The following is a 144,179-nucleotide window of genomic DNA, read 5'->3' as shown; positions in this document are numbered from 1 at the left end:
CCCAATTTGACCCTTCATCAAACAAAGATTCCAATGTGATAGCTTCCATTGCTTATAACTTTCAAAATCATAGATCTTCTTCTTGACACAACCCCTAAGACCCCAAAACCTTAAAATACCAAATTTACCCCTCATATGAAAAACATTATAAATTAACCATTGACGTTGCTCATAATTCTCCAAATCTTATCATTACCTTTTCAAACCTCTCGATCAACTATCCAACATATATCAGGCCCAAAATCCCTATTTTACCCTTCCTACAAAATAGATTCTTCCCGATGCAACTAACAAGGCCCCTAAACTTACCATTGCCTTTTAAACCTCCCGACCAACTATGCAAAAAATTTTAAACCCAAAAATACCCATTTTACCCCCTCCCATACAGAGAAGATTTTGAATTGACTACTTTCATTAGTCATAATTATCCTAATTCAAGATCATCCTCCCAGTACAACTTCTAAGCTACCCAAACCCTACCAACACCTTTATAAATCTACCGCTTGACCATCCATCAAATTTTAGACCCAAAGTCCTTATTTTACCCCACTTATAGATAAGATTCTATATTGAACCCTCTTATTAGTCGTAATTATCCTAATGCAAGTTCTTCATCATAGCACATTTCCTAAGGTGCCCAAACCCTACCAACACCTTTCGATTACCCATCAAATCTTAAAACTAAATTACCCATTTTACCCCTTGTATAGATAAGATTTCAAATCAAGCCCTTTCATTGGTTATAATCATCCTAATTCAAGATCTCCATTATGATACAACTTCCGAGAGACATAAACACTAAAAACACCTTTCTAAACCCACTTATTAACCATCCATCAAATTTCAAACCCAAAATACCCATTTTATCCCTCATACAAATCAGACTATATCAAGCCGTCTCATTGGACATAATTATCCTAATCCAAGATCTTCCTTGCAACACACCTTCCAAGATACCCAAACACTACCAACACCTTTCTAAACCTTATGATTGACAATCCAATTATTTTCAAACCCAAAACTATTTTACCACTCCTATAGACAAGATTTTGAATCAAGTCCTCTAATTTTTTTTTGAATTAAGTCATCTCATTGGTTACGATTATCCTTATTCAAGATCCCCATTGTATAACAGCTCCTGAAACACCCTAACCCTACCAACACCTTGATAAACGCCCTGATTAACCATTCATTGAATTTTAGACAGAAAATACCTATTTTACCCCTCTTATAGATAAGATTCCAAATTGAGCCCTCTCATTAGCCATAATTATCCTAATTTAAGATCTTCATCGCAGTATAGCTCCCAAGACACTCAAACATTGCCATTACCTTTCTCAACTTCTTGATCAACCATCTAATAAATTTTAGATAAGATTTCGAATTAACCCTCTTCATTGGTCACAATTATCCTAATTGAAAATTATCATTGTAACACAACCCCCAAGACATTTGAACCTTGCCATCACCTTCATAAACATCTTGATGAGCATCCATCAAATTCTGAACCTTGCTCACTATCCTCTAAATCATAAATTCTTACTCAAATACACCCCTAAGACTATCAAACCCCATTGTCACCTTCTTTGGCCCCTTACAATCCCCATGACAAATTTATCGCATTCCCCATTTTACCCATCCATTAAAGAAGATTCCCTTCCGTGTGATCTCATTGGTCAAAACATACTCTATAATCCTAGGATTTAATCTTAACCATTAGATCCTTCTCACCACACTTCCCTTCAATCTGAACTCTCCTTGCAAAACACCCCCTCAAAATTTTCACTTAAGTCCTTGAACCATTTTGAAAATATCCAAAGCCCCCAACACAACTCTAGAACTAATTTTGGCTTTAAGTTTGAATCCTTGCTCTTCCTTTACCCTAGGATCGACCTTATCCAACTTGCACTCCCCAAAACCTTAAGCTCACAAACAATGGCTGCCCCTTTCTCTAATTCCCTTTCTTTTCTGGTTAAAACTTCTTTAAATCTGAAGTTTGTAATTTAAATTCAAAGCCCTCTCTTTTTGAGTTCACATTTGCACCTCACAGGCACCCGACCATATGCACATCTCAGCATGTAGTGGAAACATCTCCTACACTTGTCATTAGGAAATGTTCCAAATACATGGTTGGGATGTGTTGTGCAGTGCACATGGGGTGCCAATATGATCTCTCTCTTTATAGGTAATAAATGAGAGAGATGCAAGAGAGGATTTTAAGGAACTTTGTTTACGAAAGCTCAAGAGAGAAGGGAACGAATCAGGACATATGAGTGTCCAGGTTCATTATATGAGAAAAAATAATAAAAAAAGAAAGAAAACAAAACCAAGACTCCTCCCCACCCATTTGGTTATAGCAATCAATAGATCCCGATTGAACGCTTTTCTCCTTCCTCCTTGAACCCAAAAAACCCTAACAAGAAAAGACATCCATTTGAACCCTAACACTCCCGCTCACACATTCAGTTCAAGGAGAACAAAAAAAAACCTAGTAGCACTTTCTTATTTCACCTAGAACCCACAATTGAAACCCTAGTTGCCCCTACTCTCCTCTATCTGTCTTAATTGAGTCTCCCCTCTCTCCTCCTTCTTCCCCATACAACCGAATCCTAATAGCCCTTCTCTTTCAATCTCTCCCTCCTCTCTCAACAACCAAAACCCTAGAGCACCACCATCTTCCTCCTCACTCCACCTTTCAACCAAAATAAAAAAGGAAATAAATAGAAAAAAAGGAAAAATCTCTACAATTGGTCATCTGAAGAAGGGAAAAGAGTGAAGAAGAAAGAGGAAAAAAAAGGAGAAGAAAGAAGGGGCTATTTCACCCAAGGAAGAAAAAGAAGAAACAAGAGGTGCCCTATCCGTTTTTGGCCTATGAAGAACCGAATTATCCCCATCGTCCTCCACCTCCATTCGTCCATATGAGAAGGACGAACTCCTATCACCATCTCCTTCCTCCATTTTGCCAAAAACTAAAAGAAATAAACCCTAGCTCCATCTTCTTCATCCCCTTATCTCATACACCTAACCGAAATCCTGAAGGGATGAGAGATCCATCGTATGGACGCCCAAATCTTGTGGAATAAGGTGGGCGAATTTCAAAAAAAATTCTCTCCCTTTAACTAGGAATTGCATTCCCTATTTAGAAAATCATATTTTCAAGGATCAATCTTGAACCATAAACTGAACCAGATCTGAACAAAAGCAATAGGAGAGGATTATACCTGATATGGAGAAATAATATCTCCCAATGAAGGTGTTCACGCCCAAGGAAGGATCCAAAGACTACTCCCACTGAAGATGGCGCAATGCAGGATGGAGCAAAATCAATAGTGTTCTTCTCCAAGAACCTAGTCCTTCACAAGAAGTAGCAGGATGGCACGCGAGCACAACTTCCTATCAGTCCCTTCACAAGGAACTGATGTCAAGATCGAATCTTGATTTCTCCCACTGATCTGGAGATCGAACTGGCAGGGTAGGCGGCAACAGCAAGGAGGCGGCAAGAAAGAATTTCGTAGGGTTGCTTAATTCTTCCTTTTGTGATTTCGGCTCTCAAAAAGATGTGATTATGTGTCTTCTGAAGGCTGCCACCCCCTCCTTATTTTGTAACCTTAAAGGATCAGCTTCTAATCCTATTAGGAGTTGTTGATCCAAATCATATTTGGATCAGACATCCCTTAGGTGATATGGATGAACCCTTAACTTATCTGCAAATTAGATCAGCCTTCTCCTAATCTCATTAGGAGGTTTCTAGATCTGAATAACATTCAGATCTAGACTCTCTGAGTGGATAAAGTTAAGTCTGATTTAATGAACTGTTCGAACCTAGAGATCGCAGTGCAGATTTGGCGCAGATGGTCTACGCACCCTTTTTCATTCATTTTATTCAATTCGGTCTGCAAATAAATTTTTTTTTAGACTGAATATATATGATTTGATCAAGAATGTAATTAATTAATAGAAATAGGATTTTTGTTATTTTTTTTCTTGATTAAAGAAGAAGGAAGAAGATGGCGGCGCTGGAGATTTGCAGATGGAGAAATCGCTTTCTGCGATTTGCAGTTTGTGAAACTGCAACCTTAGTGATTAACCTCTATTTTGCAGGTGGTGCGAACAGTCCATAGTTGATTTGTGATTGTTGAAAATCAATTTTTTTTAATTTCAGATATTTCATGAATTGAAAATCAGTTTCGGACCACTTCGGACTAGATTGGACCAAAACTGTTTGGACCGAATCTAGGGTTCAAATGGGACTATTTTTCAGTCCATATTTCTCACACTTGCTGTTCCAAATCTGATGTTCAATTACAAGGATTAATTCGGCTCATCTGTAAAGCCCAGTTTTAAATGGTTAAAACTGCAAAAGCCCACTATTGTGAGAAAAGTTGTATGGGCCGAACTGCTAACTGCGATTCAGCCCATATACCTAGTCGACATTAATTGTTAATGTTATGGATTTTAAATGGGCTATTCAATGGGTTTACAGCAGTTAATTGATTGGATCAATTCTTCCTTTACTTGTGATGATAGGATGTCTGATGTGCTGCGACCAAGGGCCATAAGCACTTGGCCCATGAAGACTCGTTAGTGGCTCTTGCACACACCATGGCTGAATGCACATCATTGCCATGGTGTCCCTTAAGGTCATTGGATGACCACTCCTTGTTTGGTGGGCCCCACAACCCTGAAAAGGGATGCTTACGGAACCCCTAGCCGATTAAGGCCCACCAGAAATCTGACTTTATGAAAGTCAGTGGGAGCCACTCTGGTTTGACCTAAATTAGAACTAGGGCGTAATCTTGTTCCCTCCAGCAAATATGAGTGCATGTGATAGGGAGATCCATATGATGGACTCTCTAAAGGCCTTCCGTCATTAGCACAATGATGGGTCCTTCAGTAATGAGGAAACACACCATAAAATTAGGCTATCCATTTGCTGTTGGATCTGTTAGAGTGTTTCATAAGATAATAGGGGCGTCATAGACCAATGTGGGAGGGCTTCACCAGAAAATGGGAACTCTCTCACGGTACCTTGGCGTAACCTGAATATGATGGGTGAGCACTCACTGGATAGAAAGGTTTACCTGAAAACGGCTCTGAACCTTGTTTGACAGAGGCCAAAGGGAAACTCATTCGATGAGTGGATATGATCCGTCACAGAAAGGTGGTGGGGTTATGCAGCTGAAATAGTTGGTTTCACGCACCCCAAGTGAATTTCCACATTTCCAGAGACATTTCGTCGTCTCTGTCACTAAGAAAGGAGGGAAATCTCAGAGATGAACAAATGGGAATTGAACATAGATTAAAAACCATATCTATGTAGGTAACATGAATCAAACTAAGGTTGTGGACTAACATCTTTGTTGTTTTATCAGAAAATGGCAAACAGTCAATTCGCAAAGCTTCTAGACGATAACCTTAAGGGCCCAAACTATGTCGACTGGTACATAAATATTATGATGGTCCTAACTTCCAAAAAGTTAGATAAGGTGGTGAAAAATCCTGCCCCAAAGCGTCCGGGTGATAGGGCTTCTGAGGCTCGTAGGAGGGACTACCAAGATTGGGAGGATAAGAACTCCCTAGCCCGCTGCTTAGTCATTGCATCACTAGACAACTCAATACAGAGGCAGTTCGATCAAATCGAACTAGCCAAGGACATATTGGACAGTCTTAGGACGATGTATGAAGAGCAGAACCGTTCTACTCGACAGAAGGTCCTAAAATTGTTCATGACCGCGCAGATGACCAAAGGGCAGAAAGTTCATGACCATTGTCTTCGGATGATGGGGTACATTAACGAAGTAGAAGTTTTTGGATCCGGGCTAGATCTTGGCATGCAAGTGGATGCCATCCTGAATTCTTTGCCCTCTTCCTTCAATGCGTTCACAATGAACTACAACATGAATAAGCTGAATGTCAACGTCCAGGAACTCAGCAATATGTTGCAGAGGGCCGTGGATCTACTCAAGAAGGATGAGCCTGTGGTTATGCTTGCTGAAGCTAACAAATCGGGCAAGAAAAAGAGAAAGGCAAAGAAGCCCCAGAAGAAAGCTGCCGAACCCAAAAAGTAGAAGAAGAACAAGGCATCTGATGTCTGTCAGTTCTGCTAGCAGACCGGCCACTGGAAGAGGAACTGTCCTGCCTACCTGGAATCTAAGAAAGGTAACATCGAAACTTGTGTCATAGAAACTAATATGTTAGTTACTTCTGTGTCCTGGTGTGTTGACTCTGGGGCTTCAACTCATGTGTGTAACTCACTGCAGGGGTTCAAAGTTAGCAGAAGATTGAGTGAAGGCGAAGTGACACTATTCTTGGGAATGACTGCAAGTGTTGCAGCTGCGGCAATATGAACCATAGAATTAGTTTTTAGAGAAGGAGTGCTTGTACTTAAAGATTGTCTTTATGTACAGAACTTGAGAAGAAATTTAATTTCTGTTTCTAAACTGTGTGCTGGTGGATATACTGTTTATTTTAGTAATATGATCACTGTTAAACGGAATAACAAATTCATCGCATGCGGGGAACTGGAGGACTGTCTCTATGTTCTACAACCTTCTTTGGAAACTAACTTAACCGAAACTACGTCGGTCGAAAATCCCAAGAAAAGGAATCGTGATACAGTAAATCCCACGTGCCTCTAGCATTACCGACTTGGCCATATCGGTGTTGACCGAATCACAAGGTCGGTAAAGGATGGTCCTTTGGATTTTCTAACCGTAGAAAATCTTCCCACTTGTGAGCCTTGCCTTCAAGGTAAGATGAATAAGTGGCCATTTGACGGTAAGCCTGAAAGATCTGCAGGCACACTTGACCTAATACATACTGATCCCCTGAGTGTTAGGACACGAAATCAACACGTGTATTTCATCACCTTTACAGATGATTTTTCACGATATGGTTACGTGTACCAAATGAGACACAAGTCTGAATCCGTTGAAAAGTTCAAAGAGTTCAGACAGGAAGTCGAGAAACAGTTAGGGAGAGAAATTAAGGCCCTTCGATCAGATCGAGGTGGCGAGTATCTCGCTGACGAATTCAGGGACTACTTAAAGGTCAGCGGGATAGTGTCACAACTAGCTTCTCCTGCTACACCTCAACTCAACGGTGTTTCAGAGAGGAGGAATAGGACCTTGTTGGACATGGTTCGGTCACTTCTCGTACGCTCAGAGTTACCCACATCCTTTTGGGGATACACATTAAAGACTGCTATCTACGTGCTGAATCGGGTTCCACCAAATCAGTTCCGAAAACTCTATATGAACTGTGGACCGGAAGGAAGCCAAGTGTAAGACACTTGAAGATTTGGGGTTGTCCTACACACGTTAAAAGAACAAATGTGGACAAGTTCGAGTCTAAAACCAGCCGTTACCTATTTATAGGCTACCCAAAAGATTCGATGGGTTATCTATTCTATGACCCAATTGAGCAGAAAGTGTTCTGCAGTCGAAACGCCCAATTCGTAGAAACCGAATACATCCTGGACACCCATCGTCAGGAAATAGTTCTTGATGAGGAGAGCTCAGGAGCAGTGGGAGATGTCCCACAAGTTCCAGATAGTAACCAACCTAGAAGATCCACTCGAGTATCCAGACCACCAGTCCGATATGGTTATGACCAGGATAGTTACCTGGTGGAAGCCTTGACTAGTGAGAAGGATCCCGTAACTTATGCGGAAGCTATGTTAGACATAGATTCCCAGAAGTGGGTGGAGGCCATGAGAGCTAAGATGGACTCGATGGAGACCAATGGAGTCTGGACTCTAGTAGATCCGCCCTCTAGGGTAAAAGCAATTGGTTGCAAATGGATCTACAAGAGGAAGAAGGGCCCCGATGGCAGGATTGAGACCTACAAAGCTCGATTGGTGGCGAAAGGGTATACTCAGAAAGAAGGCATCGATTATGAGGAAACCTTTTCGCCCGTGAACATGCTCAAATCCATTAGGATCCTGCTAGCTGTAGCAACATACCATGACTACGAGATTTGGCAAATGGATGTCAAAACCGCGTTCCTGAATGGAGATCTTAGTGAAAATATCTACATGCAGCAGCCGCAAGGCTTCATTGCTGCTGGTCAGGAACACATGGTATGTAAACTTAATAGATCCATATATGGACTTAAGTAGGCTTCTAGGAGTTGGAACATCCGTTTTGATTCTGCAGTCAAAACGTTTGACTTTGAGCAGAATCCGGATGAATCCTGTGTTTACAGGAAGTCCAGTGGGGATAAGATCACCTTTTTGGTGTTGTACGTGGACAATATCCTACTTATTGGGAATGATGTAAGAATGTTGACTTCGGTCAAGGTATGGCTATCATAGCAGTTCTCCATGAAAGATCTTGGAGAAGCTTCGTATATACTGGGTCTTCGACTCTATAGAGATAGATTGAAGCGAATAATTGGATTATCCCAAACTGCTTACATTGACAAAATTGTCAAAAGATACAGCATGGAGAACTCTAAGAAAGGAAACGTTCCTTTCAGGCATGGAGTCACTCTCTCCAAGAAGATGTCTCCAAAGACTTCTGAGGAGATTGAGGGCATGAGAGACGTTCCCTATGCCTCAGCCGTAGGGAGCATCATGTATGCCATACTGTGCACTCGTCCGGACATTGCTCAGGCGGTGAGTGTGGTAAGCAGATTCCAGGCCAACCCAGGGCATGAGCATTGGACTGCTGTGAAGAACATGCTCAAACACCTTTGAAGTACAAAAGAGTTTTGTCTGGTATTCGATGGTAGTTCACTACAAGTTCTAGGGTATACTGATGCCGATTTCCAATCGAATCCAGATGATAGAAAGTCTACATCTGGGTATATTTTCACGATAGGATCGTGTGCTGTTTGCTGGAAAAGCAGTAAACAGGGGTCCATTACAGATTCCACAACCGAGGCCGAGTACATTGCCGCAAGTGAAGCTGCCAAGGAAGCCGTGTGGATGAAGAAATTCATACACAAATTGGGAGTGATTCCGTCCAGCACATCACCCATCCCGTTATTGTGTGACAACAATGGAGCGATCACCCAGGCTAAAGAGCCTCGGGCCCACTCGAGGTCCAAACACATCAAGAGGAAGTACCATGTACTATGGGAGATCGTTGGTAGAGAGGACGTCCTAATTCAGAAGGTAGCATCAGCGGACAATGTGGCAGACCCATTGACTAAGCCACTGACACAAAAGGTGTTTGAGAAACACGTGGAAAGTATGGGACTCCGACTTGTACCAGATTCGACCTAAGTGCAAGTGGGAGCTGTTAGACAGTTTTGTATGCCCTTAGCTTCAATCTGATTTGATGTACTTTTGACATTTAGTGTAAATAAATAAAGTGCATGTTTGATTCATGTTGTTTGGTATAATTTTGTGTAAGACCCTAAAACTAGACACTTATAGAGACTCGTGTTAGTTTTAAATGTTCACAGCCATTGGATAAGTCTGGGGAGATTTATCCTGCCAAGGCTGATACTGTTGTGTCGCCAAGTGTTGGGATGGCCTATCTCGGCCACCAGGGTAACACCCTAGGCACATGCCGTATGGGATTACTCGAATCCTTGAACCGGACCAGATTTCTAGTATTGCCCTGGACCTTGGAGACAGATGGGCAAAACTGGAAAGTTACACCCGACCCCTAGACTCGATTATGACACTTCACTAGGTGTCGGATCGGGCTGTCTTTGATATGCTAATCAGTGAGATCCTTAGCGGGGATCAAAACCTGGGTATGTTGGGACAGTCTGAGAATTCATCTGAGTGGGAATGTTGCAATAAGGTTTTTCTTGTGCTTGTGGTAAAGAGAGTGTAGGTTAAAGCGGTTGGATAGTAGGTTCATTACATGGCTCATTAGCTGGTGGCAAAAATTGGAATAGATCTTTGTTGATTGCTATGAGAGTGTAACCATTCTGTTGCATTGCATCCTTGGGTTTCTAGGTTGGCTTTGTTGCATGGTCTATTTCATGGAATGCAAGAAATGAAGATTTATACATGGTGGTTCTAAAAGGGAAGAAATGTTGTCATTAGTGACTTTGTTCGACGGTAGTTATGATTTAGTATGTCTTCTCTTTTATTAGCCCCCTTGTTTCTTGATAAAAGTCATTGTATCAAGAAACAAGTAAAGTAAATATCCGCTTACTTTTATGTTTAGCCCCCTGTATCTTGATAGAATGTCTCCTATTGAGAAACACTTGAGTGCAGTTTGCTAGATGTGCTATCTTTGCTATCCCGTTGTATGAGTGGGAGGGTGTTGAGTCATCATGGGTGCTGGGCAGAGTACCAGCCCCCCACTTTTTGATAAGTAGAGCGTCTAGGTAATGATTTAAATTTTTAGCCTCCCTTGTGGTTAGATGGAAAGCACTCTATCAAAAAAACATTCAAAAGAGGGACGGTTCAGTCCATTTTGCAACCCCACATTTAAATTCTTCTAGGGTCGAGTTGACCATGTTTCGTTGAGAGGTGTATATAGGAGCTTTAGGTGCATGGATACAGGCCAAAAGTTGTTGGAACACCCAAGTGGTTTCATAGCGCTATCAATTAGTATATGTTGCGAGGTCTAATGTGGTTGAGTTGTTGGTGGGTTCCCAACACTGGAAAAGGTTTGAAAATAGTTTTAAAGTATTAGGACTCTGCATTTTGGTGAGTGGAGTATCAAGTAGGGGAAAATATGGTGTAAAGGTATTAGGAAGCCCACCATTTAGGGTGGAGAATTTTGGAAGGAATATAATATTACTCTTGTGATGTGATTTGAGCATTTGTTGCAATATCGCAAATCATGATGCGTGTATGAAGTTTTATGTGGGATGTACAAATCACCTGGTCAATGTATTAAAACATTAATAAATAATAGAAAAGGGTGCCTCTTCTGTTGGTTTTGGCACGAGGTGTCAAAGTGTCGTATTGATATTCAATTACTTGGTTATAGTAGGCTTTTCGATCTACTGCATTGTTTTTGTCTGCGATGTGAATGAAATAAGGTGATATGATCGTATCTAGGACTAATCACTCAGAGCTTTGTTGTGATATCTTACCCTTAGGACTATCAGGGTTTTGTGAGGTCGCTTTTGGAGTTGCATAGGACCTTCTTGGGTTACCGGGTTATGAGATTGCGCTTAGGGGTGCTAGGTCAAGTCATGTAGAATCGCTCCTGGGGGTGCTAAGTCCTTCCTAGGGTTGCTAGGGTATGTAGGATCGCTCTTGGGGTTTCCAGGGCTTTCCTAGGGTTGCTAGGTTATGAGATCATGCTTGGGGTTGCCAAGGCCTTCATGGGGTTGCTAGGGTATATAGAATCGCCCTTAGGTTTGCTAGGGCCTTCCTAGGGTTACTAGGGTATGTGATCCCACTTACGGTTGCCAGGGTATGGAGAATCACTCTTGGGGTTGTCAAGGCCTTCTTGGGGTTAATAAGGTATGTGATTGCACTTGGTTGCCAAGGCCTTCCTGGGGTTGATAGGGTATGCAGAATCGCTCCTAGTTGCTAGGGTATGTTATGGCACTTGGGGTTGCCAAGGCCTTCATGGGGTTGCCAAGGTATGTGACACACTTGGGGTTGCCAAGGCTTTCCTGTGGTTTCGAGGGTATGCAGAATCGCTTTTGGGGCTGCCAAGGCCTTCCTGAGGTTGCCAGGGCATGTGATCACACTTGGGGTTGTCAGGGTATGTAGAATCACACCTGGGGTTGCTAGGGCCTTCTTGGGGTTTCTAGGGTATGTGATTGCACTTGGGGTTGTCAAGGCCTTCTTGGGGTTATCAGGTTATGTAGAATCGCTCCTGGGGTTGCCAAGGTATGTGATCACACTTGGGGTTGCCAAGGCCTTCCTAGGGTTGCCAGGGTATGTAGAATCGCTCCTGGGGGTTGTTAGGGCCTTCTTGGGGTTGCTAGGGTATGTGATCGCACTTGGGGTTGCCAAGGTATGTAGAATCATTCTTTGGGTTGCCTGGGTATTTGATCACACTTGGAGTTGCCAAGGCCTTCCTGGGGTTGCCAACGCTTATTACAACTAGGGTGTCAATCCGGTGGCGGTGTCTGGGTCTGCTTTCTCAAGCCTGTGGTGAATGGGCTATGTTGTTGATCAGGACTTCTATGTAATGTTGCAAGAAACATGTTAACGAACTACAAGGAATGTGATGAATGGGTAAACACTTGTTTAAAATTCCTAAATCAATTCAAAGTCATATCTTCACTGTAAAGTAAAAAAGACTATATTCGAAAACATTTCTTGACAAACAATAATGGAACATAATTTCGAAACCAAATATTAATATATTTTAGGAAGCGGTTTTGAAAGTATGTTTTTGAGAATAACTATTTGATTGGAAGTGCCATGATAAAAATGTGTTTTAGGAATGATTTTGAAAAAGGTTACTAAAAAAATCCAGAAATGATGACTCCTTTTTAAGTCTCTTTGTCTTGGCTATAAAATCAAAGGTGTATAGAAAAAAATAAATGGATAAATGCGCTTACAAATTATAAATGAAATTAAAAATAGCTAATGTCCCCAAAAGATAAGCACGACAAATTTAAAATATTTAAGTTATAGTTCAGAAGTAACCAAGCAAGATAAGTGGTAGGGAAAACGAAGATAACCGTGTAGTTGATAAGAAGGAATGGCACAAAAATCTTGACCAGACTAGTTTAGGACAAATTCAACTAGAACTACTATTATATAAGCCATAAAGCAGCCTAGAGGGACTTAGGATGTGGGACTTTTCTCTAAATAGCCTTATCCACCCAAGGGGAAAAGGTTCCGAGCGATGATGGTGGTTGTCTGGTGAGAGGAAGGGAAGGGGAGGGAAGTGGAGAGTGGAGACAAGGGAAAGGCAAATTAGAGGATGAAAATAGTCAAAATAAAATATGAAAAGAAAAACGAAATGCAAAGAAGGCGCTAATTGGGATTTGTTCCTCAGTCACATTACAAATACGAGAGATGTTTCCGATGTATAATTTAAACATACTATGAGATCGATATGAAGAGTGCTCTCGTGGAATTAGGATCTGCTCGTCACAGAACACACTTTATACCGACCACGGAGGCACATCCCCCCATCACTCCATGTATTGAAAATAATAATGTCGGTGTGAGGAGCAGATCCTGTCTCGCTCTCACGATACAAATATTTTTGTTTTCTAATTTCGTACAGTTAGTGGGACGTTATAATCTTATTGCCTAAAACACGTGTCATGTCACTTGTCGACAGCAAAAGCTTTCCCGGTCAACGGGCCCATCCTAAAAATTCTCACTTAGGCATATCAAGCATTTAGCCACGTGGCAATTTTCTTCTTGTTTAACTCTGATAGTCAACCGTTTAATGGTTGAGAATCATCATCAACAGTCTTAGTGCTGGGGATGGATATATAGTGGCGTATATTAATTAATTGAGCAATGATGGGGTGGTAGGACCTGGTCATCCGACTTTGTCGTGCCTTCGCCAACTGAATGCATTCGTTCGGCTCCATGGTTGTGTACAGAGCGAGGAAGGCACAGGACGGGAGAGGAGGTTCAGCAGAGGCTGCAGCAATACGTCGGTACCGGAAATATGGACGACGAGAGAACGTTCTTGGCTGGTTTGCAGGAAGGCAGCATGTTTGCTTGCCATCGAGTTGGCTGGATCGATTCAAAGGGTGGTCTCTGGAGGTGGATACTGTATCATGAACCTTTCAGTTCATATTTGGCTTACTCGGTACCTCTCGTGGCAATGCAGACATCACTCGTCCTTGTTGTTCAGCAAATCATCAGTTTCCTACTCAAGCCTTTCCAACAGCCAACCATTGTACCACAAATCCTAGTAATCCCCCTCCTCTCTCTCTCTACAAAAAATATAATGTTATAAATAAGTTAATGAACACCTTTTCACTCTACCTTTTATGATATAGGGAATAAAATTGGAGGAGAATGATAGAAAAGATCAGTAGCATCATGATTAAAACCATGACGAAATTTAAAGCGGGTAGGTTAAAAGTATTTTGATTGTGTTGGTACATGGTGTTGTTCCTGTTTTGATTTCGCAATTTGATTTTAAACATATTTTATTGGAGTTTAGATTAACGTGCACCCCAAACGCGTCCCACGTGCACATCTCACGGTGCATTGGAAACATCTCCATACTTTTGTCATGAGAAGATGTTCCCAATACACGATTCACGATTGGGATGTGTATTCATTTTATTGGCCCATATATAACATGTCACCTTACTTGCATCTAGAGGTGCAATTTGGGTGAAGTGACATTTTATACCTTGAGATCAAGTAGATGAAGTGACATCGTGGTAGGGTCACACCAATGCATCTAGGGGTGCAATTTGGGTGGGCCCAACCTGAGTTCGAACCAGCCCAGCCCAAGAAATCGATTTTTTTTATTTTTTGGGTCGGGCCCAGGCCTAACCCTTAGGTAGCCCGAATCCGGTCCAGCACAGCTCAACTACACACATACACGTGTGTGTGTGACAATTTTAGATGATGAAGATAGTAATATACATTTAAATATTATTTCCCAAAGATAGTAATATTATATCTATAAAATAATTCTATATTAGAGATGTCCCAAATGTTTTCTACAAATATTATGTACTTTTTTGTATATTTTGTGTTTTTGCCTTTTTTAATTTTTATTATTTAATTATGACATAATGGCTTGACCCATTTGACTTAGATGGTTTAATTGCTTACCTGCCACCTAGACAAAAGGACAATTTCATTTTTTTTGTTCAATGTTGAAAAAATTGAGTTTTAGGGTCCATTTGGTTTGCAAACATGACCAAAAGTAATTTTATTAGTCTATTTATAATTTTCTTATTACTTTATTAATATTTTGTGAATATATAATTATTATTTTATTAGCACTTTGTTATTATTGTTTTATTAGTATTTAAAAATTAATACCTAAGTATTTATTATTAATTTATTAATTCATTATATTTTATTATTACTTTTCATTAATTTTTATTACTTTCATTATTGTTCTATAATTAATTTATTATTATTGAATAATTAATATGTCAGCATTTCACCATTAGTTTAATTGTAATATATATATATATATATATATATATATAGATATATATTTGTACTTAATTACTCTTATTATTTAATAAATATTATTTTATTAATAATTTATTATATTATTATATTTTATTCTTACTTTCTTATTAGTTTATTGATATTTTATTACAGTCAAGGTTCAAAGGTTCAAATATTTTATAAATACTTTACTAATATTTTATTATTATTATTATCTTATTATTACTTTCATAACATTTTTTTGTTTAATTATGAATGTATTATTATTATTATTATTACATTAATATTTTATTATTATTATATTTAATAATTAATATCATTGTTCTAATTAATATTTTATTTTAGTACTATTCTTTTATTTCTATTTTACTATTATTGTATTATTTTATTGTTAATATATTATTATTATTTTTTATTTCTATTAACTTGTATTAATTTATTATTTCTTATCATTAGGGTTTATGGGGCTTTTTGTCATGAGTTCTTTATTTCTTGATAGACTTTCTTATGGGAATCCCATTCCATAGGGGGTAGGGGGAGTCTGGAATGGCCATTCCCCCAAGAATGGGAATCTGCATCATATTTCACCATATAGGCGTTAGCACCTTAAATATATGACTTAATGAGAGGGATTTGAATGGGGTGAAAAATAATAGTTCAAATTACATGTTTTGCCCTCACTATTTGAAAGGAACTAAATTCAAATTACATTTTTTATATTTTCATATGTATAAAAGTAATTCTTATTTATCGCACTTGTTTTTATTTTATAAGATGAATATACAATACTAGAGATGCACCCAAATGTTTTTTTTTTTTTTTTTTTGCAAAATTTATGTATTTTTTCATTTTTCATTTTTATTATTTAATTATACATCAAATATTGACACATTTGACCTAAAAGTTGAATTGTTGACCCAAACCAAATAGGAAATCAATTTCATTTGGTTGGTTTTAAATTTGTATTTCATTTCCATTATCAATAAAAACAATTCTTGTTTATGACACTTATTTTTTCTTTAATATGATTAATATAAAATATCAAAGAAATGGCCCATTTTTTCTATATTTTTTTATTTTGTGAATTTGTTACTATTTTAAATATTTTATTATTAATTATGATATCATGGATTCACCCAATTAATCAGGATGGTTGAATTGGCTTATCCACCACCACTTGGATGGAAGAATAATTTTGTTTTTTTTTTTGTTAATTTTAAATGAAGGTTAAATTACTAAAACCTTCCTTGAAGTTTCTGATCATTGTTGAAGTCTCCCCTAAAGTTTGGTAATTGCAATCGCTTCCCTTGAACTTTCTAATATATTTGCAAATAGACCCCTCTCTTAGAATCCTCTAACAAGAGGCACACAAATGTCCAAAATACCCATGCAGTTACTATTGAGGTTGGGTTTTGCATAACAAACAATACAAACTTTATGAACAACAATAACAAAAAAAAAGAAGCTTAAATTGCATCTTTGAGGGATTCATATGAAGGGAAATTTATAAAATAAATCAATTTCAGAGAAGAGATTGGAAGGGTTTGGGGTAGTGATTGATATGAAGGGAAAATTTGGAAAATAAGCATTTTAGTCAAATTAACTACATGGTTATTTTGGACATTTTCATGCCTCTTGTTTTTGAGGATTATAAGAGAAGGGGTCTACTTGCAACTGTGTTACAAAGTTCAGAGAGGTAATTGCAATTACTAAAACTTTAGGGGAGGTTTTAGCAATGGTCAGAAACTTCATGGGAGGTTTTAGAATTTTACCCCTTCAAAAACATGGATTTCATATTGTTAAAAAATATTTGATAAAGCGCTAATTATTATAATTTATTAAATAAAAAGGACCTTAAATACAAGATTTAATGTGAGAGAATGTGAGTTAATACCTTAAATATAATACGTAATGAGAGGGAATTAAATGATGTGAAAAATTGTAAATGATATTATATTATTAACCCTCAAAATTAAAGAGGGACTTAATTCAAAAATAGGTCAAATGTATGATGTTAAAAATGTTTCCAATTTTTCTTTAATTTCTATTTTTTTATTTTATCTATTTTTGAATTTTTATTGTTTATTTGTGGCAACATGAGTTACCCCATTTAACCTAAAATGGTTTAATGTCTTACCATTGCCTAGATGAAAACACTATTTTTCCATTTGAATTTTAAAAGTATAAGTTTTTATGTTATTGAAATTATTAATTTATTATGTATGGATTTAATTAGTAGAATTTAGTGATGAGAATAAATAAAAATGCTTTAAATATACAATTCAATGAGGGTGAATGGGAGTCAATACCTTCAAAGTGGGTATTTGCATCAATCAAATTACAGTGGGTTGAGCTCGGATTGGAAAAATCAGGCTTAACCTTGGGCTCGGCCTGGGCTCAGGCCTTAAGCCCATATTTTAGAATTGGACCGGGGTTGACCATAAACCCGACCCAACCCGCCCGACTTGCATCGCTAAATGCATCTAAGGCCCTTATTCATGCTTTTTAACATTGGTAAAACCATGTGTAGAAAAAGTGATCTCTAAAAATGTGTAGGGAGAATATCGAAAAGATATATCTAGCTTTTATTTATATTTTTGAAAGACATCTTTTATTGGGTTGGCATTTCCCACTTCAGTACTAAGGCCATGATTCGTGCTTTTAACTATTGTGCAGTATGCTTTATGTCAAAACATCTCACTTTCTAGATTTCCAATGCCATGAATTAAGTTAAAACGTTGGATCTTAAAACACCATTGAATCATCCTCGAAAGAAACAAAAAAAACACCATGGAACCAAACCTTTCTTTTATTTTAGAGCATGGCTATCTCTTAGCATTTATGAATTCGTTATTTAAATGAGCATATCCACATATAGATGACAACTTGGCAAGACAATGATTTTAAAAGAAAAAGAAAAAAAAAGTTGGTGTATGTTTTCATAGATTATTTTTATGGCCAGGCCAGGCTTGAAGAAATTGATCAAGCACAAGGCTACCATGGACATGTTTTCATGGGGCATGGAATTTTCACCCATTTCTAATTGACTAATACCAGTCTGTGTACAGGATAGGGGGATGTATATGCCAGCCAGTAGCCATGGCCAAATTTGTTAAAATCTATGTGCTAGTCAGTGTTATTCTTTTTTATATACAAGGAGAAGGAGGCCTTAAAAATGTTCAACAATTTTTTTAGGGAAAATTCCCGATTAGTATCTGTATTTTAGGCCTAGTGCCAATTTGGTTCTTGAACTTTAAAATGCGATAATTCAGTACTCAAACTTTCAAAACATGACAATCCAGTACTTGTTGTTAAGTAGTTGTTAACCGGCCGTTAAGTGGTATTTGAAAAAGATACAAATGCCATTCGAGTGTCATCTAATTTTTTTTATCAACCATCTAAACATTGACAAAAAATTAACAGTCTCAAATCCTTGCCTCTTTTATTCAAGAAAGTTATTCGGGTCACCAGAATGCCCACTCAAACGTGACTCCAAATTTCTTGAATAAAAAAGGCAAAGATTTGAGACTGTTAATTTTTTGTCAACGTTTATATGGTTGATAAAGAAAATTAGATGGCACTTAAAGGGCATTTGTGTCTTTTTCAAATGCCATTTAACGACTGATTAACAGCTAGTTAACAACAAATACTGGATTCTCACGTTTTAAAAGTTTGAGTACTGAATTGTCGCATTTTAAAGTTTGGGGATCAATGTGGCACTAGGCCCAAAATACAGGATACTAGGGCTGTTCACGGGTCGGGTTGGATCGGTTTACTGAGGTTTTTCCAACCGACCCGACCTGGTCGGGTTACCTGAGATGGAAACCAAAACCGACCCAGTGTTAAGTAAAACCGACCTGGTCGGTTTGAGTCGGGTTGGGTCGATTTGGGTCGGTTTTGGCTCCAAGTTCATCCATGCCCCCCATGGCCCATGTGCCTGTGTGGTGCAAGTTTGGGTTGTCAGATATTTCAGTTTTTATGTAAAACTGAAATATATTTATTTAACATTTTTAAATATAAAATATATTTAAATTAAAATCAAAATATATATTTAAATAGATTATATTTAAATAGTTAAGTAGGAACTAAGTCGGTTCGGTTTCGGTTTTCACACAAAAAAACCGAAACCGACCCGAACCATCGGTTTATAAATTTATACAAACCAAAGCCGACCGGGACTGATGAAAACCCGGCCGACTCGGGTTGGGTCAGTCCGAATTGGTCAATTTGGTAGGGTTGGGCCTTCTTATGAATAGCCCTATCTTACTAGGGCAATGCAAGGGAAGTTTGTAATGCTACTGACAACTTTAATTGGTGATCTATCTTACTAGGGAGGCATAGTTTTGGGTCCCTCCGGCATTGGTCAATTCACCAAGGACACAGATCTGTTCCCTCCTGGACGTTCACTTCCACTTGCTACCTTTGGATCATTAGGTTTCATTTTATTTGCATTCATTATCGGGGTTAAAATGGATCCATCAATGTTCAAGGTAACAGGAAAAATGGCCATGATCATAGGCCTTTTATCCCTTATAGTTCCTTCAATTTTGGGCATATGCAGTGTTGTCGTCATGAGATATGTTTTGGAGCTGGACCCTGTCGTAGGACAAATGCTCTACTTTGCAGCAGCAGCAGAGTCATTGACATCATTTCCTGTTATTGCTTGCCTCCTCACTGAGATGAAGATCCTCAATTCAGAGCTTGGTCGTCTCGCCCTTTCTTCTGCATTGGTCAGTGATCTAACCAAAACGTGCATCTCAACATTCGCCATCAACATTAAGATAGGAGAAGGACACATAGAGAAATCAATACACGCCTTCACATTATGTATTGCCTTTCTTTTACTTATTATATATATTGTCCGTCCAGCACTGTTTTGGGTAGCCAGAAAGACACCAGAAGGGAAACCTGTGAAAGAGGGCTACATCCATCTCATCCTTCTAGGAGTTGTTGTTTCTTCTTTCTTGAGTATGATGCTGGGACTAAATTTTCTTTTTGGACCATTCATTCTCGGCTTGGCTACTCCAGACGGGCCTCCCTTAGGGTCGACCTTGGTCAGAAGGTTCGAGTTTATTTCTTCAATGTTTCTCCTGCCAATCTACTTAACTTATAGTGGCTTGCGGACAAATTTGCTTAGCATCAAAACTCCAAACATCGTGACGGCATTTGTGACCATTGTCTTCATTTCCGCTATGGGGAAGACTTCAGCAATCATGCTTCCTTGTTTGTATAGCAAGATGCCCTTCAGTGACTCTTTATCACTTGCCTTTATCTTGAATGCCAAAGGCGTAATTGAGATGGCACTAAACATTATTCTATTGGACAATCAGGTATGTCATCAAACATACTAATTAAATTCAAGATCAACACACAACCACCACAACTGCACTTTTCTTGTGCTAGCAATAGCAAGTTATAGAATAACAAATTAATTGTAAGCCCATGCCAGGCTCCCTCGACATCCTTATTGAAACTATACTAATCCAAATATCTAGAGGTGGCAACGAGTCGAGTTTTTCATGAGCTATTCGAACTTGACTCGGTTTAAATCAAGATTCAAGCTGAGCTCAAGCCCAATTTACAGGCTCGTTTGCTAATCGAGCCAAATAAAACTTGGTTCATGAGGCTCGCGAGCCTAATCAAGCTTCTACATATATGTATATATACATAAATAAATAAATAAATAAATAAATATATAATATTTTTATTTTTATATGTAATAATGACTAATTATTTTATTAATTTTTAAAATATCAAATAAAAAATAATTTTTTACTTTTATAAAGCATTTCACTCACATTCAAGCTCGACAGAGCTCGAACTTATGAGCTTTTAACTCAAGCCAAACTCAAACTCAACTCTCTAGTTCAAACCGAACTCAAGCCTCATATTGTCTTGGCGAGCCGAGCTCTCGAGTAGCTAGCTATTTGACTCGGCTTGGCTCAAATCCACCCCTACAAATATCTGATCAAGCAAGCAAGCGCACATGGCAGAAAGTTTTAACTACTAGATAATACTACTAAACATAGATTCTCTGACCTTGTTTCTAATTGAATTAATGCAGAACATAAATGATGAGATCTTTGCAATGATGGTCATGTCAGTGTTGTTGTCAGCAGTCATAGTGTGCCCAGTTGTGAATGCTCTCTATGACCCCTCAAGGAAATATGCAGGCTACAAGTACAAGACTATTTTAAACTCCAACCTGAGTTGTGGAATTCGTATACTAGTTTGTATCAAGGAAGAAGAAAATGTGCACACCATCATCAAGCTCCTGAAATTTTCACCACCATCTAAAGAAAGCCCCGTCTGCATTTTTGTGCTCCATCTGATCGAGCTTGTTGGTCGAGCTGCGCCTATCCTTATTACACACGAAATGCATCAAAAGTCATCCAACAACTATTCCAAATACATCATAAATGCCTTTAAGCACTATGAGGAAGAAAATAGAGATGCTGTCTTATTACAAGTATTTACCTCTATCTCTCCTGCTGAAAGCATGGACAATGACATATACACACTTGCACTTGAGAAGGGGGTGTCCCTCATAATCATCCCCTTCCTAAAACAGTCGGTTTCCATTGGACAAACGGAATCAGAAAAGGTTATACCGAGGTCTTTGAACAACATGGTCCTTGAGAAAGCTCCATGCTCTGTAGCAATGGTTGTTGATCGTTGGTATGATGAAGGCTCCGTTTATAAGACATTGACAAAGAGTACATACAATGTGGCTGTTCTCTTCATGGGAGGTGCTGATGATCGAGAGGCATTGGCATGTTCCATTCGAATGGCCGGAAACCCAAGCATCAACCTCACTGTAGTTCGATTAAATGAGACAGATGGCATGGATTTCAATTTCAATGAGGAGGAAAGAATGTTTGATGAGGTGGTGTTGGACGGATTTTGTATTGGTGACAGAAAAGATATAGAGTATATAGAAGAGGAGGTGAGAGATGGAACCCAAACAACCAAATTGGTTTTATCAATACAGGAGAACTATGACCTTATAATTGTAGGTAGACAGCAAAGGATGGAATCATCAGTTTTGGCTGGGCTTACAGAATGGAGTGAATACAAAGAGCTTGGAATCCTTGGAGACTTGCTTGCCTCATCAGAGAATCGCAATAGAGCTTCAGTGTTGGTGATTCAACAACACAAGACAAGAAGTTCCTCCAAGAAGGAAGTTATTCTTAGCTAGGTAGATATAGCTTATGCTAGATCACTAAGCCTATCCCATGGGAGAAAGACATTGACATTTTTTTTCCTGTAAGCAACCAAATTGTGAAACCAGCAATATACAAGCACTGTAAAACCTCTTTCTTTGGGAACCAAGCTGAATGGTTATCTGGCTCAGGGCTCTCCTACATGAGCCTCCACCTTCAATTCCCCTCTTTTTACATAATCTCAGTGCCATCAAGATTGCATCCTAACTTGTTTTTCATGAATGCACAAAACACATAGAAGTTGAGTGCCATTTTATTTGTGACGTCCTCCTTGCTAGCATTGTCTCTCTTCCACATGTGTCTTGTGGACTCCAACTTGCTGACTTGTTGATGAAAGCTACGACTCAAGCCCGAGAAGCTGAGGCATATTTCTTGTGAACAAACTGATGCTCATTCCTAGGCACCAGTTTGAAGGGGTGTAGAGTTCAACTTGCCCACTTAGTGTTGACCATCTAGCATAAGCTATATCTACCTACCTATAGAAGTTCCTCAACAGGAACGTCTATAGCTAAGTAGATATAGCTTATATGCTAGATGGTTAACACTAAGCCTATCCCTTGTGAGAAAGACAATGACATTTTTTTTTCCTAGAAGCAACTAAATTGTGAAACCAACAATATAATAAAAGCATTGTAAAACCTCTTTCTTTGGGAACCAAGCTGAATGGTTATACTTATATATAGAAAACAGCTGACGGCTTCAAAGTTGGACCGAGCATGATTCTTAGCTACAAATTCAAACTACAAAGTTGTAGATGAAAGAAGGAAAGAGAGAAAGAAGAATACAAATACAAAATATTATCTACAAAAGGCATAAAAGTCCTTTCAATGTTCAGATATTGACTTAAATATCATGAACATTCCTTTTGTGTCCTATAGTAAATAGTTACAATACATTCTTGATGTTGGGCTTCACTGACAACCTTTATCCATTTACAATGGTTCAAGATGTAGGTACATGGTGGTCACTTAGACCATCAGAGCACAAAAGGTGCTAAACCTGTACAGCATAAATGTTTGCGATGAGTTCATAACCCGATACATATTTGCGATAAACTCATAACCCGAAACAGGCTACGATGAGCTTTAGACCCATGCGGGGTTGCGATGAGTTTAAAGCCATCGCAGAACCGCGATGAACACAAACTTATTGCAGAACGAAAGCGAATAAAAGAAGCACGTGTGTCATTAATAATATGCACTACGCGATTCTGTGTGGGCCTAACAAGGTTGTGTGATCTAAATAGAGACATCACTCATACCACGTCGGTTTAAAAGGGCCACGAAAAGAAGTAGCACGTGTGTATTATGAGAATCCTCAGACGAAAGGAAAGTTTGTCCTTCAAATATCTCATAAGACACATGGGGAAACCCTAGCAATGTTCCCTGATAACTGACACCAAATCCAAGATTCCCTTTCCTAGTGGGAATCAAACACTTTTGGCTCCTTCCTTTCAGGACCTCAAGATCTCTCCCTATAAATAGGGGTCCATCTCATAAAGAAACCATCATTCTATCACTTTATTTTCCCTAGCTTTTAGCCTACCTCCAGCTCTCGGCTTTCCTTTGTCCTTCAAGGAGACCCCTGTGCGTAGCTAACCACCTTACTCACATTAGAATCTCTAGTTATTCCTTGATCATAAAGGATGGCCACACGTAGGAGTAACCTTTCCCCCATCCCAGAAGAACACGACAACAACCAAGAGAACATCAACCCAGAGGTTGAAGATCAGTTTGGTATGGAGTCGACCGAGCAGGTTGACATCGAAATGCTCTCGAACAAGGTTACGAGTTTGAGTCCCGTTTCGAACGCATGGAGTAGATGCAACAGGAGATGAGAGCCACTCTATAGCTTCTCCTCTAGCAATTGGCCAGGACTGAACAATCCCCTTTTACCCCAGCCGCTCTTCCTGCATCCATCCTCACCAGTCACCAGTCTGCCAATCAGAATCCTACTGTGCCTGAACAACCCGCCAAGACCAATCCTACACCTACACAAACAAACCAACCCACCGTTAAACAACCTTAGGTCATTCCTCAGACCAACCCGATGATAGAGGCACCACTTAGTTGCAATGAACTGAAGGAATACGCTCAAGGGCTAATGGTGGAGAATCAGAACAAAGCCTAGGCCTCACTCATCTTACAAAAACCCTACTCTGACCAAATCATTTACAAATGCTTACCCCACCGGTTACGTCCCTCCCCAATAGTGGCCATAGTATGACAGACAGAAGGGAAACCCACAAGAGCATGTAAACAAGTTTGAGGATGTTTTGGAATCTTTTGCCCTCGATGGAGATCTGAAAGTTAGGGAGTTCTCCAAATCTTTAACCGATCCGGCCTACACCTGGATCATCAACCTAACCGCGGGTAGCATTGACTCGTGGGCAGAATTGGCGAAGTGGTTCCTATCAAAGTGGTTTACCCTAGATCGGAGACTGACGATGGCAGACCTGTGCAACACAGAGCAACGCGCAGGGGAAGATCTCTTGGCTTAAGTTGTGGGACTTCAGAAGTTCACCCACTCAGTTTTTGACAAGCATGTCACTGAGAAGAGCTTTGTCAGACAATACGTGCAAGGCATGCAGCCCTCCTATAGGATAGACATAGAAAATGTAGAAGTTGAAACTTTTAGCCAGTTGTGGAAGTGCGCGGAGAGGATGGTGCACACTATCAAAAGCACTTTGTCCTAGTCTACATCAGCCTTAGGACAATATGGGAAGAATGAGGCCTATGCTGTCAATAGAAAGCCTCACAATATAGGAGGGCCTAGGCAGGGGCCCTATTATCGCAATAACATCCAAGGCAAAAAAAATAATGCACCGGTCCCTCCTCCTTTTGCCTGCACCAAAGAGGAGGTGATCATGATCATGAACAGGCTCGTGGAAGACCATGTCATTAATTTGCTGCCACCAACGTTAGGGATCAACCCAAAGAAGGATAGGCACGGAGGAAGGTGGTGTAATTTTCACCAGTCGTCGCACCACGACTTGATGGACTGTTTTTCTCTAAGGTGGCTGTTTGTACAAAAGGTAAAGCTTGATGATTTTGTGAAAGGGAAACTGTGCACACCCAGGGAGGAAGCATCAACATAGTCAGATCACTGGGCCAAGACCACCAAACATGTTGATTCAGAGGTTTGAATAGCACCCGGAACTACAATAATTCTTCAGTAAGCAGAGAGCCAGTGCCTCGAAAAGGAGGCTCTCCATTAGGGCACTAGAAGAGACATTTATAAGGCTGTTGGAGCCCCACCGATCTGACAGGACAAATGTGGAGTTCACTCAAGATGACATGCTGACCACCGACCCTTACATATCACAACAAAGATAGGGGGCTTTGAGATGAGGCGATCCATGGTTGATCCAAGCAGCTCTGTGAATCTGATATCCATCCACACCTTGAAGTTGATGAGCATCCAGAAGGAGACAATCAAGGGGTTACCTATGGAAGTGACGGACTTCAATGGTAACACATCTATCACGGAAGAATCCATTAAGCTACTGGTTGCGATAGGGTCGTTCACTATCACCCAATAATTCCAGGTGATCTCGAGGACTGTATACCATGCCCAGCTAGGACACCCATTGATACATGGGTTGGCCTTAGTCCCTTCAACATGCCATCAATGCATTAAGGAGAAACATAGGGTACGTGTGGTGAGGATCCCGGTGACTCGTGTCCCTTTTGATAAATCAAAGGCTCATCTATAGGATGTGATCTACTACACCGAATTGGATGATGAGGGTAAAATGAGGGTAGCCAACGTAGAAGGTGTGCATCTGCCAAACCCTGCGAATGAACCCCTTGCCTACCGGAGAGGAAGAACAGGACGAGGTGCGTATGAGTGACTAACATTGACGGGAAGAGTTACTACACCATCATAGAGGAGTACGAGGACGATGATGCACCAGCCACTAAGAAAGCCATCCTGAATGTATGACTTTACGATTAATGTTTGTTACATATCATGAAATGATCACTGTAGTCTATACCACCATCGCTAAAATTGAAATAACCAATATCCCTGATATTTTCCATATATACATCATCAAAAATTTGCTATATTGCAATCATTGAATTCAAGTCAATCATTGTATGTGCATCTTTTGTTCAAATCAGAATTGCCATATACTCATCGCTTGAACCAAAATATCATTGCGCATATAATATTCATATATCTCCATCATTGTATGCATGCACCATGAATGGAATGGTAACTACACTCTCCAATATGTATATATCCATGCGCTCATCTCAAGTGATGTTTGTGTAATTATTTTGCCACACCATCTTTGCAAATAGACATCATGATGATCTCATCACAGAAGGACATTGAACAATCCAAACAAAGTTTACTAGAATCAAAGGTATGACACACTAAAAAAAATACACACAATTAATAACATAGCCAAGGATACTAAAATCTACCCGAAATAATAGAGACAAAAGGAGGAGACTGTAAAGTACTATGATAAGGTCCACACACCTCCCAAATATATGCAAGATTTCATCGATGCGGTGGAAGAACTGTTAGAATAAATAAACATGGCCATAGAAGGAGTAGAGAAAAGGCCATTATACATCTCAACCAAACTAGGATCTGAGAAGAAATAGAAGTTACTCGACCTACTAAAAGGTAAAAGAAACATTTCCACAACACAAACATTAGGATTTCGTTAGAAATAAAACTAATATGTGTTTTCTTTCACAGAATTCCGACATGTCTTCGCTTGGTTATACGACCAGATGTCAGGCTTGGACTTGGCCCTCATCAAACACTCTTTGTGCATAGATCCAAAATTCAAACCAGTGAAACAACCACAGAGGATCTCCAAGTCGGAAATAGCTCTGAAAATCAAGGAAGAGGTCAAACTCTAAGAAAACATTTAGCTTTGGTTATTAGAACAAAATTAGCGCACTAAGTTCTCCCACCCCTACCTTAGGTGTTGTGTCAATTTCAGAGCTTTAAACAGAGCCTGCCCAAAAGATGAATTCCCTCTACCAAACATGAATATCCTGATGTTCTCCTTCTTAGATGCCTATAGTGGATACAATCAGATTTTCATGGATCCTGTAGATGCACCACACACGACATTCCAAATGCCAATAGGGAATTTCTATTACAAGATGACGCCCTTTGGCCTAAAGAATGCTGGAGCCACGTATAAGAGGGCGATGATGGGCATTTTCCATGACACGATGCACAAGGAGATAGAGTGCTATGTAGATGGCATAGTGGTCAAGGAAAAGAAGAGGGAAGATAATTCTGAAGTGCTTAGGAAAGTATTTGATAGATGTGGAACATTCAACCTGAGACTCAATCCTTTGAAATGTACTTTCGAAGTATAGTCTAGAAAGTTTATTGGTTACAAAGTAGATCAGATTGGGATTCATCCAGATGAGGTTAAGGTGAAGGCAATCCTAGACCTCTCCCTCCCAATAGTGGGTCTCAACTAAAGACCTTCTAGGAAAAGTCTCCTACCTTAGAAGGTTCATCCCTGGCCTAGCACACGCAGCGATGCCGCTGTTGAAACTGACCTAGAAATCTATAGAGTATAAGTGGTCAATAGAGCACCAGAATGCCATCAACCAGTTGAAAAAGACTCCGGCCAAAGCACCAACTATGTCACCACCTAAGAGTGGCCGAGAGTTCAAGGTGTACATCGAACCAAACTCAGAGGTTGTAGGATGCCTGTTAGCCCGGGACAATGATGAGGGCATCAAGTGTCTGATTTACTATGCCAGTAGAACCCTGAAACCAGCTGAGAAGAATTATTCGCACCTGGAGCAGCAGTGTTTAGCGTTAGTGTTTGTGACACAAAAGTTCAGAGATTACATCCTAGGCCAAAAGGTAAAGTTGATCACAAGGAGCGACCCAATCAAGTTCTTCATAGATAGACCTCCTTTCTCAAGAAGATTAGTAAAGTGGATGATGCAGCTGAATGATTACAACATCGAGTACACCCAACCAAAAGCCATTAAGTGCCAAGAAGTTGCAAATCTCTTAGCCACCTTTCCCACCAAAGACAGTTTCCCCATCTCTGAAGAGGTATAGGGAAAACTACCCATAATTGTAGTAGTTAAAGACGGGGAGTGAACCCTGACCTTCGACGGGAGCAATACCAGCACCTCAACTAGAGCTAGAGTTACATTGACTTCACCCACCAGCGATTCCTCGGCCTATTCCTTCAAACTGCAGTTTCCCTATTCATAGAAGATAACTGAGTATGAAGCATTAGTACTGGGACTGGTGGTAGCCAGGGACTCTGGAGCTGATGAGAGGTAAATTTATCATATTTTTATCCCCAATTACTCTGTATTTTATACTGAATTAGCACCTAATTGGACTCATATTTCTGTTCAGGGCATGAAAGAAGGCATCAAGAGTAAAGAAAGACAAATCGGATGATTTTTCACTATTTCGACATTGTTCAGTGATCTGGGCCTAACTCGCGTCTCCAAACTCCGAATGGGATGATTCAAAATCTACTGGAAAGATAAGAGAAAAATCCACAACTTTCATGTTTTGGGCTTTCACAGATTCGGCCTGCATCGAAGTCAAATCTGGGCCCGAAGTCAGGGCAAATTCGTAGGAAGGCCCAATCCGCAGCTGAAGCCCAATACGTAGAGGATGTCTATTACGAATCCAAGAACAAGAAACTAAGAAGATTCCTTCTAGATCTAAATTCTTGATGTAATCTTAGAGTGATAAAGGGATTGAGTTCAAGAGATAAAGAGATAAGATTAGAATTAGGATAGGACTTTCTATTTCTTGTAAAGATCAACTTCAAGAGAAAGTAGGAGACCACCCCCTCCCTTTTAATCTATATAAAGGAGGGGGCAGACCAGCTTTAGGCATCACTCAATCATTGAATTTCGGATTTGAATAAAGAAGCAAGGAGCAATCAGTCAAAAAGTGTTCAAGAAAGGTTCAAGAATTCAAGAAACTTCAAGAAGAAGGTGGTGGCAAGAAGAGGAGATCTCAGCACCATGGGCGAATTCAAGAGTTCTTTCTTCCCCTTTGTTTGTTTTAATTCTTCCATCATGAACTGATTTGTTTTCTTGCTAGGGCTATGGAAAGCCTAACCATGTTAATGAATATATTTTTATCTTCTTGATTTATCCAAGATTGTGATTTCCATATACTCTATGAATTATTGTGCTTATTGCAATTAAGAGTTTGGCCACCTCTTAATTGATTTGGATTATGTGAATGAATTGAGAGTGGAATTCACATAATTGACAGAATAATTCATAGTGTGAATTGAATGGTATATAGAGATATATATACATGATTCATCTAAATTTAATGGTTTTTTTGGACTTAATGCATTTCCATCTTGAGAGCTCTACTCGAGAGATCGAAGGGTTACCTGATGGGCGTAGGTTTAGTATTTCTTGAGAGAGAATATTAAATAAATTTGGGAAAATCTCAGCTTATGGGAATGACAATTAGTCTTGGAAAATCGGACCCATCAATATTCATTACATTGGTTAGGTGGACCAAAAGTCCTAGCGATTTCATCATTTGCATATTCGATTAGTGATCACCCTTGTTTTTATTTTCTTTGTTCCAGTTTTATTTTCAGTAGTTCTTGCTCAATCCTAAATTTTGATTGTCCAGATAATTAGGGAAAACTGTGATTCTAATACTTATTTTGTTAAATCCCCGTGGGAACGATATTATTATACTACTTGATAACTAGTGCACTTGCTAGGGTTATATATTTATAGCTATCAAGTTTTTGGCGCCGTTGCCGGGGATTTAATTCTAAAATAATATTGGAACTTGTTAACCTTGGTTAATTTGAAATTGGTGATTGGGTAGATAGGTGACAGCACCACAGTTAAGGAACTGACGATCTTGCCAAATTGGACCCTGATCCAAAGATTAACCAAGGACTTGGAAGTGACCTACAAACACCAGAACAAATCCAAAAATAGGTAAACTGATGCATTAGCCACTTTGGGATAAAAAATACAACCGAGTGAAAATCCAATTAACATTACCATCTAAATGCACTGTGAACCATCAACTGAGAGATTGGGACATTAGGTAGAGAAGAAAGATGACATAACAACAAAAAATTGGAGATATGGTGTTATACAAAAGTTGAAAAACCCAATAGAGGCGATGCAAGACAGAAAGACACTATTAAGGTTCCAACTGGTGAACAGGGTATTCTACCATAGATTGGTGGATGGAGTTAGGAAAAGATGCTTAGGGCCCAAAGAGGCAAAAGTAGCCTTGAATGAAACTCACAAAACCTACTATGGGGACATAAGCAGCACATTGTTCAGAAGATTGTGAAGGTTGGGGTACTACTGGCCAAAGATGAAAACAAATGCAGCCAACGTACAGAATGACTGTGAGAAGTGCATCTTGGAAGCAGGCAGGAATGAATGTCTTAGAGTTGGTGAAGCAGACTGGAGAAGCATGAGCATAGATTATATTGAGAACAACACCACACCTGCTAACCCAATTATGAAGAGAAAACTCTTAGCCAGAGCCAAAAGATTCTACCTTCATGACAAAGTGCTCTATAGAAAATCTTATACTAAAAAACCTTTGCGATGCCTAGCCGGTGAGGAAATAGAATAAGCCCTAGATGCAGCCCACAATTCTAAACCAGCCCCACACCAGGGACAGCTAGCCTTATATAACCATATCTTGCACTTAGGCTTCTGTTGGCCTACCATGTTAGAAGACACCCAAAAGCATGTGAAAAGGTGCCACAAATGCCAAGTACATTCCGAAAGGATACATAGACCAGCCAATAACCTCCATCCCATCATTACAGCATGGCCTTTTCACACCTGGGGATAGATCTAATTGGAAAAATACACCCACCTTTACGGGGATATTGTTTCATCATAATGGCCACAGACTACTTCACCAAATGAGTAGAGGCCATATCCATAAGAAGAATCTGTGTAGAGAATATCACAAACTTCCTTGGGCAAAACATAGTCCACCAGTTCAGGGTCCCAATGAGGATTTTGACAAATAATGGGTTATCCATAAAGAATCAGGAAGTCCGAGATCTTCTGGGATAGTATAGGGCAAGACTAGGCACATCTACAACCTATTACCCACAAGGGAATGGGCAAGCAGAGGCAATTATGTACTTTATTCATAATTGTCCATAATTGTCCATAAGTGTCATTACCCACAAGGGAATGACCTACACGAGTCTCATAAGTGTTAAGGGTATTACACAGAAATACACCACAATGACATGAATCAATTATGTACTTTATTCATTTACAATAAATGTTAAAAGGTACATCAGTCTTATTGGATCTAAGGGAATAACTGTCTAACAACTCCTTCCTAACAGTGTCTACTATACATTACATACCCTGGCAACCCCAAGCGTGATCTCCCTCTCTCTCTCTCTCTCTCTCCATCCCTAGATAATATTCCTTCTACTGTAATGAATTAGTATTAGAGATTAATGCAACACCTTTAGCACACTGACTTCTGCCACCCCTACCCTAGGTGTGAGTGAGGTGGTTAGGCTACATATGGGGGTCTCCTTGAAGTATAATGAAAAGCCGAGAGCACAAAAAACCATTTCCCCGTTACATTAGCTACTCGGTCAAACACTGTCTATATCCCTGCTGGTAGAACAACTTCATGGCCGTATACCAATGAGTAGGGAGTTGCCTGTGTACTATTCTTAACTATTGTGCAATAAGCCCAGAGTGTTTTAGAAAAGTTTTCTTACCAGTCTTTTCGGTTTGCTACTACCATCATACTCAGCATCTTTAACAAGGTTTTATTGATTGCCTTTGCTTGCCCATTCTCTTGTGGGTAACAGGTTGTGGATGTGCCTAGTCTTGCCCCGTACTATCCCAACATGTCCCGAACTTCCTGATTCTTTATGGACAATGGTCATGAACTAGCAAGAGCCCTTACGATTTAATCTAATGACATACTTGAACTTGAGGGTTGATTTTGCGTAGAGATAGGTGCTGGGATTGGGGGGCTGTTTGTTGAAGGCTTGGGGCTGATATCTCTGTGGTCCTCCTTGATTTCCGTTGCTCAGATTGGGATGATCCCTCCGCCCAGGATTGTAGTAATTGGAATAGGGATCATACTCGCGTTGAGGTTGGCCCAAAAATCCTCCTACGGCACTAACTTGTTCATCGAACCATCCTGCAATGATGAAAACATATCCGTAGGATGCCCAGGAATTGAACAAACACCACATACCCTTCCCATTTGCAATTTCCCTGCAACAAATTGTCTAACCAAGGCAGTTAGATCAGAAATTTGATTTTCTAAATTTGAATGACTTACCTCATTAACACGTTTAATAATACCATCTGTTCTTGCTCCGAATTGTTGTGAATTTTCGGCCATGTTGGAAATCAATTCCCTAGCCACTTCGGGTGTTTTGTGGACCAAAGCTCCTCCACTAGCTGCGTCTACCATACTTCTATCCATAGGTTGGAGTCCTTCATAGAAGTATTGAATCAAGAGTTGTTCGGGTATTTGGTGGTGAGGACAGCTAGCACAAAGCTGTTTAAATCTTTCCCAATATTCGTGTAGTGTCTCACCACCAAATTGCCGAACTCCACAGATTTCCTTCCTAATATTTGCAACTCGGGATGCAGGAAAATATTTATCTAAAAACATTCTATTCATCTCATCCCATGTATGTATCGAACTAGGAGGAAGAATGTGTAACCAATCATTTGCTTTATCTCGTAAAGTAAAAGGAAAAGCTATAAATTTTACCTGATCCTCAGTCATACCCTGTGGTTTTATGCTCGAACAGACGACATGAAACTCTTTAAGATGCTTATGAGGATCCTCACCTGGAAAGCCATGAAAAACATGAAGCAATTGAATCAAACCCGATTTAAGTTCAAAAGCTACCTCGAGAGTGGGATAGATTATGCAAAAAGGCTGTTGATTCAAGATTGGCGCAGCTAACTCTCTTAGCGTTATTTCTCTATCAGCCATCCTTTCTTCCTCTTCGAAAATGGGTCGATCACAAGTTGTCAAATCAATATTAGAATTCACCCTTGGGGGTGAATGGCCCTACCTTTGCTTCGCCTCCTTTCTCAACCGACGAGTGGTCTTCTCAATTTCAGGGTCACCTTGGTGAGAAGCACGAGTCATAAAACAAAGGAGGTTAAAACAAACAGAAGGTACAAAGCTAGGAAATTAAAGTAGCTCCCTGGCAACGGCGCGAAAATTTTGATGGGTTTGTCGAAGCCCTCAAAATTAGTACTAGTCCCACAATAAGATATTTGCAGTAAAAGTGGTGCTAGGTCGAATCCCACAGGGAGCAAATCAGTAATCTCTTAGTCGAATGGATAAAGTAATTGAGTGGGGGAATTAAATGCTGAAATTAAAAGGGTAGAAAGTAAATAGCAACTTAAACAAACAAGGGAAAATCAGTCTTACCGAATTCTGGTTCAAAGGTTCGGGTTGAATCGATTGGCCATCGATCCTAGGTAAATTTCAGCATTCTTGCAATTCAAGCATTTAACCTTAGATTTATTAGGATAGCCATAATAAACCTTGTGTTTTCCTAAATCAGTTGACCAAACCCAGCATTCGATCAACACTTATCACCACTCAACTAGGTACGATAGCGTTCCATGTTAAATAGTGATAGCATTAAGATTTGTGAAAATAGTTAAACCAAAATAACAATAATTGAGATAGCTGCAATTACTAAATCTTGTTCCATCGATTCCTTTAGGTTGAACCATGTTAAAACATTGGTCAAATGCTGTCACGAACAATTGACCCAAAAAGATATTAACCTAATTGCTACTTGTACCATTATTCGTGACAATTATGGATCACCGAAATCATGGATAGCAGTAGGAAAATCAAAATTAATTCAGTTTGTCAAACTAATTAACATCAACATCCAATAAAAATATGCACAAGAATCAATGAATACTTGAATTAGAAAGCAAGAAAATAAATTAACTACAGAACCTCACAATGACTCAACCGAACCTCCCCCCTTGAACCAGAAAAAGAAGCTTAGCTGCTCATGATCTGCGCAATCTCCATGATCTGCTTCTCCATGGCTGAACTGCTTTCTTGAGCTTTTTGAATTTCTTGAGGATCTCTTGGATCTTGGAGTGAGTGATGCTAGAGCTGGTCCACCCCCCTCTTTATATAGCAGAGGGAGAGGGATGCTTTCCAACTCCTTTTAGGAGTTTAACTTCAAATTAGAAAGTCCTAATCTGTTTTTGAACTAATCATATCCTATTTCTTATCTACTGATCTAATCCAATCTTCTTATTTTTATAGGATTACATTCAAAATTTAAATCTAATAAGACTCTCTTTCTAGATGTTACATTCGAAATTGGGACTCTAGGCTCTTGAATTCGAGTTGGGCTGCCTTAATATCTTAGGCTGCTACAAGGCTCTTCTACGAATTGGGTTTCAGCTGTGAAATAGGCTTTGCTGCGTACTTGCTTCGACTTAGGGCTCAGTTTCGTCTTCGATACGGAGCGAATCTGTCAAAACCCAAAACATAAAAGTTTTGGGCCTTTCTTTCATCTTTCTGATGCCTCTTGAATTATTCAAATCGGAATCCAGAATTGAGAGTTATGCTCAGATTACTGAATGGTGCTTAAACTGTGCAAAATCATCCGATTTGCCTTGTTTTCTTCCAATTGCCTTCTTGCTTGCCCTGAATCGAAATACAAGAGTAATGAGACCAATTAAGTGATAAATTAATGAAAAAAAGTGAATATTTGGGGATAAAAAAATGGTACTTTTTAATCTCATCACCCTCCCACATCGGTCTATGATGCCCCTATCATCTTATGAAACAATCCAACAGATCCAGCGACAAATGGATAGCCCAATTTTATGGGGCATTTCCTCATTACTGAAGGACTCATCTTCATGTTAATGATGGAAAGCCTTTGAGGGTTCATCATATGAATCTCCCTATATCATGCACTCATATTTCATTGGAGGGAACAAAATATTACGCCCTAGTTTTATTTAGGTCAAACCAGAGTGGCTCCCACTGACTTTCTCAAAGCCATATTTAAATCAGCCCTAAACTGCTAGGGTTCCACACGGTTCCTCTTGGGGAGTAAGCTGATGTGGGGCCCAATAAGCGGGGAGATCATCCAATGATCTTACGGACACCATGGCAATGATGTGCACTTAGCCATGGTGTGCGAAAGAGCCACTATCGAAATAATCATGGGCCAAGTACTTATGGTCCATGTACGTAGCACATCACACATCCATACATCACATGCATGAAATAAATTGATCCAATCAATTTGAATATCTGTAAAAACCTTAATTAATTACATTAAACCAGTATCAGCCCAACAGACCCCATAATGTTATCATATAACATTATCTAGGTACATGGGTTGTACTGCAAAAGCAGTTCAACACATGTAGCTAATTTAGGGCTGATTCAGTCATTATCAAATTAAAATTAGGTTTTACAGAGGTGGGCCGAATTAAAGATTGAAGTGAGCCATCAACTCTCTGGCCTGAATCAAATTAGGATTAGAAAAACCAACCCCATCAAACCAACAATCAGGTCCAACCAGTTTGGACCAAATCAGGTGTAAATCGGCCCTAGTTTTGGTGTTCGGTTCAAGATTTAATTCAAGAATAATGATCTGAAAGTAAATTAATTCGAGATAATCAAATTATCAAGATATTAATATCAGAGGGCTTCACTGTGATTTTCTTGGATATTCTGCAAACCTGCAAAGAACAGTTAATAGTAGATAACAGAATCGATATATGCCAAATCGCAGATCGTAGAACTTGTTTCTACGAAAATTTCTTCCCCTCTATTGCGCACTCCAACGATCTTCATATGGAAATAAAATAGAAAAACCTAATTTTTCTATTATTACATCACATCAAATTCCTATACAATTTGTCTAAAAATAAAAAAAATATTTACAGCCCAGAATTGAATAGAATAGAAATCGCAGGGTGTGCCAGTCTTGGCACAATAAAGATTCGATCTCCACCACATGTGTAGCCCAAAAATTCAAGAAAAATTTATAGAACAATTCTATAAATTTTAGAGAATAATAAAGATTTATTTTCCAAATCATCTTCCCATAATCTGGGAACCAATTCCCAGAAAAAACACTAACTGTGTAAATCGGGTAGAACGCCTTCTACCCATTCGCGTAGATTCAGATCTGTTCTAATTTGGTTCAAGACTTGAACCTAGCTCTGACACCACTGAAGGGATGGGAGATCCATCATATGGATGGCCGAACCCTGTAGGAAAGTTGGGCAAAATTTCAAAAATTTCTTTACTCCCATCCGGGAATCCTATTCCCAATTTAGAAAACTACATTTTCAAAGTTCGTTCTTGTAACTAAACCAGACCAAATCTGAAACCAAATTATGGAAGGGATATATTTGATACAGAATCCACGCAACAATGCTCCTCCAAAGGTAGGTGTTCACGCCCAAAGAGGGTACCATATCCTCCCTCCACTGAAAATGACACAACTTAGGGTGAGGCAGGATCAGCAGGAAGTTCTTCACCAAGAACTAGTGATTCTTCAGCAAGAATCGAGTAGGACATTGAGCAGAGCTTCTAAATTGTTTCTTCTGGCAAGAAACTATATCAAGACCAAATCTTGATCCAGTCCAAGAACTAGAGATCGAATAGGGTAAGCCAGCAAGAGCAGGAGGAAAAAGAGCAGAAGGCAAGAGCAGTCTAACTTTGTTGTCTTCTCTCTGTATTCAACGAATGTGTGTTTGGAGGTTCACCCTACTCTCTAATTTATAGCCTTAAAGAGAAAATTTTCTAATCCCAATAGGAGTTTCCTAATCCAAATCTTTTATTTGGATCTGGACTTTATAAGTGATAAGGATAATCCCTTAACTAATCTCCAAATAATGATCAGCCTTCCTAATCAAATTAGGAGTTCCTTTGATCCAAATCTTTATTTGGATCTGGACTCTTTAAGTGGATAAGGATAATCCCTTATCTTATCTATTGATCCAAATCCCAGATCTTCCCCTATTTAATTAATCTAAGTAACCCAGTTCAAAATGGGCTTTCAGGCCCATTAAGCTTTCAGGCTCACTTCCTCTTTAATGCTGGATAGCTTGGATCTCTTTGTATGGCATGGGACCCTATCATTGATCTACACATCAGCCACATGGGTTCAGCCTTGCCTTTGTTACAAGACCTGGCCGAATTCACCATTGAATTCAGTAAACCCATGAGTCCATCACTATGGGCTCTTAATGGGCCATACATTTACACTAAATGGTCTTTGGCTCCAGTCATCTTATGAAGGCCCAAAGACTGTGGGAAGATGTAAGATTAGCCCATCAGGTATAATCCTCAATGGTCTTACACTTAACTTCTCAACCCATAATAAGTGTAAATCAAGAGAGGACCTCTCCCTCGGCTGCAAGGTGCAGTGTTGCACTCTCTACTCACATGGATCCCGCGAATTAAAACCTTTTGCAAACATTTTGAAACCATAATATATATATATATATATATATATATATATATATATATATATTCCAGTTTTGCCCATCTATCTCCAAGGTCCAGGGCAATACTGGAATTTTGGTCCGATTCAGGGTTTCAAGAAAACCCACACTGCACGTACCTTAGGTCTCACCCTGGCAGCTGAGACAAGCCACCCCAACCAACTTGGTAATACACCAGTGTCAGCCTTGGTAGGATAAATCTCCCCAGATCTATCCAACGGCTGTGAAGATTCTAAACTAACACGAGTCTCATATGTGTCCAGTTTAAGGGATAAGCCTATATTTGTACATATTCTCATACCTCTAACTTGATGATTTTGAAGGGATGAGAGATCCATCATATGGATGGCCGAACTCTACAGGTAGGTTGGGAAAATTTTCAAAAATTTCTCTCTCCCATCTAAGAATCACATTCCCTGTTTTAGAAAATCTGCATTTTCAAATATCAATCTTGAACCAAGAACCGAACCAGATCTGAAACCAAAAGGTAAGAGAAGGATGTACCTGATACGGAGTAGCAGTAACTCCCAACGAAGGTGTTCACACCTAAGGAAAACTCCAAACACTGCTCCCACTGAAGATGACACAATGTAGGGTGGAGCAGAATCAGCAGGTTCTTCACAAGAACTGAATCCTTCAGCAAGAATTCGATGGATGGAGTGTGTGCACGACTTCAGATCAGCCTTTCTCCAAAGACTGATATCAAGAACACTTCTTGATCGCTCCTACGGTGGAGATCGAACTAGCAATGGCGGCAGCAGGAGGAGGGCGCAAGAGCAGAAGATGGCGCAGTCTTACTGTGGCTTCTTCTCTCTTTCTGTGATCTGAAATTTGATCTGATGTGTTGTAGAATGGTTCGCCCCCTCCTCCTTTTATAGCCTTAAAGAGAGCTCCTAATCTCATTAGGAATTTCCTAATCCAAATCTAAATTTGGGTCGGAAGTTCTCTTTAAGAGATAAGGATAAGCCCTTATCTTATCGGCAGATTAGACCAGCCCTCCTAATCTTATTAGGATTTTCCAAATCCAAATCTGTATATGGATCTGGACTCTCTGAGTGGATAGGGATAACTCCCTATCTTATCTGTTGATCCCAATCCCAGATCTGCCCCTCTCTTTAACTAATCAAATTAGACCAGTTCGAATTGGACTTTAGGCCCATTAAGTCCATGTGCTCACTTACCTTTCAATCTGCTGCCCAGTTGGGTTTTCTTGTATGGCATGGGACCCAAACATTGATATATACTTCAGCCACATGGGTTCAGCCTAGCCTCTGTTACAAGGCCTGGCCGAATTCACTGTTATGGGCAGCGAACCCCTGAGCCCATCACCATGGGCACTTAATGGGCCCAACACTTACACTAAGTGGTCCCTGAGCCAAGCCAACTTATAAAAACCTACGGACTGTAGGCAGATGCAAGATTAGCTCATCCAGTATTACCCTCAATGGTCTTACACTTAACCTCTCAACCCATAAAGATCAAACACTGCCCGACAAGAGAGGACTTCTCCCTCGGCTACAAAGAACATTGCTGCACTCTCTACTCACATAGACCCCAGGAATTGAAACCTTTTTGCAAACATTTTGAAACCATATATATACATATATTGCAAAAACAAATTTCAACGATTGAAATCGGCTGCCGGCAACTTTGGTTTCCATTAGAGAGAGTGCATCCCCGATCATTACCTTTGTCCGACAAAGGGGTTGATCCTGTCACTATGATCACCCACTCAGATGAATTTTCAGACTATCCCAACATACCCAGGTTTTGACCCCCTCTAAGGATCTCACTGATTGGCATATCAAAGACAGCCCAATCCGACACCAAGCGTAGTATCATAATCGAGTCTAGGGGGCAGGTGTAACATTCCAGTTTTGCCCACTAATCACCAAGGTCTAGGGCAATACTGGAATTCTGGTCTGGTTCAGGGTTTCAAGTAAACCTACACTACATGTACCTCGGGTCTCACCCTGGCAGCTGAGACAGTCTACCCCAACCAACTTGGTGGCACATCAGTGTCAGCCTTATCCGGATAAATCTCCACAGATCTATCCAACAGCTGTGAAGATTCTAAACTAACACGAGTCTCATATGTGTCCAGTTTAAGGGTATTCCATAGAAATACACCATAATAACATGAATCAAATATGTACTTTATTCATTTACAATAAATGCCATAAGGTACATCATTCTGATTGGAGCTAAGGGCATACGCTGTCTAACAGATTTTGGTAATAATGTTTTTGGAATTAGCATGGTATTGCACTAATTATGATGAAATTGTCTTGCAGGGTAACTTGGAGCTTAATTGTGAAATTTTAAGGAGGAGTTTGATTTAATTGATCAAGATAATCATACAGGAGGGACCATGCAGCAATGATGCTTCATGATATTGCCATGAAGGAGAGAATCCATTGAAATCGGATTTGATATGTATGCACAAAAATCGGGAAATTTCCAGTTTTGATATAGTTCCAATATTTTGGGCATAACTTTCTACCTATAATTCGGATTGAGGTGATTCAAACGGCTAGTTAAAGCTAAGAGATACAACTCTTATGTTTCTTGCTCACCCTAATTCTACAGCCAACCAAGTGCAATTTGAGCTACAAATTTCGGGTCTGGCAGTTAGCAATGCAAAAGATATAGGAATTCAACTGAGATAAAGACTATGAAATCTAATTTGTGTTGAATTAGAAGTTTGCATTGAGAAGAAATTGAGGGGAGGTTGCACTATAAAAAGGACCATAAACTCAAGGCAAATGGATACATCCTTAGAGAGAATTTGGAAGAAAAAAAAAGAGGAAGTAGTCTCAGCACGTCAGAAGAAGAGTGGAAGCAATTTCAGCATGCTAGAGAAGGACAGGAAGAATCTGAAGCCAAGAGGGAGGAAGGCTTAGTTACTGCACTTGTCTTCGACCTCCAAAGGCTAAATTTTTCTTGTTATTCTATTCATTCTTTGATGTGTTCTTGTTGTGTTTCCCCTTTAATTTTTTTGAGTATGTTTAATGATGTCTAGCTAAATTGTCTTAGCTAGGGTTTAGATGGATTTTGATCTTAAGATTATATAGTTATTTGTTTAATTCAATTCAAGACCTTTATTATTTGCATGAGAAATTTTTATTGTTGTGCATAATGTTTCAAAAGAATTGGCCAATCTTTTAAGGATTTGATGATTCATGCATAACTGACCAAAGGATTTTATGAATTTGATCCCTAGGCAATAAAAATCGCATGATAGACTATGATATCGAAAGATGATTACCTCATGTGTAGGAATCAAGGAAGCTTAGTGAGTCAAATCTCCTTCTACGATTAGAGGTTTCCAAAGAATTTAATGCTTATTTTTCCTTTTGACAACCACTTAGAAATTTGATGGTAGAATTGGATTAATAAAGGATTAATATGACTTAAGAAAGCTTACTAATTAACTTAGGGAAGTCCACCATCACATGCAAATAACTTTAATATACCTTAGGGTAATTTCGGTCTTGAGTTGGATTAAATAGGTAATTATGTAACCTTGATTTAATGAAATCTAAACCCTAACTACATTCATCCATCAATTCAGTTTTTATTAAGTTCTTAGATTTGCATTAATTTTTTTAGTTTTTATTCATTCAATTGATTCATGAGTTCAACTTAGATTAGTTTAAAATTGATTTGGTACTACGATCTAGTCTTTGTAGGATCAACACTTTTCTCATCATTATACGCACATTTGACTAAGGTACACTTGTCTGAATTAATTGTGCACAAATCACACAACAAGTTTTTGGTGTTGTTGCCGGGTACTAGTTTATTGCATATCAAAACTACCTAAATTAGCCTTAGATTGAATATCTATTTGTTTTACTTTAGGATTTAAATTTTTCATTTCTATTTTAAATTTCTGTTGGGTTCGGCTTTATAAATTTTTTTTGGAAATTTTTTATTTTTTATTTTTTTATTTTTTTTCCTTTTCTTTGTAGGTTCCTAGTGCATGACACGCACTAGTGGTGGAGATTTAATACCCCTTAATCAAGAAATTGAAAGGACTTTGAAAAAGCAAACAAGGGAGAGAAGGAACAAGATGGCACAAGACCAAAATAATCCAAGGACATTGAGCTCCCACGCTATACCTACTCTGGATGGTACTACATCAAGCATTAGGAGGCCGAATATGCAAGCAAACAATTTTGAGATCAAGCCTGCAATTATTCAGATGATCCAAATGAGTGTACAATTTTCTGGTCCCAATGATGACCCTAACTCTCATATTGCTAATTCTTGAAATATGTGATACTTTTAAGCATAATGGAGTTAGTGATGATGCCATTAGACTTAGGTTGTTTCCCTTCTCCTTAAGGGATAAAGCAAAAGATTGGCTTAACTCTCTTCCTACAGGTTCGATTACTACATGGGATGGCTTAGCACAAAAGTTTTTATCTAAGTATTTTCCACTGGCTAAAATGACTAAATTAAGGAATGACATAACCATGGTTTTTAAAAATGAACCGGTCAAGGGTCCGGTTACCGGTTCGAATGGTCCAACCATTCTAACCGAACGGCCGGCCCATTCTGACAAAAAAATAAAAAAATGGAAAACGGTCAAAACCATACGAACGGTTCGAACGGTTAACCGGCCGGTTTAGTGGTTTGCTGACCAAAATCAACGGTTTTGGAGGAAAACGGAACTGGTCACTTGACTAGTTCCTGGTTTTTTCGGTCTGGACCGGTTTTTAAGGAACTGCTTAGCAAGTGTCCTCACCATGGTCTACCTGTTTGGATGCAAGTGCAAACTTTTTATAATGGCATTAATCAATCTAATCATTCAATGTTAGATGTAGCTGCAGGTGGTACCCTTATGAGAAAAACTCCCGAAGAAGCATATGAACTTTTGGAGGAGATGGCAACCAATAGTTATCAATGGGGAAATGAGAAAACAAATAAAAAGGGAGTTGGAATTTATAATGTTGATTCTATCACTTCTTTATCGGCTCAACTTGCTGCATTAAATAAGAAATTGGAAAATTTGGGGGTTTCACCTATGAGTGTTTCTTTTGTTCCCTTTTCTTCGTGTGAGCTTTGTGGGCAAGGGGGACACACTAGTGTAGACTGTCAAATAGGAAATCCATTTTCTTCTTCTTCCGAACAGGATAATTTTGTTTCATCTGGTGGCAACAAGTCCAATTTCAATCCCTACTCCAACACTTATAATTCAAGATGGAGAAGTCATCCTAATTTTTCTTGGAGTAAAACCAACAAAGAGCACCTCCCAACTTTCAACAGCAAGACCAACAAAATCCATAAGAGAAGAAGCCAAATTTGGGGGATATGATGGAAAAATTTATCAACAGTACGGAGGCAAGAATTCAAGGGTTAGAAACTCAAATTGGACAACTTGCTCAAGCAATTTCAGCTAGGCCACAAGGAGGATTACCTAACAATACCAAGAAGAATCCCATGGAACAAGTAAAGGCCATCACTCTCTAAAGTGAAAAAGAACTTGGAAAAGAAGGAAAAGATGATGAGTAGGTAAAAGAGGAAGAAAGTCGAGACCTTGAAGCCAAAGAAGATTGTGAGTCATCAAAGGAGAAAAAGGGAAGTTCTACTCTTAATTTAAAATCTTACAAACCCCCTCTTCCTTTTCCTAAAAGATTTCTTAAGGCTAACTTGGATAAACAATTTTCTAAATTTTTAGAGGTGTTTCAAAAGTTGCATACTAACATCCCTCTTCCTGATGCTATTTCTCAGATGCCAAGTTATGCCAAATTCCTAAAGGAAATAATTTCAAACAAAATAAAGTTGGAGGAGTTTGAGATGGTAAAACTTAATGATGAATGCTCAGCAATCGTACAAAATAAATTACCTCCAAAATTCAAGAATCCAGGGAGCTTCTCTATTCCGTGCACCATTGGCGAAATTAATTTTGATAAGGCTTTATGTGATCTTAGTGCAAGCATTAATTTGATGCCTTTTTCTATCTTGAAGAAGCTTGGGTTAAATGAGCCAACACCTACCACTGTTTCTCTTCAATTGGCTGACAAAAGTATCAAATATCCAAGAGGAGTAGTGGAAGATGTTTTGGTAAAAGTAGATAAATTTATTTTTCTTGTTGACTTCATCATTTTGGACATGGAAAGAAGATTATGATATGCCCCTAATTTTAGGGAGACCTTTTCTTGCCACAGGAAGAGCTTTATTAATGTCCAACAAGGAAAACTTAGCATTAGAATTAATGATGAGGAAGTTATTTTTAATGTGTTTAAGGCAATGAAATATTCCAATGATGAAAAAGATGTCTTAATGATAGATTGCATTGATGATTTGGCAGATAGAAAGTTTCATGCATTTAGGTTAGATGATCTCATAGAAAATTGCATTGCTAATCCTTTTGATGTAAAGAAACAAATTTTAGATGAGAGGCATAAGGAGGCCGTAGGCTATTTGAGAGAAAAGCAAAGAGGACTCGTGACAAAAAGAGAAAAATTTTTGCCTTTGGATATTTCCTTTTCTTCTTCAAAAGCCAAGCTATCAATTGAGAATCCTCCTACTCTTAAACTTAAACCTCTTCCTTTGCATTTAAAATATGTTTATTTGGGGAATTCATCTACTTTACCTGTGATTATTTCTTCTTACTTGATAGGTCTTGAAAATGAAAAATTGATAAGGGTGATTAGGGAACACAAAAAGGTGATTGGATTGAGCATTAGCGACATTCAAGGAATAAGTCCATCAATTTGCATGCACAAAATCTTGATGGAAAAGGATTCAAGCCTATAATGCAACCCCAAAGGAGGTTAAATCCTAATATTAAAGAGGTAGTAAAGAAAGAGGTGATAAAATGGCTTGATTCAGGTATTATCTTTCCTATCTCTGATTCTCCTTGGGGAAGTCCTGTGCAAGTTTTACCTAAAAAAGGAAGGACCACTGTAGTCAAAAATGAAAATAATGAATTAATCCCTACAAGGACAATAATAGGTTGGAGGGTATGTATCGACTATAGGAAACTGAATGATGCTACTAGAAAAGATCATTTCCCCCTTCCCTTTATTGATCAAATGATTGAAAAACTTGTTGGTCAGGAATTTTATTGTTTTCTTGATGGTTATTCTGGTTATCACCAAATTTCCATTGATCTTGAAGACCAAGAGAAAACTACCTTTACATGCCCTTATGAAACATTTGCATTTAGGAGAATGCCTCTTGGTTTGTGCAACGCCCCTTCTACTTTTCAAAGATGCATGATGTCTCTATTTTCGGATTTCATTGATGATTTTATGGAGATATTTATGGATGACTTCTCTGTTTTTGGATCTTCATTCAATGCATGTTTGCATAGTTTGTCTTTGGTGCTTAAAAGATGTGAGGAATCTAACCTTATTCTTAATTGGGAAAATGTAATTTTATGGTTAGGGAAGGAAATGTTTTAGGCCACAAAGTATCTTCTAAAGGTATTGAAGTGGATAGAGCTAAAATTGAATTAATTGAAAAACTTCCTCCTCCAAAATCATTGAAAGAAGTTAGAGGTTTTTTGGGACATGCAGGTTTTTATAGGAGGTTCATTAAGGACTTTTCTAAAATTGCTAAGCCTTTAACTAATCTTTTAGTGAAGGACGCACCTTTTGTGATTGATAATGTTTGCTTACATGCATTTAATTGTTTAAAAGAGAAATTGATCCAAGCCCCCATTTAATTGCAGTTTTAGGACAAAGAATAAACAAGAAATTTCATACCATTTATTATGCAAATAGAACCATGAATGATGTACAAAGAAATTATACAACAACTGAAAAGGAACTATTTGTTGTAATATTTGCTATTGAAAAATTTAGACCTTATTTGATCTTGTCTAAAGTGATTGTTTATACTGCATTGAAGTATCTATTTGCTAAAAAAGATGCAAAACCCAAGTTGTTAAGATGGATTTTATTGTTACAAGAATTTGATGTAGAAACGAAAGACAAGAAAGGCATCGAAAACATGGTAGCTGATCACTTGTTTAGATTGGACGGGGAGTATGTGGAGAGCATAGATGAACACCCTTTGCATGATGAATTTCCTTATGAAAAATTATGCTTTGTGCATGATAATGATGAACCGCGGTATGCTGATTTTGCTAATTTTCTTGTAGGTAACGAGTTGCTCCCTGACATTTCCTTTCATCAAAACAAAAAATTTTTATCTTATGTGAGGCACTATCTTTGGAGGAACCGTATCTATACAAGATTTGTGCAAATGGCATGGTGAGAAGATGCATACCAAAAGAAGAGGTGTGGAGTATAGTTAGTTTCTGTCATGACAAAGAAGCAGGGAGACACCATGGACCATCCAAGACGACAGCAAAGGTTTTACAAAGTGGATTTTATTGGCCTACCTTATTCAAGGATGCTTATGCCTATGCAAGTTCTTGTGATCAATGCCAATGGACAAGTAATATATCAAGGAAAAATGAGTTGCCCCTAACCAATATTCTTATTTGTAATATTTTTTATGTTTGGGGCATTGATTTCATGGGTCCTTTTCCAAAATCCTTCAATAATGAGTATATACTTGTTGTTGTTGATTATGTGAGTAAATGGGTGGAAGTAATTGCATGTCCCATTAATGATGCTAGTAAAAAAAATATTTTTATTAGATTTGGTACACCGAGGGCTATTATTAGTGATGAAGGTAAACACTTTTGCAATAAACAGTTTGATAATTTATTAATTAAATATGGTGTTACCCATAAGATTGCTACCCCTTATCATTCTCAAACTAGTGGACAAATAGAAATTTCAAATAGGGAATTGTATGGTATTTTGGAAAAGACTGTGAGCTTATATAGGAAGGATTGGTCAATGAAATTAGATGATGCGCTTTTGGCTTATAGGACAGCTTTCAAAACACCTATTGGGATGTCTACTTATAGGTTGGGTGTTTGGTAAGACTTGTCACATTCTTCTTGAATTAGAGCAAAAAGCATATTGGGCTATGAAACTGCTTAACTTTGATTTGCAAGTTGCAGGTGAACAAAGAAATATGCAATTGAATGAACTTAAAGAATGGCGGCACCAAGCTTATGAGAATTCTAAGATTTATAAAGAAAGAACCAAGGCATGGCATGATGCACACATTAAAAAGAAGGAATTCATAGTTGGAGACAAGGTTCTTCTTTATAATTCTAGATTGAAGCTTTTTCTCAGCAAACTAAGGTCAAGATGGAGTGGTCCATACATAGTGACTAGAGTTTTTCCTCATGGTGCAATTGAAGTATCTATTGAAACTAAGGGAACTTTCAAAGTCAATGGCCAAAGATTGAAGCCTTACATTGATGGTGGACATAATTCTTTCTTCAAATCCACCATTCACTTGAAGGATCCATGAAAATGGAAATAGAGTCAAGCTAACGACTATAACTTGGAAATATATTTTTCATTTATGCACTTTAGGATTTCTAGTTGTTTCATGTTTCTTTATTTCCTTATAAGTTTTTTTGTTTTCTCTTGCTACTGTCATTTTTCTTTTCTTTTGATCGATGAAAGGTAGGTTGCGATTCTGGAGTCTATGGACAAGAAAACTCAGCATGTGCAGCCAAAACCAAGACCAACTCAAAAGGATGTCTCTTTCCCTTCTTTGTGCTCGTCAATTTGCTTAACATTGAGGACAATGTTAAATTTAAGGGGATTGAAATTTTTGTGAACCCGAGAGCATGATAGGATTGCACCAATTTTTTTTTCCGAAATATGCTTTAAATTAAATTTGTGATTACTGAATTTTTCTTGATGACTAAAAGCCTATGATAAATTCCTGATTGAAATCGAATATGACTTAGAAAAGGAAGATAAATGATAATCTTGAGGATTGATTGATTCTTGTGTTAACTCTATTGTATCATGAAAGTTGAAATTCTTGAGCACATTATGCCATGATCTTGTGAATTGTGTACAACTTGGTGAATGATTCTGTGAGCTATATGGAACATTATGATCATTATGTGATATTCTAAAACTTGTTTGATTAGCCTTTGAGACGAAATCCTAGACAATATATTACTTTAAAGATGAATCAGGCCATCTTTGGATTGTTTGAGCCTTTTAAAACCAACATTGATATATTTCAATCCTTAATTACCTTTAAAAGAATTGGCCAATCTTTTAATGATTTGATGATTCATGCATGACTGACCAAAGGATTGTTATGAATTAGATCCGTAGGCAATAAAAATCGCATGATAAACTATGATATTGAAAGATGATTACCTCATGTGTGGGAATCAAGGAATCTTAATGAATCAAATCCCCTTCTACGATTAGAGGTTTCCAAAAAACTTAATGCTTATTTTTCCTTTTGACAACCACTTAAAAACTTGATGGTAGAATTGGATTAATAAAGGATTAATATGACTTGAGAAAGCTTATTAATTAATTTAGGGAAGTCCAATATCACATGCAAATAACTTTAATATACCTTAGGGTAATTTTGGTCTTGATTTGGATTAAATAGGTAATTATATAACCTTGATTTAATGAAATGTAAACCCTAGCTGCATTCATCCATCAATTCAGTTTGTATTATGTTCTTGGATTTGCACTAATTCTTTTGGTTTTTATTCATTCAATTGATTCATGAGTTCAACTTATGTTACTTTAAAATTGATTTCATACTGTAATTTAATCTCTGTGGAATCAACACTTTTCTCATCATTATACGCACAATTGACTAAGGTACATTTGCCTGAAGATAATGCAATAGTTTTTAGTTCTCTGTAGGTACTTTAGTATGTTTTTTACAACAGTCCAGTGCTTTTGTACCAGATAGGATTGGTATCTACTTACCACACTAACAGCCTGAGCAATGTCTGGCTAAGCATACAACATAACGTACATGATACTCTCTACGGCTGAGGCATAGGGAACCTCTTTCATGTGACTCCATGAGAGAGTGACATTCCTTTGGAAAAGTGACTCCATGCCTGAAAAGAACAAATTCCTTCTTGGAGTTCTGCATGTTGTATCTGTTGACAATCTTATCAACGTAAGTAGATAGAGATAATTCAATTATTCTCTTCGATCTATCTCTATAAAGTCAAAGTCACAAGACATAAGAGACTTCTCCAAGATCTTTTATGGAGAATTGCTAAAAAATCCATACCTTCGCCGTAGTCAACATTCCTACATCATTCCCAATGTGTAGAATGTCATCTATATATATAATAAAAAATGTAATCTTATCCCCCACTGTCTTTCTATAAATACAAGGTTCATCCAGATTATGCTCAAAATCAAAATGTTTGATTGTTGAGTCAAATCGAGTGTTCCAACATCTAGAAGCATGGCCTCAGGCGAGAAGGTCTCAACTTTTCCATCATGGCCCTTCTTTCTCTTGTAGATCCACTAGCAACCAATTACTTTCACTCCAAGGGGTGAGTCTACGAGTGTCCAGACTCCGTTGGTTTTCATCGAGTCCATCTCGACTTTCATGGCATCTACCTACTTCAATGAGTATGTCCAACATAGCTTCCGTATAAGTCACGGGATCTTCCTCACTGCTTGTGGCTTCAATCAAGTAAATTTCTTGATCATAGCCATAACGAATAGGAGGTCTAAAAACCCGAGTAGATCTTCTACGTTGGATATTATTATCTTGAATCTGTAGGTCATCTCCCACTACTCTTAAGCTCTCTTCATCAAAAACAAATTCCTGATGATGATTGTTCAAAATGTAGTCCCCCTCCAAGAAATAGGCATTTCGACTAACAAACAATTTTTGTTCTCGTGGGTCATAGAAAAGATTCCCTACGAAGTCCTTGGGTAGCCTATAAATAGGCAATGATTGGTTTTGGATTCCAATTTGTCAATACTTGTCTTTTTTATGTGTGTTGGACAATCCTTATTTTCAAGTGTCTTACACTTGGTTTCTTGTTGGTCTATAGTTCATAAGGAGTCTTAGGAACCGACTTGGTTTGAACTTTCAGCATGTAAATTGTAGTCTCTAATGCATGCACCTAGGATATGGGTAACTCTGAATGAACGAGGATTGATCAGACCATATCTAATAGAGTTCAATTTCTTCTCTCTAACACACTGTTTAATTGAAGTGTTGCAGGAGACTACTGTGATATAATCCCATTGTCCTTTAAGTAGTCCTTGAGTTTGTCGAAAAGATACTCACCTCCTCGATTAGATTAAAGGGTTTTGATCTGTCTCCCTAACTATTTCTCGGCTTCTTGTCTAAACTCCTTGAACTTTTCAAAAGATTTAGACTTATGTCTCATTAGGTACACGTAACCATACCGAGAATAGTCATCGGTAAAAGTTATGAAATAACAATGTTGATTCTGTGTTCTAACATTTATAAGACCATAAACATCTGTATGTATAAGGTCAAGTGTGCCTGTAAATCCTTCAATCTTATTTGCAAATGGCCTTTTTGTCATCTTGTCTTAGAGGATAACTACACAAGACCCTACCGTAAAAATGTATCCAAATGTAGACTTTCTATCATTTGTGTATGACTGAAAATCGGCATCGGAATACCCAAGGACCTGTAGTGAATTACTATCGAATACCAGACAAAACTCTTTTGTCCTTCGAAGGTATTTTAGTATGTTTTTCACAACGGTCCAATGCTCTTGTCCTAGGTAAGATTGGTATCATTTATCACACTCACGGCCAGAGCAATGTCTGGCCGAGTGCACAGCAAGGCATACATGATGTTCCCTACGGTAGAAACATAGGGAACTTCTTTCATGCCCTCAATCTACTCAGGTGTCTTGGGAAACATACCCTTGAGAGAGTGACTCCATGCCCGAAATGAACATTTCCTTTCTTAGAGTTCTCCATACTGTATCTTTTAACTATCTTGTCAATGTAAGTAGATTGGGATAATCCTATTATCCTCTTTGATCTATCTCTGTAGAGTCGAAGTCTCAAGATATAAGAGACTTCTCCAAGATTCTTCACTGAGAATTACTGTTAAAGTCATACTTTCACCGTAGTCAACATTCAAGCATCATTCCCAATGAGTAGAATTTCGTCTACATATAGAACCAAGAACGTAACCTTATCCCCACTGGTCTTTCTGTAAACACAGGGCTCATCCGGATTCTGCTCAAAGTCAAACTGTTTGATAGTAGAGTCAAACCGATTGTTCCAGCTCCTAGAAGCTTGCTTAAGTCCATATATGGATCGATTGAGTTTACATACCATGTGTTCCTGACTTGCAGCTATAAAACCTTGTGGTTGCTGCCTATAGATATTTTCAATAAGATCTCCATTCAGGAATGTAGTTTTGACATCCATTTACCAAATCTCATAGTCATTGTATGCTGCTACAACTAACAGGATCATAAAAGATTTAAGCATGGCCACGGGCGAAAAGGTTTCCTCATAACCAATTCCCTCTTTCTGAGTGTGTCCTTTCGCCACAAGACGAGCCTTGTAGGTCTCAACCTTACCATCCGAGCCCTTCTTCCTCTTATAGATCCATTTGCAACCAATTGCTTTTACCCCAGGGGGTGAATCTACTAGAGTCCAGACTCCATTGGTCTCCATTGAGTCCATCTCAGCTCTCATTGCATCCACCCACATCAAGGAATCTATGTCCAACATAGCTTTCGTATAAGTTACAAGATCCTCCTCACTAGTTGTGGCTTCCACCAAGTAACTTTCTTGGTCATAGCCGTAAGGAACTGGAGGTCTGGATTCCCGGGTAGATCTCTTAGGTTGGTTATTAACTGGAGCTTGTGGGACATCTCCCACTACTCCTAAGCTCTCATCATCAAGAACAACTTCCTGATGATGATTTTTCAGGATGTAATCTTCCTTTAAGAAAAAAAAGGGCATTTCGACTACAGAACACCTTCTGCTCTCCTGGGTTATAGAATAATTACCCTACAGAGCCTTTTGGGTAACCTATAAATAGGCAACAACCGGTTTTAGATTCCAATTTGTCAACACTTGTTTTTTTAACATGTGTCGAACAACCCCAAATCTTCAAGTGTCTCACACTTGGTTTCTTACTGGTCCAAAGCTCATATGGAGTCTTTGGAACGGATTTCGTTGGAACCCGGTTCAGCACGTATATCGCAGTCTTGAATGTGTAATCCCAAAAGTATGTGCATAATTCCGAGTATACGAGAAGTGATTGGACCATATCCAATAAGGTCTGGTTCTTCCTTTCTAACACACCGTTTAATTGTGGTGAAGTAGGAGGAGATAGTTGTGATACTATCCCATTTTCCTTTAAGTAGTCCCTGAATTTGTTAGAGAGATATTTGCTTCAACGATCTGATCGAAGGGCCTTAATGTGTCTCCCCAACTGTTTCTCGACCTCTTGCCTAAATTCTTTGAACTTTTCAAAGGATTCAGTCTTGTGTCTCATTAGGTACACGTAACCATACCGAGAGTGATCATCGGTAAATGTTATGAAATAAACGTGCTGGTTACGTGTCCTAACATTCATGGGACCACATACATCAGTATGTATAAGGTCAAGCATGCACGTTGATATTTCAGGTTTATCTTTAAATGGTTGTTTCGTCATCTTACCCAGAAGGCAAGGTTCACAGGTTGAAAGATCTTCTACAGTTAAAAATCCAAATGACCATCATTTACCAACTTTGTGATACGATCTATGTTAATGTGGCCAAACCCTACAGGAAGGTTGAGCGAAATTTCAAAAATTTCTTTACTCCCATCCGGGAATCCTATTCCTAATTTAGAAAACTGCACTTTCAAAGTTCGTTCTTGTAACCAAATTGAACTAAATCTAAAACCAAATCAAGGGAGGGATATACCTGATACGAAACCCACGCAAGAATGCTCCTCCCAATGTAGGTGTTCACACCCAAAGAGAGTACCAAATCCTCCCTCCACTGAAGATGACACAGCTTAGGGTGAGGCAGGATCAGCAGGTAATTCTTCACCAAGAACTAGTGATTCTTTAGCAAGAATTGAATGGAATAATGAGCACAGATTCTAAATTGTTTCTTCTTGCAAGAAACAATATCAAGATCGAATCTTGATCCAATCCAAGAACTGAAGATCGAACTGGGTAGGGCGGCAAAAACAGGAAGAAAAAGAGCAGAAGGAAAAAGTAGTATAACTATGTTGTCTTCTCTCTGTATTCAGTGAGTGTGTCTTTGGATGTTCGCCCTACTCTCTTATTTATAGCCTTAAAGGGACAATTTCCTAATCAAATTAGGAGTTCCTTTGATCCAAATCTTTATTTGGATCTGGACTCTTTAAGTGGATAAAGATAATCCCCTATCTTATCTATTGATCCAAATCACAGATCCGCCCCTATTTAATTAATCTAATTAACTTAGTTTGAAATGGGCTTTTAGGCCCATTAAGCTTTCATGCTTACTTCCTATTTAATGTTGGTTAGTTTGGCTCTCTTTGTATGGTGTGGGACCCTATCATTGATCTACACATCAGCCACATGGGTTCAGCCTAGCCTTTGTTACAAGGCCTGATCGAATTCACTGCTGAATACAGTAAACCCTTGAGTCCATCACGATGGGCTCTTAATGGGCCCAACATTTACACTAAATGGTCCTTGGGTCCAGCCATCTTATGAAGGCCCAAAGACTGTGGGCAGAGGCAAGGTTAGCCATCAGGTATAATCCTCAATGGTCTTACACTTAACCTCTCAGCCCATAATGATCAAATATTGCCCGACAATAGAGGACCTCTCCCTCGGCTGCAAGGTGTAGTGGTGCACTGTTTACTCACATGGATCCCGAGAATTAAAACCTTTTGCAAATATTTTGAAACCATAATATATATATATATATGTATATCTCTACATAAATATATTTTGCAAAAACAAATTTCAACGGTTGAAATCAACTGCCGACAGTTTAGGTTTTCATCAAAGAGAGTGCACCTCCGATCATTCACTTTGCCCGACAAAAGGGTTGATCCTGTCACTATGATCACCACTCAGATGAATTGTTGGACTGTCCCAACATACCCCGGTTTTGACCCTTCTAAGGATCTCACTGATTGGCATATCAAAGATAGCCCAATCCAACACCTAGTGCAGTATCTTAATCGAGTCTAGTGGTCAGGTGTAACATTCTAGTTTTGCCCATTTATATCCAAGGTCCAAGGCAATACTGGAATTTTTGTCCAGTTCAGGGTTTCAAGAAAACCCACATTGCATGTAGCTCAGGTCTCACCCTGACAACTGAGACAAGCCACCCCAACTAACTTGGTGGTACATCAATGTCAACCTTGGCAAAATAAATCTCCCCAAATCTATCCAACGGCTGTGAAGATTCTAAACTAACACGAGTCTCATATGTGTCCAGTTTAAGGGTATTACACAGAAATACACCATAATAACATGAATCAAATATGTACTTTATTCATTTGCACTAAATGTCATAACGTACATCATGCTGATTGGAGCTAAGGGCTTACACTATCTAACAACAACTCCTTCTCTAAAAATCAAATCTACTATTCTTATAGCAGTAGCAACAACAGTTGTAATTGTCACCAAGTAAAGCATAAGCTCATCATCATTCAACTTTCTACTTTGTTGAACCCCTGCAATGTGTTACATGCATGAGTAGAAACCCCATAATCAATACACCAGGATGTAGAAGTGACCAACATATTGGTCACTATGACAAGATATTCGAAATTACCTTCTTTGTTCTTGCAGAATTCCAGATATTGAGGACAATTCCTCTTCTAGTGCCTAGCCTATTTGCAGAAGTGATATTCATCTAATGATTTGTCTTTTTTTTCCTTTTTCGCTTTGCCTCCCTTTTTCTAAGGCCTCTTCTTACCCTTCCTCCTTTTCTTGCCAGATTTGCCACCTTCAATAATCATGGCAACTGGCTTGTCCTTTTGATCAGTTCTTTAGCTCTTTGCAACATATTACTGGGCTCCTACAAACTAACTTTTAGTTTGTTCATATTATAGTTCATGAGAAACTGATTGAAAGATGAGGGTAGAGAGTTTAGGATGGCATCAGTCTTGGTGTCATCGTCAAGTTAGGAGCCAAGAGCCTCCAATTCATTTATATAACCTATCATCCGCATGACATGGTCATGAACTGGTTAGCTTTTGGTCATCCTCATGGTCATCAATAGTTTAAGGACCTTCTGTCTTGCAGACCGATTCTACTCCTAATACATGGGATTCAAACTATCAAGGATATCTTTGTAGATATCAATTTTGTCAAATTGTCTCTAGATAGTGTTGTCCAAAGAGGTTATGACATAACACCGGGCAAGAGAATTTTTTTTCTTCCCATTCCTGAAATTCCCTCATTCTAGCTTCAAAAGCCTTGTCACCTGGACATTCCAGTGCTAGGTTTTTGGCAACCTTATCCAATTTCTCGAACGTAAGCACTAGATTTAGGTTATGATACCAGCCTACATAGTTGGTGTTAAACAGTTTTGTATGCCCTTAGCTTCAATCCAATTTGATGTACTTTTGACATTTAGTGTCAATAAATAAAGTGCATGTTTGATTCATGTTGTTTGGTATAATTCTGTGTAAGACCCTAAAACTGGACGCTTATAGAGACTCGTGTTAGTTTTAAATGTTCATAGCCATTGGATAAATCTGGGGAGATTTATCCTGTCAAGGCTGATATTGGTGTGCCACCAAGTGTTGGGATGGCCTGTCTCGGCCACCAGGGTAAGACCCAAGGCACATGCAGTATGGGATTACTCGAATCTTTGAACCGAACTAGATTTCCAGTATTGCTCTGGACCTTGGAGACAGATGAGCAAAACTGAAAAGTTACACCTGACCCCTAGACTCAATTATGACACTTCACTAGGTGTCGGATCGGGCTATCTTTGATGTGCCAATCAGTGAGATCCTTAGCGGGGATCAAAACTTGGGTATGTGGACAATCTGAGAATTCATCTGAGTGGGTGATCATAGTGATAGGATCAGCCCCTTTGTCGGACAAAGGTAATGATCGGGAATGCACTCTCTCTGATGGAAACCAAACTGCCGGCAATTGATTTCAAATCGTTGGAATTTTGTTTTGCAAAATTAATATATATATATACATATATATATATATATATATATATTTGTACGGTTTCAAACAGTTTGCAAATGGTTTTAGTTCTCGAGATCCATGTGAGTAGAGAGTGCGACACTGTTCCTTGCAGCCGAGGGAGAGGTCTTTTCTTGTCGGGCAGTGCTTGATCATTAAGGGCTGAGAGGTTAAGTGTGAGACCATTTAGGATAGTACCTGATGGGCTAATCTTGCACCTGTCCACAGTCCCTAGGATTTTATAAGATGGATTGGCCCAAGAACCACTTAATATAAGTGTTGGGCCCATGGGGTCCATGTGATGGGCTAAGGGTTTACTGTGTTTTTTAGTGAATTCAGTTGGGGTTTGTAATAAAGGCTGGGCCGAACCCATGTGGCTGGTGTATAAATCAATGCTTGAGTCCCACGCCATACAAAGAAGCCCAACTGGGGAAGCAGATTGGAAACTAGTTAAGCACTATACACTTAATGGGCCAAAAGCCCATTTCGAACTGGGATGATATGATCACCCATCTATAGGGCGAATCTGAAATTAAAGTTAGCAAAAGGATTGGGCCTTTGACCTTATCCACTCTGGGAGACCAAACTCAAATCAGATTTGAATCTGGTAACCTCCTGATAAGATCAGGAGTAGGCTAACTTAATCTGAAGATAAGATTAAGATCATCCCCTATCCAAATACTGATTTGGATTGGGATAACTCCTAATTAGGAGGTTTCTTAATCAAGAAGAAAAGTGGAGAAACTCTAAAAGAGATTAATATCAGATTTCGAACAAGGGGTTTTTGAAAAAGCAAGAAAGCATCCTATGAATTGAGATTGGAAGTCATACAGGCTTTAGAGAGAAGAGAAGCTATTCAGCCATCTTCGTCCCAGGAGTTCTCCTCCCGCCGCCGCCATCCTTTCTTACAAGATTCAATCTTTGAAGAAGAAAGAAATCAAGAAACTGTTTCTTGACATCAGCTTTGTAGAAAAGACTGAAAAAGATTTGGTGCTCAGAGTTTCCAGAGGATTCTTGCGAAGGATCCAATGTGTAGGACGCACTCTGCTGGTTCCGTTCCACATACAGCTATGTCATCTTCAACAGAAGCGGATCTTGGTGTCCTTTTTGGGCGTGAACACCAACTTTGGGAGATATTGCTTCTCTGGATCAGGTATAATTCCACCATTCCCTTTTGGTTCAGATCTGGTTCGATTATGGTTCAAGTAGGATCATTGAATATTGTATTCTTAAGTTAGGTAATATGATTCCGAGTTGGAAGAAGGTAGGAAAATTTTTGAAATTCGTCCACCCATTTCGCAACCTTTATGGCGTCCATTACATGGATCATTTCATTCTTTCAGTTGGGTCCTTTCAGTTTGTTGTTGTCTAACAATTTAGCGAATTGTTCATGTGCCATTTCTGATAAAATGCATAATTAATTAGTCCATGACCTTAATATTGTTTCATGTTATTTTTCATAGAATAGACTTTTATCTATGTTCCATCTCCATTTGTTCCTCTGAGATTTCCCTCCTATCTCAGTGACGATGACAAAGTTCATGTACTCGAAAATGTGGGAAATCACATAGATGCATGGGGCCAACTATTTCAACTGCATAACCCCACCACTTTCTATGAAAGATTACATATCTACTCATCCAATGAGCTTTCCCTTTGGCCTCCATTAGACAAGGTTAATTGTCATTTTAGGTTAAACCTTTTTGTTTGGTAAGTGTAGACCCGTCATATTGTGAGCCCCAAGGTACTATCGAAGAGTCTTCCATTTAAGGATAGGCCCCTCCCACTAGTCTATGATGCCCCTATCATCTCATGAAGCAACCCACTTGACTGTCTCAGTGAAATGGATAACCCAATTTTATGGTGCATCTCCCACTCATCAATTCAACATGTTTTTATGCTAATGACGGAAGGCCTTTAGAGAAATCGTCATATGATATTCCCTATCTCTTTGCACTTATATTAATCAGGAGGGAATGTGTATACCAGTCCCTAGGTCAGATTTATGTCATACCATAGTGGCTCCCATTGACTTTTATAAAGTTGGATTTAAATGGGCTCTTAATGGGCTAGGGTTCCCGCGAGGTTTCTCTTAGGGAGGAAGCAATTTAGGGGGACCATTGAAAAATGAGATGATGCAATGATCTATGGGCATCATGGCAATGATGTGCATTCAGCCATGATGTTCACAGAGAGACACATAAGTCAATACATGGGCCAAGCACTTATGGTCCATGAACGAATCGCATTCATTCAACACATCATAGACACAAACACAATTGATCCAAATCAATTTAAAACTTGTAAAACCCATATCCATTTAGATTAATACATGATCATTACATCAGTGGACCAAATTATCTAATAATTTTATCTTGGTATGTGGGCTAAACTGCAAAAAAGTAGTTCGGCCCATATAGAAATTCATGCTGAAATGGGCTAGTCTTGTTTTAATCTAACATAAAATGGGTTTTCAAGTATGGACCGAATTGGTGCATACAATGGGCCATCAAACCCCTGGACTAAAACTGATTTTGGGTCATTTAAACCGTGATCCAAGGGGCTATGATCAAACCCCAAAGAACCATAGGTTCAACCCAACAAGATTGGACCAAAACTAGGTCAAATCGGTTAGGGTTTGGTGTCCAAAACATGCATCAATTCACATAGGTAATGATTTAAAATTCTCATTTATGATTCACAATCATATGCAAATAAACAGAAATGAAGGGCTAGGGCTGATAGTGTGATGGTCCAAATCTAATCCGGACAAAAATCGCATCCCTACGAAACGACAATCTACAGATCAATCTCCATCTACAAGCTCTGTCTTCTCCACAAGATTCAACGGTTTCTTCGATGTAAAAAAAATAAAAACCCTAATTTCTATTACTTACATCAGAAAAACCTAATACATTCTTTCTAGAAAAGAAAAATAATTAATTACATACCACATAATCAAAATAATGAATTCGATGTACACAAAACTTGCCACCAACAAGATTTCGATCTTTATCACACTTTCAACCCAAGATTTCAAGAATCCATAATAGAACAGTTCTATAATATATTAGAATATATTCACCAAAATTTGAGATCATTTGCCCACTTTGAGAACCAATTTCTTAGAGTTTTCTTCTAATTGCTCAAATCGGCTAGACTAGTTCTTGCCCATTTGAATTTTGGTTCAAATATGATTTGGTTCAGTCCAAGGGTTGAATCTAATGCTCTGATACCACTGAAGGAAGGGTTAGGATCCATCGTATGGATGGCCAAACCATGCTAGATGGCTGGGCAAATTTTCAAAAATTTCCTAATCCTTCCGAGAATCAAATTCCCTATGTTTTGAAAAATTACATTTTTTTAGGATCGTTCTTGCACTAAACCAAACCAAATTTGAAACCAATCAAAGAGGGAGATGTATACCTGATACAGATACCATAAATGCAAATCCCAAGGTGGAACTTCATGCCCAAATCAATCTTAAAATCAACCTCCACTAAAGATGGCGCAATGTATTCCTGAAGTCGGTTCAACAAAACTACAATCCAACTGCTTGGATCAAAATAGGGAGGTGAGCATGAAATTCCTCTAGATTTTTTCTTGCAAAAATAAGAAGAAACTGATCTTTATCAGTCCCAAAATAGCTGTAGTCGAACTAGGGTTTCTTAGGAGACAAAAAGAAGAAGAGAACAAAATAAAGAGGTGTTCTATTCTCGTTCACCCTCTTCTTCTTTTATCAGTTTATGGAGCACTTATCCTAATCAAATTAGAAGATTATCCAAATCTAACTTGGATATGGACTCTATTAAGAGATAAACCTTATCCTCTTAAGAGAATATGTGCTCCATACCCATTTCAAACCCAGATTTGCCCCATGTCACATGGCAACTTAAGCTAACATGTGACAGCTTAATTAATCATATTAATTATGGGTCTTAGGCCCATCAATTATAAGGCTCACGACCCAAGGGTGCTGCATGGCCAACTTAGACTTGATTTGTATGGCGTTGGACACCACAATGACCTCACATAAGTCCACATGGGTCCGACCCAGCCTTTGTAAAAAAAGCTTGGCCGAACTCACTACTAAATGCAGTGAACCCTTGAGAAAGCCTAAGCACATAAGTCCACACGAGCACGGGCTGGGCTTATTTGAGAAAGCCCGAGCTCGAGCCCATAGGCCTAAAATTTTGTCCAAGCCTAAAAAATAAGGGGTTATGCTAGGCAGGACTGTCGAGCTACTTGGCCCATGAATAGGGCTAATTGTATATATAAACAATTGTATACATAAAAAACCATATGAAATAAAAATTTAAACATATTTTTCATTTTTTTTTTAAATTGACCTCTCATAGCTTGGCCTGGCCCAAGGCTCGGCCCATGGACCAGCCCAGCCCACGACACAGCATAGACCGTGGACCGTGCTAAATTGACCCCCCAAATTATCCCAGGGAAGGGAGGCATGGCCCGGGGCGTCCCATGGGCCAACCCGGAATGACCTGCACAAAGTGCGGGCCGGATGTGGGTCGTCTCATGCCAGCCCTGCACAACCTGATTTACACCTCTACTTGAACCTACTCAATATTAGGAACGAGGCAGGGGAATTCGAGGACTCCCCATCCTTGATGAGGAGTGGGGTACCTTGCCCCTAAGCTCGCCCAACATTGAAGAGTGGTTGCCTTGCCATGAACCCGCTTGACACTGGGGATGGGGCGGGAATGGTGTAGTGTGTCTTGACTATGGGATAGGGATAGGGATAAGGTGCCTCGCCCTAAACCCACCCTGTTTTCATTCTTATATAATTGTTAATTATTAGTAAAATTAATAAAAATGTTAGCTTTTATAATTATTTTTATTTATTTAAAATTAATCAAAATTTCATTTAAAAATAATAAAAATAATAATAATTATTAAAATTACTATAAATTATTAATAAAACTAAATTTATTAAAAAATTTATTCATATTAAATTAACAATACGTATTTCCTTTAAATCAACATTAAATGAATTTTACAATTATTAAAATTTTAGATATTAACAATAATTTAAATACTTTAAGTTAATTAACAACACTTTTTGATTATTAATTTAGTATTAATCAATAGTAAATAAAATTATTAAATCTTTCCAATTTTCCCGTGCATCGCACGGATCCCCGGTGGTAAATTTTAAATCCATTTTCTCGGAGGGATGGACAAGGGCATCAGATTTGTGTGGGCGTTGAGAGGACACGCCTAGACGGAGGACCAGTGGTGATCGAAGTATCAAACATTCTCTCTTCCTTTTCAAATGCTATCGTCACAGCGCTCTTTCATCTGATCGAAGAGGAACATCTAAGTCCTCTCTTCCGTTCATTGTTTCTATCCTTTCTTTTATCTGTATAGTTTCGATGTTTACTGCTGCAGTTGGATCAGCTCCTGGTCTTTCATTTATTCCGCTGCTATTCGTTGCCGATGGTTCTTTCAATCATACTCTGATCACCCCTTTCGTAAATCTACATGTGTCTTCTACTTGTTGCCGAAAATCTCCTCTCAAAAGATCATCATGCATTGTTAAGGTCTCTGTTTCTGGCGGCGCCAAGACCGAAGGAGTTGGGCAAACCGAAGGGGTCCGTGAAGATTCACCGGCTACGGATGATGCCATTCGACAATCCCGGGTGTGTTTTTTTTTATTTGTTTATCAACTTTGTCATTCTTTTTTTTTTTTTTTGAGTTGAGTTCAGTTCTTGGTTTGGAGAAGTTTAGGCATGTTTTGTTTACTGCTACGGGTCTCATTTTTTATTCTTATTCATTCTGCGTAAAAATGGACAACAATGGATAAGATGAGAACATCTGGGTACAAAATTGTTGCCATGAACCTCATTAAAAATTTAAAATGGGTCCATGGCACAAAAATGCAGCACGAAAAATAATCGTGCCCCAAGCTGCCTTCGACTATCATACGAGATGCTCTCTTCCCTCTCCACTCTTTCTTTCTCTCTTTGGCTATTCACTATCATACGAGATGCAACAGCCAGCTCGCATTTCTATCTTCTACTGGCAAAAGGCATGCCCGGTTGATAAAAATTGGATTGGGTAGCAATAACTTTTCTGGGCAACCGTTATATCTATCTCCATTACAAATTAGGCACTACTAATGATGCTTTGCAAGTGTTTGATGAAATACCCAATAAGAACTGTATTGCTTGGATTGGGTAGCAGTGTTTTGAGCTCTGCGTCATGCCTTTTGCCAGCAGAACAGGCCACTCAAATCCACTCTTTGGATTGAGTAGCACTTAGATTAGTGCAAAATGCATTGAAAAATTTTCCTAAAATGAGTACTAGAGACTTGGATGCAAACTGAAATGACAACGAGAACAATAATTAAAATATTAAATTTAGATTATAGAATATTTACTTTTAAAAACAAGCAACAAAATCTTGTACTCTGTTTTCTTCTTTAAATGGATTGAATTGGATATATACACATATAATCTCTTTCTATTATAAATTGGCAAACTTAAAGGAGCCATTTCAAGAACTTGTCATAGTTGTAGCAAACATATTTCTTTAAGGTTCTTCTCTATGCCTACATTGTTCTTAGTATCTTCAATGGCAAGGAAGGATCAGGCCTTTTCTGTTAGTAGTTTGTTTATGTTATCCTTCTTTATCAGTTTTTAAGATATTGTGTGATATGGGTTTTTAGTTTCCTATGCTGGAATTGCACTGCTTTTGGTTGTATTTCTTGAAAAGTTCATGAAATGGGCTTTAGTGTTATCAAAATCATGGTTCTTTGGGTATATGAAATTTATTTCAATGCTTTCTAGATTGGGTACTTGATCACTAGTCATTGTATGTTACACAAATAAGGAATTCAAGAAATTTTGAGCAGTTTTGTAAAGGGAACATCAATTTTCTAATTATTTTGTTATGTTTCTGCAAGGAATTTAGAAGTTAAAATCTGAGTAAATGGTTCTTGTTTCTATTTACTTTGTATTGGAAGTACAAGATGGCTGAACTAATTTCTTTTTTATTATATTTCACTGTAGAAATTAGAGAGAGAATCCTTGATATTGGCTTGTCATATGAGATCTCTAATTTCCTTTTATTCTATGCACTAGCCTCAGTTTTAGAGAAGCAAAATTTTTTGGTAGGGAATTCCTTATTTATCTTTTCAAGGAATGAAAAGACCAAGTGGGGAGATGGGACCTGATTGTCTTTTTAGAAAGAAATAGTGGCTATTTCAGAAATCTAATCATGAAATAAAACCATGAACTACATTTTGCAAGTAGTATCGTAGAAGAAGCATCTCGTTTGAATGCTTAGCATTATAGAAACTATAAGACGCTGCTAAGGTATCCTCCTGCGTGTTTTTATATAATTTCCTTTTAATTAATTTTAAATAGGTTCTAATTGATTCTTTCAAATTTTCTTTTATATTTTCTCTATATTCAACCAAATGCAAAAGCTTTTCTAGTTTCTTTTTTTTTTATTTTTCATATTTTATGTTATTAATGTGGGTCCCAAATGGTTGATTTGTGTTTTGTTGGTGTGGATCTTGTATTCTTTCACTATATATATATATACCATTGAATATTGTATTATTTTGGTTGGTGAGTTGGAATAAAATTTCTAACCAAATAGGTTCAAAATTTATTCTCATTCTTGCCATAAAAAGAATTCATTTTTTGGAAAAAAGCATTTGGTACATAGTGACATTTTCTCATTTTGCCCATTTCTACCCATTTTGTCCATTCTAGAATTTCATTTTGGAAGATGAATCTTTTTTTTTTTTTTATAGTAAAAAGTAAACTCATTAAAAATAGGAAAGAATGCAAAAGGAAGGCGATAAGATATCACTCGAGTTAAAAATGCAGACACTAAGGACACAATAAACAAACAATAAAACTTGTAGCAAACTCAGAACAAGACTCGACAAACCAGAAAGTCATCAAATTCGTCCAAGGACCACTGAAACATCCCATGATCCTCAAACCCAAAAACTCCTGCAAGCCTCCATTTGAACCAAAGCCAAACAACACCTTGCAGAAGCTAACTTCCTAGTCATCCCCCTTGAACATTCCCTCCTGTCCATCGTCCTTGTTTCAAATCTCACAACCTTCCCCAACAATATCTTTTTTCAGCCTTCTTTCCTTGACCTCTCAAACTCCTTTTTAACTTCTAGCAAAATCCTCACTACCTTTTTAACTTCTCAACAGGCAAACTTCTTAACCTTTCCACCTTTTTTTCCGATCTTGTATTCAACACACCTTTGGCAGATTCATAACCTTTTGTACTTTTCATTTTTTTTTCTTCTTGCTGTAAGTTCTCTACCTGAGAAACTTATTTGACGTGAAACTGCGAGTCTTCCCCGATAGACTCATCAGTATTTGGTGTAGATGTCTTTACACCTTTTCTCCTATACACTATTTTAACATTTTTGGTGGGCACCGCCCCCACCAGACCAAGCTTTAGATGAGAAAAGACTTTTGTGATGTGAACAATTTGAAGATTTCTTGATTTGTAAGGTTTCTTAGTGGCCATGACAATACTTGCATTCAAACTCTTCTCATCAATCTTCCTCCTTTGACCTAACTCCACACCTATCCATCCAACCACCACATCTTCAAAAACATGGTGGTCATCAACTGACCTCTTGACCTGGATAGTCTTTACAACCTGCAGCATCAGCCAAGCTCCCCCCTACACCCTCTCCAAAATCTCTCCCCACTTCAACATTGTCACTCCCTTCAAGAACATTTTTCCCCTCAACTGACCCATCTTTGTTTCTTTGATAACATCCCTTGAAACACTTGTTGAGGTCTCAATATAAGTGCAAATGTTTTTCTGAGGTGAAACAGCATCAACCTCCTCATGGTTTCCAACTTCTAAAGCTAACATTGGATCACCATTCACTAGCCTCTTGATCGCAAGCACCTGTAGGACAGTCGACATCTGAGGTGATTCAGACATTCTCATGCCAGTGAGCTCCTTCCCAAGCGGGCAAGTCAATTTTAAATTTTTAATTAAATCTACCCTTGAATCAGTGCCTACATATCATATGCAATCCTATCTACTATCTAAAGGGATTTGTAGGAAATTGGATGGCATTTGTCGGGAATTTTGGTGGGGCAACTCTAGAAATATAAGGTGCATTTTACAGCATGGAGTAATCTTGTCAAACCTAAAGATGATAGGGGGTCTGGGATTTTGTGATGTAGATACTGTAATTTCCAGTCGAAACAGAGAGGAAACTAGAGAGACACAATTTGGTGGGGTGTGTCACTTGTTTGGCATGCCCAAAAAGAAATATATCTATATATATATATTATTGTGTAAACGGACAATCTTGTTCTTACAAGAATGCTAAAATACATCAATGTACAAAAGAGAAATAAAAGAAAGGTAAAATTACAATTTTAACCCCCATCTTCTCTACACTCCCCCTCAAACTGATGCCATGTCCACAAGGAAATTGTGTCTAGTGCAAGTCATAGCCTTGGTGAAGAGATCGACCAACTGAAGATTGGATGACACCTGAGGAAGAGTGATGTGACCCATAGTGAGAAGATTTATGATGAAGTGGCTATCCACCTCTATGTGTTTAGTCCGTTAATGGAAGATTGGATTCGAGGTGATCTTGATTGCACTCATGTTGTCAGCAAATAAAGGAATAGGGGCTGGATGATTAATGACTAGGTTATGGAGAAGAGCCTTAAGCCAGATTAGCTCACTACAAATAGATGACATGGCATTTTATTCAACTTCAATAGATGACTTGGAGACCATTTGTTGCTTCTTGCACTTCCAAAAAAATGTGAGAATTACCTAAGAAAACACACCATCTAGTGGTTGATCATCTGGTGTCGAGGCAACCAACCCAATTAACGTCAGCATAAGCAGTCAAGTGGTCAACTAAGGGATGCGAAGGATGAGAAAAAGAGTCCATGAAACATGTTGTGGGTCTTAACAGTATGGGCTTCGGCCCATTTATGTTATGTTTTATTTATTTCTTGATTCTTGTTTGGCTTTATTGTTCTGTACTGTTATTAAGTATAAATGGGCTTGGGCCTTCTTTTATTTTTGAGTTACATTACCTCTTACTAATGGGGGGTAATATTGTCAACTCATGTATTATTATTGCCCTAATATAAATAACAATTTGATGGGCTGGATAGAGAGAGCCTCCCTATTCTCCATTTCTCTTCTTCTTCTTCTTCTTCTTCTTTCTTCCTCTCTTCATCAATAATCTGAATACAAATATGGTATCAGAGTTGTAATCTGCTCGTCTACCCTCTTCTTCACCTCCTCTTTCTTCTTTAGCTCTTTTTTTTAATCGTTGGAACAACAAGAGAGAGAGCTGCTGCTGGTCATGGTGAACTGAAGCCGTTTCTAGGGTTTTTTCCTTGGAAAATCTCTAAGGAGGCCCAGAATAGTTGCTGGTATGCCCAGATAAAGCAAGAAAGTGTGTAGTAGTCGTATGGACTACTAGAGAGACCTAGTTAACAGGTCTAGCCACTGGACTATAAGTAGCATCAGTCCAGGAGATTTGTTTTCTCTCTAGCCTAGTTTTTCTGGAGTTTTAGCAAAGGGAAGTGCTGTTTGACCTGTTCTATTATTCAAATAACAGTTTTGTATGAGTTCAGGATGTCTGCCAGCACAAGTGAAGTTTCATCTGGAGGTTCCAAGATTGTAGACAATGTTATTCATCTTGGAAATCCCATGGTACAGATTACTAACGTGAAGCTAGACAAATACAATTGTAGGGAATAAGTCATTTCAGCAAGATGGTCCATAGTGAGCCATGGACTGCAAGGTTACATTGATGGGAAGATTAAGGAGCCCATGGAAGATGATCCTAATTACAGAAATTGGTGTAGGGAAAATGCAACTGTGATGTCATGGTTGCTAACCTCTATGATTCCTAAGATTGCAAGGATTGCTACAACACTATACCAAAATCCATAGGATTTGGGAGAAACTGTACAACACTTATAGTCAAAAGAAAAACATTGCAAGAATCTACAGGTTGAATCAAGACATTTTTAGTTTGACTCAAGGAGACATGACTGTTGCAACTTGTTTTGCTACATTAGAAGGTTTGTGGGAAGAACTTGACCACCATTTAGTCCTTGAACGGGACAACACCAAAGACAAAGAAAGGCATAACAAGCAAATTGAAGAAGGAAGAATTTTCTAGTTTCTTGCTGGTTTAGACCACTCATCTGAAAGCATTAGAGCATAAATATTAGGGAGAGATGAACTAGATCTGCATCATGTGTTTTATCTAATTAGGAATGAGGAGATGAAAGGAAAGAAATGGGAATTGGTGTTTCTCTTCAGCCTAATGAGAAGTCTGCCCTTGTTTCCAACAGCTCTAAGGGTGGAAAGGGGGTGGATAAGAAGAACTTGAAGTGTTCTCATTATGGAGGAGAGGCATACTAAGGATACTTGCTAGATTCTTCATCCACACTTGAAATCAGCAGCCTTCTTGAAGAAGGACAAGAAACCAAACAAGGGTCCCAACTACAGTTCAGGTTATGTAGCCAGCCCAAATGTTACAGATGGTGTCTCTAAGGATAACAATACCAGCTCTTCCAATGTGGGACAGATGTCCACTTTACCAAATAGCTTCTTAGAGTTCACAACTGAAGAGGTAGATGTCCTCAACTGGGCTATAGCTCAATTGAAACAATCATCCATTGCTTCATCCTCATTTGCAAAGGCAAGTATAACATTTTCCCATAGTGCTATCCAGTCCTCTTCATCAAACATTTGGCTTATTAATTTAGGATCTTTTGAACACATGACAAATTCATCATCATTATTCACTTCTTACCATCTCTCATTTGGGCATGATAAAGTAAAAATTGCTGATGGCTTTCTTTCCACCCTTTCTGGAAAGGGAGACATTCAGCTAAGAAATGGGATCCCCTCCTCAAATCTGCCTTACATCTTCTGGATTTCACTACTAATTTACTTCTGTCTCAAAAATTACCAAAACCCTAGATTGTGTTGTAACATTTTTTCCCACTCATTGTGTTTTCTAGGATTAGTTGACGAGGCAGATGATTGGGAGTGGTTGTGAAGTTGGTGGCCTCTACTACCTTGATGATGATACATGCTCTGCTTTGATGGCCTTGACCAGTGGTAGTAGTAACAAGGAGCCAAGCACAACCATTTTCACTTGGCATGCTAGATTAAGGCATGCATCTTTTCCATTGTTGAAAGCTTTGTTACCAAAATTGTTCAAAATTGTGTCTATTGAAAGTCTTTTTTGTGATGTGTGCTAGTTGGCAAAACAATGTATGGAAAACTATCCAAGTTCTATTAGTAAATCGCTACCTTTTTTAATTTAGTTCACATTGATGTGTGGGGTCCTCCACCCATTGTTTCTATGGATGGTTATTGCTATTTTATTAGTTTCATTGATCATTTCTCAAGGTGTACATGGGTTTATCTTATGAAAGAACGTGAGGAAGTAACCATAATCACTATGATATTTTGCAAGATGATTGAAACCAGTTTGGGAAGAAAGTTAAACAATTCAAGTCGAACAATGCAATTGAATATTTTAAGAATACCTTGAACCAATCTTTTGAAGATGAATGGATTTTACACCAATCCTCTTGTGGTTATACCCCACAACAGAATGGGGTTGCAAAGAGGAAAAAAGACATCTTATGGAGACAACTCGTGCTTTGTTGTTCCAGCACAAGGTTCCCAAGAAGTATTGGTCTCATGCAGTACTTACTACATCATATTTGATAAATAGGATGCCATCCATGATACTTGGGATGAGGACTCCCTTCTCTATTCTTTGTCCTAATGATCCTATGTTCTTTTCACCTCCAAAAGTCTTTGGTTGTGCATACTACATTGATGTTAAGGATCCAAAAAGAACCAATTTGGATTTGAAGGAAATTTGGGGGGTCTTTCTGGGTTATTCACCCACACAAGAGGGATACAAGTGCTTTGATCCACATATAGGGAGGAAATCTGTCACCTAAGATGTTACCTTTTGTGAATCACAGTCTTTTTTTGAAACTTTCCGGAATCCTCTTTAGGGGGAGAATTGTGGGTGAAGAGAATTCCTTCAAAGTTAATCCGTTTGTCTTTGCTCCTACTCGCTCTTCTTCTCTTCCATCCTCTCCTCCTGCCCCTTAGTGTTTTGATGGTCCTTGCCTTATCACTCTTGTTACTATTGCACATGATGAGAGTCATGAGACAACTCTTACTTCACAAGATGATGAGGGTGCTCCTACTACAAAAGTTGACTATACTGTTGAGAGGGAGATGAGTGTGTATTTGAGGAAAAGGAAGAGAGGCCCATCAGTTAATGACTACAACCAATTAGATGCCTCTGAAGTCGATCAAGGTACTATCCCTATTTATTCTGACGATTTGAATCTTTCTATTGCTTTGTGGAAACCTACTCGGTCTTGTACACTTCACCCTATGAATAAGTTTGTTTCTTATTCCCATTTGTCTCTGACATATTATTCCTTTGTTTCTACCTTGTTTTCTACTTCCACAGCTTCCAGGTACTCTAAGGCTGTTATTGATCCTAAATGGAGGGAAGCAATGGATGAAGAAATGAGAGCATTCCTAAAGGTTGGTACTTGGGAATTGGTGGATCTGTCGGTTGGAAAGAGCACTGTTGGATGTAAATGGATGTATATTGTGAAACACAAGGCTAATGGATCAATAGGAAGATATAAAGCAAGGTTGGTGGCAAAAGGGTTCACACAAAAGGAGAGCATAGACTATACAAAGACCTTTGCTCAAGTTGCCAAATTGAATGCCATATGGGTGTTACTATCTCTAGCAGGTAATTACAGTTGGGAATTGCACCAATTGGATGTCAAGAATGCATTTTTGGATGGAGATCTTCAAGAGGAAGTCTATATGGACCCTCCACCGGGTTATAACATGAAAGGGAAAGTATGCAGGTTAAAGAGAGCTTTGTATGGACTTAAGCAATCATGTAGAGCCTGGTTTGAAAAATTGTGTAAGGCAATGAAGACTATGCGTTACCATCATAGTAGTGCTAATCACACACTATTTTATAGAAAAAATGGAGAAAAGTTATCAACATTGATTGTATATGCGGACGACATGGTGGTGATGGGAGATGATTTAGAGGAGACCAAAATACTTGAGGACTTTTTGGCCTTAGAGTTTGAGATAAAGGACTTGGGACCTCTAAGGTACTTCCTGGGAATAGAGGTGGCTAGGTCTAGGGAAGGAATTTATATTTGCCAGAGGAAGTATACTTTGGACCTCCTAAAGGAGACATGAAAATTAGGAAGCAGACCTATTGAGACCTTCATAGAGCAAAACCATGGATTACAGGAAAAGGATGAAGATCTTTACCTAGACAAGGAAAGATATCAACGAGGCAACGACTTGGTAAACTTCTCTATCTATCTCTCACTTAACCTACAAAAAGCTTTTGAAGAGGCTGGAAAGGAGGACCCTCGAGCTCTTAACAGTCCAGACTCTCAGGTGGAAACCTTTTAACACGAAAAAGAAGATGGAACTGCTACAAACTCTGAAATAAATTTCCTAATAGTAGTTTGGAAGAGGAGGAGAGGTCCAAAAGAGTTCCTATCAAGAAAATTGTGGAGAGAGAAGTCGAGATTGGTGAAAGTCTTGGCTTGTTCTTCTGGGGGGGGGGGTAAGGAATTTGCTAAGAAGGCCTTTGAAGAGTTTGAGAGAAAGAGGATGGATGAGAGGTTGAAGAAAATGGAAGCTAGAGAAAGAAGTGATAAGTGGGATGAAGAAGATGATAGGCAGGATGAAAGTTTTGAGGAAGAGGATTAGGAAATTTGGGTGTTTGGGTTCTTTATGGTTTTGGAGTTGGAGTCAGGTAAGGTGGTTAATTTGGAGTTTTTCTCTTTGTTTTTGTTTTTTGGAGTTAGTGGATGTAAGTTACTTTAATGCTTGTCTTTTTCTCTCGGGTGATTTCTTGTCACCTTTCCTTTTGTATTCTCTTTTTATTTCAATAATTTTTTTTCTTTACTCTTCAAAAAAATCTCTTACTAGACCTGATATTGCTTATGTTGCCCATGTTGTTGGCCAATTTATGCATGCTCCCCAAGTTTCACACATGAAGGCAATGGAGAGAATTTTGAGGTATTTGAAGACATGTCCAGGAAAAAGGATTTTTATTTAAGAAGCATGATAAGCTTCATGTATAAGCTTATTGTGATGCTGATTGGGTTGGCTCAGCTGGAGATAGGAGGTCCACAACTAGATTGTGATCATACAAGGAAGAAGAATAAGAGAGAAGAGAGAGGAGAGGAGAAGAAGAAGAAAAGAAAGATGAGAGGGTCGAAAGATTTGAGCTGGCGGTGCCCAGCTTCTCTTTTATTTAAAACTATATTATAACAATTACAAGAAATTGCTCATAGGCCCCTAGCAACACACCCTAAACAAAAGAAAAGAACATGCTGCTAGCAATCTTAGCTGACAGCATTGTAACAACATAGATAAAGAAAAAAAAAGTTTAAAACTAACAACACTCCCCCTCAAGTTGGGTTGAATATATCTATCATACCCAACTTGTCACATAGCTCATTGTGCCGTAGGTGTGGAAGTTCTTTTGTGAGAACATCCGCAAGTTGCTCCTTGGATTTGATATAAGGGGTGCAAATTTCTCCCTTTTACAAATTTTCTCTTATGAAATGCTTGTCCACCTCAATGTGCTTGGTCCTATCATGTAGGACTGGATTACTAACAATGTTAATGGCTGCCTTATTGTCACTGTAGAGGGACATAGGATTGTAGATCGTAACCCTAAGTTCTCCTAAAAGGTTCTTCAACCAAAGAACTTCAACCACCCCATGTGCCATAGCTCTATACTCTGCTTCAACATTTGACCTTGCCACTACACTCTTTTTCTTACTTCTCCATGTCACTAGATTTCTTCCTACAAAGGTACATTACCCACTTGTTGATTTTCTATCATCCACAATGCCTACCCAGTCAGCATCTATGTAGACTTCCACCTTCAAATGATTATGTTTGCTGAATAGTAACTCTGTTCCCGGATACTTCTTCAAGTACCTAAGAATCCTCTCTGTTGCCTCCATGTGTTGTCTTTTAGGGGAATGCATGAATTGGCTTAGGACCCCAACCGATTAAGCAATGTTAGGGCGAATCATGGACAAATAAAGCAACCTTCCCACTAGCCTTTGAAACTGTTTCACATCTTTTAGTGGTTCACCATTACAATTTCCCAGTTTATGGTCAACATCCATAGGGGTATCGGTTGGTTTTGCACCTAACTTGCCTGTATCCTGTAACAGATTTAGGATATACTTCCTCTGAGGGATGAAGATGCCCCTTTTTGAGCAGGCAACTTCAATTCCAAGAAAGTACTTTAGGGGACCCAGATCTTTCACTTCAAATTGAGAGGCTAGGAATTCCTTTAACGTTTGTATTTCTGTGCTCCAGTTTCCTGTAATGATGATATCATCTACATACACTATTAACACAACCACTTGTTCTTGATATCTCTTCACAAAGAGAGTGATAAGACTGGCATTGTTTGAACCCCACTTGTTGAATTGCCATATGAAATTTACTGAACCACGCTTGAGGAGACTGTTTTAGGCCATATAGAGACTTTCTTAATTTGCACGCCTTACTTTCACTTCCTTTTGCACAAAAACCAGGGGGTTGAACCATGTACACCTCCTCCAAATCACCCTTTAAAAAGGCATTTTTAATATCTAGTTGAATGCAATTTCCAGTCAAGGTTTGCAGCCAATGATAGAAGAACCCGTATTGAGTTCATCTTGGCTACTGGGGCAAATGTCTCATCATAGTCAACACCATAAACTTGGGTGTACCCTTTTGATGAACATACAATACATCTATAATTTATGAGGTCTTTGCATGGATTATTATGCCAGTTTTATTTAATTTTGCCCTAATTTAGCTTAATGCTAAGAAAAGATTTCAGGGGTAATTAATCCAAGAAAAAGAAGGCAAAAGGTAAGAAAAGAAGGTTCAAAAAGACCAAATTCAGCCCAGCCCGGTTATGGAAACAAGAGAGAGAGCACACTTCGGCCCAAGAAATACAAGTTGATTCCTTGAGAAAACCCAAGAAAAGAAAGCCTATCAAAGAGTAAAATTCGGCCCAGCAGAAAAGGCCCATTCTCAGCCCAAAAGAGCAGCCGAGAGTATAACTGTCATGTGCTAAGAGGGAGCCTAAGTGCAACCCAAATAGCAGCCCAAAGAGCTAGGGGCGGCAACCCTTAGAAGGCTTTCAAGAGAACTCTAGAAAGTTCAAGAAAGGGGTGTAATACACCCCATTCTAGAGGCTTCAAGAAGAGGCAAGAGCCCCCTTGTAAATCTTTATAAAGAGGCCTTTAGAAAGGGGGAAGGTGTTCAATTGCTTGAGATAAAGGCTCTCCCACTCCTAGAGGTTCGAACACCTTGAAGAGAAGAGAAGAGAAAAGAAGAAGGGTTAGGCGCAAGGAGGAGGAGAAGAAGGGCTGAAGGAGTTCAAGTCAAACTAGCAAGAAGAGAAGGTGAGTTCGAAATTGGTGGTTTTTGATTTAGAGATCTATTGTAATAATTCCATTCTAGTTTCATTTTCCTTTGATTCGAATTTAACTTCCTTATTGTAATTTTTTTCTCCCTCTTCAATTATTTCTTGATGCAATTAAGTTTGTAAAATTTCAGTTTAGCAATCAATTTCTTTTTGATTCATTCGAATGGGTGTGAGTTGTTCTTGAAGTTTCTTGAATAGGTGTTAATTGTAGATCAATTCAGCCAATTGAACTTTCAAAACTCAGATCTGAGATTGCAAGATCTGAATTGCTTGAAAGAGAACTTAGATCTGCAAATTTTCAGATTGGTCGAATCGATCTAAGCTTTGAATTCTTAGAGTGTTTGAGAAAGACTCTAGGAATTCAGATATACTATTCAAGAACTGAATTGGATGCAAGGTTAGAGATAATTTGCACAATTCAGTTGGTAATCAATTCAGATTTGAATTGATGCCTTAGAAGTGTTTGAAGAAATGCATGCATGGGATTAGATCCTTGATAGAGATATGGGGATCATCACTAATGCATAGGATGAACATGCACTCGAAAGAGGCTGTTCATGACCTTGGGATTTCACCAAACCAAGGCTTAATCACAATCTATTCGAATGATTCAATTTGATTGATTGTTGAATTGTAAGATTAACATTAACTGCTTACTCTTCTAACCTGAATTGAAGGCAATTGGGCCAATAATTTAGATGGATTTTAGTTTAGGATTTTTAGCTTTTGAATAAAGTTTTGATTTGTTGTTGATCAGATAAGAAGTGGCCAATTTAGTATTAGTTATTGTTTCCTAAATCCTTGTGGGAACGATACTTCACTCACTATTTTATTACTTGAACGGCTAGTGCACTTGCTAGTGTCATAATGAGCCACAACAAGTTTTTGACGCCGTTGCCGGGGATTTAGGGAAACAATATTAGGAAACATTGAGCATTGAGCATTCTTAATCTGGTCTCATTCAACATTGTATTTGTAGTTGGTTTAATTTGCTTAATTTTACATTTTAGCTTTGAATGCAACTGTTGTATTACTGTAGTTATGTTTCTTCTTTCTTCAGTAGATTAGTTTCTTTCCTAGTTTCAGTTTCATTTTAATAAAGGTAGATCTGATTTCCTTTCAATCTTGGAGCTGTTACCTTCAAAAAGAATATATATATATATATATATATATAAAATGAAAAAAAAGCAAATAATTTTGGTTGTGTGCTATTCTATACATCAACAATATTTTTTTTGCTTGGCTTTCGATACTTATTCTTGAAATTTTTCTTGTGGATAGAATTTAGACTTCTTAGCTTTGTAAATTTCTCTTTAATTTGTAAATTGCTTCTAGATTAGGATTACTTATTGGTTAAATTATTTACATTCTTTTGGATTGTGTATAGTAGTCTTTTTATTGCTTGGCTCAGATTATTTAGAACAAAACTCCTGATCTCTCAAGTTTGAATTCATTTCTAGCAAGAAGAGGCTTCCCACCAAAGTATCAATTTTGTTATCCAGGGAGTCCTCTATTCATCATTCTCTTTACTTGATATTGCTCTTGTTGGTTTTATTGTGATTCCCTAACACTAGGAACATTGAGGACAATGTTCATCTTAAGTGTGGGGGAGTGAGCCTGAGGCTAGGGTGTGGGGGCTGAAACCATGCACGTTATTCACCCCAACACACATATGCAGGCAATGACATATCCAAGTAGACTGGAACCCCTCAAGTTCATTGCTATTTATTAGGTGATTTTTAAGAAGGAATACAATGAGTTGAGGGAGACCAATGTATTTGTTAAGTTTTTAGTCTTGCGAATGACCCAACTTAGTATATGCATGAGAAAAAGGGGGAGCTGAATATGTCTTTCAGCATAACTAGCCTTAACTACCTTCATGTATATGAAAGCACTTGATTTCATTGTTAATGGTCAAGAAAACTAGTGCACATTTGAATTGCTGATACAAGAGATTCAATAAGGACAAAGCCCAAATTGACTCTGCTATTTTGAGCTGAATAGTAAAACTAGCAGCTCGGAACATGAGTCTTGTTATCTACCTCAAGCATGTGACTAGTGTGAGATGGAGCATAAAATGCACTCACACAAAAAAAAAAAAAAGAAAAAAAGTGTGAGATGGAGCATAAAATGCACTCACACTAAAAAAAGAAGAAAAAGGTGAGACAGAGCATAAAATGCACTCACTCCTAGAAATAAGTGATTATGGTGACAGCTAAGGTTCAAAGGGGCATACTAAAGTTGAACTCATTAAGATATAATTACAAATGTGAAACTTAGTGCAATTTGATTATTAACTTTGACAATTAAGGAGTTGATTTATATATTGATTGGGAGTGAAGGCTGGAGTTTGAAGAAATTCATATTCTCTTTCCTTGGATTTTATACGTGTTAAATGGTAGTTTACAAGAATAAGAGCTGAACACTTACAAAAGTTCCCCGACTACTCAATTCATTTCTATCATAAAAATTCACCCGGTAAATGGTGAGAATAGAGGGGGGCAATGTTCAGTTTATGGCTGATGTCTTTGTTTGAGGACAAGCAACAACGTAAGTGTGGGGGTATTTGATGAACATACAATTTATCTATAATTTATGAGGTTTTTGCATGGATTATTATGCCGGTTTTATTTAATTTTGCCCTAATTTAGCTTAATGCTAAGAAAAGATTTCAGGGATAATTAATCCAAGAAAAAAAAGGCAAAAGGTAAGAAAAGAAGGTCTAAAAAGACCAAATTCAGCCTAGCCCGGTTATGGAAACAAGAGAGAGCACACTTCGGCCCAAGAAGTACAAGTTGATTCCTTGAGAAAACCCAAGAAAAGAAAGCCTAGCAAAGAGTAAAATTCGGCCCAGCAGAGAAGGCCCGTTCTCAACCCAAAAGAGCAGCCTAGAGTGTAGCTATCGTGTGCTAAGAGGGAGCCTAAGTGCAGCCCAAATAGCAGTCCAAAGAGCTAGGAGTGGCAACCCTTAGAAGGCTTTCAAGAGAACTCTAGAAAGTTCAAGAAGGGGTGTAATACACCCCATTCTAGAGGCTTCAAGAAGGGGCAAGAGCCCCCTTAAAAATCTATATAAGGAGGCCTCTAGAAGGGGGGAAGGTGTTTAATTGCTTGAGATAAAAGTTCTCCCACTCCTAGAGGTTCGAACACCTTGAAGAGAAGAGAAGAGAAGAGAAGAGAAGTAGGATTAGGCGCAAGGAGGAGAAGAAGAAGGGATGAAGGAGTTCAAGTCAAGCTAGCAATAAGAGAAGGTGAGTTCGAAATTGGGGGTTTTTGATTCAGAGATCTATTGTAATAATTTCATTCTATTTTCATTTTCCTTTAATTCAAATTCAACTTCCTTATTGTAATTTTTTTTCTCCCTCTTCCATTTTTTCTTGATATATTTAAGTTTGTAAAATTTCAATTCAACAATCAATTTCTTTTTGATTCATTCGAATGGGTGTGAATTGTTCTTGAAGTTTCTTGAATAGGGGTTAATTGTAGATCAATTCAGCCAATTAAACTTTCAAAAACTCAGATCTGAATTCTCAGATCTGAGATTGCAAGATCTGAATTGCTTGAAAGAGAATTCAGATCTGGAAATTTTCAGATTGGCCGAATCGATTTAAGCTTGGAATTCTTAGAATGCTTGAGAAAGACTCTAGGAATTCAGATCTACTATTCAAGAACTGAATTGGATGCAAGGTTAGAGATAACTTGTACAATTCAGTTGGCGAACAATTCATATTTGAATTGATGCCTTAGAAGTGTTTGAAGAAATGCATGCATGGGATTAGATCCTTGATAGAGATATGAGGATCATCACTAATGCATAGGATGAACATGCACTCGAAAGAGGTTGTTCATGACATTGGGATTTCACCAAACCAAGGCTTAATCATAATCTATTCGAATGATTCAATTTGATTGATTGCTGAATTCTGAGATTAACATTAACTATTTATTCTTCTAACCTGAATTGAAGGCAATTGGGCCAATAATTTAGATGGATTTTAGTTTGGGATTTTTAGCTTTTGAATAAAGTTTTGATTTGTTGTTGATCAGATAAGAAGTGACCAATTTAGTAATAGTAATTCTAAATCCTTGTGGAAACGATACTTCACTCACTACTTTATTACTTGAACGGCTAGTGCATTTGCTGTCACAATGAGCCACAACAAGTTCTTGGCGCAGTTATCGGGGATTTAGGGAAACAATATTAGGAAAAGAAGTGACCAATTTGTTGTGGCTCATTGTGACAGCAAATGCACTAGCCGTTCAAGTAATAAAGTAGTGAGTGAAGTATCGTTTCCACAAGGATTTAGAATTACTATTACTAAATTGGTCACTTCTTATCTGTTCAACAACAAATCAAAACTTTATTCAAAAGCTAAAAATCCCAAACTAAAATCCATCTAAATTATTGGCCCAATTGCCTTCAATTCAGGTTAGAAGAATAAATAGTTAATGTTAATCTCAGAATTCAGCAATCAATTAAATTGAATCATTCGAATAGATTGTGATTAAGCCTTGGTTTGGTGAAATCCCAATGTCATGAACAACCTCTTTCGAGTGCATGTTCATCCTATGCATTAGTGATGATCCTCATATCTCTATCAAGGATCTAATCCCATGCATGCATTTTTCAAACATTTCTAAGGCATCAATTCAAATATGAATTGTTCGCCAACTGAATTGTACAAGTTATCTCAAACCTTGAATCCAATTCAGTTATTGAATAGTAGATCTGAATTCCTAGAGTCTTTCTCAAGCATTCTAAGAATTCCAAGCTTAAATTGATTCGGCCAATCTGAAAATTTGCATATCTGAATTCTCTTTCAAGCAATTCAGATCTTGCAATCTTAGATCTGATGAGTTTTTGAAAGTTTAATTGGCTGAATTGATCTACAATTAACCCCTATTCAAGAAACTGCAAGAACAATTCACACCCATTCGAATGAATCAAAAAGAAATTGATTGTTGAATTGAAATTTTACAAACTTAATTACATTAAGAAAGAATGGAAGAGGGAGAAAAAAAAATTACAATAAGGAAGTTGAATTTGAATCAAAGGAAAATGAAAATAGAATGAAATTATTACAATAGATCTCTGAATAAAAAACCCCCAATTTCGAACTCACCTTCTCTTATTGCTAGCTTGACTTGAACTCCTTCATCCCTTATTCTTCTCCTCCTTGCGCCTAGCCCTTCTCTTCTCTTCTCTTCAAGGTGTTCGAACCTCTAGGAGTGGGAGAGCCTTTATTTCAAGCAATTGAACACCTTTCCCCCTTCTAGAGGCCTCCTTATATAGATTTTTAAGGGGGCTCTTGCCCCTTCTTGAAGCCTCTAGAATGGGGTGTATTACACCCCTTTTTGAACTTTTTAGAGTTCTCTTGAAAGCCTTCTAAGGGTTGCCGCCTCTAGTTCTTTGGGCTGCACTTAGGCTCCCTCTTAGCACACGATAGCTACACTCTAGGCTGCTCTTTTGGGCTGAGAATGGGCCTTCTCTGCTGGGCCGAATTTTACTCTTTGCTAGGCTTCTTCTCTTGGGTTTTTTCCAAGGAATTAAGTTGTACTTTTTGGGCCGAAGTGTGCTTTCTTGCTTCCATAACCGGGCTGGGCTGAATTTGGTCATTTTTGGTCCATCTTTTCTTACCTTTTGCCTTCTTTTTGCTGGATTGATTACCCCTGAAATCATTTTTTAGTATTAAGCTAAATTAGGGCAAAATTAAATAAAACCGGCATAATAATCCATGCAAAAGTACTCATAAATTATAGATAAATTGTATGTTCTTCACCTTTATTACCAGCATTGCTTTTGTACTTTTCAACTGTCCCGTCTGTCTTGTGTTTCATTGTAAACACCCACTTACACCCCACTGGGTCTTTCTCTGTTGGAAGATCCACCAACTACCATGTTTGATTCTTGTGGAGGGCATTGATCTCCTCCTTCATAGCATCTGTCCATTTAGGGTATTTTAAAGTTTCTGCCACGTTTCTAGGTATGGGAATATTATCAATTGCAGACAGGAAGGCATGATAAGAGAGGGAAATCCGGTCATAGGATACATATTGGGTAATGGGGTGTTTGGTAGTGCATGTTCGCCGTTTTCTATGAGCAATAGGAATGTCAAGGTCACCCACAACCAAAACGATGGCTATGGGATCAACAGGTGTTGGACTTACCTCCTGGGAATTAGACAGTGTTGGTTGCTCAGTGTTTGGCGGCTCCACATCCTTGTTACATTGCTGATCCCTACGGCGTTGACGTTGGAAGACACGAAAAGGTGCGAGATCCAAAATAGAAGGAAGGGAGACTTGACGCACCTGGACCTGTTTCTCCTTTTCCACATTACTCTCCCCCTGAGGAGTAGGGAAAAACAATTCAGACTTAAAAAAAGAGACATCCATTGAGACAAAACTTATGGCCAACGGGATCAAAGCATCGGTAACCCTTTTGCGAAGAAGGATACCCCAGAAAGACATATGGAATAAACCGAGGATCCAACTTACCATGGGACGGGGACAAGTCATGGACAAAGGGACGACAACCAAACACCCTCATGGGAATTGAAATTAGAGGAGACTAAGGAAACAATAACTGATGAGGGGCCTTGTAGTTTAACACTTTGGAGGGTATGCGGTTTATGACATTCAAAATCGTTTGGGAACATTCATATGTAACATCATCCTTCGGGCTACCTCAAGGAGGTTCTATTCTTTCTTTTTGCAACACCGTTTTGTTGTGGTGTTCTTGCACATGAGCTTCTATGAATCGATCCATGGGAAGCAAAGAACTCATTTGGCTCACCATGGAAATATTCCTTCGCATTATCAGATTGAAAAATCTGAACTTCCACAAGGAACTGTGTAAACACCATCCTTTGGAAATCTCTTATGATCTTTGAGACTTCGTCTCTGCTACACATGGGAAAAACCCATGTATAACGGGAGAAATCGTAAATTAATGTGATAAAGTACTTATACCCGCCCTCCGAAGTTATGGTAGTAGGCCCCCACACATCAGAATACACAATATGAAAAGGGAAGCTTGATCTTTTATTACTTGAAGAAAATATTGTTCTACATTGCTTGCTCAATTGACACGTTTGACAATGGAAATCTAACACTGAACAAAGCTTAAATAAAAGTGGAAATAAAGACTATTATTTTAAAGGACACATGCCCTAACCAATTATGCCACAAAACAATTTGACCCTTATTTGACCGACTATGAGGCTTTGAAGATGACACTGAGAAACTAGCCTTGCTGTTGAGAGTGAAGAGACCATCCACTAAGCTTCCTCTACCAATCGTCCTCCTAGAAGTTAGGTCCTGAAAAATACATGAATAAGGACAAAAGGTTACACTGCAGTTTAATGAATTTATAATACTACTAATAAAAAGAAGGTTGATAGGAAGCTGAGGGACATGCAAAACATTATTCAGGTTAAGTCATTGAGGAAGGAATATTGATCCTTGACCTGCAATGGAAGAAAAATAGCCATCTGCAAGTCTTACTTTATCCCTTCCCGACAAAAGGTTATAAGAATTGAATAGGTTTGGCTTACTAGTCATGTGATTAGAAGTCCTTGAGCAATGATCCAGGGGGAATCTGTGGCTGTGGAGACATGGAAGGCAGAAGCTGCATTACTTGATGTAGACGCAAATGAAGTAGAAGGGTTACCGGTGGCTGATCTGTCCATCTGGCGCAAGGCCCTACCCTATGATTCCAAGTGACTACGGAAGGAGTTCATAATGTCTTCCTTGGGGTTAGAACTAGTGAAGTGTTCTCGTGTAATATCATTTGGCACCAGCAGACTGATTTTTTTGGGTTACCACATTTGCTGCATTGTGAGTTGTATTAGGCTTCTTTTGACTCTGTACCTTACCCTGTTCTTGTTTCTTTACAACCCACTTTGGTTTCCCATGGAGCTCCCAACATGTGTCACAAGTATGTCTTGAATGACGGCAACGAGTGTAGAACAACTTATCCTTATCATTGGCTTTTTTGGAGTCATTTTTCTTTCCCATATTATTTTCACCCATTGCAGGTAATGCTACCTGTAGCTCTCCCTCAGTTGTAACCATCACACTCCTCCTACTTTCCTTAGACTGAACAAGGGCATACACCTCTTGGACTGAGGGTAATTCTTTACTTCCTACAATCTGAACTCTAAGGGGTTCATATATGGGGTTTAGCCCCAACAAGAAGGCAAAAACCTGCTGCTGAGAAACCAACTTCTTATAGCCTCTAGCATCATCCTCATGTTTCCATTCTATAGCCTGATAGTGGTCCAATTCTTTCCACACTAAGGTAAGAGCAGAATAATAGGCTGATAGGCCGCAGTTTCCTTGTTTATAGGTTGAGGATTCAGCTTGTAACTGGTAGATCTTAGCAAAGTGCATTTGCTCTGAATAGGTGGTTTTGGCCTGTTCCCATATCTCATTTGCAGTATCTGCCCACATAAAATTCTTTTTTCACATCAGATTCCATGGCCGCAAGAAGCTGGGACATCACCATACTGTTTTCTTGGTCCCACTGATCATGTTCAGCAATCCCACTCTTGGGTTCTTTCACCCTTCCATTTATGTAACCGGCTTTTCCCCTTGTTACATAAAGTTTTACACCTTTGGCCCACTCCAGATAGTTCAGACCATTTAAAGGAGTGATCAACATAGGGAACATCATGCTTTCAGTCCCCATACGTGCTGTACCGCAGGTTGATGTAACCCCAGATGATGTAGAATCATCATTTGCCATTTTCAAAGGCAGGTCTACAAGCCAGAACAAAAAAACTGAAGGTGCAAAAACATAAACAGTGCAGGAAGAAGAAGAAAACTGCTATACCAAGTATACCATTGTAAATTCCACACTTCACACACTGGTTTTAGCACATACTTGGACAAAGGGGATCACACACCCCTGTATAGCACCTGTACGAAGGTGCAAAAACATAACCAGACCTTTACAGCATCAGGTGAAGGTCAAAAAAGGAAGTTTTTTTGGTCTTCACAGCATCAGTTGAAGGAGCAAAGCCTTCACAGCACCAGCCGAAGGTCAAAGCATCAGCCGAAGGTCAAAAAAGAGGTTTTTCTGGATCTTCACAGCATCAGTCGAAGGGGACAAGGAAGCTTCACAGCATTGACTTCCACCAATTAGGGTTACTTGGTGCTACGACCAAGGGAGAACCCTGAAGAAGTAACGAGGGATGTTTCTGATCAGTCTGATTTGAAGTTTTTTGTCTTCACAGTCCAAAAAAAAAATTGACGCCTGGGTTGAGTGAATACTTCTCATTGAAAAGAAACTACTGCCTAGAATCAATGTCGCTCTGATACCATGTGATCATACAAGGAAGAAGAATAAGAGAGGAGAGGAGAAGAAGAAGAAGAAAAGAAAGATGAGGGTCGAAAGATTTGAGCTGGTGACGCCCAACTTCTCTTTTATTTAATATTGTATTATAACAATTACAAGAAATTGCTCATAGGCCCCTAGCAGCACACCCTAAACAAAAGAAAAGAACATGCTGTCAACAGTCTTAGCTGACAGCATTACAACAACATAAATAAAGAAGAAAAACAGTTTAAAACTAACAACATAGATATTGCACATTTGTGGGTGGAAATCTTATGACTTGGAGAAGCAAGAAACAAATTGTAGTGGCTCAGTCAAGTGCTGAAGCTGAATACCGGGTCATGGCACATGGAGTTTTTGAACTTCTTTGGATTTAGATACTCCTAAAGGAATTGGGAATCATTGTGTCTAGCCCTTTGAGGTTCTATTGTGATAGTCAAGCTACAATAAACATTGCTAGTAACCCTAATATAAATAACAATTTGATGGGATGAATAGAGAGATCCACCCTATTCTCCATTTCTTTCGTCTTCTTCTTCTACTACTACTCATGCATTATTGTTTTTTTTTTATCAACAACTCATGTATTATTGTTACTCTAATATAAATAACAATTTGATGGGATGAATAGAGAGAGCCACCCTATTCTCCATTCTTCTTCTTCTTCTTCTTCTTCTTCTTCTTCTTCAAGTGATACCCATCTCCTAGGTGGGTAAGTAACTTTCCCACTTAGGGGAAACGTTGACAAAACGTGTTTTGACAATTTCGCCTGTTCTAACAATGATTTTTATGGATAAAAGAGTCATTGTATAAATTACCTGGGAATCAAAAGATAACAGGTTAGTTCACTTACCTGGGTAAGTGTTACATGTTGAACTTACCCAAGTAAATAGCTTTCTCAAAAACGAACGAGGCCTTAAGAGGTGGAGACTATGATGACCTTGGGGGGGGGGACAAATGAGTTGTATTACCAATTGAAGTTAGTTTGGTAGGAAACAACTTGTATAAATACAAGATTCATCACGAGACCGCATCAAGTAGATCCATGTATAGTGAGAGAAATCATCAATAAATAAGATGAAATATCCATAGTCACCCATTGAAGGTAAATGATAAGGCCCCCACACATCAGAGTGCACAATGTTGAAGGGAAAAGTAGTGTTTTAAAAGTGCATGGTGCAAAAAAGGCACAATGGTCAATTTGCACCTGAGGCGCAAGGCAAGGCGCGTGCCTTTTTGAAGCAAGGTGCAAAAATACAAAAAAATGCTAAAAAATAAAAAAAATGTCAGAAAATTCAAAGAAAAGCCAAAAAATTCAAAAAAATATTAAACATAATATTAATAAAAAATATAAACTTAAGTTTTAAAAAAATCTATTATCTAAAATTAAAATACATAAACATAAGATGTAAAGCATATTCAAATGAGAATTTAAAAATAAAATCAAACATATAAAACATTTTCAAGCATGTAAAACCTCTAATCTCTTTTTTCACTCAATTGCATTACTTCAAGTAGCTAATATAATGTAAAACATATTACATTCCTGATTCTATGAGCTGCCTTTGTGCCACGTCCCTCGGGGCAAGCCCAAACAAGTCCACATTAGGTCTTAAATTCTTAGTTTTCACACAAAAAATAATGATTTTATAGTCTAATTACTTTTTAAGAAGACATTTTATTAGGATGAACGAATGAACAACATTATCAAATTTTCAAAAGGTGCACGCCTGGGCTGAGGCGCACGAGGCGTACGCCTTTTGAAAGGGCTGTGCCTAGGACCTAGGCGAGGTGCATACCCTAAAATGCACCTTGCCTGTGTGCCTAGGCGCGCCTGAGGCGTACCTTTTAAATCACTAGGGAAAAGTAAATCTTTTATTACTCCAAGGATGTGTTTCTACAATATTTAGAGAGTTCACCAAAACTCAAAATGTAAACTAGACATACTTATTCCTTTGAACAATTCAGGAAACAAAAGACTCAAAGAAGAAAAAGGTAAATGACCAAAATGACAATGACAACATGACACGATCAATTGGACTTTGGTCAAATAGACCTAAAAGAAACTCTCTAAGGTTGTAATTGGCTTTCCTCAGGTATGTCTAGCAAGTATATCCCATTTGCCTCATGGCTACTCCCAATCACCTTTTGGGACTTTAGGCCCTAAAAAACACAATAAGGAAAGAAGGTTATGTGTCAGCTCAAAGATTTTGTCAAACTATTAATGGATAGGAGAGTAGTACTAAGTTTAGGGACATGGAGAATAGAGGTGAGGGTAAGAGAGTTTGAAGCCTTGATGTCTCCCTTGCCTGAGATAGGAGCAAGAGATCCATTAGCTAGGGATATCTTATCACGGCTAGGAAATAGTTGGTAGGAGGTAAAAAGGTTAGAAACATTAGTCATATGGTCAGATGCACCAAAATCAATAATCCAAGAAATTCTACTATTACCTGAAGTAGTTGCATGGTTGGTAGAAGCACGGATACCTGAATGAGAAAATGTAGATGATGATGTGTTGCCTGAAGAGTTGGTTTGCTGCAATAGTATTTTCCAAGTGACTTATGAGTTGGCCATATCTTTCAAATTTTACTTTCATGGCTGCAAGTTGCTCTACTATTGACTTCTCATCACTGATCCCCTTATCATCTTTTGAAGCCGTAGCAACACTGGCATTCCCATGCTTCCCATTCCTTGCCTTTTTGTTATTATTTTGTTCTCTTCCTATTTGAGGTTTCCATTTTCCAACCATCTTCAGTAGCTGGACTATTCTCAAGCTGGCCACAACTTAGAGGAGGAAAGAGACAAAAATAATTTGGAGCTGTATCCCCTTTGTAGTGTGTTGGTCTCTATGGGGGAGAGAAATAGGAGGTTATTAAAGAAACACTAAAGAACTTGTGGCTTCAATTGGCAAACTTGTCACAGATTGGGTTTCTCTCCCTTCAATAGTTCGAGCAATTTAGTTTTTCAGATTTTACCAGTGTTTTAAAAGCACGAGGGCCAATTTGCGTCTGAGGCGCAAGGCGAGGCGTGCTCCTTTTTAAGAAAGGCGCAAAATTACAAAAAAGAAGCTAAAAAATAAAAAAAGTCAGAAAATTCCAAAAATTAAAAAAAATGCAAAAAATTTAAAAAATATTAAACATAATGTTAATAAAAATATAAACTTAAATTTTAAAATAAATGATTTAAAAAACCTATTATCGGAAATTAAAATACATAAACATAACATGTAAAGTGTATTCAAATGAAAATTTAAAAATAGAAGCAAACATATATTTCATTTTCAAGCATGCCCACAATCTCTTTTCTTCCTTAATTGCATTCCTTAAAGTAGTTAATGTGATGTAAAACATATTGCATTCTTGATTGCCTTTGTAGCATGCCCCTCAAGGCAAGCCCGAACAAGTCTATGTTAGGGTCTGAAATTCTTATTTCTCACATAAAAAATAATGATTTTACAACTTCCATTGCCTTTTAAGAAGATATTTTATTGCAATGAATGAATGAACAACATAAGCAAATAGGGGGTTCTCGGAGCTTCGGTGAGAGAGTGAAATAGACTTGTTCGGGCTTGCCTCGAGGGGTGTGGTCGGGGGTCCGGGGGCGGAGCCGGGGGCCCAGTCGTAGGCAAAAAAAAAAGCAAAAAGTGTAAAATTTTAAAAAGGCTCACGCTTGGACTGAGGCGCAAGGTGCATCAGGCGCATGCCTAGGCGCACCAGGTGCGTGCCTTTTGAAAAAGGTGCGCCTAAGACCTGGGCAAGGCGCATACCCCAATATGCGCCTCGCCTGTGCGCTTAGGCGCGCCTTTTAAATCACTGGATTTTGCAGAGAATTTTTGGGATGTTTTTGAGATTCAAGCCTACAATGTGCATCAGTTTAGTCTTATATGAAGTGTTTCTATTTGTTTGATTGTAGATGGGTGTTGGAGAGTTAGAATCCATCTTATGGATGACCGAACCATGCTAGATGGCTGGGCAAAATTTCAAAATTTTCTAACCCTTATGGGACCTTTGGCCCATTTTTTTTCAAAGGATCACGACCCTAGGTGTTGCATGGCCACTTTAGGCTTGATATTGTATTGCGTGGGACCTCACAATGATTTCACACAAGTCCATATGGGTTCGGCCCTACCCTTGAAAGGGGCTAGGCTGAATTCATTGCTCAAGGCAATGAACCAAGGGCCCAACATTTACATCTAAATGGCCTTAGATTTAGCTACCCTATGAAGATCCAAGGATAATGGACTTATGTAAGACAAAGCCCATCAGGTAATCAGCCCTGTAATGGTCTCTTACACTTAACCTCTCGGCCTATAATGATCAAACACTACCCGACAGGGAAGGACCTCTCTCTTGGCTGTAAGGTGCAATGCCACACTCTCTGTTCGAATGAATCTCGTGATTAAAACCTTTGGCAAACATTTTTTCATAAAATAGTAATATATAATATATAAATATATTTTGCAAAATCATATTTCAAACATAGGTGAAATCCACTACTAGCAGTTTAACAATGGGGTCGATCCTATCACTATGATCACCCACTTAGGTGAATTCTTAGACAACACCAACATACCCAGGTATTTGACCCTTGATGGATTTCATTGATTGGCATATCAAAGATAACCCAGTCCAACACCTAGTGCAATACCATAATTAAGTCTGGGGTTATGCATAACTTTCCAGTTTTGCCCATCTATCTCCAAGGTCCAGGGAATAATTGGAAATTGGTCCGGATTCAGTGTTTCTAATAAACACCCATTAGTTGTGTTCGGGGTCTAACCCTAGTAGCTGAGACAAGATGCTCCAACTCCTTGGCAACACACTAGTGTCAGCCTTGTTAGGATAGATAAACTTATCAAGTCTATCCAATGGCTGAGAACATTCTAAACTAGCAAGAGTCTCTTAAGTGTCTAGTTTAAGGGGTAATGCACAGAAACATACCAATATTAACATGAAACAACAATGTACTTTATTCATTTACAAATAAATGCTTATGCACATCAATCTAATTGTAGCTAAGGGTATACACTGTCTAACAATGGGTACTATGGAAATCTGATTGTAATGGGGTGTCGTCTTGACAACCAGCAACCAGCAACCTGCATCTGTTTTTTATTTTAATAAAATTTTCTATCTTATCTTTCAAAAAAACAGTTAATCTCTTGCCAAAATGATTTCAACTTAGAGTAGTATGCAACTAAAGGTTTTCCCCTTGTCGTAGACTGTTCACATCATTTTTCAATTTGTAATGTTGACTAACGTCTGGTTGCATTGAGTTCACTAACCATCTTATAACAATATAATTCTCCTGCATGCACTTCTCATAGGAGGGATCATCCTCCTTTGGCTTCTTCTTACTACCTGATATATATCCCAGTTCCCTCTACTGCAAACATGAATTCTAGCTGACTGTGACCAAGTTAGATAATTTGTTCCGTGAAGTTTCACAGTGGTTACAGTCAGAAGAGGGTCTATAGAAGCTCTTGGGCCCAGTCCAAACGCTAAACCCTGCTTGTTCTCTACTCCAGAGTTCTCCATAAGTCCAATACTTCTAAAGAATACTTTCAGATAGTAAATATGGATGATTGAAAACAAATAAACTAATTGCTGACCTGAACAGGAACAAAAAAAATAGGGCTTTACTCCACTTTGCAACCTGTGAGAAATCTGGAAATTGCAGCCGCTCCTTAGGGGTACCAAAACTCTGTTAAGCTTGAATTGATCTCAATAAGGGCCCAAAAACTACCCTTTAAACCCTGAGCACCAGGTTCAAAGTACCACTAGGACCCTCAATTGGAAAATTTCCAATTGGCTAGGGTTTTGGGAAAAAAACTCCAAGGAGCAATCTTGGACAGCAATCTGAATTGAAAAAGCTCTCCAGAACCCCTCTACCAATCAGGCCGAATGAATCACTAAGTAATCAACAGATTAGCTCTCCATACACACTGTGTATGGGACTAAAAAAGGAAGAAAAGAAAGGTAGGGTTTTCTCTGATACCAAGAAGAAAGTTGAACAGTGAACAGTAAAATTGCTGTGATTATTAAATGAAAAGCAGCAAATGAAAGAAAGAACAGAGCAAGAAGAGGAAGAGATAGAGATGAGAGAAGAGGGAGAAGAAGAGCTCAGTCAACCACAGATTTCAAGGCGCCGAGGCGAGGCTAGGCGACAGGGAGCGCCTCGCCTAGGCGATGGATTTTTTTTAATAAAGAAAGGTTGGGTTTTCTCTGATACCAAGAAGAAAGTTGAATAGTAAAATTGCTGTGATTATTAAATGAAAAACAGCAAATGAAAGAAAAAACAGAGCAAGAAGAGGATGAGATAGAGATGAGAGAAGAGGGAGAAGAAGAGCTCAGTCAACCACAGATTTCAAGGCGCCAAGGCGAGGCTAGGCGACAGGGGGTGCCTCGCCTAGGCGATGGATTTTTTTTAATAAGGTAGTTCCCTAGGTTCCATAATCATATTTCCTTAATAAATATCCATAATTTTCATAAGAAAAGTATAAACTTCATGTTAAAGTATAGAAAATCAACATATTCCAACATATTCATGAGAAAAAAAGAAGAAAGAAAAGAAAATTCGAAAAATATAAGGGCTGAACTCCTATTTCTGTTATAGGAAAAGAAGAAAAGAAAAGGTGGAAGAAGAAGAAGAAGAAGAAGAAGAAGAAGAAAATGTGTTGATTGGACAACATTTTATGTTCTTTCTTACTTAATGGTTCAGGTTTTGAAGTCTTTGAGGGTTCAATACAGCATTTAGCAATGTTTGTGTTGATTAAACCCTAACACGTAAGAAAATAACAAAAAGAAATTAGTATATAAACATACAAAATAAATATTTTAGTTTAAAAATGTCTATTTTATAATTATATCCTCAAAAAATTAAGAATATAAAAGTTTGTTATAACATGCTATAGAAAACTGCTTGGTGATTAGGCGAGGCGAGACTCCAAGGGTGCCTTGTCGCCTAGGCATCACCTTGACAACTATGCACTCAACCATAACTCCCTTCAGTTCTATCAATTTGTTTTATTAATGTTAAATACTAACTGTAAATGAAAATATGGAATTACATGAATGCCCCCAATAGGGCAGCTGTGTTAGTAAACAATAAAAAGAAATAAAAGATGGTCCATATACTTAAGACCCAATATAAGAAAGAGACAACTTAGAAATAAAAAAAAAATAGGAGCAAGTTAAGGCCCATCCACCCCAATCTTTCTACAAAGTGAAACTGTTGATTATAATTCAATAGTCAATACAATGGCTTATGTAAGTTTGTTGCCATGAATTACTTTTTTTAAATACCTGAGATGATCTAGCCAATTCTATATAGTTGAGATAAGGCGTGAATGATGATGATTATGACCTGGCATGATCTAATACTTCCTTTTTTTTTAATAACCATTTTCTTATTTACATTTCTCTCAATATCTATTATGATCTAATACTTCTTTCTGCAAAGAAGTAGAGGTCTGCTGATTGGAAGGCAGCAAGGACATACAAGGAAAGTGGATTTATCTATCGGGGTAGAATTGAAGGCTTTAATGGGGGAGGTTTGCTTGTTCAATTTTATTCGCTTCTGGGCTTTCTTCCCTACCCGCAGTTGAGTCCCTCTCACTCATGTAGAGGTAACATTGTTCTTAACTATTAGTTCTGGTTTAGAGAATGTATCATCCATTGGTATTAATATTCTTTAATAACCAGCGGAAGTGTGAAAAATTTACAGACATCTAGACAAATTAGATTGTGTAATATGTTTTCTATTTCTATCTCTGTTTCTAGTTCATAAAATCTTCTTGAGGAAGAGAAACCTTTCTGTCCATAAGGTTAGTGTAGAGGGGATGGGACTATAATGATGGATAAGTTGTATGTTTTTAAAGGATATAACTGCATCCTTGGGAATTTAGGCATAGCTCCAATAAATGGCAAAATGAGGGAGATTAGATTGAGGAATTTTGTCATTTGCATGGAAGACCACTAACTTCATTGGTAAAAGGCAGTGAATCAGATACATATTTAGGGTTTTAGAAGAGCTGGGGTGGTTGGAGGACTTGGGTTATGGTAGTGATAATATTTAAAAAAATCATAATTCTACAGAGGTTATAGCCCTTAATAGAAAGAATAGCAAAGAAGATTTATATATCCTGCATGATATAGTTGGGGTAAAATTTTATTTGATTTAGTTGAGTGAAACCCTTAGATCACAGGATTTACTTTTTCTACTTTAGTTTGCAGTTTTATTGCAGATACATGACCGTGGGCTCAATTTTCTAACTTTAAACTAGTCTCTCTCTCCCCCCCCACCCACACACACACACACACACATGCACACTAGTTGGCTAGTCAGAAGTAGCACGATTAATGGATCAGACAAGTCTGTGATCCAATCCTATTTGATTTAATACATGGGGTTTGGTCCATGCTATGAATCAGGCTGAGTGTGTTCCTGAAGTCTCTTGATCCCATCAGATGGGGATATGTGGAATTAGGTGGATAGATGTGTATTTTGATGTATTTTATCAACTTCATGTACATATACTAGTTTCACTACTTTCCTTCCTATTTTTGGGGTTTATACACTAAATTGATTATTGGATATACACTAAATTCAGCAAGTGTTTTTTTTTTACTAAAATAAAAGTTAAGAGTACAATTTTGATAAGTTGCACTTGTTAACTTATTTGGTTACTGGAAACTAGGACCTAATCTGGTCTAATTATTTGGGATTGGACCTATTTTTAACCCAACTTGATCTAATTCAATCCATCTTTTATAAGTATAGGATCAGATCAATCCTGATAAATTGGTCTGTTGACTGCCTCACTTAGCTGTTTACTACTTTAGTGTAGTTAAGGTTGGCTAGGCAGCACTAAGCCATTTTGGTCTGGCACAGTCAGTTGATTCCTAGGTGACAACCAGTTGAAAGAAATGATGCACACACATTATGATGTATGCATATAACCATAAATAAATATTATGGAATTTCATGTTAATTATAAACTAGTAAACCACAAATTAAATTAGTAAATGATGGAATGACTATTAACAGTTTCACACTTAATTTTCAGAAATAATAATAAGATTTTTAATTAAGTCCCCTGGTTAAGAGGAAAAAACACAACTCTAATTTTTAGTTCTCTATATACTCCTACTGACGAGGGCTTTGGCCAATCAACACACAAGAGGGCCACAGGGGAGGGATGGGTCCAGCGTCCTGGAGCTCAGGTAGCAAGAAGTTGTAGCTGCTGTTAACGCACTGTTTCTACTCTGCATCTAGCAAAGGAACTACATGAATATAGAGATGGAGGCCGACGGATTCTCACCGGCTAGAAAGTGGAGAAGGACATTGATAGTGGAAAGGAAAGACTTACTGTTGAAGGAGATTTTTTATCAAAAAGAGTTCACGATAAAGATAAGAGAAAGAAGGAGAGGTTCAATACTGCTAGTGGGTGAAGCTGTTCCTTGGTTTCAAAGCTTTCTGGATGGAGCAGTCCATGTGAGTTGGTGTGAAATACGGAACAGTACCTTCAGATAGTTACGGAGGGAATACTTTGCGGAGAGAAGAAGAAATGAAAAAGGATGGTTTGTAACTCTGGAAGAAAGGTTCGAAAAAAAAAAGAAAAAACAAACAATCATCATTCCTGAAGGCGACAAGTTACAGGGCTGGACTGTGTTGGCCAATTCACTCCACGAGAGACTAGTTAAGAAGGAGTCCGGGGCGGTGAAAGGAAAGATAGATAGAGTTGACGGTGGACTGAGCAAGAGGGAGGAAATGACAGAGAGAAGGAAAAGATTAGAACGGCTGGGTCTAGATGAGCCAGTTGAATGCCATGATCAGCCAACGGTGGCCTTCACAGTTTCAGAACCAAAAATCTCACTGGTAGGGGAGAAAGGAATCTGGGAGAAGAGATTGGTACTTTCAGCGAAGTCAGAGATAAAGGATTGGAAAGGGCTATTAGAGGTGTCGGAGAAACTGGGCTCCCTGGGACTGTTATCCTAATCCCATTCAATGAAAAGAAAGCTCTGCTAGATGTGGGGGAGGAAGCGGTTGATTTTACCACAGTGGAAACAAAGGAAGGCACTGTGGTGATTGATAACTGGTGTCCGTTGGATAACACAATAATTCCTGTTGTTGGAAGCTTCAAATTGAAACTTCTGGGCTTACCTTTTCACCTATGGCAGAAAACCATTCTGGAGAAATTAGTCCTGGCGATGGGTGGTGTTTTACTCTCGTATAAAACCCTAAACCTGAGAGCAGTTCATTTAAAGATTGCTGGTATAATGGCTTAATCCGTGCCGAGAACGATCAGCCTTTGCGCAGATGGATACTGGTACAAGATTTGGGTCGCTTCAGAAGTTGAAGCGTCGCAATGGTGTGGGAGGCCGAAGGTTGAAGACGACGATGACTTGGCAAGATGGATAACACTTGGCGGGAACAAAGAAAAGCTGTATGGACACGTCAGCACTAGGGGGAGGAAGTTCTTTCTGGAGAAAAGGCGATGCTTTTTTTGGAAACTGAGAAGTCTTGCTCAAAAAATCGAGCAATAATTATGGAGAATTTTTCAAATAAATTTGAAATTAAAAAGTCTTACAACCGGTTTGTCTTTTGCGGATTTAATTAAAAGGGGAACTCAGTTAGATATAGGAAGGGGCCCAAGTAAAGCCGGTTCTGGAGTTTTTTTGACCCGCTCTGACCCAACTGGCTTAATTGTGGGTCAGCCTGGGTCGTCCATTAAAGCGGGCCAGGGAGCAAAAGCCGACTCAGGTGACATTTTAAATTGTCACGTGAGTCGGGTCTCAAAGGAATTGATGGTAGACCAGAATATTGGTCTATCATCTTTTCTGTGGATGCTCCATTCGAACGAAGGCAAGATTTGCGCAGAGAGGAAGTCTACAGTGAGGCAGAACCTTCGGTGGCTTCCAGTCGCCAAATCCAATGAAGGTGACCAAGTTAATTCCGGAGAAAACAGGCCAAACCCAAGATATTCTAGAACAAGGAGAGATGAGCTGGAAGAAGAAGATGCTGGTTGGGTAAGCTGTGATTCTTCAGAGGATGATGTTGAGACAGAGTTGGAAGCTGAAATTCAAGCTGAGGATGGCAATAGGGAGTTGGAAGACACCTTCAGCACTGACATTATTTTCGCTGAGGATGTGGAAGACGTTACTTCTATGCTGAGACCCTCCGTTGAGAAGGTGGAAGACGCTACCTCTATGCTGAGACTCCCCGCTGATGGTGGTGAAAGGAGGGAGAGATCCATCATATGTATTCCCTGATTTTAGAATACAATATTCAAGGATCTAATCGAACCAAAACCGAACTAGATCTGAACCAAACAGAAAGGGAAGGGTTATACCTGATACGGAGAATCGGTATCTCCCAACGTCGGTGTTCACGCCCAAAGAATACTCCCAAGATCTGCTCCTATTGAAGATGACGCAATGATACTGGAACAGAACCAACAGTGTTCGTCCTACGAACCAAATTCTTTACAAGAATTCGATGGAAGCGAAGATCACCGTACACAATCAGCCTTTCAGCAAAGACTGATATCAAGAGCACCTTCTTGATCTTTCCCTCTCAGAGAGATCGAACTAGGCAGTGAATGGCAGCGGTGGCTGATGAAGAACTCTAGAGCTGAAGTTGGCGTATTTGCTTTTCTTCTCTCTAGGGTTTCTGAGATCCAATCTCAAATTGCAGGAGGTTCTTCTACTAAACCCTTGGGTCAAATTCCAGTAATTCAAGACTAGGGTTTCTCATCCTTCTTAGTGATTAAGAAACCTCCTAATCCCATTAGGAGTTATCCTAATCCAAATCTGTATTTGGATAGGGAATTATCTTAATCCTATCTGCAGATAATGTCAGCCCACTCCTGATTTTATCAGGAGATTATCAGATTCAAATCTATATTTGAATCTCAGATCTGCCCCTTTAAGTGGGTAAATAAATCTACGAGTTCGAAATGGGCTTTAGGCCCAATAAGTATTAAGTGCTCAATAGGCTTCCAAACTACTGCCTAATTGGGCTTCTTTGTATGGCGTGGGACCCAAGCATTGATCTACACATCAGCCACATGGGTTCGGCCCAGCCTTTGTTACAAGGCCTAGCCGAATTCACTGGAGAGACCAGTGAACCCCTTGAGCCCATCACATGGACTCTATGGGCCCAACACTTACACTAAGTGGTCCCTAGGCCAAGCCATCTTATAAAAACCCAGGGACTGTGGGCAGATGCAAGATTAGCCCATCAGGTGTAACCCTAAATGGCCTTACACTTAACCTCTCAGCCCATAATGATCAAACACTGCCCGACAAGAGAGGACCTCTCCCCTGGCTGCGAGGAACAGTGTTGCATTCTCTCCTCATATGGATCCTGAGATTTAAAACCATTTGCAAACATTTTGAAACCATATATATCTATATATCTCATATATAAATTTTGCAAAACAAAATTCCAACGATTGAAATCAACTGCCGGCAGTTTGGTTTCCATCAGAGAGAGTGCATCCCCGATCATTACCTTTGTCCGACAAAGGGGCTGATCCTGTCACTATGATCACCCACTCAGATGAATTCTCCGACTGTCCCAACATACCCAGGTTTTGACCCCCGCTAAGGATCTCATTTATTGGCTTATCAAAAATAGCTCAATCCGACACCTAGTGTAGTATCATAATCGAGTCTAGGGGTTGGGTGTAACTTTCCAGTTTTGCCCATCAATCACCAAGGTCCAGGGCAATACTGGAAATCTGGTCCGGTTCAAAGATTCAATTAATCCTATATTGCATGTGCTTTGGGTCTCACCCTGGCAGCTGAGACAGGCCACCCCAACACTTGGCAGCACACCAGTGTCAGCCTTGCTAGGATAAATCTCCCCAAACTTATCCAACGGCTGTGAACTTTCTAAACTAACACGAGTCTCATTAAGTGTCCAGTTTAAGGGTCTTACACAGAAACATACCACACAACATGAATCAAACATGCACTTTATTCATTTACACTAAATGTCAAAAGTACATCAAAACTGATTGGAGCTAAGGGCATACAAATTTGTCTAACAGGTGGGCCGATAAACGATGCTGTGTGCTACTTGGAGGTTAGGGGGGAGAACCGAACCATGGGTAGGAAAGAACCAAACAAGATAATGAACAGAGGGCAGGGAACTGATGAGATGTTAACTGCTGTACACCAGAATTCAGATATAGGTATATCAGGAGGGGATGAACGATAGAGCCCAGGAAGTACTAGCAAGAGTGTATCATGCCTAGGTTGTGGCCAGCAAAAGCATAATCTGTTACCGAACTGTGAAACCCAGATAGATGTTGAATGTCCTCTATTTTCAGACCCAGGTATGTGTGTTTTCAGGTTTTGAAACTAATCCTTGCTATGCTCTTGATGGCTGTCTCCCAGGTTCTAGGCCTGCCTCATTGCCGATTACCCATGGATTTGAAGCTGACAGAGTTGAGGGTGGTGGGTATATATAGAAGAAGGGTGAGAGGGAGGAGGGAGTGTGTAACTTAACTTCGGAAGAGCTTGGTAACCTAACTAGGGTGGAATTAGAGGGGGAAGTTGAATGAGGGTGAGGTTGGTGGGTCTAAAGAAGATAGAGGAGGATTGAACAGGAGGAGTTGTACGGGATGCATAGAGAGGACAAAAACACAATGGTTGAGAAGGGAATTGAAAGAGATGATTCCCTAGCTGAATTTGTAGAAAAGCTAGGCTACAAGATAAAAAATTTGAATGAGTTGAAAGTGCATTTGAAGAATAAAAAAGAGGAGAGGAAGGTGAGAAAAAGAAGGTTAAGTGAGGTGGAGAGGCTGAAAAAGGATGTGGAAGGGGACAAAGAAATAGTGAGAGGAAGGGTAGGGGAAGGGGAGAAGTGTAGGAGAAAAGTTCAGGGGTGGGGGTGGATTATTTATTGGAGTAATGAAGATTGTGAGCTGGAATGTGAGAGGCATGGGGAAAGTAAGAAAGAGAGCACTAATAAAGGAGGTCTTAAGGAAAGGAAATCTAGATATCTTCTTAATTCAGGAATCTAAGTTTATGTCCTTTGACAAGAGATGGGCTAGAAGTGTGTGGAGAGCAAATGGCCTTAGCTAGGTTATGAACCCTTCGTGGGGCTCATCTGGAGGATTAATCACTATGTGGAAGAATGAAGTTGTAGAGGGAGTTGAAGAATTAGTTGGAAGGTTTTCGGTGTCTATCAAATTCAAGCAAGTTGGAGATGGATTTGAATGGGTCTTAACTAATGTTTATGGCCCCACTGGTTACAGACAAAGAAATTAATTGTGGGAAGAACTGGAAGACATTAGAGGTTTGTGGGATGGGCCTTGGTGTCTAGGAGGGGATTTCAATGTGATTAGATTTAGTGAAGAGTGTAATAAGGTGTGACAAATGGAGTACAACTAGTATGAGGAAGTTTAATGAGTTTATAAATGTTTTTGAACTCAAGGGATGAGAGATCCATCATATGGATGGCCAAACCCTACAGGAAGGTTGGGCGAAATTTCAAAAATTTCTCTCCCACGTGGGAATCACATTCCCTATTTTAGAAAACTGTATTTTCAATGATCAATCTTGAACCTAAACCAGATCAGATCTGAAACCAGACTAGATCTGAAACAAAAGGGAGTGGAGGGTTATACCTAATACGAAGTAACAATAACCTCCAATGAAGGTGTTTGAAAGAATGGTAGGATCCATCTGACGGACGCCAAGAAGGTTGCGGAATGGGTGGGCGAATTTCAAAAATTTTCCTACCTTCTTCCAAATGGGAATCATATTCCCTAAATTTAGAATACAATATTCAAGGATCCTACTTGAACCATAATCGAACCAGATCTGAACCAAAAAGAAAAGGGAGGAATATACCTGATCCGGAGAAGCAGTATCTCCCAAAGTTGGTGTTCACGCCCAAAGAAGACACCAAGATCCGCTCCTGCTGAAGATGACACAGCTGTGGGTGGAACGGAAGCAGCAGAGTGCGTTCTACACACTGGATCCTTCGCAAGAATCCTCTGGAAACTCTGAACACCGAATTTTTTTCAGTCTTTTCTGCAAGACTGATGTCAAGAACTGATTTCTTGACTTCTTTCTTCTTCAAAGATCGAATCTTGCAAGAAGGAATGGCGGCGGCTGGAGGAGAACTCCTAGGACGAAAATGGCTGAATTGCCTCTCTTCTCTCTGGAGTGTGAATGAGATCTGATCTCAATTCGCAGGAAGCTTTCTTGCTATCTCAAAAACCCCTTGTTCGAAATCTAATATTTTTCTCTTAGGGGTTTTCCTCCTTTTTTCTTGATTAAGAAACCTCCTAATTAGGAGTTATCCCAATCCAAATCAGTATTTGGATAGGGGATGATCTTAATCCTATCTCCAGATTAAGTTAGCTTACTCCTGTTCTTATCAGGAGGTTACCAAATTCAAATCTGATTTGAATTTGGTCTCCCAGAGTGGATAAGGTTAAAAGGCCCTATCCTATTGCTAACATTAATCTCAGATCCGCCCCATAGATGGGTGATCATATCAGCCCAGCTCGAAATGGGCTTTTGGCCCATTAAGTGTTCAGTGCTTAACTAGTTTCCAATCTGCTGCCCAGTTGGGCTTCTTTGTATGGCGTGGGACCCAAGCATTGATCTACACACCAACCACATGGGTTCGGCCTAGCCTTTATTACAAGGCCTAGCCGAATTCACTAAAAAGCTCAGTGAACCCCTGAGCCCATCACATGGACCCTATGGGCCCAACACTTACATTAAGTGGTCCCTAGGCCAAGCCATCTTATAAAAACCCAGGGACTGTGGACAGGTGCAAGATTAGCCTATCAGGTACTATCCTAAATGGTCTTACACTTAACCTCTCAGCCCTTAATGATCAAGCACTGCCCGACAAGAGATGACCTCTCCCTCGGCTGCAAGGAACAGTGCCGCACTCTCCACTCACATGGATCCCGGGAATTAAAACCATTTGCAAACATTTCGAAACCGTACATATACATATATATATATATATATATATTAATTTTGCAAAACAAAATTCCAACGATTGAAATCAACTGCCGGCAGTTTGGTTTCCATTAGAGAGAGTGCATTCCCGATCATTACCTTTGTTCGACAAAGGGGCAGATCCTGTCACTATGATCACCCACTCAGATGAATTCTCAGACTGTCCCAATATACCCAGGTTTTGATCCCCATCAAAGGATCTCACTGATTGGCATATCAAAGACAGCCCGATCCGGCACCTAGTGAAGTGTTACAATCGATTCTAGGGGTCAGGTGTAACTTTCCAGTTTTGCCCATCTGTCTCCAAGGTCCAGGGCAATACTGGAAATCTGGTCCGGTTCAAGGATTCGAGTAATCCCATACTGCATGTGCCTTGGGTCCTACCCTGGTGGCTGAGATAGGCCATCCCAACACTTGGTGGCACACCAGTATCAGCCTTGGCAGGATAAATCTCCCCTGACTTGTCCAATGGCTGTGAACATTTAAAACTAACATGAGTCTCTATAAGTGTCCAGTTTTAGGGTCTTACATAGAATTATACGAAACAACATGAATCAAACATTCACTTTATTTATTTACACAAAATGTCAAAAGTACATAAAATCGGATTGAAGCTAAGGGCATACAAAACTGTCTAACAGTTCACGCCCAAGGAAAGATCCAAAGACCGCTTCCACCGAAGATTACACGGTGTAGGATGAAGCAGAATCAACAGGATGGCTCTTCAGCAAGAATCTGATGGTGGGCTAGTGAGCACGACTTCTGATTACCTTTTTTGCCAAGAGGTAATATCAAGAACACTTCTTGATCGCTCCCACAGGTGGAAATCGAACTAGTATGGCGGCAAGAGCAGGAAAGAGCAGAAGACAGGAGCAGTCGAACTAGTATGCAGGTTCTTCTCTCTTTTTAATCTCTGAACTGAGAATTGTGTATTGGAGGTTTGCCCTTCTCTTCAATTTATAGCCTTTAAAGAGAGCATCTCCTAATCCCATTAGGAGTTTCCTAATCCAAATCTTGTATTTGGATCTAGACTCTCTTAAAGAGATAAGGGTAATCCCTTATCTACAGATAAATATCAGCCTTCCTAATCTAATTAGGAGTTTCCTGATCCAAATCTTTATTTGGATCTGGAATCTCTGAGTGGATAGGGACAATCCCTTATCTTATCTGCTGATCCAAATCCCAGATCCACCCCCTATTTAATTAATCTTATTATGCTAGTTCGAATTGGGCTTTAGGCCCATTAAGTCTATGTGCTCACTTAAACTCTTAACCTGCTTCCCAGTTGGCTATCCTTGTATGGTGTGGGACCCAAACATTGATCTACACATCAGCCACATGGGTTCAGCCCAACCTTTGTTACAAGGCTTGGCCGAATTCACTGTAGGAGACAGTGAACCCCTGAGTCCATCACCATGGGCTCTTAATGTGCCCAATATTTACACTAAATGGTCCTTGGGTTCAGCCACCTTATGAAAACCTAAGGACTGTGGGCAGATGCAAGATTAGCCCATCAGGTATTACCCTCAATGGTCTTCACTTAACCTCTCAGCCCATAATGATCAAACACTGCCCGACACTAAAGGACCTCTCCCTCGGCTGCAAGGAACAGTACTGCACTCTCTACTCACATGGATCCCGGGAATTTAAACCTTTTGCAAACATTTTGATACCATATATATATGTATATCTCTATATAAATATATTTTGCAAAACAAATTTCAACGGTTGAAATCGACTGCCGACAATTTTGGTTTCCATCAGAGAGAGTGCATCCCCGATCATTCACTTTGTTCGACAAAGGGGCTGATCCTGTCACTATGATCACCCACTCAGATGAATTCTCAGACTCTTCCAACATACCCAGGTTTTGACCCCTCTAAGGATCTCACTTATTGGCCTATCAAAGACAGCCCAATCCCACACCTAGTGAAGTATCATAATCGAGTCTAGGGGTCAGGTGTAACATTCCAGCTTTGCCCATCTATCTCAAAGGTCCAAGGCAATACTGAAATTTTGGTCCAGTTCAGGGTTTTAAGAAAACCCACACTGCATGTACCTCAGGTCTCACCCTGGCAGTTGAGACATGCCACCCCAACCAACTTAGCGGCACATCAGTGTTAGCCCTGGCAGGATAAATCTCCCTAGATCTATCCATCCAATGACTGCGAAGATTTAAAACCCACACTGCATGTACCTTAGGTCTCACCCTGGCAGTTGAGACAAGCCACCCCAACCAACTTAGCCGCACATCAGTGTTAGCCTTGGCAGGATAAATCTCCCTAGATCTATCCAACGACTGTGAAGATTCTAAACTAACACGAGTCTTATATGTGTCAAGTTTAAGGGTATTACACAGAAACACACCATGATAACACAAATCAAATATGTACTTTATTCATTTACATTAAATGTCATAATGTACATCATTCTGATTGGAGCTAAGGGCATGCACTGTCTAACAGATGAAGAATTAGTTGGAAGGTTTTCGGTGTCTGTCAAATTCAAGCAAGTGGGAGATGGATTTGAATGGGTCTTAACTAATGTTTATGGCCACACTGGTTACAGACAAGAAATTAATTGTGGGAAGAACTGAAAGACATTAGAGGTTTGTGGGATGGGCCTTGGTGTCTAGGAGGGGATTTCAATGTGATTAGATTCAGTGAAGAGTGTAATAAGGTGTGACAAAGGAGTACAACTAGTATGAGGAAGTTTAATGAGTTTATAAATGTTTTTGAACTCAAGGAACTTGAGTGACATGGTGTCAAGGGCCTTATCGAGAGTTACTTCTGATCATTGGCCAATTTCACTTTGCAAGTATGATTTTGGAAATAGAGGGCCCTCTCCATTCAGATTTGAGAATATGTGGTTGCTTCATCTGGATTTTAAAGAGAAAGTGAAGAAGTGGTGGAACGAAAGTAACCCATAGGTTAATTGGGTAGGTATGAAATTCCATTGGAAGTTAAAAGAACTTAAAGTTAAAATCAAAGAGTGGAATATTCATCACTTTGGGAGATCAGAAGAAAGGAAGCAACAGTTGATTAACCAGATAGAGGATTTAGACGCAAAGGAAGAACAAGGCTGCTTAGGGGAAAGGAATAAAGAGTTGAGGTGGGAATTGAGGAATAATTTGGAGGATCTACTTTTTAAAGAAGAGTTCAGTTGGAAGCAATAATCCAGACACAAATGGGTGAAGGAAGGAGATAGGAACACAAAATTTTTCTATGCTATAGCTAATGGTAAAAGGAAAAAGAACTCCATTTCTAAGTTGGTGGTTGTTGGTATAACTTTAACCCAACAAAACGAGATTGCAGGGGCTTTTGGGAATCATTTCAAATATATTTTCAAGAGACCTTTAAATGAGAGATTAAGGATTGCAGGCTTGGATTGGCCCAGGCTCCCTGAAGAGCTGATGGAATGGTTGGAAAGAGAGTTTGAATTGGAAGAAATAAGGGATGCCATTTTCTCTATGGATAGAGCTAAAGCCCTAGGACCTGATGGTTTCACGATGGCTTTTTATCAAGACCGCTGGGAGATACTTAAGGATGACATTTAGATTGTGTTCTCAGAATTCTTTGAAAGAGGGGTGATTAACCCAGGTCTGAACTCTACTTTTATTGCCTTAATTCCAAAAAAGGAAGGAGCTTGCACCCTAAGGAGTTCAGACCCATCAGTTTGGTCAATAGCCTCTACAAAATTATTGCTAAGGTTCTCTCTCGTAGAATTAGAGAGGTTCTCCTCACAACCATTTCCCCTAGCCAAGGTGCATTTGTGAAGAACAAACAAATTGTGGATCAAATCTTAATTGCAAACGAGAGTGTGGAAGATCTAAAAAGAAATGGGAAGAAAGGGCTGCTGTGTAAACTGGATCTAGAAAAGGCTTACGACTTAGTTGATTGGTCTGTGCTGTTGGAAGTCCTAGGGTCTTTTGGTTTTGGGCAGAGGTGGTGTAAGTGGATAAAATGGTGCATTAGGACTTGCCACTATTCCATTTTGGTGAATGGTAGGGTGGTAGACCATTTTCCAGCTACTAGGGGTATTAGACAAGGGGACCCCTTTTCCCCTTTTCTCTTTACCTTGATTGCTGAAGATTTGGGGAGGATTATTAAGAGGGCAGATTCTAGAGGTTTGGTAAGTGGTTGGAGAGTTGGGAGGGATGGGGTTCCGGTCACTCATTTACAGTTTGCGGATGACACAATTCTGTTTTGTGGAGGGGATGCGATTAGGTGGGTTAGAAACTTAAAACAGGTGATTAATGTGTTTGAACAAGTGACTAACCTCAAAGTCAACCTTGATAAGAGTTGTGTGATTGACATTAATATGAGTGCTGGAGAGGTGGAAGAAAGGGCTCAAATATTGGGATGCGAGATTGCTCAGTGGCCACTAAAGTATTTGGGGCTTCCTTTAGGTGATAATCCTAGAAAAAGGGGCTTTTGGAATCCGGTGATTGAGAAATTCACAAAAAGGCTTTCTTCATGGAAGAAAAACTACATGTCTTTGGGTGGTAGGATAACTTTGATTAAAGCAACCTTGGCGAACCTCCCAATCTACTTTCTGTCTATGTTTAAATTACCAAGGGAGTGTGTAGGGTGCTAGAGAAACTTATGAGAAAAGGGATCATAGAGTTAGGTGGGATTTAGACACTAGAGCTAAAAATGATGGTGGTCTTGGCTTGGGTAACTTGCAGGAGAAGAATGAAGCTTTGTTGGGGAAATGGTTATGGAGACTGGCAAAGGAAAAGGAAAATCTGTGGGCTAAAATTATCCTAAGTATTCATGGGCAAGAGGCAGATGGCTGGGACACGAGTGTTCCATCTAGGGCCACAAGAGCTTCTCCCTGGAAGTCTATTCATGCTATTCTTCCTTCCTTCCTTTTATTAGGTATGACCTTTGCTCTGGTAATTCTATAAGATTTTGGGAACATATCTGGGTGGGTGACACACCTTTGAAAGAGCAGTTTCCTTCTTTGTTCTCTCTCTCAAGGTTTAAAAATGAGCATGTTGCTACCTTCCTAACCTTTTCTAATTCTGCCCCTGATTGGAACCTGGGCTTTCAAAGGGCTCTTAGAGACTCTGAATTGGATTCCATTTCTAATTTGCTGAAGATTCTGGAGGAGGTAGTTGTTGACCCCTCTAGACTAGACAGTAGGATTTGGGCTCCTAGTTCTTTGGGTATCTTTTATTGCTCTTCTTTTTTCAAGGAATTAACCCATTCCCAATCGACCCTTGATTTTCCTTTCCCGGTTCCGGAAGTTTGGGGTAGACCAATTCCTCCTAGAGTATGTGCTTTTTGCTGGGAAGCTATCATAGGAAAGTGTAACACCTGTGACCTACTTCAAAAGAAAAGGCCAAGTTGGTGTTTATCCCCGCATTGGTGCATCTTATGTAAGAGTGGTGTGAGTTGTTATCACTTATTAGTTTCCTATATTTTTGTATTAGGAATCTGGTGTTGGTTTTTCTCTCTCTTTGGTTGTAGGTGGCCCACCCCTCCAAGTGTGCAAAGTTTGTTTCTCTCTACTTAAAAAAGAGAGGTAAAATCTTGTGGAGATGTGTAAGAACAACTGTATGCTGGACAGTGTGGGAGGAAAGGAATGAACGTACTTTCCATGAAAAAGAAAAGAAAAAAGAAGCCATCATTGACTTAATCTATGTTAGGGTGATTCACTGGGTCAAGTCTATGAAGCTATTTGAAGGATTCTCAGCAGGAGATATCATTAGAAATTGGAAAGAAGTAGCCTAGTCCGCTCGGTTGATTAGTTCCCCTGTTCTAACTTGGTCTCCTCTGACTTTGGGGTTCACTAAATTGAACTTTGATGGCAGCAGTGAAGGAAACCCAGGCCCCTCATGCATAGGTGGAGTGTTCAGGGACGAAGAAGGTCGAGTTTTGGCCATGTTTTCAGGGCCTATAGGTTGGGGGGATTCTCTGAGAGCCGAAATTTCAGCAGTATTAGAAGGAATAAAAAGAGCCAAACAGCTGAGTATTAGGAAGTTGCTGGTGGAGGGTGACTCTAGATTGGCTATTAAGTGGCTGCAAAAGGTAGATGTTAGTTTGTGGAAATTCTTGAATGAAAAAAAGAAAATTTACCAGCTCACTCAAGACATGCAAATTCAGTTTCAGTGGTCCAAGAGGAGTGCCAATTCTTTTGCAGATTTTTTAGCTAAACAAGGGGTGAGAAGAGCTAGTTTCTTTTGGGCTGTGTTGTAATGTGATGTTTTACTTTTAGGGTGGGGTAAGAGTTTTTACCCCCCCTCTCCTGTTGTATTCTCTTCCTTTTCCTTTATTAATAAAAGTTTCTGTTATTGATAAAAAAAAGTATACTCCTACTGACCGAAAATGGGTTACCTAAACCCAGATGAACATATAATGGCAGCATAATTAGTTACTTACCCCACTAAAATGTTTATATCTATATTGCTTGCCTATTTGTTTGCCTAGGTGATGGACTTCTAGAATTTCTATGCAATTTCTTAGTTGATGCCTATGTGACACTTTAATTACACTGGATACTGTCCTTTTTCAGTAAAGGCATCCAATCTCCCATTCAATCTTTGATATGGTAGCAAAGTTTCAAGGGTACACTAAAATGTTTCAATTACACTAAAATGAAAATCCAAAGTCTGATTGTGGGAGGGAGGCAGCCTCTTTGGGGGAAATGTGAGGGATGTTGAACATAGCAAGGAGGGGGGAGGATGGGTAAAGAAAAAATGGGATTGGAGAAGAATAACCCTGATTTGGTGAGAGAAAAAGAAAAGAGCTGCAGGCATGAAGGAGAGTCTTTAGGAGGAAAGCAGCAGGAGGAAGAGGATCAAGTGAAGAATCTAGGTAATAGAATGGGGCTTAACCTAGAGAAATCTAAGGAGGTAACAGCTCAAAAAATGACAAGGTAAACAGGGGGTGGGAAAAGAAGGAAAAAATTGAATGAAGTGGAGAAACTAATCAATGATGTTGAAGGGGACAAAGAATTCAGTGCCAGGAGGGAGAAGAAAAGGAGGTCTTTAGGATAAGGGGGCATTTGGGTTTTTTCAGTAAGTACAATGAAAAGAATTAGCTGGAATGTCAGGGGTCTAGGAAGTGCTACAAAAAGAAGACTGATTAGGGAGTTGTTGAAGAAAGAAAAGCTAGACATGGTTTTGATTTAGGAATCTAAGGTGCAGGAGGTTGATAGGAAGTGGATTAGGAGCTTTTGGGAAAGAAGCGGTCTGTGGAATTTTGCACCAGCCTAGGGTGCACCAGGAGGAATAATAACAGCCTGGAAGGAACTAGGAAGACCTATTTACTTGTTGTGAAGAGCTAGTGGGAAGATTTTCTGTCTCGGTAAAACTGAAAAACAACCAGGATGGGTTTGATTGGGTCCTTACCAATGTTTATGGACCAAACTCTTGTAGAGAAAGGAATGAGATGTGGGAAGAATTAACAGGCATTAGAGGTTTGTGGGATGGCCTATGGTTAGGAGGTGACTTTAATGTGATCAAATTTGTGGGTGAATCAAGTGGAGGAAGACAGAGGATCACTTCAAGTATGAGGAAATTTAACAATTTTATTGAGACTTTTGAGTTAAGAGATTTCCCACTAGGCCAATCTTGTTTTACTTGGTCCAATCTCCAGGCTAATCCTATTTGTTCCAGACTGATAGGTTCTTAATGCCTCTTGATTGGGAAAAACATTGGGTGGGCTTGAGGGGGAAGTCCCTACCCAGAATTACATCAAATCATTGGCAAATCTGCTTGTTTCAGAGGTCTAGTGAGTGGGGACCTATTCCTTTCAGGTTTGAGAACATGTGGATTACCCACTTGGAGTTCAAAAAAAAGGTTAAGGAGTGGTGGGATTCCCAAAGTCCACAACCTGTTTGGGAAGGATAAAAGTTTTTGAGAAAATTACAAAGGCTGAAAGGGGAGATAAAAGAGTGGAGTTTGGAAGATTGGAAGAGAAAAAAGGTAGATCAATTGCTCAAATTGAGGAGTTGGATAGGAAAGGAGTGAAAGGTGTGTTAGTAGGGAATGAAAGAGAAAGAAGATGGTCTTTAAAGGAGTTAGAGGATACCTTAACCTTGCTGAGAGAGGAGATCAGTTGGAAACAAAAGTCAAGAGAGAGATGGCAACACAAAGTTCTTTCATGCTTTAACAAATTGGAAGGAAAAGGAAGAGCTCAATTTCCTCTTTAGTAATGGGTGGGGCTGAGATCACAGATCAAGAAGAAATTGCTAAAGCCTCTGTTGATCACTTTTGATCAATTTTTTGTAGGCCATTTACTGAGAGGTGGACTTTGGATGGACTGGATTGGGAGTGTTTGGAAGAGAATCAAGTACAATCCTTGGAGAAGAACTTTGAGGAATTTGAAGTGAAAGAAGCCATATTCTCTATGGATAGATCTAAGGCTCCTAGGCCTGATTGATTCACAATGGCTTTCTATCAAGATTGTTGGGAGATAATAAAAAAATGATTTGATGAAAGTATTCAGGGAATTCCATAGAAGGGGAGTAATTAGCCCAGGGATGGATTCAACCTTCTTAGCATTGATCCCAAAGAAGCAAGCTGCCACCTAGCCTGGAGATTTTAGACCTATAAGTTTAGTGACTAGTATCTCTAAGGTAATTGCAAGGTACCATCTCTAAGGCTTAAGAAGGTGATTCCCTTTATCATTTCCCAATACATAGGAGCCTTTGTCCAAGATAAACAAATTATTGATCAAATTCTAGTCGCAAGTGAGTGTGTGGAGGCTCAAAAAAGGCAAAAGAGGAAGGGTGTAGCAATTAAATTGGATTTGGAGAATGCTTATGACCTTGTGGACTAGGATTTCTTGATTGACATCATGAAAAAGTGTGGGTTTGGGGAGTTGTGGTATAAGTGGATCAGAGGTTGTTTGCAAACAAGTCATTTTCTGTTGTAGTGAATGGTACTGCAGTTGACTTCATTGAAGGGATTAGAGGCCTTAGAAAAGGAGATCCACTCTCTCCCTTTCTCTTTACTTTGGTAGCTGAGATTTTAAGTAAATTAATCTCAAAGGCTAACTTGATGCATTTGATAAAAGGTTGTGTAGTAGGGAGAGACAGAGTTTTGGTCTCACACTTGCAGTTTGCAGATGACATTCTGGTCTTTGTGATGGGGAGAGCTGAAAAGGTGTAGAAAATTTAAAGATAGTTGTGAGCCTCTGTGAAAGGATTTCCAATTTGAAAATTAATTGGTCTAAGAGTTTTGTGGCTGGTGTCAATTTAGAAGAGGGTGTCTTGAGAGCTTTGGCTGATTTGTTGGGTTGTGAAAAAGGAGAGTAGCCTTTGTGTAATGATAAAGTCTACTTTGTCTAATCTTCCAATCTATTACATGTTGGTTTTTAAAATGCCCCAAGTTGTGATAAAAAGAATTGAGAAGATCATGAGGGAATTTTTGTGGGAGCCTAGGGAGGGGGAAAAGATCATTTGGTTAGGTGGGACAGTTGAAAGATGAAGGGGGTTTGGAAATAGGAAATGTGAAAAATATGTTTTTTCTAAGTAAATGGCTTTGGAGATTCCCTAAAGAAGATGAGAAATTATGGACTAGAGTTATTTCAACTATCCATGGGCTGTCAAGCAATGGTTGGGATGCGGGTTGTTTGCATAGAGCTACTTTGGCTGCTCCCTAGAAGGCCATCCATGACATTCTTCCTTTGTTCCTTTCTCACATCAGGTATGATTTGGTTTTGGGTTAGAAAACCAGATTTTGGGAGGACATCTGGGTTGGGGATTCCCCCCTGTCCGAGGTGTTCCCTTCCCTTTTTGCACTTTCCAGTCTTAAAGGTAAACCCATTAGTGATTTTATTAGCTCTTCCTCTTAACCTGCTAACCTGAGTTGGAATATGGGTTTTGTTAGAAATATGAGAGACTGAATTGTCTAGTGTCTTTGCTTTGACTAATTTGCTGAATTCAGTGGCTTTGGGGGACAGTGGCTCAGACTCTAGAGTTTGGGCACTCAATCAGTCCGGGTCATTCTCTTGCAAATCCTTCTTGAACTCTCTTGTTGCCACATCCTCCTCTCCTTTTCCTATCAAGGAGATTTAGCTTCAGCCCATTCCTCCTAAAGTCAGTGCATTCTGTTTGGAAGTGTTCCATGGTTCCTTCAATACCTGTAATCTGCTCCAGAGAAAAAGACCAAATTGGTGCTCCTTATGTAAGTTGCATGGTGAGACTGCCTTTCTTCTTTTAATTTCATGTCCTTTGCTAACTTCATTTGGGAGTGGTTTTCCTCTCTGTTTGGATGCAACTGGACTCCTCCTGCTAATCTGGAAAGCTTCTTTAGCTCTCACTTATTTAGGTGTTCTAAAAGGAGAGGCAGAATTATGGGAAGATGCACTAGAGCAGCAGTTGCTTGGACAATTTGGGAAGAAAGAAATCTGAGGATCTTTGAAGACAAAGAAAGAAGTAAAGAAGCTGTGATTGAAGTGATATCTCTAAGGGTGGCGCATTGGGTGAAAACACTAAATTTATTTGCTGATTTTAAGACAGAAGACTTTTTCAGGTCATGGGGTACAATTGCAAAAACTGCATCTTGGAAACCTATGGTGATTGAATCCTAGTCCCCTCCGGATGCTGGGTGGAAGAAACTAAATTTTGATGTCAGCTGTTTAAGAAATCCGAGGCCATCAGGCATTGGTGGGGTAATAAGGGAAGAGAATGGAAATATGCTAGCCATGTTCTCAGGTCCTATTCAGCATAGTGATGTGGTGAGCTCAGAAATGAAGGCAGCATTGTTTGGTGTTGAAAAAGCTAAAGAAATGAGGATTGATAGGTTGATTGTTGAAGGTGACTCAAAAACTGTGGTTAACTGGCTGAAGAAAGGGGAGGAAATTATTTGGCACTTAAGGAATGAGTTCAGGCACTTCAAACAGGCTTCTAAGGACATGGTGATTCAAATAAGATGGATTGGAAGATCAGCTAACAGCATGGCTAATGGTCTAGCTTAGCAAGGAGTTCAAAGACAATCTATGTTTTGGGCTATGTTCTAATTAGTAGGAAATTTCTGTTGGGTTACCCTTTGGGCTGTGTTGTATTAAAGGGATTGTCTTTTGGGTTGGCTTGGGGCTGTGATGTATTATTTAGTGGGACAATGTGGACTGCTTGTCCGCCCACATCTTCTTGTTGTACTTGATTTTTCCTAATTAATGAATCTTTTCTGTGTTGCTGAAAAAAAAAAATTACTCTTGCATTCATATGGAGGCCAACATCGTGATGGACTCATTAGTAAATTTAGCCTTCTTTTTGCTAATTAAGAGCGAAACATCATTTTTCTGGAATGCATAAAGCATCATCATCTTCTTCTAAGCCTTGTCCCAACTATATACGGTCGGCTACACTAATCCTGTTTTGCCATTCTATTCTATTCAGTACCATATCCACTGTTAAATTCTGGGTCTTTAAATCATTTCTTATTACTTCCACCCAAGTCCTTTTTGGTCTGCCCTTAGCCCTTCTAGCCCCTTTAACTTGTAATACATGACTTTCTAATAGGTGATGTAGATTGTCTTCCATGCATGTGACCAAACCATCTCAATCTACTTTCTCTCATTTTATGGCCTATTGGAGTTACTCCTAGGTTCCTTTGTTTTTCTAACCCTGTCCTTTGTAGTTTTTATAATTGTTATTATGAAGAGATGAAAGAGGAGAGAGGCAAGATACTTATGGCTGAAGTGAGGAAGAAAGAATCATCTTCTCCAAAGAGAAAGTAGAGGATGCAGCAAGAAAGATGGCTTTTCCTCCTACCTGTATTGTTCTTCCTTGGTTGAAGGATCTTGGACCAATTTTCTTTCTTTTTCTTGCTTCTTTCTCTTATTTCCTCTTCTCCACATCTCATTCTTTATCTCTTTAGTTTCAGCTTATGAGGGATCTCACACATATTTGATTAATAAAGTATATTTTATTATATAAAACATAAAGTATAAAAATAGCTATATATCTACTGGATCCCTGAAATCTTTTTGTTGGGGCTTTCTGAGTCTGATACCTTGTATCCATGTTAGTCTGATAGACATACCTGTACCCATGTAACATAGAATCACAAACATATATTTGCATGCATGCATGGACAAGTGCTTGTTTTTATTCTTATTTACTTGGAAAAATAAGCCTTTGTGCTTTCACTTATATTTGCTATACAGCACCAGAATTTAGTTTCTTGCCTGGGTTTTTCCTTCAAGTTCTTAATTTGTTTCCTTGATATGTTTAGAACATGTTCTGCAATATTTTCTCTAGATTAGTTTACTTAAAATTCTACCATGTTTTACAATTAATGTTCATTGTTCTGTCTCATTTGCCACCTAATTTTGTAGATTGCCATGTAGTTATTATTTGTTGAATAGTTTTCCATATTGTTAGTTCAGTATTAACTGTAAGTTGGGGTACTAATAATTGTGATCCTATTTTGATGTGCTGATTATGTAGAGCCACACAAGAACATTCAGGAGATAGCAAAGGGCCTAGTTGGTTCTCGTATTGCTGTGAAGGTATTTAGGACTACCATTTTTATTTTTTTTTTGTTTGAGATCTAGGTCAACTAGATTGTCTTTTATTAAATTGTCTGTTTAACTTTAATATCTGTTCTCTGAAAATTGTTTAAATTTAAGAATCATTTCCTTAAATTTACCTTCATTCTTCTGTTGAGACATTTTTAAGTCCCAATTTAAGACATTTTATTTAATCATTAAAGATATAAAGTTTTAGATAATCAGTCCATAGATTACGTTTAGGACTACCATTTTTATTTTTTTTTGTTTGAGATCTAGGTCAATTAGATTGCCTTTTAATAAATTGTCTGTTTAACTTTAATAGCTGTTCTCTGAAAATTGTTTAAATTTAAGAATCATTTCCTTAAATTTACCTTCATTCTTCTGTTAAGACATTTTTAAGTCCCAATTTAAGACATTTTATTTAATCATTAAACATATAAAGTTTTAGATAATCAGTCCATAGATTACGTTCTTTTGAACTGACACTGAGATGCTTTGCACAAATGGGCCATGTACATGCTTAGAAGTTAGAAGTGTTCATGATTTATACTTTCATGAAAAGTTCAAGACACATGATAGATAACTTCCATTTTTATTTTGAATTACATCTTATCGTAAGCATCATCTTGGAATATTTTTTGCATACTTATTTTTAATTAGATTTTCTTGGTTTCTTTTCTCTTTGGTTTATGTTCTTGTGATTCTATATATCCTAACGTATTTGGTTGTAGACATCTGCAGCTTGATTCATGTTAAGGAGCATATTCATATCAACAAGGGTATTTAAGTCATTGTATTTAGTCTTATAATGTGGTTTCTAATTATGGGTGAATTTGTAATTTTTTATTTTCATATAAAGGCTAATAGAAAGAGGTGGTTGCCAACTATGAATAAATTTGTACTTTTTTAGTTGTCTTCTATTTTCTGATAATTTTTTTGTTTCTTGGACATCAAAAATTGCAAGTTGGTATTAGAGGACACTGAACTTTGGGATCAGAATCTCCATTGACTGCTAATGTCATCATTGCTGGTGGCTGATGTCAGCAGGCTGTATGGTTGACCTGTGCAGGTGGAGGTAAAGGTACTATTAGGTCAAGCTCTATTTTAGGAATTTTTTGCGCAGGTTTGGAAGGTTTTTGAATTTATTTTAGTATTTTTCTTGATTTTTATAATGAAAATCAAGAAAATCACCTTTTCTAAAAATCAGATTTGTTGGGGAGGTAAGGGGCTTCAAACTGGGGTTGGCTTCCATTGTTTGATTCGTATGAAAATTCATGAGGGTTTCAAACCAATCTCATATTATTTGGATGGATGGATATTGAGGGAGCTGTGTTGTCTTTTCTCCCTCAAGAGGGATTCACTGCTGTCTGGAATTTCCAATGGAGCCTACTACATGGGGATTGGTGACAGTTCAAATAACAAGATAGCAACAGTCAAACTTGATGGAAGTATTTTTTCTTGAATCATTAACAGTTGACCAAGCTGTCCATTGGAGGCAATCTATCCTAAACTGGAGCAAGATAATCTCCTTGTAATGTCTTGGCTGTTTGCTCTATGCTGCCTCACATTGCAAGGAACCATATATTTGTGTCAACTGCAAAGGAAATATGGGACAGAGTTAACCATCATCATCCTCATCTATGCCTTCTCCCAACTATATGGGGTTGGCTACATGAATCCTGTTTTGCTATACCATTCTGTTCAAATATGGGACATAGTTACTGTCACTTATTCCCAGGCTAGGAATACAGCCAAAATTTATCAGTTAGGAAGGAAGTAGAAGTATAAGACAAGGGAGAAATTTGTCTCAATCTTCTTTTCCCTCCTTAAAGGTCATCTGGGAGAAGATAGACCACAGAGGCTTTGGAATGGAGCTATCCGATTGATGCAGATCAATACAATAAATGTAGTAAGAAGAAACATGCTTTGAATTTTTAGTTGGATTGAATTTTGGATTTGATTTTACAATATCCTTATTGGTTACATTTTGAGCCTTTCCATTGCATACTCCCTTATTTAGAGGGAAGAGAATTGCAGGTGTTGAAAGGACTGATTTATGTCCAAAAGGGTCGAACCTTGCTGGTTTACAAGTGTGAAATTTAATTCATTTATCAGTCCAAGAATTGGAGAAATCAAAACTCCCATGGAGAAACTATTTTCTCTTAGGATCAATCTAGGGTTAGGTGATCAAATTTGATGTTCAAATTAAATTGGGTTCGTACCTGATACGGGTAGCATAAGTTGCAGCTCCCAAAGAGGTAGTTCACACCCAAAAATCCAAATCCAAGTTGGGTCCAAAGCTGAAGATGGCGCAACCCCAGTCAAGAACTCGATCTAGCAATCTCTATGCGAATCGATGTGCACTCCAAGATGTCTCTTTGCATGCAGCTATGAAGTTTCAATTGTCCCAAATCCTTAGTCTAAAATTGTCGTTGCAGAAACCGCTTCAACTTCTTAATTCCCTCACCATCACTGCCTGTAATGATCGTATCATCAACATAAACTGTCAAGATAATTTTCCCAACTGATGTCTTTTCTAAACATTGAATGGTTGACACTACACTTCTTTAAACCAAATTGTTTTTCCAGACTACTGAATCTGCCAAACCAAGTTTGTGCTGACTGTTTTAATCCATAATTAGCTTTCTTGAACTTAAACAGTTTACATTCCTCCCCTAGAGCAATGTACCCTAGAGGTTGCTCCATATGCACCTCCTCATGATCACCATGAAGAATGCATTCTTAACATCAAGCTGAAACAATGCCCAATCTAAATGAACAGCTAGGGAATATTGACACAAATAGAGCCCATCTTGGCCATTGGGGAGAAGGTCTTAGTATAACCTACTCCATATAATTGAGTGTAACCTTTGTTAACCATTCAAGCTTTCTTCCTTTCCACACTAATATTAGGATGTTGTTTCATAGTATAAATCTTCTTACAACCTTAACTTGCTTCCCAGGAGTCAAAGTAACAAGATCCCATGTTTGATTAGATTCGAAAGCAACAAACTTATTGCTTATTGTCCATCGCCTTCTTCTAGTTAGGAGAAACAACAACTTGGAGAGAACGCAAGACAGAAACAAAAGACAACATAGATAGAAATCTCTGATAGGCAAGAGATAGATGTACAAATGAAACACAATGATATGTAAGGTGATCAGTACAGTACAGGCACATTTACCTTTACGGAGTGCGATGGGAAGATCAAGGTTAGATGAACCATTCAACGGTGGAGGTGATGGTGGAAAAGTAGGTGCTAGAATGGGATAAACAATTCCTCGAGGTCCTTTGCGATACACACTCTTAGGTGGTGGTTCTGCTTCTATTGCATCACTGCAGCTAGATACAGGAATATGACCATCTGTTGAGGCAACGGGGAGAGATAAGGAAGAAGACGTGGGAGAGGACTCAGTAGGAGAAAAGAAAGACACAGTTTCAAATGTCACATCAGGGAGTATCTGAGTGTCTTGGGAAAATACACTTTTAGGCTTCAAGCTCTAACTGGTGAACAAAACAAACACAACTAAACACACGAGGAGAAAGCGTGAATGGTTTAGTAGACGGAAATGACAAGGGAGAAACTCTACCAAGTGATGAGTGCATACGGTTAATTAAGAAACAAGTTGTGAAAACTGTATCACTCCAATAGATTTTAGGAAAATACATCTGAAACATCAAAGCATGAGCCGTTTCTAGTAAATGTCTATTCTTCTGTTTAGCCACACTGTTTTGTTGTGGAGTGTGTGAACAAAGACTGATAAATAATTCCATGAGAATCAAGGTATGACTGTAGATGGCCTTCAAAGTATTCTTTTGCATTGCCCAAACAAAATATTTTAATAGAAGCACCAAATTGATTTTGAATTTCAGCATGGTAAGAAATAAAAATATAAGGCAGTTCAGAACAAGCTTTCTTTAAATAAATCCACGTCATCCTTGAATAATCATCAATAAATGTTACAAATAGATCCACCTTTCTCAAGCACAAATTGATTCTCATTCCTTAGCATCAGTTTGAGGGGGAGTGTAAAGACAGAGAGGGTTAATATTGTCTTAATATTTCTGTATCTTGGGAGCATATTTGTATTATACTCCTTGTACACTAGATTTATCCTAAGGACAGAATTATCCTTTTATATTTTAATGCAAATAACAATTTCTGGGTGTGTGTAGTCTCTTGAGACGCATCCGTACAGTTCTCTGTCACCTTTCTTCTTTACCATTCAATCCTACTCTGATAAAGACATGGTCGCTTGGAAATCGAGAACAGTTAGGTGTTGCTCATTCTAGTGCAGAAGCTCTCATGTCTTCTCAAGAGCATTATGGTTATGATTATTGCTTGATTCTGTGTCACTTGGGAGAAGCTATTGGAGCTTGGTGCTTTGTTATGACAACAAGGTAGCTATCAATATACCTCATAACCTGGTTCAGCATGATCATACTAAGAACATTGAGGTAGATGGTCACTTTGTCAAGGAGAGTGATGATTGGAGTGGTGTGTCTCCCTTATGTGAAGATTGACTAGCAGTTAGTAGAAATTTTTACTAAGGGTGTTCCCATGCCAAAGCTACAAATTTTCTTGGCAAGTTGGGAATGATGGATATCTATTCCAGACTTGGTAGTGTTGAGAAATTAAGTGTATGGTTATTGAGCTACTTTCTATTTTTTTTCTTTATTTTATTTTGGACCTGTTTAGTGGGCCCATGGGCCTTGCATATTAGTTCATTTAGTATTTTAATTTATAGCTACCTTATGATGGCCATCCTTGTAATTTTACTTCACATTATTAAAGCTTATAAGCTCTGGTGGGATCCATTTGGATCTCATGATTTGTACTTCCCAAAACCACCTCTCTCTCTTCCCTTTTCTTGCTTCCTTCATTCTACTGTTCAAACCTTAATTGATTTCCAATATAACCTAATCAGTTGCCATAACCAATAACCTTAACTGATTTCCAATCAATTGCAAGGAGAGACCTATTGTCTCAACAAAATCTTCAATCAAATGCCTTGCTGAATCGTAGAAAGAAAACTGCAGATCTGGTTGCTAAATGCTCTGCCACCAACAGCACATCGAAGACACAAGATTTCTTGCAATCAAATCTTATAGAACCCTTACAACATGAGATATCAGAACTCCTAGAGATGGTAAATATAAATGTCAAGAACCAACAAGGCAGAGAAAGGAAACCCAAAATGACGACACAAATTTTAACAGGCCAGAAATTTCTTGCATCAAAATAGCTGAACTGATGGACCTAGCAGACCCCTTAATCATAGTTTAAACAAGCTGGCCACTCTATAGTTCAATCAAGCCTGGAAAAAAAGGCAGGGAATCTAAGTTCCTTTGCCCTAACTCTACCAAACCCTCTAGAGACACAAGGAAGATCTGAATGCTCTGTATATTTTCAGTTTCTTGCTCACCTCTGACTGAACTTTCATCTGACACTTGATTATACAGACTGATTTGACACTCCCATAGAACCTGATTCAATTTGTTGCTGTAGAGAAGACGAGACCAGCATGAGAGGCCCTCCTTTCATGAAATGATGTAGTTAAAGTTTTCTATTTTTCTTGATATTTTAGGTGATCCAAGCAAGTGAAGAGAACAGAAAGTTGATCTTCTCTGAAAAAGAAGCAATTTGGGAAAAGTATTCACAACAAGTAAAAGTAGGGAATGTTTTTGAAGCAAGATTAGGTTCTGTTGAAGATTATGGGGCCTTTGTTCATTTACGTTTTCCTGATGGTAATGATAATTAGTTTAATAGATATCCTGTGTTCTTTTCTTAATGACTTTTCTATCCGAAAGAAATTTACTGGTATGTTGTATTTGAGTTGCAGGTTTTTATCATCTTACTGGGCTTGTACATGTCTCAGAAGTTTCATGGGATTTGGTTCAAGATGTGAGAGATATCCTAAGTGAAGGTGATGAAATAAAAGTTAAAGTTATCCAAATAGATAGGTAAGTTTTGGCATGGTCCTGTTATACTTCTTTAACTGTACTCCTTTGAAATTGATTGATCCTTCTAGTTACATGGACTGGTTGGGAAGTTTTAATTTATTCAGATAGTTATATGGAGCTTGTGGGTGAATAAAATGAGTAGTTACAAGCAATTACTACTTATGTTGATGTTGGAGAATTCTTAATGGAGAAAGGGAATTTCTTTTTGACATCCAGTACTGTCCATTGTGTTCATCTAATGTTTGAATATATTACAAACCTACCTAGAGTGAAAATATCTTAGAAAATCATGGTTTTCTATTGAATTTGATGAGACAATTGATATAGGATTGATAGGTCTGATATCAACCGGTGTCAATCAGGGATGGGTTTAGGAGGGTTGATACAGGTTCAGAGGTGATTTTAGGACCAAACATGGGAACACAATTTTCAAGGTGCCAAGTTGAGGCTAGGCAACAAGGGGGCACGTTGTTGCCTAGTTGCCTAGGCAATGAATTTAAGTAAAAAATATATATCCTAGGGTAGTTCCCTAGGTTCCATAATCATATTTCTTTAATAATTATCAATAAGAAAAGCATATGTTAAGTATAGAAAATTAACATATTCATGAGAAAAAGAAGAAAGAAAAGAAAATTCAAAAAATATAGGGGCTGAACCCCTATTTTTGTCATAGGAAAAGAAGAAGAAGAAAATGTGTTGATTAGACAAAATTTTAAGTTCTTACTTATTGGTTCAGGTTATGAAGTCATTGAGGGTTCAATACAGAAGTTATTGATCAAAGAAAAAATACAGCAGTTAGCAATGTCTGTGTTGATTAAACCCTAACAAATAAGAAAATAATAAAAAATTAAGAATATAAAAGTAATTTATAACACAACATACAAAGCTGTTTGGCGATTAGGCGAGGCGAGCCTCCTAAGGCACCTTGTCGCCTAGGCATTGCCTTGACAACTATGCATAGGAATTATGTTGGATAGGAAGGCTCTTAGGATTTAGTTTCAGCAATGCGTTTCAAAGAGGAATTATACATTTCATTTGCTTGAGGGGGTGGACATGCTAGGCTATAGGCAAATGACTATACTTATGGATTTGAATATTAAGCTTATATTTGATGACTGGGAGTTGGTTGATGATAACGGATAGTAGTGGAGGTTTGTTGGGAAACTAAATTATTTGATTATTACTTAACTTGACATATTATTTGCAGTTTGGACTTTGTATTATTGTTCAGTTTATGGACTCTCAAAGAGCCTGTCTTCTAGATGTAGTATTTTAGATATTGTGATATTTGAAGAGTTCTAAAGGCCTTTTGGGTTAGAAGGTGCGAAATGGATCAGTTGGTAATGTCTCTGGCAGGTTGTAGCAGAAATTTCAGTTCAAATCTCGCCTTCACCAGGGTTGGGAGGGATGTGAGTTTGGGGGATCAGCTACCCCAGTTGTGTAGCCCCATGGAACCAAAAAACAAGCCCTGGGGTTATATATGGATCATGGTCAACTTGACTATATCTAGTTATATAGTTGTGGATTGGGCTGCCTTGCCTTGATGATTAATGGTTTTAAAGTAACTTCCTTGAGCTGTTGCCTTTAGTCTCATTTTTATAATTTTTACTATATAAAATAAAAAAAATGATAAAATTTTAAGGGCCCTTCAAGCTAGATTTAGGTAAAACTTGGAATATTGTTCATTTTTATAATTCCTTGAGCTGTTGCCTTTAGTCTCATTTTGAAAATATTGTTCATTAGATTTAGGTAAAACTTGGAATGGCTATGGAATTTGAATACCATTAATAACTTAAATTAAAAATTGTTTCCTTTTCTGTTTAATATGTGCTTCAAAATTGTTTCATAAAAGAATCTGTTTGGGATTTTATTGGCTTCACTGTAGAGAAAAGTCAAGGGTTACTTTGTCAATCAAGCAGTTGGAGGATGATCCTCTTTTGGAGACATTGGACAAAGTAATTTCTCAGGTTTGTATTTTGGATATTGGGTCCTAGTTACTCTGATTAATATAAGTCAGATATTGCTTATTTACAAGAAAAAATAAATACAACTACTAATTAGTTTTTTCAACTGTACAGGATAACCATATTGGATCTGATAATTTGAGCACATCTGATGATTTGAATATTGAACCTCTTCCAGGACTAGATATTATATTGAAGGAGCTACTACAAGAAGATGGGTATAAGTGCCTTATTACATAGTTTTGTCATGAGTTATTTTGTCAAATAGAATATGGGTCTAGTTTCATTACCTTTTAACATCTAATTGACATCCAAATTTTGTTTCTTAAGTATTCCATTTTTTATGTGTGATCTTTAGGTTGTGTTTGGAATCGATGTAAAACGTCATTGATGTAAATGTTTATGCCAGTTCAGTTTTGTTGGTGTTTGGGTGGAGTGTAAATCAAGATCGATATAAAGCTCCACACTAGTTCGGTTTTATTGGTGTTTGGATGGAGTGAAATTTTACGTCGTAAATCGATGTAAAACTTCATCTGAAGTAAAGTTTTACATCGATTATAGATGTAAATACTACATTGATAAAATTAGTGTAAAACTCCAAGTTTTTCTCGACATGCTTTTCGAAGCTCAACAGTCACTTTTTTACAGTTCAATGTAAAACCTCATCGATGTATTTTTACACCAATACGTTTTACATCGATTCCAAACATAGCCTTAGGTCATAAAAGTCCTCAAGTCATTGGAGTCTTCATGGATTGCAATGGGGTGATTATTTTCTCTTCTTTTCAGCTAGTTGACATGAGAAACTGGAAGTAAAACCTATAAATAATATAACTGTTTTCATCAGTTTCCACATATAAGAATCTACTACACTAGTCCTTCAAATAGTCTACACAACACAGAAGAATTGAAGCACCAAAAATACGAAAAAATGTTTCAGTGTATATGGAAAATAAACTACTTGAAGCCCCCATATCAAAAGAAAAAGGAAAAAACTAGCAATAAAGAAATGAAATTAAGTGCAGGAGTTCTAATTCTCCAGATTGTAATATGGGTTTAATTTTCATTGACTAGGTTGAAGGGATGAGAGATCCATTATATGGATGGCCGAACCCTGTAGGAAGGCTGGGCGAAATTTCAAAAATCTTTATCTCCCATCTGGTAATCACATTCCCTATTTTACAAAATTGCATTTTCAATGATCAATCTTGAAACAAACCGGACCAGATCTGAAACCAAAAAGGGAGGAGAGGGATATACCTGATACAAAGTAACAGTAACTCCCAATGAAGGTGTTTACGCTCAAGGAGAAGACCAAAAACTGCTTCCACTGAAGATGACACAATGTGAGGTGAAGCAGAATCAGCAGGATGACTCTTCAGCAAGAACCGAGTTCTTCAGCAAGAATGTAGTAGAGGGCTAGTGAGCACGACTTCAGATTGCATCTTCTGCCAAGAGGCAATATCAAGAACGATTCTTGATCACTCCCACAAGTGGAGATTGAACTGGTAGGGGTAGCAAGAATAGGAAGAAAAGAGCAGAAGACAGGGGCAGTCAAACTGTATATTGTCTTCTCTCTTAATTCAACAGACTGTGAGTTAGTATTTGGAGGTCCGCCTTGCTCTCCTATTTATAGCCTTAAAGAGGGAATCTCCTAATCCCATTAGGAGTTTCGTAATCCAAATCTTTTATTTGGATCTGGACTCTCTTAAAGAGAGTCCATCACCATGGGTTCTTAATGGGCCCAACATTTATACTAAATGGTCATTGGGTCCAACCACCTTATGAAAACCCAAGGACTGTGGGCAGATGCAAGATTAGCCCATCAGGTATTACCCTCAATGGTCTTCACTTAACCTCTCAGCCCATAATGATCAAACACTGCCCGACACTAGAGGACCTCTCCCTCGGTTGCAAGGAACAGTGTTGCACTCTCTACTCACATGGATCCTAGGAATTAAAACCTTTTGCAAACATTTTGAAATCATAATGTATATATATATATATGTATATCTCTTATATAAACATATTTTGCAAAAACAAATTTCAACGGTTGAAATCAACTGCCGGCAATTTAGGTTTCCATCAGAGAGAGTGCATCCCCGATCATTCACTTTGTCCGACAATGGGGCTGATCTTGTCACTATGATCACCCACTCAGATGAATTCTTGGACTGTCCCACCATACCCAGGTTTTGACCCCCTCTAAGGATTTCTCTAATTGGCATATCAAAGATAACCCATTCCGATACCTAGTGCAATATCATAATCGAGTCTAGGGGTTAGGTGTAACATTCCAGTTTTGCCCATCTGTCTCCATGGTCCAGGGCAATACTGGAATTTTGGTCCGGTTCAGGGTTTCAAGAAAACCCACACTGCATGTACCTCAAGTCTCACCCTGGCAGCTGAGACAAGCCACCCCAATCAACTTGGCGGCACATCAGTATCAACCTTGGCAGGATAAATCTCCCCAGATCTATCCAACGGCTGTGAAGTTTCTAAACTAACACGAGTCTCATATGTGTCCAGTTTAAGGGTATTACACAGAAACTCACCACAATGACATGAATCAATTATATACTTTATTTATTTATAGTAAATGTCAAAAGATACATCAATCTGATTGGAGTTAGAGGCATAATTGTCTAAAATAGGTTTCCTTCTAACTGTTTTAAAGTGTCTATTTTCAAAGATCAGGGAAGATATACCAAAGTACTTTTAAAAATAGTCAATATCTAGTGTTGGTCCCAACTATCTGGGGTCTTAGGAGGGGTGGACCGGATATGGACCTATCCTTTTGTAGAGACAAGGACAGTGAGGGTTAATATTGTAATTTTTCTTCTTATTGTACATATTTCTTCATTCTTTCATTGTGTATTATACATCTTGTATACTAGAGACATATTTGTCCTTTTACTTTTCATTAATATAAATACCTTTCTCTTGGTATGGTTGACTCATTAATAATGTTGAACTCCTAGAAATCTAGATGTTTTTGTTACCATTAGAAAGTTTAGTTTCCCTCAACCGAGGATAATTGAGGCTTTTTTCTCTAAAGAGGATGACTGAATTCATTAAATTTTTTTCTAAAATCAAGGTGAAACAAGATTTTGTGTTTTCTAGTTTAGCAGTTCAAGCCATCTATACTATTAGCTAATGCCATCTGACAATAATAGTGATGCCAGTAGTCAATAGTTTCCATTGCCACTAGGAAGAAATACCAGAATTGTCTGATACCAACTTGTTAGAGAGAGTTAATTAATAAAAGTAGAAAGAAGACAAACAGGAGAAGAAATGAGAGAGAAAGAAGGGTTTTCAAGAAAATGAATTTTGGGGCATGTCCCCTTCTTCATTAACTTATATGTTGTTAGATACAATTCATTAAGATTATAACAACCCATTTTGTAGGACATGGTTGCAAGAATAATAATGACTTACACCATCCAACAGAGGTCATTAAGTATGGTTTTTTAGATCCATGATTGGCCAATACCAGAACTCAAAGCATTAAGGGAATGAGATGATAAAGCCCAATATTGTTGGCCTCATCAGGACTTATGAAGTTCATTCAATGTGAAAAACAAGCTAAGTAACCAATTGATAGAAGCAGCACTGTTGTTTGTCCTTCCCTATGTTGTTAGATGCTATTTCCTATGAATGTTTTATATAGATGATTGAAAGTTGAGATTTTATTCTCTTTATGAGTCTATGGATCATAATAATTGGAGTTGATAAATCTTGATGGATTCACCTTTGTGAATTTGGAATGTAATCACTTCTTCTGAGATTGAATGCGGACTTTAAAGTACTAAGAAATTTGATATTTTTGTTAGCACTTCTTTTGGAGTTTGGGTGTGGCAATTGTAATCTTATTTCAAGGATTGTATTACACTAGACACCTTCATTTGTCCTATTGTACTATTTGGTCGTTCAAGTCAAAAGACACTTTTATTTGTGCATACTAACCATGCTCAGTGCCATATGACAATGTAAATCAAGTTAGGTATATGTTTAAATTTAAAAGTTTTTAATGTGCTTTTAATATTGTAATACAAGATGTTATTTGATTTTGATTGCTATTTATAATATTTTATAAAGAAACTCAGTATTCAGAAGTTTTTGAAACCCATTGTCTTTGTGTGTTGTGAGGTGTGTTTCATGCACTGAGTGCACAAATGGGCATTTCCTCTTTGTATATGCATTTTGTTTTGATTTTCTTGGTTAGTGGCATGGGTGAGCCTGGATGAGGTTGCATGGTTGTAATTCTGTCCCATACATGTGGTCTCATGTAACCATAATCCATGCCTGAATAATCTTGTTGTCGTAGATTTTTCTTTGGAAGATGTCTACACTACCTTGGTCACATGTATAGTGCACTTGTGTGATTTGGCCCTAATGGTGTGGATGGTCCATCTTGGTCAAGTTGCTTAAACTCAGGAATGTGTGAATGTATGGTATTGTGTTAGGTGTTGGACTTCTTTGTATATTTATGAGCCAACCCCTACATTGTATAGATTCCCAGAGGGATAAGGCTTTTATGCCCCCCCTGATCATAGGTTTTTTTCTTCCGGTGGCAACCCCTCCACCGGGAGTAAATTGAGTAAATTTTGGGGTTAGAGAAAAGAATGTATGGTATTGTGTTGTAGTTAACCTCTACTTTTTCAGAGGATGATCTCTAGTGGAAAGAATGTAAAGATGGAAGATTCTCGGTGAAGTCCTTTTATATGGCCTTGATTAGAGATAATCTGGTTTCAGATCATGTAAAAGGTGTGTGGGGAAATCCGGTGCCTCCATAGTTGTCAAGGCGTTGCCTAGGTGACTAGGCAGTTTTTCATGGTCGCCTTGCCTAAATGCCCTAGGTTTTGCATACTAGGTGCCCGCCTGGAGACTTAATCGGGTGCCCACATACATATATAAAACTATTTTTTTAATTTATTGTTTTGATATTTTATTGGTTGTCGTATTCTTTTAAAATAAATCTGCTACATGGTATCATTTTAACATTGACTGTTTAATATTCTTTTATTTATGTTCTATGTTGATAATGAGCTTCAAATTGGGCCTTAATTATGTTATGTTTACTTAAGCTTATTCGCCCATTTAAGGGGCCTATCTGTAATTACTGAAAATTAAGATTAATGAAAGGGAATTAGGGTGTAAGAGGAGATTACATTTGAAAATCTTTCTCTAAACCCTATCAGCCGCCATGATTCAAAGTATCAATACGCCTTTGCGTATTGGCAGAGGCGTATTGGTACTTTGAACCATGCGGAAATATTTTTTTTTATTTTTTTTCAAAATTTGGTTTTTGGGTAGTTTAATACCTATATTTATCATTAAAAAATAGTGGGGTCCCGAAACACCTGTAAACAGGCGTATTGGGACCCAAAAGATACGATACAATACGCCCGATATGGGGCATATCGTATCGATTTTTTGAACCTTGTCAGCTGCCACCTTCTTCTCCTTCTTCTCTCTTCTTGTTTCTGCTTTCTACTGTTCTCAATCATCTTTTAGAGTGTTTTTAATTTGTCCGTTAATTTCAAAGGGCTGTTTTTCTTCTTGGTATCAGAGCGGGCTCTCCTTTTTCATTTTTTTTCTCTTTTTTCCCATACACAGTGTGTATGGAGAACTGAATCGAATGAGTAGTTAAATTTTTTTTCTTTAGCCCAATTGTTGGTGGATTTTTGGAGAGAAGAAGGTTGTCTTTGTCATCATTCTGACAGTCTTTGGTGTTTTGCCAAAAACCCTAATCAACTGGAGAATTCTGCTTGCGGGCTCCACAGGGAGTTTGACCTTGGCACTTAGTGATTAAAAGGCGTCTTGTTCGTCATCTTGAAGATTGACTCAAACATCTTGGTGTTCTATGAAGTCGGCTAGGTTTTTTCTGTTTCTCTCGTATTCCGGGTGTGACGTAGTCAACATGTATGACTACATAGAGGTTGGTTCTCTGCATCTATTTTTTTCTGTCTTCCTTGATGGTTAATTGAAGTTGTTAGAAGCCCTTTTGGAGTGTTTTAAGAAGATGGAGACCTTGGGAGTTGAAAACAAGCATGTTGCCAAATCCGGATAGGTTCCGGGGGGCCCTGGCTGTGATCACAGTCAAGCTAGATGGAACAAACTATCTGGCATGGTCACAATCAGTAAAAATTCATGTCTGCAGCAGAAGAAAGTGGGAGTATATCCCTGGGAGCAAGAAAGCTCCTTCGGAAGATGACCCATCTTATGAAAAACGGATGCAAGAAAATTATATTGTCATTGGATGGTTAGTAAATTTGATGCAACCTCAAATCAATCAACACTATCTATGGATGAATTCAGCAAAGGAAATACGGGACAATGTTGCTGAAACCTATTCTTAGAAACTGAATGTGGCTAGGGCATACAAGCTGAGATGTGATATGAATAATTTAAGGCAGGGGGAGAGACCTTTAGCTGTTTACTTCACAATGATGGAACTAATGATGCTGAAACCTATAGAAAGTTAGTTGAGAGAAACAGGGTCTTTGAATTCTTGATATGGTTGAATCCCGAGTTTGACAGGTTCCGGGAGCCTCTATAGACTCTCTATTGGCTATGACCACAATCAAGCTGGATGGAACTAATTATTTGGCTTGGTCACAATCAGTAAAGATTCATATTTGTAATAGAGGCAAGTGGGGTTTTATCTCCGGGAGCAAAAAGGCTCCTTCGGAAGATGATCTATCATATGAAAAGTGGATGCAAGAAAATTATACTGTTATTGGGTGGCTTGTGAATTCAATGCAATCACAGATTAGTCAGCACTATTTGTGGATGAATTCAGCAAAGGAAATTTGGGATAGTGTTGCTGAAACCTATTCCCAAAAATTAAATGTGGCCAGAGCTTACAAGTTGAGAAGTGATGTGAAGAATTTAAGACAGGGGGAGAAACCATTAGTTGTATACTTCTCAACACTGAAGTCTTTATGGCAAGAAATATATTTGATAGAAGTTTTAACCTGGGACACCATTAATAATGCTGAGACCTACAGAAAACTGGTTGAGAGAAACAGGGTGTTTGAGTTCTTGACAGGACTAAATCCAGAGTATGATATTACAAAACAAAATATTTTATCCAAGGATAGTGTCTCACCGTCTCAGGCATATGCCTTGGTAAGTAGTGAAGAAAGCAGGAGACTTGTCCAGGTTCAAGGGGCTGGTCTAAATGACCACTTTGCTAATATGGGAGTGAAACCCAAGGGGGTTGCAGGGACTCCACGTAGCTTAGGGAAGAAAGAGATTGTCTGTGAGTACTGTAAAAAGCCAAAACACACTAAAGACAAGTGCTGGAAATTGCATCCTGAACTCCTACCACTTCGGTTTCAGAAGAAGACTGATAATAAAAGGGCAGGGAGTGCTAATGTTGCTGCTGGTCCAGATAGTGACAGATACCAAACTGAAGAGATGACGGCTAGTGTGCAGTTAGCAGCTATGAAGGCAGAATATGAGAAGTTTGGGAGGATGATCAATCACCTAGAGGGTGTGACTTCTTCTTCCAACCCTTCAGAAAATTCAACCTCTTCTGCATTTGCTCATTCAGGTATACGGGCTTCTGCCAATCATGCAACCATTTCAGGTAATCGTAGGATCCCTTGGATTATTGATTCTGGTGCTTCTGATCATATGATCAGCCTTTCTACTTTGTTTGTTTCATATGATTTACTTCAATGACGTGACAAAATCACCCTAGCTGATGGCTCTCTTGCCCTTATCTCTGGCAAGGGAACCATCAAGGCTACAAACTCCTTGGTTCTTCTGCTCTTCATGTACCTAGACTAAATACAAACTTGTTATCTGTAAGTAACCTAACTAAGTCTTTAAATTGTTGTGTAACCTTCTTCCCTTCCTACTGTGTTTTTCAGGATCTGGAGTCTTAGAAGGTGATTGGGAGTGGCCGTGAGGCGAATGGAATATACCTGCTAGATACTCCTGGACAGTTCCATGAACAACCTAGAAAAGCTGCTTTTGGGTCTACATCTACAGAGTCCATCAGTCGAGTCATGTTATGTCATTTTCGTTTGGGTCATCTTTCTTTTTGTGCATTAAGTCATTTATTCCCAGAACTGTCCAGTCTTCATTGTGAGTCTTGTGAACTGTCAAAACATTGTAGAAACATTTATCCTTTGAGTAATAAAAGATCTTCTTCTCCTTTTAATATTGTGCACTCTGATGTGTGGGGGCCTTACCACTTACCCTCTATGGGTGGCTACAAATATTTTTGAGTAGTAAAAGATCTTCTTTTCCTTTTAATCTCGGTTCACTTGGATATTTTTGATGAAGTCCCGTGATGAAGTTCCCAGACTTGCGAGGCAATTCCATGAATTTGTCTTCACCCAGTTTGATACCAGGATTAAAATTTTCAGATCCGACAATGCTAAAGAATAGTTTGAGAAAAACTTGACCTGCTATCTCACTGATTTAGGGGTTATTCATCAAAGCTTCTGTGTTAGGACCCCAGAATAGAATGGAGTTGCTGAAAGAAAAAATAGACATATTGTTGAAGTTGCAAGAAGTATTCTATTTGCCTCACATGTCCCTACAAAATTTTGGGGTGATGTTGTTCTCACTGCTACCTACCTTATAAACTGTATGCCATCTAGGGTTTTAGGGTTTAAGTCTCCCTTCAGTCTCCTTCATCCGGACAAGGATCTTTGTCCTATTCCTCTTCATGTTTTTGGCTGCACTTGTTATGTACATATCCCAAGTGTCCAAAGACATAAATTTGAACCAAAAACTTACAAGTGTATCTTCCTTGGTTGTTCCCCCCCACAGAAGGGTTACCGTTGTTTTGATCCGAAGACTGGCACTCGATATGTCTCAACGGATGTCACCTTTGATGAGCTTTCTTCCTTTTATGGTTCCTCTCTGGAGAGACATTGTCCAAAGGGGGAGGATTTGTCACAGGTGTTTGCTCTTCCTCTTCTTGTCCCAATTGAGTCTTTTGCTGAGTCTCTTCTTCCTTCAAATGAATCAAGGGAAGATCAGTCACTTCACTCTCATTCCAGTGTTCCTATTCCTCCCCCTTTACCTCCTCGCCCTCTTTTTAATCCCAGGATGTATCAAAGGCAAAGAACCAAAAATGAGCAGGTTGTTTCCTCTACAACACATGAGCCCCATGCACTTCCAGTTACAGATGAGACAACAGGTACTGTTACAGCCCCTTTGGAGCCATCCTTCCCAGACCTTGATATCCCCATTGCTATTAGGAAAGGAAAAAGGAAGTGTACTGCACATTGCATTTCCAAACACCTTTCTTATAGTTTGCTCTCTCCTTCATATTTTGCCTAACTTTCTTTTGTTGCCTCTAACCCAATTCCTAGGTCTATGTCAGAAGCTCTTAATATTCCAGAATGGAGGGATGCTATGAGAACAGAAATTGATGCCCTGCACAAGAATGACACTTGGGAAGTTGTTGATTTGCCTGAAGGGAAGGATTCAGTAAGCTGTAAGTGGGTCTTTACTATCAAATATCATGATGATGGCACCATTGAAAGGTACAAGGCTAGGCTGGTTGCAAAAGGCTCTACACAGACATATGGGATTGATTATCTGGTGACCTTTGCCCCTGTTGCCAAGATGACTTCTGTGAGAGTTCTTCTATCTTTGGCTGCACACTCAGACTGGCCACTTTATCAACTGGATGTAAAGAATGCATTTCTGAATGGAGAATTACATGAGGAGGTTTATATGTATCTTCCTCCAGGGATGTATGAAACATATATAAAAGGAAAGGTCTGCAGGCTGAAGAGATCTCTTTATGGACTCAAACAGTCCCCTAGAGCATGGTTTGAAAGGTTTAGGGCTGCCCTTGTGAGCTTTGGCTATGTACAGACACAGTCTGATCATACACTCTTTGTAAAGAGGAGAGGATTCTTGGTTGTTTACCTGATTGTGTATGTTGATGATGTTGTTGTGATTGGTAATGATGTCTCGGGAATTAATGATCTCAAATCTTTCCTTCATACAAAGTTTGAGATCAAAGATCTAGGGGAATTGAGATACTTTCTTGGCATAGAAGTTGCTAGATCCAATGATGGGATTCTTATCTCTCAGAGGAAGTATGTTCTTGATTTGCTCTCTGAAACAGGGAAGATCGGTGCTAGACCAGTTGCTACTTCTATTGATATGAGCCATAAACTTTTTTCTTCAGATGGAATATTGTTAGAAGACAAGGGAGTATTCCAGAGACTAATTGGAAAACTTCTTTATCTATGCATGACTCGGCCAGACATTGCATACGCTGTCAGCTACATCAGTCAGTTCATGCATGCTCCCAGGGATACTCATATGGCAGCAGTAGAGCGGATTCTGTGTTATTTGAAGGGCTCCCCTGGAAAGGGAATTCTATTTGCCAAGCATGGCCATATGAAACTTGAAGCCTACACAGATGCTAACTGGGCTGGAAACATTGATGACAGAAGATCTACCTCTAGGTATTATAGTTTGGTGGCAGGTAACATTGTCTCTTGGAGAAGCAAGAAACAATCAGCTGTTGCTCGATCTTCAGCCGAAGCATAAAACAGAGCCATGGCACATGGAGTTTCTGAACTATTGTGGCTTAGATCATTGATGGAGGAACTGGGTATTGAGCATGATAAGCCAATGATGTTATACTGTGATAATAAGGCCGCCATCAACATTGCTCACAACCCAGTGCAATATGATAGAACTAAGCATATTGAAGTTGACAGACACTTCATTTGAGAAAGAGTGGCTTCTGGTGAAGTGTCTACCTTTCATCACCTCTGAAGGACAGTTAGCAGATTTCCTCACCAAGGGCATTCCCAAGGCTAAACTTCAACATGATACTGGCAAGTTTGGCATGATTAACATCTATGCTCAGCTTGAGGGGGTGTGTAGAGAAGATGTGTCGAATGGCCCATAGGCTGTTTATCCTTTTTAATTTGGGCCTATTCTTTCCACTGAAGATGGCGCAACTTGAGATGAAGCAGGTTCAACAATCAGTCATTCAACAAGAACTACAATCCAATAGCTTGGATCGAGCAAGGGAGGTGAGCACGAAATTAGATCTGAAATCAGAACTGATGTCTATCAGTTCAAGAATGGAGAATCGAATTAGGGTTAGGGCGTTAAGAGCAAGACAGAGGGAGAATGAGAGCAGTGTGTAAACTTGGAGCAGTTCGCCCTCCTCTATTTATATAGATCTTAAAGAGTTGATCTCCTAACCTAATTAGGAGTTTCCTAATCTAAATCTTTATTTGGATCTTGACTCTTTAAGTGGATAAGACTTATCCTCTTATCCTTATCTGCTGATCCAAACCCATATCCATACCCAAATTCGCCCATGTTGATTAATCCAATTAATCTTTGGGCCTTAGGCCCATTAAGCAAGTGGCTCACATCCCTTTATTATTTCTTGGCTAAATTGGATCTCTTTGTATGGCGTGAGACCCCAACATTGACCTCAGAAAAACCATATGGGTTCAGCCTAGCCTCGGTCACAAAGCCTGGCTGAATTCACTATTAAACATAGTGAACCCCTGAGTCCATCAGTATGGACTCTTAATGGGCCCGACGTTTACACTAAATGGTCTTTGAGTCTAGCCATCTTATGAAGGCCCAAGGACAATGGTTTTAAGTGAAATTAGCCCATCAGCTATAAAAGCCCTAAATGGTCTTACACTTAACCTCTCAACCCTTAATGATCAAACACTGCCCAACAAGAGTGGACCTCTCCCTCGACTGCTTGGTATAGTGTCGCACTTTCTGCTCAGATGGATCCCGAGAATTAAAACCTTTTGCAAACATTTTTAATAAAACATAATATATATTTTCATATAAATATATTTTGCAAAACAAATCTCAAACATGGATGAAATCGATTGCCGATAGTTTTGGTTTCCATCAGAGAGAGTGTAGTCCCTGATCATTCACTTTGTCCGACAAAGGGGATGATTCCGTCACTATGATCACCCACTCGAGTGTATTCTCAGATTGCCCCAACATACCCAGGTTTTGACCCCCGGAGGATCTCACTGATTGTTATATCAAAGACAGTCTAATCCAACACCTAGTGCAGTACCATAATCGAGTCTAGGGGTTAGGTGTAACTTTTCAGTTTTGCTCATCAAACTCCAAGGTCCAGGGCATAATTGGAAAATGGTCCGGGTTCAGTGTTTCAAGCAAAGACACACTACATGTGCTTCGGGTTTAACCCTGGCAGCTGAAACAAGCTACCCCAACTGACTTGGCAGCACATTAGTGTCAGCCTTGGCAGGATAAACCTTCGCCAGGTCTATCCAACGACTGAGAACATTTTAAACTAACACGAGTCTCATAAGTGTCCAGTTTAAGGGTAATTACATAGAAACACACCAAGTATAACACAAATCAATTATGTACTTTTGTTCATTTACAATAAATGTTCAATGTATATCAATATGATTGGAGCTAAGAGCATACATTGTCTAACAGCTCCCACTTGCACTTAGGTCCAATACGGTACAAGCCAGAGTTCTATATTGTCCACGTGTTCTTGCACTTAGTGGCTTTGTCAATGGGTCTGCCACATTTTCCGTTGATGCTACCTTTTGAATCTGGACGTCCCTTCTACCAACAATCTCGTAGTACATGGTACTTCCTCTCGATGTGCTTTGACTTCGAGTGAGATCTTGTTTCCTTTGCCTGAGCAATATCTCCTGTGTTGTCACACAACAGTGGAATGGGTGATGTGCTGGGTGGAACTACTCCTAATTCGTGGATGAACTTTTTCATCCATACTGCTTCCTTGGCAGCTTCACTTGCGGCAATGTACTCGGCCTCAGTCGTGGAATCTATTGTGGATCCTTGTTTACTGCTTTTCCAACTAACTAATGGGTTTGATTGGAAGTCAGCATCGGTATACCCTAGGATCTGTAATGAACTACCATTGAATACTAAACAAAACTCTTTTGTCCTTCGATGGCTTTTGAGTATGTTCTTTACAGTTGTCCAGTGCTCCTGTCCTAGGTTTGACTGGTATCTACTTGCTATACTCACAGCCTGAGCAATGTCTGGTCGAGTGCACAACATGGCATACATGATGCTCCCTATGGTTGAGGCATAGGGAACCTCTCTCATGCTTTCAATCTCCTTGGGAGTCTTGGGAGACATACCCTTGTCTGGAAGGGACAAATCCCTTCTTGGAGTTCTATATGTTGTATCTTTTGACAATCTTGTCAATGTAAGTAGACTGGAATAATCCTGTTATCCTTTTTGATCTATTTAACTATAGAGTCAAAGTCTCAAGATGTAGGAGGCCTCTCCAAGATCTTTCATGGAGAATCACTGCAAAAGCCATACCTTCACTGTAGTCAACATTCGTACATCATTCCCAATGAGTAGAATGTTATCTAGATACAGAACCAAGAGCGTAACCTTGTCTCCCATTGCTTTTCTATAAACACATGGCTCATCTGGATTCTGCTCAAAGTCAAATTGTTTGACGGTAGGGTCAAATCGGATGTTCCAACTTCTTGAAGCTTGCTTAAGTCCATAGATGGATCGATTAAGTTTACACACCATGTGTTCCTGACCTGCAACAATGAATCCTTGTGGCTACTGCGTATAGATATCTTCAGTAAGAGATCTTCATTCAGGAACACGGTTTTGACATCCATTTGCCAAATCTCGTAGTCATGGTGTGCTACTATAGCTAGCAGGATCCGTATGGATTTAAGCTTGGCCACTAGCGAAAAGGTTTCCTCATAATCGATTCTCACTTTCTGAGTGTACCCCTTCGCTACAAGACGAGCTTTATAGGTCTCAACCTTCCCATCAGGGCCCTTCTTTTGTAGATCCATTTGCAACCAATTGCTTTCACCCTAGGGGGTGGGTCTACGAGAGTCCAGACCTTGTTGGTTTCCATTGAGTCCATCTCGACTTTCATGGCATCTACCCACTTCAAGGAATCTATGTCCAACATAGCTTCTATATAAGTCAAGGGATCTTCCTCACTAATCGTGTTTTCCATCAAGTAACTTTCTTGACCATAGCCGTAACGAACTAGAGGTCTAGAAACCTAGGTAGACCTTCTAAGTTGGGTGTTATCTAGAACGTGTGGGACATCTACTACTCTTGAGATCTCTTATTCAAGAACAATTTCCTGACGATGATTGTCCAGGATGTAATCTTCTTCCAAGAATTAGGCATTTCGACTACAAAACACCTTTTGCTCTCTTGGGTCATAGAATAGGTACCTTACAAAGCTTTTGGGGTAGCCTACAAATAGGCAACGACTGGTTTTGGATTCCAATTTGTCAACACTTGTTCTTTTAACATGTGTCGGACAACCCCAAATTTTCAAGTGTCTTACACTTGGTTTCTTACTGGTCCATAGCTCATATGGAGTCTTAGGAACGGATTTGGTTGGAACTCAGAGTGGATGAGAAGTGAACGGACGATATTCAATAGAGTCCAATTTCTCCTCTTCGATACACCGTTTAATTGTGGTGTAGTAGGAGGGGAGGAGATAATTGTGATACAATCCCATTGTCCTTTAAGTAGTCCCTGAATTCGTCGGAGAGATATTCGCCTCCTCGATCTGATCGAAGGGCCTTAATCTGTCTCCCCAACTGTTTTTCGACCTCTTGTCTGAACTCTTCGAACTTTTGAAAGGATTCAGACTTATGTCTCATTAGGTACACGTAACCATACTGAGAATAATCATCGGTGAAAGTTATAAAATAAACGTGTTGGTTGTGTGTCCTAACATTCATGTGACCACATACATCAGCATGTATTAGGTCAAGTGTGCCTGTAGATCATTCAGGCTTTCCCGCAAATGGCCGTTTCATCATCTTACCCTGAAGGCAAGGTTCACAAGTTAGAAGATCTTGTACAGTTAGAAAATCCAAAGGACCATCCTTTACCAACCTTGTGATACGATATATATTAATGTGGCCAAGTCGGTAATGCCACAAGCACGTAAGATTTACCGTATTACGTGATCTTTTCTTGGGGATAATTTCCGACGTAATTTCGGTTATGTTAGTTTCCAGAGAAGGACAGAGGACATAGAGACCATTCTCAAGTTCTCCATAAGTGAGGAATTTGTTATTTAGTTTAATAGTAATTGTATTACTAAACAAAATAGAATAACCATCCTTGCACAATTTTGAAACAGAAATCAAATTTCTTCTCAAAGTTGGTACATAAAGACAATTTTTAAGTTTGACAATGCCTTCTCTGAAAACTAATTCTATAGCTGTAGCTGCAACAGTTGTAGAAGTCCCCAAGTAGAGTATTACCTCGTCATCACTCAGCCTTCTGCTTTCTCCGAACCCCTGCAACGTGTTACATGCATGAGTAGAAGCCCCGGAGTCAATACACCAGGATGCAAAAGTGACCAACAAATTGGTCTCTATGACAGGAGATTCGAAATTACCCTCTTTGTTCTTGGTTTCCAGATACTAAGGACAGTTCCTCTTCTAGTGCCCGGTCTGTTTGTAAAAGTGGCATGCATCTGATGCTTTGTCCCTCTTCTGCTTTTTTGGCTTGTCTGCTTTCTTCTGAGGCCTCTTCTTGCCCTTCCTCTTTCTCTTGCTTGACTTGCCACCTTCATCAAGCATGGCTATCGGCTTATCCTTCTTTATTAGTTCTTCAGACCTCTACAACATATTGCTAAGTTCCTGAAGGTTAACTTTTAGCTTGTTCATGTTGTAGTTCATGACAAACTGATTGAAGGAGGGAGGCAGAGAGTTTGAGATTGCATCAGTTTTTGTGTCCTCATCTAGTTGAGAACCAAGAGCCTCCAGTTCGTTAATGTAACCCATCATTTTTAAACAATGGTCATGGACCTGTTGGCTCTTGGTCATCTAGGTGGTCATCAACAGTTTGAGGACCTTTTGACGGGCAGAACGATGCTCCTCGTACATAGTCTTTAGACTATCCAGGATGTCTTTAGGGACTTCGATCTTCTTGAATTGTCTCTGAATAGCATTATCTAAAGATGCTATGATGTAACACCGGGCAAGGGAATATTTCTCCTCCCATTCTTGATACTCTCTTCTGTGAGCCTCAGAAGCCCTGTCACCCAGATGTTCCGGAGCAGGGTTCTTAGCAACCTTGTCCAATTTCTCGAACGTCAGAACCAGGTTAAGGTTATGAAACCAGTTAGCATATTTGGGTCCCTTGAGTTTATTATCATCCAACAATTTGGCAAATTGTCCGTTTGCCATTTCTAATAAAAGGCAACAGTGGTTAGTCCACGACCTAAAATTGATTCATGTTAATTACATAGAAAGGTCTTTTATCTATGTTCCATTTCCATTTATTCATCTCTGAGATTTCCCTCCTATCTCAATGACCGAGACACGGTGCATGTCTCTGGAAATGTGGGAAACCACAGGTGCATGGAGCCAACTGTTTCAGCTGCAAAACCCCACCACTTTCTGTGAGGGATCTTATCCAAGGTTCAAAATATCGATACGCCCAATACGCCCTTACCGGTTCAAGGGGGCCAGTTTAGGGCTCCACCCCCTAAACCGGTCAGAATCCCTGATACACCCACTATAAGGGTGTATCGGAGGGGTCCCAGAACGATACGGGCCGATATGTGTCGATACTTTGAACCTTGATCCTATCCACTCATCAAATGAGCTTTCCCTTTGGCCTCTATCAGACAAGGTTCATTGCCATTTTAGGTTAAACCTTTTTGTCTATTAAGTGTTGACCCATCATATCGTGGACCCCAAGGTACCGTCTCATGAAGCAATCCAACCAACTGGACTAGCAAATGGATAGCCCAATTTTATGGTGCATCTCCTCATTGCCGATTTAGCTTGCCTTCATGCTAATGACGGAAGGCCTTTAGAGAATTCATCATAAGAAATTCCCTATTACTTGCACTTATATTAACTGGAGGGAACAAATTAAAACGATCCCTAGGTTTGATTTAGGTCATACCAAAGTGGCTCCCACTGACTTTCATAAAGTCAATTTCAAATGGGCCCAAAATGGGCTAGGGTTCTGCGGGGTTCCTCTTGGGAGGAATCTGATCAAGGGGCCCATTGAGAAGGGAGATCATCCAATGATATGAGGGCATCATGGCAATGATGTGCATTCAACCATGATGTTCGCAGAGAGCCACATACGATTAAACATGGGCCAAGTACTTATGGCCCATGTGCGAATCACATTCAGCACATCACATACATTCACATCCACAAATTGATCCAATCAATTAATAACTTGTAAAGATCCTAATTAATTTAAGTTAACACACAATCAGCCCATTAAGCCCATGTATTATCAAATAACATCTACGTACATGGGCTAAACTGCAAAAAGTAGTTTGGCCCATATAGCAGTTATTCTGAAAATTGGGTTGATATTGCTTTAACTTAGCAAAAATAAGGTCTTACAAGGGTGGGCCGAATTGTATCATGTAATGGCCATCAAACCCTTGGCCCATAACCGAATTTAAACCACTTAGAATGTGACTCATGGGGCTGAGATCAGACCCCATCAAACCATGGGGTCGGTCCAACGGGTTTGGACCAAACTAGGTCGTTTCGGCCTAGGGTTTGGTGTCCAATACACAAATTCCAAGATTTTGATATGAAATTATTAATAGCCGAAATTGATATTCAATCACAGCAAGAAATACATAACATAGGGCTGCAAGTGTGACGGTCCGAATCTGATTCGGAAAAACTGCAAACCTGCAAGAAAAGGTTTAATCGCAGATTGCAGATTTCTTTTCTGCAAAAATTCTTCTTCTCCTCTGCGCACTCCAGCAAGTGTTCCAATGTAAGAAAAATAGAAAAACCTAATTTTCTATTAATTACATCAGAATAAATCCTATACATTTTGTTTAAAAAAAAAATTATTTATAGACCAAAATAAAGAATCCGATCTCCATCACACCAACAGCCCAAAACTCAACAAATAATGATAGAACAATTCTAAAATTATTGCAGAATAATAAAGAAATAATTTCATATCAAAACGCCCAAAATTTGAGAACTGAATTCTCAGAAAACTGCTATTTGAGCAAATCGGGTAGAACAGTTTTGTTGATTTGCTTCTTGATTCAGATCTGGTTTATTTTGGTTCAAGATTGAACTTGGGTCTAATACCACTGAAGAAAGGGGAAATCCATCATATAGATGGCTGAACCATGCAGGGTGGCTGGGCGAGATTTCAAAATTTTCTTTTCTCCCTTCCAAGAATCGTATTCCTAGTTTTAGAAAAACTGCATTTTTCAAGGATCGTTCTTGAACCAAACCGGACCAGATCTAAAACCAAAAGAAATGGAGAGTAATACCTGATACAGAATCCGCACGTATAGCTCCCAAAGTAGGCGCCCAAAGAGGGTACCAAAACCCGCTTCCACTAAAGATGGTGCAGCTTGAGACGAAGAAAGTTTAGCAATACAGTCCTTAAGCAAGAACTGCAATCCAACAGCTTGGATCGAGCAAGGGAGGTGAGCACGAAATTAGATCTGATTTTTCTTCCAAAAATCAGAATAAGAACTGATCTCTATCAGTTCAAGAATGGAGAATCGAATTAGGGTTAGGGCAGCAAGAGTAGGAGAGAGGGAGAACTGAGAGCAATGTGTAAACTTAGAACAGTTCACCCTCCTCTATTTATATAGATGTTAAAGAGTTGATCTCCTAATCTAATTAGGAGTTTCCTAATCCAAATCTTTATTTAGATCTGGACTCTTTAAGTGGATAAGACTTATCCTCTTATCCTTATTTGCTGATCCAAACTCATATCTATACCCAAATTCGCTCATGCTGATTAATCCAATTAATCTTTGGACCTTAGGCCCTTTAAGCTGGTGGCTCACGTCCCTTTATTAATTGATGGCTAACTTGGCTCTCTTTGTATGGCATGGGACCCTAACATTGACCTCACAAAAGCCATATGGGTTCAGCCTAACCTCTGTTACAAAGCCTGGCCGAATTCACTACTAAATACAGTGAACCCCTGAGTCCATCAGTATGGACTCTTAATGGGCCCAACATTTACACTAAATGATTCTTAAGTCCAGCCATCTTATGAAGGCCCAACCATCTTATGAAGGCCCAAGGACACTGGTCTTAAGTGAGATTAGCCCATCAGGTATAAAAGCCCTAAATGGTCTTACATTTAACCTCTCAGCCCTTAATGATCAGACACTGCCCGACAAGAGATGACCTCTCCCTCGGCTGCAAGGTACAATGTCGCACTCTCTACTCAGATGGATCTCGAGAATTAAAACCTTTTGCAAACTTTTTTCATAAAACATAACATATATTATATTTTGCAAAACAAATCACAAACATGGTTGAAATCGACTACCGGCAATTTTGGTTTCCATCAAAGAGTGTAGTCTCTGATCATTCACTTTGTCCGACAAAGGAGCTGATCTTGTAACTATGATCACCCACTCGAGTGAATTGTCAGATTGCCCCAACATACCTAGGTTTTGACCCCCGAAGGATCTCACTGATTGGTATATCAAAGACAACCTAATCCGACACCCAGTGCAGTACCATAATCGAGTCTAGGGGTCAGGTGTAACTTTCCAGTTTAGTCCACCAGTCTCCAAGGTCTAGGGCATAATTGGAAAATGGTTCGGGTTCGGTGTTTCAAGCAAATACACACTACATGTGCTTCGGGTCTAACCCTAGAAGCTGAGACAAATTACCCCAACCGACTTGGTAGCACATTAGTGACAGTTTTGGTAAGATAAACCTCCCCAAGTTTATCCAACGACTGAGAACATTTTAAACTAACAGGAGTCTCATAAGTGTCTAGTTTAAGGGTAATTACACAGAAACACGCCAAGTACAATATGAATCAATTATGTACTTTTATTCATTTACAATAAATGTTCAATGTACATCAATCTAATTGGAGCTAAGGGCATACACCGTCTAACAACATGTTCTTACAAGATTTTTGGGGGATGTTGTTCTCACTGTAACCTACCTAATTAACCGTATGCAATCCGGAGTGTTGGGTTTTAAGTCTCCTTTTACTCTTCTTCATCCGGGTAGGGACCTTTCTCCTATTCCACTTCATGTCTTTGGTTGTACTTGTTATGTACACATTCCAAGTACCCAGAGACATAAATTTGAACCAAAAGCCTACAAGTGCATATTCCTTGGTTATGCCTCCACATAGAAGGGTTATTGCTGTTTTCATCCAAAATTTGGCACAGTTGTTTGCGCTCTCTCTTCCTGTCCTAGTTGAATATTCTTTTGAGCCTCTTTCTATTACCAATGAGTCAAGGGAGGAACAGTCATCTCATGCTCCTTCCAATATTCCTATTCCTCCTCTGTTACCCCCTCGACCTCTCTTTAATCGTAGGTTGTACTAGTGGTAGAGAACTAGAAGTGGGCAGATTGTTTCCTCTATATCACATGAGCCTCCTACACTTCCAGTTACAGAAGAGACAACAAGTACTAATACAGTCCCCTTGGAGCCCCCCTTCTCGAATTACTATCAAGAAAGGTAAAAGGAAGTGTACAGCACGCTGCATTTCCAAAAACCTTTCTTATAGTTTGTTTTCTCCCTCATATTATGCCTATCTTTCTTTTATTGCCTTTAACCAAATACCCAAGTCAGTGTTAGAAGCTCTTATTGTTCTAGAATGGAGGGATGCTATGAGAACTGAAATTGATGCCTTGCATAAGAATGACACATGGGAAGTGGTTGATTTGCCTAAAGGGAAGGAACCAGTGGGCTCTAAGTGGGTTTTCACCATCAAATACCATGCTAATGGCACCATTGAAAGGTATAAAGCTAGACTGGTTTCAAAAGGTTATACACAGACATATGGGATTGATTATCTGGAGACCTTTGCTCCTGTTGCAAAGATGATATCTGTGAGGGTTCTATTATCTCTTGTTGCACATTCAAATTGGCCACTTTATCAGCTAGATGTGAAAAATGCATTTCTGAATGGAGAATTACACGAGGAAGTCTACATGTCTCTTCCATTGGGAATGTATGACATAGATATGGAGGGAAAGGTGTGCAAGTTGAAGAAGTCTCTTTATGGACTTAAACAATTTCCTAGGGCATGGTTTGAAAGGTTTAGGGCTACTCTTGTTAATTTTGGCTATAGACAAACTTAGTCTAATCATACCCTCTTTGTGAAGAGGAGAGGCTCTTTGGTGGTATATCTTATTGTTTATGTTGATAATATAGTTGTGACGGGCATTGATGTAACGGGGATTAATGATCTTAAATCTTTTCTTCATATAGAATTTGAGATCAAAGATTTAGGGGAATTGAGATACTTCCTTGGTGTAGAAGTAGCTCGGTCTAAGGATGGGATCTTTATCTCTCAAAGAAAGTATGTGCTTGACTTGCTCACTGAAATAGGCAAGATGGGTGCAAGACCAGTGGCTACTCCTATTGATACGAGTCACAAACTTTCTGCCTCAAATGGAGAATTGTTGAAGAAGTCTTCTAAAGGTTTCTTGGGAAACTGCTCTATCTTTGCATGACCCGGCTAGATATTACATTTGATGTCAGCTGCATTAGTTGGTTCATGCATGCTCCTAGGGACACTCATATGGCAGCAGTAGAACAAATTGTGTGTTATTTAAAAGGTTCTCCTAAGAAGGGAATTCTATTTGCTAAGCATGGTCATATGAAACTGGAGGTTTACACAGATGCTGATTAGGTTGGAAATATTGATGATAGGAGGTCAACTTCTAGGTACTATAGCATGGTGGCAGGTAATATTGTTTCTTGGAGAAGCAAGAAACAATCAGTTGTTGCCTGATCTTCAGCTGAAGCCGAGTACAGAGCCATGGCTCATGAAGTTTTTGAGTTGCTTTGGCTTCAATCCTTGAAGGAGGAATTGGGTGTTGAGTATGATAAGCCATTAATGTTATATTCTGATAATCAGGCTGTCATCAACATTGCTCACAATCCGGTGCAACATGACAGGACTAAACATATTGAAGTTGACAGACATTTTATCCGAGAAAGAGTGGCTTCTGGAGAAATTTGCCATTTATATCTTCTAAAGAACAATTAGCTGACATCCTTACCAAGGGAATCTCAAAGGCCAAACTTCAGCATGACTTGGCAAGCTTGGCATGATTGACATCTATGCTCAACTTGAGGGGGAGTGTAGAGAGAATGGCCCGAATGGCCCATTGACTGTTTAATATTCTTTTATTTATGTTCTTTGCTGATAATGGGCCTCAGATTGGGCCTTAATTATGTTATGTTTATACTAAAGCTTATTCGCCCAGTTAAAGGGCCTCTTTGTAATTACTGAAAATTAAGATTAATGAAAGGGAATTAGGGTGTAAGAGGAGATTACATTCGAAAATCTCTCTCTGAACCCTATCAGTCACCACCTTCTTTTTCTTCTTCTCTGTTCAGATATTTTTTTTCCTTTTTTTTTTTCGAAAACAGTCGTCCAGTCCTCCCTTTCTGTAGTTTGCACTCTTCTTCTTCTTCTTTCTCTTTTCCAAATTTCAGTCGAAAAAACAGGGGCTCCGTCAATCCTCCCTTTCTTTTTCTTTAAAAAAACAGGGGCTCCGCCCCTATACTCCTCGGTCCTCCCTTTCTCCACTCATCATCATCATCATCATCATCTCCTCAGTCCTCCATTTTCCAAATTTCCATCGCCTAGGTGCCTGGGCGCCCCATGGTCGCCTAGCCTCACCTAGTCGCCTTGACAACTATGGGTGCCTCAGAGTGGAAGCATTTGCTTGGTTGGTAGCTCTTGACAGTATTTTAACCACTGATCACTTGAAGAGAAGAGGATTTAGCTTGACAAGTTTCTGCTATCTGTGAAAATTGGATGAGGAGACAGTTTTCCATCTGTTCTCCTGCAGGGTGGCGAATTTGATTTGGAAGTTCTACTCCTTTTGAATGAATGTTCTTCAGCCATCATCCCCAGCAGAAATTTTTTCCGCATGGCCAAGAATCATGTGGATCTGCATTCCTTTTGCAGTGTGTTGGTCATTATGGAATGAGAGGAAGAGAAGATTATTTGAAAATAAATCGAAGAGTAATTGTAGGAGCAGTGGGAAATCTGGTAACAGATTGGGTGTTAGCCCTGCCAGAATTCAACTTAATAGATCAGATTTTCTAGAAAACTTTTGTAGTATTCTTGAATTGCAACCGTGTAATGTAGAATCATTTTCAGTTTGATCAGTTATATTTGATGTATTGGTGTGTCATCTTGACAACCAATCAGTCTGTAATGAAAGCTTTTTTCCTTATTCTTCAAAAAAAAAACAGTATTGTGCTGTAGTTAACCTTGGTAATTTGCAAGCATGATCTTCCAACCGTGCACATTCCCTATATTGGACCTGTTTCTCAGACATTCTTCTCTATAGAAAGACAGCCAGGATGGTTTAAAATCAGAGGAAAAGTGTTGTATAGGAGACTTGGTCTTTTTGAGTTCAAGAATTTAGAGGCCGACCTTATTCTGTTGTTACATTGGTTCTCTGCATATTCATTTTGGATCAAACGTTAGTTAATAGTCCAGATTAACATACTTCCCCCATGGGTATAACTATTCATAGCTTTCCCTCTAAATATTTAGTAAGCTTTGCCAAAGTTGAGATTTAACTGAATCAATAAACTTTTATTTTCCTGGGTATTTGGTTCGAGGTGCTTTTTTTTTCAAGAAACATGCAATTTCCCAAGGCAATAATTGAGTTTTTTTGTTGAACCCCTTGGACATTGTACGAAGTTTTGACCATCTTCAATGAGTGTATTTTGCACCTCCTTAACTGGATTAAAGGTGCAATTATAAAATATAGGAAATTAATTTTGAAACTTAATTTCCAATAGCAATTAGTTCATAGGCAACCAATCAAGGAGGAACATGAAGGGAAGACTCGAGTCTCACTGTAAAGAGGAACAAAAAAGGAATCTTTAATTATCATTCACTACTACAATAATAAGAGAACAATAAATAAGTTTATCTAGGAGGTGAACAATCCTAGTTAACATGGAAAAGGCCAATGCACTCCCATAACTAAGGTGTTAACAAAGACATGGAACTAACCCATAACTAAACTGATTTTGACAGATCAAAGACATAAATAAGAAAATTTGGGCAACAAACCCCCATGCCGGACCCTACATGAATAAAACAGAAAGAGAAAAGAAAATTCCTGTTGTATGAGGTAATTACATCCTAAGAAAAAACTGCACTGTATCTGATTAGTCTTTCAAATGCCAATTTCCCATACTATTTTATCTTTGATTCAGGAATTTTTAATCCTTCATGAAGTTATCTGGGTATTTATATTGGTATTTGCCAATGCTTTTGCAGCATAACTGATGTTAGAATCAGTCGTCAAGGGTTTGAAAAGCGTGTGGTTTCACAAGACTTGCAGCTATGGCTTTCCAACGTGAGTTGTTTTCATTAGTCTTTAATACAGTTTCTTAACTTCAATGCTTAAATGATTATTAATTTTTGTCAACCTTTTAGTATCCTTTTTCATCCTTCGATTTCAAATTGCACACAGGCACCGGCCATGGGCAAGCAGTTCACTCTCTTGGCTCGAGCTGGCAGACAGGTTGTTTTTCACTGCCAATCTCCAAGCTACTCCTTTATCTATTCTCTTGTATGATATTCAGCAAGGGAAATTGTCTGAATATAGGGGGTTCTGTAGCGATGATAAGTTTATTGCTCGCAGACATAGAATCGCTGAATGATAATATTATGTTTCTTATTTAGGTTCAAGAAATTCATCTGACGACTACACTTGATCAAGAAGGCATCAAGAAAGCATTGCAGCGAGTACTGGAACGTGTCCCTTGAGCACATCAAGTTCCACTATGTCACTAATGCTATTGGATAGCTATCAAGTTTGTCGGGATTCTATTTTTTCCATGTGCAGGTAACTAAACTGAAAGCCTGATAAAGATTATGGGAAAATGTAGCCTTTTCTTTTGTATAGAGGGACTTACTGATTCTATTGTAGTCAACTAATCATAGGGAAATTATACAACTACATGGTTCTTACCGGATTATTTCTTTAGGCTCAGTTTGGAAGGAGTACAAATACAAATATGTAGAGTGCAAAACCTTGCATTTTGTATTATTTTGTATGTATTTGTACTGTACATATTTGTATTTGTACTCTTTTCAAATTGAGCCTAATTAAGTGTTAATTTTGTTTTACCATATCCAATCAACATAACCACAAATAAATTTTAAAA

The 144,179-nt window shown here is 38.8% G+C and overlaps 2 protein-coding genes across 3 annotated transcripts; both read left to right on the top strand.

Annotated features, from left to right (window-relative positions):
* The first annotated feature begins 13,306 nt into the window (after positions 1 to 13,306).
* Positions 13,307 to 22,806, top strand: LOC104589236 (cation/H(+) antiporter 15-like). Of its 2 annotated transcripts, XM_088901826.1 has the most exons (4): positions 13,626 to 13,763; positions 13,852 to 13,925; positions 19,327 to 20,325; positions 21,060 to 22,806. In XM_088901826.1, the coding sequence occupies exons 3-4, from the start codon at positions 19,465 to 19,467 to the stop codon at positions 22,191 to 22,193; spliced, it is 1,995 nt and encodes a 664-aa protein (XP_088757952.1). In that variant the 5' UTR covers positions 13,626 to 13,763; positions 13,852 to 13,925; positions 19,327 to 19,464; the 3' UTR covers positions 22,194 to 22,806. The 2 variants fall into 2 exon arrangements, with proteins under 2 accessions (XP_088757951.1, XP_088757952.1); XM_088901825.1 differs by lacking the exon at positions 13,852 to 13,925 and having other exon boundaries at positions 13,307 to 13,763; positions 21,060 to 22,801.
* Positions 22,807 to 60,928: 38,122 nt separating this feature from the next.
* On the top strand, positions 60,929 to 143,971 carry LOC104589228 (Nucleic acid-binding proteins superfamily). Its single transcript, XM_010247473.2, has 10 exons — positions 60,929 to 61,393; positions 90,083 to 90,242; positions 111,019 to 111,080; positions 116,673 to 116,832; positions 116,928 to 117,048; positions 118,934 to 119,015; positions 119,127 to 119,230; positions 143,287 to 143,365; positions 143,483 to 143,533; positions 143,695 to 143,971. The coding sequence occupies exons 1-10, from the start codon at positions 61,127 to 61,129 to the stop codon at positions 143,776 to 143,778; spliced, it is 1,170 nt and encodes a 389-aa protein (XP_010245775.1). The 5' UTR covers positions 60,929 to 61,126; the 3' UTR covers positions 143,779 to 143,971.
* The last annotated feature ends 208 nt before the right edge of the window (positions 143,972 to 144,179 follow it).

The sequence above is a fragment of the Nelumbo nucifera genome, chromosome 3 (assembly GCF_055504915.1).
Source record: "Nelumbo nucifera cultivar China Antique chromosome 3, China Antique-T2T, whole genome shotgun sequence".
NCBI lineage: Eukaryota > Viridiplantae > Streptophyta > Magnoliopsida > Proteales > Nelumbonaceae > Nelumbo > Nelumbo nucifera.
This window is presented reverse-complemented; position numbering and strand designations above follow the sequence as displayed.

Bases quoted from the DNA above. Each gene is read 5' to 3' on its own strand.
- LOC104589236 (XM_088901825.1), top strand. From the start codon at position 13,515: ATGGACGACGAGAGAACGTTCTTGGCTGGTTTGCAGGAAGGCAGCATG. The intron at 13,764-19,326 runs GTAATCCCCCTC...CTATCTTACTAG, and splicing joins CCATTGTACCACAAATCCTA to GGAGGCATAGTTTTGGGTCC. The intron at 20,326-21,059 runs GTATGTCATCAA...GAATTAATGCAG, and splicing joins TTATTCTATTGGACAATCAG to AACATAAATGATGAGATCTT.
- LOC104589228 (XM_010247473.2), top strand. From the start codon at position 61,127: ATGTTTACTGCTGCAGTTGGATCAGCTCCTGGTCTTTCATTTATTCCG. The intron at 61,394-90,082 runs GTGTGTTTTTTT...GCAAAGAAGTAG, and splicing joins ATGCCATTCGACAATCCCGG to AGGTCTGCTGATTGGAAGGC. The intron at 143,366-143,482 runs GTGAGTTGTTTT...AATTGCACACAG, and splicing joins TGCAGCTATGGCTTTCCAAC to GCACCGGCCATGGGCAAGCA.